The following is a 138,823-nucleotide window of genomic DNA, read 5'->3' on the forward strand; positions in this document are numbered from 1 at the left end:
TCATGAATTCATGAATGGGTGTGTGAGTGTTTTCAGCCTCTGATTGGTCAGGGCTGTGACCAATCAGAGGCAGATCATTCAGCAGGCGGGGATTTTAAAGCCCTGCCGGCTGAATAGTGCCAAGAAGCAGTTCAGGAGAACTGACAGCGGCCGCGGCTGGACTCCGGCTGCAGCGGAAAGGTGAGTATACAATTTTTTTTTATTTTAACACATTTTAGGATGAATTGCAGGGAAGGGCTTATATATTGAACCCCTTCCCGACAATTCACCCCGCGCACGCCGGCAGCCCATTGCTTTCAATGGAGCGGCTGTATTCAATGGGCAAACATCGTTCTTCTCTGTTACAGCTGTGGCAGAGAAGAATGATTTGTCTTCTATATGTTCTCAATGTGGTCGGCGCTGCTGCCGCCGGCCCCATTGAGCGCATATACAGAAGAGAACAGGAATCGCAGATCGCAGATAGGTGCGATCTGCGATTTTTTGTTCTATAATTTATCGGACGAGCGCATAAAAAGCGCTCATGTGTCCGATACCATTGCAAAGCAATGTTTTTAAAAAATTGCCGGACGCATGCGCAAATCGCGGCTAAAAACGCCCGTCTGACTAAGGGCTCCCACCCACTTGCGATTGCGTTTTTTGTTAACGCGATTGTCAATGGGACTGTCTATTGTAAAAAACGCAACTGCGTTTTTGGTGCATTGCGTTGCGTTTTTAACATTAGAAAGTCCCATTGACAATCGCGTTAACAAAAAACGCAATCGCAAATGGAAAGGAGCCCTAAGGCCTTATGTGCACATGTAAAATTAGCATGGAGCTTCAATCACGCACATTTTTCATATGCAAGCAGCGCATTTTTTCGACTACATGGGCGCGCAAAATAACACACTCATCTGACTGAGGCCTAAAAGTGAAAAGCTCACAGAACTACTGTCTCAGCATACTATGCTTACATTATATTATAGAAGGAGCATTTAGGGTCCTTTTACACGGAATGATTATCATTAAGATTATCCCTGGATCATGCAAAACTGAACGCTAATCGCGTAAACAATGGCAGCAACTCAACAATGAACTAAAATTCCTTCGCTTATCGTTCATTGTGTAGTTTATGCACATTTGTTTAAAATTAAACAATGATCAGTCCATGCGAACAGGCAGCCCTTCATCTCTCCCCCGCTTCGCCTCCATTCACTGAACGATTGTCGCAGTGTGTGACAGAAGCAGTAACCTTTGGGATGACTATAGGGATCTTAAGTGTCTAATAGAGATGAGCGAGTATACTCGCTAAAGGCAATTGCTCGAGCGAGCATTGCCTTTAGCGAGTACCTGCCCGCTCGAGACTGCAGGTTCGGGTACCGGCAGCGGGCAGGGAGCTGCGGGGGAGAGCGAGGCGGAGGGGAGATCTCTCTCTCCCTCTCTCCGCTCCCTCTTGCTGACTGCCGCTACTCACCGCTCCCCCGCGCCGGCACCCGAACCTTTTGTCTCGAGCGGGGGAAATACTCGCTAAAGGCAATGCTCGCTAGAGCAATTGCCTTCAGCGAGTATACTCGCTCATCTCTAGTGTCTAACAATCATCGCATGTAAAAGGACCCTTAGTCACTGCAGACATGAGGCCAGATGTAAACCCAGCATATACAGGCCCAGTTACAGCTCCCAAAATGTGGGCAATTACAAAACAGAAAAATATGCTGATAATCAGTATTGATTATTTTCTTCATCGATAGAGACAGCTGAGCTTATATTTGGCCACTGTGACTCTTTTTCTCTAGAGAGCCAAATGGAGGAGCAAAGGAGCCATAATCTCCGGTTAAGTGAAATATCTGATTTTTATGCTATATACTGTGGATATGTTTTAAGATGGTAATACCCATTTTATTGCTGGCCAATGGGAGCGGTACAATGTAACAATGTGGCTCCAGACCAAAAAAAAAAAAGGTGCGTTGCCAATCTGTATGATAAACTGAGCCTTCATGTTTGGTATCGGGGTTATCTTTCCCTACTTTGTACTGATGCTTCCAATTTGGTCAGTAGACATAAACTGTATTATACGATACATCGTGTTTTTTTATATTATGAAAGTATTTGTTGTCTAATTGTCGAATGTTTTTTTCTAGTACTAGAATATCATAAGTATCCAGTTGCATTTTGATATAACCTGGTTATCACTTAACATTTGCATATCTTGCCCCTTTATTTCTTGATTATGGTCAGCTAATAGTAAGCGATACAAAAGAGTTGGCCAGTGTTGTATGCGCATTCCCATTCATGTAGGCAACATTTCTTCTACAGCCATATCTTATGTATTCTTGAGCCAGTGCTATTGAGAAACAAAGCCATCTGAGATACTTATTGGAAAACTAACTGTGATATGTGAAGAAACTCACACTATTTTAGACTACTTCTCATTTAAGTAACATATAAACTATTACTTAGGGTCCTGAATGGGAAACCACCACCTATTAGGTTAGAATTCTGTGGTAGGGTCGTTGAAAATAGACTTTCTAAACCAGACAATCCTTTTCATGAACTTTACCCATGCATGGTAAAACAATAAAGGTTTGTCTTCCGAGGAGTTAAGATACTTCCATAACACGATGAAGTTGGTAACTAGAATAGCCCAAAGAGATCAACATGATAAGGGACTGTATTCGACTACGTACAAGATCAGATTTAGTTGGTCCATATCTAGGAAATGGAGATCTTATGGGTAAGACCTTAGTTGGAAGCTGGGATACTAGACTTATAATGCTTGATCGGTGGAATGCAGAGTGTTTTGCAAATTAAGACAATATGCTTATTGATGAATCTCATGGACTACTTTCCTCTTTGTAATCTGGCTCCCATCAAGCTGAAATGAAGCCATTTATTCTGCCTGTGGCTGATTAAACACAGAGTAAAACTAGATCTCTAAGGAAGTCGTAATGAATCTCCAAAGAACTGCTCTGCCATGCACCTGCACAAAGACGCGGCTTTAACCCGCTCCATGCTGGCTTCTCTCATTGTAAGCCTTGCATTTTTATTGCCATAACTCAGGCGGTAATTTATATTATTTATGCCAGCAGGGAACATATTTATCAATAAACAGTTGCAAAGTAATGGGTATTTCTTTAATTTAGGCAATATCCAAGGCTATAAAAGCGGCAAGTTTCTGTGTCGCACATTGAGCGGTATGACTTTTTATTGTCCTATTATTTTTTCTTAGCTGTGAGCTCTAAATCTTTTAGTGAAGTTTAATTATTATCAACTACATAGGGGGTCATTTGTAAAGAGCAGAATTTAGATGACACAAGTCATGTTAATGGGTACAAGAGTATAGTTTTACAAGAACGAGCAACACAAGTGCATAACTCTACGGAGGGAGCTGAACTATCTATAGCCGCACATCTATTTCAGTAGAAACGTGAAGGAATGTGTCTTGTCCTCATACGGAAAAATCGGGCTTCGTTGCAGGCAGTGTGATGTTTAAACCAAAAAAAGAGGTTAACACTCTATACACGCTGTGTCTGAACCCTCCGTTTAGCATATTTGTCAGGAAGAACTCCCAATGTATATATCAAATGTACACATAGGGCTCCATTCACAAGGCATCTGAGCCCAAAAGAGTGTTCTTTAGGCTTCCATTGGGCTGATATACATTGGTGTACCTTTTTATGTTGTATACAGTGGTTTGGTACAGCAAACCACTTCAAAAAGTGGATAGATCATCAGTAGTAAAACACCAAAATACCACTTTAACCCCTCCCCAACATACATTTATGGTGCAGCAGGCCAGTAGCACATGCATCACACCATAAATGTACAGCACTGATTACCAGAGGCCTCAGGAGCTGGTCCCCCAGTTAATGGAGTGGGAGTGCGGCTGCAACCCCCAGGATGGAGCTTAGCTCTGATTCCGGTGATTTAACCCTGTTGATGCTGCTGTCAATGCAGTCTTGGTGTAATGAGTGGAAACAAGCAGTACTCAAACCACTCCTGTCAAGGGGAGGTGGAATAAGATGCAGAGCCTGATCCAAAAGGCCCCAATAATAATCCAGACATTGCAGGAAAGACATGGCAGCATGAATGGTGAAATATCAATAAAGCAAGATTTTTTTCTTCCATGTTCATAAAAAAGCTATGTTCCGTCTTGAAAAAGGCCATTTGAGGCCGAAACTTAGCCTTTTTTATGAACATGGAAGAATAAAATCTTGCTTTATTGATATTTCACCATTCATGCTGCCATGGCTTTGCTGCTGTCAATGCAGACAGTGAAATCTACAGAGTTCGGAGAGGTAGAGGGCCTTCTACCTTCAACCCCTCGGCACTTTCTTACTCCGATCACATCCTGACTCTCCAGGTCTGCCATGTACAGTGGCCTGTGAGGAGCAGTGTCATCACAGATAGTAACAGGCTGTACTGTCAGTGATAAACATGACAATGCAGATAATACACTGTACTACATAAGTAGCGCAGTGTATTATCTAAGCGATCAAAGGATCGCATCTTCAAGTTCCCTTGAGAGACAAGCAAATGTGGTAAAAAAAAGAATAATTTTTTCTTTGAAAAATGCCAAGTTTTCTAAATTGTCTGTAAATTTGTATTGACCAAAATTCACCACTAACATAAAGTACAATATGTCATGAAAAGCTAATCTCAGAATGACTTGCACAAGTAAAAGTATTCCAAAGTTATTACCACTTTAAGTAAGACAAGTAAGATTTGAAAAATGGGGTCTGCTCAAAACTGGCTGCAGGGAGAAGGAGTTAAATATAAGAGATGCAGTGCTTCAGGCCATGTATAAGTCGAATGTTTTTGTATTATCTTTTTATACCTTTTATATAAAATACAGTATAAAACCTTTTTTTAAAAATACCCTTCCACTTTATTTCATATTGCTACTTAAAACTGATGACTGCAAATGTGGTCAATCCAAGACTTGGAGCTATTGGCACTTCTGATATTAAGCTTCTAATCAGAGAGATAAGATATTAAAGCTAACTGAAGAAGAAGCATTTTGATGCAATATAGAACTGATCTTGCTTCTTGATTCTAGAACCGTATACAATCAAGTAACCTCTTCTTCCATGAAAGAGCCGACATCTAATGGATGAACCTAGAATAGCTACCTGTCAATCAAGCCTGCCCGAACATTCAGGAATTTTTTCCTAATATGTGGAGTAAAGTCATTTCCATTTCTGTTCTACATTTCATACATTTATGCTTGTCCTGTTGGAAAATAATACACGTATTGATATAGAAACATATAGTTCGCCTATAACACTTTTCGTACATTCACACCAAGAAGATGAAAGCTCATTGGTTTTAGACATATTTATAGTGGAACCGCTGCTTGAGGCCATTCACTTCTCCAGCTCTGTTCTGCATACACTCCCAGCCACAGAAGGGACCACAAGACCTCAGTATTTGACCATGACATTAATAATTTACAGAGAATGTGGGATAGCCCATAATGGTTAAATAGTGCATGAATAGCAATGAATGAAAGGGCAAACGAAAGGAAAGATAAAGAAAAGCACAATGAGCGAAAGATGGGGAAATATTGCTGTTAAGTGCAGTTCTGGCAAATCAAATATTTAGCAAGTTAAATTCATTAGTAACTGGCAGTTGCCTGTTTCATTATTAACATAGTACTAACCTTTATTTCCCACTCAGATAAGACTGCACCTTCATTAGTGTAATTTTACAAGAGACGAATTGTTCGATTGACAAGGCGCTTCGGAATGGAATGGGTTAACAGGCCTGGCCCTTCGATGACTTATGTACAATGATTCCACCGATTTGCATTGATGCAGGGCATTATCTCTTGTGATATCATACCGCAGAGACTCACCACATCCCCAAAATAATAAACTCAACTTCATTACCATTTCAAATGTCTGTTGATTTTTCTAGGTTGAATTTTAAAAAAAGGAATTGCTTTATTCCCTGGATGATAAACCAAACAGATCAACACAGATTAAACAACTTAGCTTTACGAGGTGCTCCTCATACTGCCGAGTGTCCCACATTAACTCACTGATGGCCAATGCAAATGATGAATGGAACTAAATTGTCTTGAAATCCTTTAGGCCATTTTCGGACAAGTCTATTGTAACACGTTCGTAATACGGAGATGCTATAGATGGCAAAAGCAGGCAGAAATAGGTCAAGCTGTATAGCAGGCATAAAAATATGGCCAGGTAAATAGATACATAGATTTATATTAGCTGCATATTACAGTCTGAAAACATGGACCAAATGCGGAGTTAATGTATCTTCATCTGAGGCAAGCTTATAAAGGAAATGCTGGAAGGGGCTGCAAAGGTGGAAAGATAAGCCTTCCGCTGTTTTAGTCTGTCAGCATTCATTTCCAACTACCCATGGGCACCACATTGCAGCCATATTGCTCTATACTCATTTAGGGTCCATGCATATGGCTTTGCTGGCTTCAAAGACAAGAGCATATATAATAGAACTTTATATCCCTACTGGCAGGGGCGTAACTATAGAGGATGCAGGGGATGCGGTTGCACCCGGGCCCAGGAGCCTTAGGGGGCCCATAAGGCCTCTTTTTTCCATATAGGGAACCCAGTACTATGAGTTAAGCATTTTAGTCGGGGGCCCTGTTACAAGTTTTGCATCGGGGCCCGGGAGCTTCAAGTTACGCCTCTGCCTACTGGTCCATAACGTATGCTGACAGCCACTCTATGGTGCTGTCCTGAGACACTTTATTCTCTCATATATGCAATCCTTCCACCATGGAGAATACCCTCATAATATTATCATAGAATTATAGACTGGTAGAGTTGGAAGGGACCTCCAGGGTCATCGGGTCTAACTCCCTGCTCAGTGTAGGATTTACTAAATCATCCCAGACAGATGTCTGTCCAGCCTCTGTTTGAACACTTCTATTGAAGGAGAACTCACCACCTCCCGTGGTAACCTGTTCCACTCATTGATCACCCTCACTGTCAGAAAGTTTTTTCTAATATCTAATTTGCGTCTCCTCCCTTTCAGGGAGCATGCCAAAAAAGCCATAAAATTGGAAGTTACAGTGTTGGCTCATATCTAGAGACTCCAATCTACAGGCTCAATATTACAGCCCCATATACCATTGATCCATAATATGGTCATAGGCATGGTTTTTTACTGTTAGCTATACATAGCTCATGAGCCGTAAGGGTATGCAACATTTATGAATATCATCATAGGTGGCTAGTACAAATGATAAACCATACTAAGCTGTCTTGAAAGTTTTTAGATAACAATCACAGGAACTGGCTGCGATAATGTTGTTTTATTGTGTCCCAATATCCCTCCACTTTTGCCCATGATCACCATGTTACAGCTTCATTGCTCCGCCATTATTTAGGATCCATACATATGCCTCTGCTGTGTGCAAAGACCTCATACAATAGTATGCCCTATTGTTCTGTAATTCAGACCCATGGGGACACTATTTGGAGCTATATTGTGCCTATGTGAGGCACTGTATTTTCCCCTAGATGCAGTCCTTCTAGGGGAGAATACCCCATGATATGGCATGTGCTAGAGTGGGGTACCATTTATACATATATATATATATATATATATATATATATATATATATATATATATATATATATATATATATATATATATAACAACAGAAGCCACAGAGAGTTACAGTTTTGGCCAATTGCAATCTATGAACACCATATTATGGAACCATGTAACAGGAATAGGGCCATGTGCATGGGCCTTTCTGTTGAACAAAATGCCACTCTTAAGCTATGAGCCACAATGGTATGAAAGGTTTCAAAATATTATCACAGATACCACAATTCTTAGTAGCTACATAACAAAAAACAAATAGAATCGTACAAATTACTCTAATGACTCATGAGTCAATGTGCCTATGTAACCCTCACCAAAGACTCCATTTTCCGCATGGTCTATACACTAAACTTCTGCATTTTGTATAAAGTGTCACTTGGCTTATGATAAAGAAGAGATTGTTCCAACAGTTCAACAACAGAGTATCTGTTTGGACATGCCCAGGAAACTGCCAAAAGAGAGAATGGCACAGGCATCAGGGCTACAATTCTAAACCCAAGCGCCAATGGGTAAAGAAGAATTTAGCACAGTATCAAATGCCCTTTGGTATTTAAAAAAGAAGCCTGCAAGCTTTAAAAGATGAGGCAAAGTCTTCATGCTAATCAGTTCATCCCTGGGATATCCACTTTTCATTAACCTTTTTGTTTCAGTCCTAGTTCTTTTCAATCTCAGTTTTCAAAGTCAAGGGAATTTTTGTTTTATCCATCCAAACTGAGTTCACAGATGACACTGTACAGTGGAAAAAGTTTATTTCTAGTCATCTTGCCTCCTTATTTTAACCTTTTATCATTGGCTTGTATACAAATGAAAAAGCTTAGAAAGTTGAGCTTGTGAGAATCAGCCACTTGTGCAGTGGTGAGGGGAATCCTAATTTGAGCCTTCTAATCCATGTTTATTGGATTGCCGCCCATCTACTGACCTAATGGTCACTTCAGACTTGTTAGAGTCAAAGTGACTTCATGCTCGGAGAGTGATTTTTTTAGTTGAACTCCTTAGAAACATTTGCTTTGTTGTGTCCATGAAAAGAACATTTCACACTATTTATTTGCCAGAATCCTGGGAATAGATAAACTGTAACCGTTCTCCGATAAACAGGGAAAGCAAAGTAGCACAAACACCATGATGCTTTAAAAAAAATGTTGCTTCATAACCAGCTTCATCAACTATTTGTCCATGGACGCAAATCACACATAAACTCCGATTACAATTATCATTTTTGTTATACATTCTTCAAGACTTTCAGGTGGTTGAACCATCCAACGCTTCCTTCATCTCTATATATGACTTTCTATGGCTCTCTGCTCTTAAATCCCATCACTCCATGATACTGTCCATTAGCCAGGCCTTATACATGACAATAATCTGCAGAGAAACAACCAGTCAGGGATATTTTTCTGCATGTATATGTTTTAGGCTTCATTCAGACAGCCATATGTAAGTTACACCCTATGATGTTGAATGCAACTCACATGAAACAGTACACGGAAACCCCTCCTGCTGTCCAATCTTCATTGAGAATAAACATTGTATGTCCTATTCTCGCATGTGAAATGGACCAGAATAGGACAATCATCCTTTTTTCACACAGACCATCAGTTATTCCGTATACCATAGGCTACAATGGGTTTATGGCTCTGTGAAATACACACACGGCACCCGGACATAAAATACAATTGTCTAAATAAGGCCTTAGTGTCCTTTTACATTAATAGATTTGACAGCAGTGACGATCACTGATCAACGTTCTTACCAAATCATTGGGCCATAAAGAAGGCCCTTTAAAGGTGTTGTCCCACTTCTAGTTGTTTTGCTGCAGGAAGCAGACAGCGCTGTACGTTGTGCAATGGTCCAAATTGATAATGAATCTCACTAAATGGATAGGGCTCCACCAACCTACACCACTGTGCAATATACGAAGCAGTCCCCTTTCTGAAGAATTTCAGCTAGAAGTAGAATAACGCCTTTAATCTCCATTTTGAATTCTGAATTTTTTTTCCAATGAAGCTGAGTTTTACATGTTGTTCTGTTTTTTTCTGGTTACCGTGCCTCCAACCTGTAGTTCTATATTTACCAGTATCATAAAATGGAACCTGATTGGCACTGCTTTCCAAAGGTGATCAGAAGATGGCTTTTTTGTCAAAAATATAATCCTTTATTATTGCTTTCAGATGACTTTTCAGAATAAGCTCTCGTGTGTATATGATGAATAACAATATTTCAATATGACTTGTTTTCTGCATTTATCATCAGTTTTCCCCTCTTCAGGCTCCATCTGTAATTTTTAGTTTTCTCTGAGGTGGTGGGTGGAGATGAGCTCCAATTATGTCTCTTACAATGCACACAGAGAGAACAGGAGATCCTGCTCCACTATTACTATTCCTCATACACAGAAAAGCAGCATCAGCAGTATGGAGGACATAATACAGCAGTACTGAGGAGTGTAAATGTGTTTCCAGTAGCTGTGAGACAGTAAACACATAATATTAGCTGCAGCAGTGTCTGTGGGTATTTCTTTCTGAATCTCAATCAGCTCTTCCTCCTCTTTCCATAGATTTCTATAAACGTCTTGTAATTTGAGCTGTCAGTAGCTGTTAGAGCTTGTTCACATGAGCGTGATTTACACGTACATATGCGTGTGCAAAACCACGTGTCCACGCATGTGTCAAAACATGCGTGAACAAGGCTCCATACCCATTGCTTTCAATGGGGCCTCAGCTGCTGCCGGCAGCCCCATTGAAAGCAATGGGATGCCAGCAACCCCTGCAATGATTTTTGGGAAGGGCTTTAAATATAAGTCCTTCCTTGAAAATCAACCCTGGGTGGTGCGGGAAAAAAAATACTCACCTCTCCGCCGCTGTTGGGGCTCAGAGCATCTAGCCGCTTGGTCCCGGCACTGAAATGAAGTTCTTTCAGCAGGCGGGTATTTAAAATCCCCACCTCCTGAAAGGGCTGCGTCTGATTAGCTGACCACTCAGCCAATTACAGGCAGCGCTCTGCCATTCATTGAATTCAATGGGAGAGCTTTGCGATCCTCTCCCACAGCTGTCTCAGCTGTGACAGCAGTGGCGGGGGATTCTTTACTCTGCGTAGGGAGTCCCCTTGTCACTGAATACTGTGACAGTGCTGTCATAGTGTTCAGTGAAAAGGGGACTACCCGTGGGGATTATTTGCTTGTGTAATACTCTATCATTTCTCACTTACTCTGTCTTATATGCAACATAATGAGTGGGAAGAAGATGCCACATAACACGTTATCAGCTTCTATATGTAATTTTTGGGTAAACTGTGGGAAAAACTAAATAGCATAAGTACCTGGTATGTATTGTACATATGAATGTTAGATATAAAAATTAGAGTAAAGTAAATATATTGTTTTAGTGCAAGGTTGAGTTGAGGTTGCATTGTATGTAGTTATTTGTCTACATATGTTTGGGATCTCTTTACACTGCTATTATCTGAATCGAATTTAAATTGCATATGAAATTGAATAAAATTCCAAACTGCTAAAATAGCTGACAGGGTCCTTCACATTAGCAGATTGGGGTGGAATGCATGACCACAGCATGAGGATGGGAGGTCATGGTATTCTAGTAAAAGGGAGGAGGGGGCACTTTTGCCGCATTAATTTCTCATTAATAACCTTTCCTTGTACTACAGTATTTGTAATGGTTACAGCATTACCAGTGCAGGGGTGGGTTAATTTGGGTGTCTCAACTATATTCCTGTATACAGTAAATACACAATGTAACTTGTGCACAACTTTTATACAATTACTTGAAAACGCTCAAATTTATATTCAGTTTCATTGATCTTCTGGTTCACATAAATAAGGGCATTTTTAGCGCAATGTATTTGCACAAGTATTGGCATATAGTATTGTACTTTTGGCGCACGCAGGGCCAGTTTACATGTGCGCAACCCCCCACCCCCCACCACCACCACCACCTCTTCTCTCCGGAATTTGAAGGCTATTTATACTAATAAGGTCCATGCAATGTGGAATTGCACAGAATATTGTGCAACTGCATGGATATTGAGTGCACATTGTGTACCTTACATAGACTTCTATGGGGCCCTTGATGCGCAAATGTTAACACTAGCATTTTTTGGAAAGTGAAATGGAAAGCATTTGTAAAGTGTTCTGCTTACATCCATTTTTCAGCATTCAATGAACGTGGCTCAGTGGTTAGCACTGTTGCCTTGCAGTGCTGAGGTCCTCGGTTCAAATGCCATCAAGGGCAACATCAACTTTGAAAAACTCTATACAGGCATCACCGTTGGTCAGATTTGAACCTACAACTCCAGCAGTGCCAACAACTGAGCCACTGGACCACATAACCACCACCATACAAAAAACAGACAAAACTGAAAATTCGATTTTGATCCAGTGTTTAAAAATGGAATGGAGATGGAAAATACAGAAACGGATTGATGCAGAAGCCCTTCTGCTTCCATACATTTCTATGGGATTGGAAATAAAGATCAGTAAAACGCTAGTGTGAAAAGGCCCTTACTATGCCTAAGATATTAAATGACTTAGAGTTGGAAAAACAATAAGAAAATGCAAATAACCTAAAACATAAATACCAGAATACTTTCTTAATAGATATGTAAGGATTAGAAGTCAAAAATGGAGTAACATGTTGCTTCATATAGGGAGATATTGATTAGTAAGATGCGTGCATTTAGGAGTCAGCAGGAACGTATCACAATGGCATACTTAGCATGATAAATTTGGCCCACTTCACTAAGTTGTTTGGCATAGAGTACATTTATCTTCCTTATAGTAGCTCAGGCTTAGTATATACAGGGTGTCCCAGTTAGGCTGCATTCAAACCGGTAGTTTTAGCTGCAGAACATCTGCTGCAGAATTTCCCTTGCATTACTGCAGATGGCCAGAGCCAAAAAACCGCGCAAGATTTGTGCATTGCGTGACACACAAATCTTGCATGAATATAAACCCCATTCTTTTGAATAAGGGTCGTACACATGAGTTATTTTTTCCCGCATCGCACTGCGATGCAAGAAACAAGTTGCCGCATGTCCTAACTTTGCACCACCAATGCTTTCAATGGGGCCGGTGACAGCACGCACCGTGTTCTTGGTGTGCACGATCTGTTGTGAGGTTTCCCAACTGAAAACAATGGAAGAAACTTTGTGATGCTGCGTTTTTTTATGGAATGCGTATATGTACTTGCTTTTTTCATTACCGGATTTTCTGCTGTGGAATGCATTGCATTTTTGTAATATGGCAATAGCAGTTTCTGCTTCGGAGGTCATTTTATTAACAAACACCAAACGCGGATTTTCAAGCAAAAAAGATGCAAAAACTTTCCACAATACTCTATTCGTGGATTACGGTGCGGTTTTTATGTTATCCATTGATCTCAATGGTGAAAATCCATGGCAGATATATGCCGTTTCCACAACATAAATAGACATGCTGTGCAATTGTAAACTGAAATGTTTTGCAAATTTCATGCTTTTCCGTAGCAGAAAAAATTGCAACTTCTGAAGGAGATTTGACAAATCCCATTCACTTGCCTTCTACTGTAAACGCTAAGGAATTTCTGCAGCAATTCCACTAGCAGAAATTCAGCCATATTTACTGCCTGTGTGAAGGCAACCTTAGGCCGCCTTCTCATAGCGCAACGGAATACCAACAGCAATTCTACAGAAAAATCCGCAGGGGCCAAATGCACATACAAATAGTGCGGATTTGGCCGTGTTTTTACTTGCAAAGCAGCTGTATCCGTTGCAGAGAATTTCCGCACCATGTAAAGGACATTTTCTCTTAGTTTGCTAGCAGAAATTCTGGGCAGGTTGGACCCCACATGCAGGATTCCCGCAGCAGAGTTTGACCTGGTGCCTGGTTAGTGACCCCTGCTTACCTGTCTGACGTCTTCTCCTCTGCTGATGATGTGCCAGCCGACGCGCCGTACAGAGGATGCCACGCAGTCACTATTGCGATGACGCGGCTGCCGGGAACATTCTGCAATGACGATTGCAGAATGACCGCGGGACGGACGACTTCCATTGACTTCCTATGGGAACCGGCCATGGGTAGCCCACATAAAATCGCAGCATGCAGTGATTTCTCCCCCACAGGCAGAAAATCACAATTGATTTCCACTCGTGGGAAGGAAATCGCGTAGACATAAAAATTAAGTAATGTGTGATCTGGTAGACAAGTAAGCCATACAGTTTTACCACTGTGCGTATGCGGCAGCAAAGAAGCCAATTATCCAGAAGAGAAAATAGTACCTTAAACTACAACCCCCAAGTCCAAAAAAGTTGGGACACTGTGTAAAATGTAAATAAATGTGATCAAAAAAAGAATGTAATCATTTGGAAATCTCATAACCATATTTTATTCACAATAGAACATATCAGAAGCAAAACATGAGACATTTTTGAATTTCATTTTAAAAAAGTTAACAAATTTAGCAATTGATGGCGGCAACACATCTCAAAAAAGTTGACAGGGCCAAGTTTACCATTGTGTAGCATCCCGTCGTCATTTTACAACATCTGGAAATGCAGCAGACCAATTCCTGGAGTTTTAGGAGTGGAATGTTGTCTCATTCTTGTCTGATGTAGGATTCTAGCTGCTTAACAGTCCTCCATCATCTTTGCCAGATTTTTCATTTCATATATTTTTTACCGGTGAATGGTCTGGACTGCAGGCAGCCAGTTCAGCACCCGGACTTTACTTCTGCAAAGCTATGCTGTTTTGATAAATGCAGGTCAGCTATCATTCAATGAATGGCTGAGCGCTGCCTCTGATTGGTCTCAGTACTCCACCAATCAGAGGCAGTGCTTCCAGGAAGTGGGGATTTTTAAATCCCTGGCCAGAAGAAAATGCTGAAGAACACAGCCAGTGAGAAGAAGCGCCGGAGCCCCGACAGCGCTGCTAGGTGATGTATTAATTTTTTTTATCTTTACATTCAGCTAAGAGTTATTTTCAGGGAAGGACTTATATTTCAAACTCATACCCGAAAATCACTGTGGGGGTTGTCAGCATCCCATTGCTTTCAATGGGGAGGCAGCAGCGTCGGGCCCATTGAAAGCAATGGGAGAACATCGCGATCCTCTGCCACGGCTGTCACAGCTGTAGCAGGAGATTCTTTCATCCCTACTGCAGTCCCCTCATCACTGAACACTACGACAGTGCTGACTGTCTGACTGAGCCCTAAGATATATGTGCAGTGATCTCTGATGTGGTATAATTAACAGCATCAAGTAATGCAAAAACGTCTTGCCCTTTTTCTGTTAACATGAGAAGTGATTTAACTGGGATATGTACTGTAGAAGCAGCATTGAATGTCTGGTATGTAATAGTGAGAGTTATAGGTTACATAAGTTAAGTTAAGACGTAACTCACTTAGGGCAATAGTGTCCTATATAAAAATGAAAATATGACCTTGAGAAGACATAACAAATAGTATGACCTGACATTGACAAAAAAAAAAACTTATCCCTAAAAAGCGTTTATTTGTTATAATAGAAAAATCTTGATGATGAAACAGTGAGTTTGCGTACGACTGCAGGATCAGACTATACATACACAAGGTTTTTGTAGACTGTAGCAATAGAGAAAACTAGAGTAGTCAGTATAAGAGCTGTATATGCAAAATGATAAAACACTTTTAATCAAGATTATTTGCAAAACTGCTTCATCTTTTATTTTAGAATAATGACATCATGGCTGTAAAATGTGGGCATGGCCTTAAAAGTGGCTTCAGGGGTGCAGAAAGTTTTCTCAGAAGCGATATCCAGGTACTGTAGAAATCTTCATCTGTGAACCTGTTGAACATAAAGAGAGTTTACTCTCTACCTGTTTTAGGTTAGAATGAAACCACGATCACATTCCATAGTGCACACAATAACATTGTGGATTTGTAAAGCATTTAACTAATTATAGCATGCAGCATCTAAGGCAGTTGACAGAAAGGGCAAGAAATATAATGTACCATCTGCATTTGATTTGTCTCTAAGACGATAAAAGAACTGGAACCTAATTCAAGCATAATTTCCAGATTTCAATAAGTCAGATTTATTTTCTCATTGCCTGAAAAAAAACATTGGTGAACCATCAAATTACAACACCAAGTAATATTTCACAAGTTGTATCCTGCAGTACTACAACCTCGTATAGAAGGTCCTACATCTAAGAAAAGACCTTAAAAGTGTAATATTAAAAGAAAATGGATAACATAAATTACATTGATTTAATTAACATTCAATCTATGGAAAAACAACTGCAAAACCATTTGTTACTGAAAAGCATTATATAGAAGTGTTTTAGAATTTGGAAAACGCCTTTCGGTCTCAGTGTCTACCAGATAATAAACCATATCAAACCATATATTATAGTTTTATTCATATTACATGATTTAAAAATAAAACATTAATAGTTTCTGGCCAACTCTGGGCTAAGTGTATGTAGATATACAGACATGGCCAAATTCTATGTTATTTCTATTGAAGTAAGGGGTAAGTGGCTACCAACACCCTTGGCACCAGTTATTCTTGGTAGAGGCTTTGCCAAGCCCCATAGACATAAGACTTTGAAAGGAACGGGCAACTGAACAAATTTACTTACACCAAACTTTGTGCTATTTTCTTCTATTTTTGTTACGGTTAAGGGCTTTTTACAAGGACGGATGATTGGGAAAAAACCTTCATCCAAATGTTTGTTCACCTAATCATTACCTTGTGTGAAGGTGCCAATGCTTATATGTTGGGTGATTGCATCATTGATTCCACACCAAAAATCACTGTTGTTGGCAGAACACCACATGTTCCCCAATATTGTACAGATATGGCAATTGGTCACATCAGTCCCTGTCTTCAATCTAATTTCCCTGTATTAGTAATATATGAAAGTCAATTTCACATGAAAGCAAGTTTACCCATCAGTAGGTTTTTAGAGTTGAGGAAGAATTAAGGAGAACAGACAAAAGCTAGCGATAGGCTTGTATGGCCGACAACTTTCTCTCCTGTCCTCCGCACACACATGCATGCTTGGCTCAGCTGAGTGTACATGAGTTTTGTATGTAGTGAGAAGAGAAAGCTGCTGCCAGACACCTGTGTAACTTATAGCCTAAGAACAAAGTAAAAGGGCAGTTAAAATCCAATTGGCGATCCTCATTTTCCCTGACTGCTGTTGGGGATTAGAGAGAATCAGGAGGCTGCCATACACATTAGATGATCATCTGGGCCTGGTAAAATAAACAGGTTTGGACCAGGGGCGTAACTAAAGGCTCAGGGGCCCTGATGCAAAAGGTGAGCTGGGCCCCCCCCCCCCTATCTGTATCTGTACCCGTACCCATACCTAAACCATGCTGCACAGAGGTATAACTTGAAGCTTTTGGGCCCCAATGCAAAACTTGTAACAGGGCCCCCAACTATAATGCTTTATTCATAGTACTGGGCTCCCTATATGGAGAAGAGAGGCCTTATGGGCCCCCTAAGGCTCCTGGGCCCAGGTGCAACCGCATCCCCTGCACCCTTTATAGTTACGCCCCTGGTTTGGACAATTTATATCTAATGTATGTGGCCACCACAGTCATGCGGTTACATGGTTGGAACATTAACCTTTGATGAGGTGTGCTGCAGACAATTCATTATTAAATGTTTTTCAATTGCGATATTAATCTATGGAGCAAAACAAGGAAAGAATATGGACACGTACAAGAGCAAGATGCTTTGCTTCTAAGTAGGCGGAAGCCTTAATAATGCTGTGGACAGTTTTTTTGCAGTTTGCAGATCCAGAATATTGAAGAGCATTTACTCTGTACTGTGACTTCATTTCTTCCTTCTAATGAGAAAAGTTGCCAGCTACTATCACTAAGTTTCTAACATAGTTGAATAGGTTACACTAGTCACATGGCTGCTTGCAACTTTTCTCCCCATAGGAAGCAAATGAAGTTTCCATGTGGCTGTGATTGTACAGGAACTAGTGCTCTGCTTCACATCTCCATATAGTATGTTAGGCTGAAAGAAGGCATTGTCCATCCAGTTCAGCCTGCTTCCACCCCCATTTGTTGATCCAGAGGAAGGCAAATAAATGGAGCTAAAGTTGCCTATACACATTTAACAGAGCTTGACCAAATCTTCGTTGAGCCAACAGTTTTTTCTCCCGATTCCGCCATATGCATGGACACTCGGTTCAGTTGAGCGTTTGCATGTTTTCCATGGGCAGAACAAAGGGATTGAGTGTTGAAACTCAACATGCCTAATCCTTCTTTCATCCAACATCACCTTTTGAAGGACAGAAATGAGGCCATCATACACATACGATATCCGACTGATCTCGTCGAAATCAGTTCTAATGTGTATGTGGGTATTTAAAGCCACATAATGGCATACACAAACTGGTAATGTAAATACATTTGTGGTTGAAGACCAATTGACAGCTGACTTTGTAGTACTTGATAGTAAAATCTATTAAGGGGTTCCTATGTGTTGCAAATATGGTCATTGAATGTAAGAGATGGTTAATGTGATAGTTAAGTATGAAATAGAGTTGTGTAATATTAAAGCCATTACCGATGACTTAAGCAACAATTGTGTAAGCCATGCGATTTCAAGATATCCCTGTCAGATTGCTGATATCTGCTAGAATTTTCAATGAGCCACTGAGCACACTGTCAGCACAGAAGAGGAGAAATGAGATATGAGGCTGTTTTAATAGAATGTGTTTTGCCTGTACAGTTTACATACTAAGAAAGCAATTTACTTCATGGCGCCAAGTAAAGGATGTTTAATTCTTCAGAACGTATCTCATGTTTGTTGACAATGGCCTATAAATAAAACATGATTGCTGCTGTAATTTATATGGCTGCACGTGTAAACCTAGCGATCCCATTCAATTAAGCAGCAAAATAAAAGTGCGAGAGGAAGTCTTTCAATCAAGACAGACATTAAGAATGTGTGCAGGAGGTGAGTGAGGGAAATCAGGACAACCTGAGGATTTTCACACAGCTGTATTCAACGTGTCTGCTACTACATTAGGTGCGTTCTTCAAATACATCCAGGCAAGGTGAGACAGCATGACGAAGACACGTCACATAGACACTCAACTAAAAGAGTGAAATGTATTACAAGTAGAGATAAGCGAGTATACTCGCTAAGGCACATTACTCGAGCTAGTAGTGCCTTAGCCGAGTATCTCTCCGCTCGTCTCTAAAGATTCGGGAGCAGCGAGGGAGAGCGGGGAGGAACGGAGGGAAGATCTCCCTCTCTCCCACCCGCTCCTTGCCGCAACTCCCCTGTCACCCGCGCCGGCCCCCAAATCTTTAGAGACGAGCGGGGAGATACTCAGCTAAGGCACTACTCGCTCGAGTAATGTGCCTTAGCGAGTATACTCGCTCATCTCTAATTCCAAGTCATATAAAACACATAACACACTTCTGTATGATCAGCCAATTCAGATGTTTGCAAAATATAAGAAATAAAGTTGGTTGCGGAACGAAGAACTTACAACATACTGTAATTAGCCTTAGATGTGTAAAGGTTGGTAAAAATGGAAGCATTTACAGCGTTCTGATGCCTATAGATTGTTCCGTAAATGCATTTATTGAACGTCACCAAAGACCCTTGGTAAATCAGGCCTACCCTCCCAAAGGAATTTGTATTTTAGTCAAATAATCAGATTGTACCATGGAGTTTGCTGGCATTCTGTTGTCTGGATTCATCACTCTCAGTTATGTTTAATGACCTTTTCCCTACTTCAGATTTAGAATTTACTAATGCAGTGAAAGTAAGACATTTTAGGGCTCATTCACGCCAACGTCTGAGGTTCACATGAGTATCTTCAACACCAGAGGCGTAACTTGAAGCTCCCGGGCCCCAATGCAAAACCTGTAATGGGGCCCCCAACTATAATGCTTTATTCATAGTACTGGGCTCCTTATATGGAGAAGAGAGGCCTTATGGGCCCCCTAAGGCTCCTGGGCTCGGGTGCAACCGCACCCCCTGCATCACCTATAGTTACGCTCCTGTTCAGCGCTGATTTCTGCAAAACAACAAAAAGGACAAAAAAGTGCAGTGTGCTCTGCTATTTTGTCCCATGAAATCCCGGACCGGATGGACGGACAGAAACCAAACAGACCCTATTACAGTCAATTCCAAAATACATAACACAACGTTATCTTCATCTGGTTACTACGTAGTATTTACCCCAGTTTAGCTGGAAGATTTTTAGGTACTCAGACTGACCGTGAGTCAAATGGCTTAAATAGCAACGACAAAGGAGAAAAGTTGGCTCCTGAAAAACACTTTTTATTCTTATTTGATTCCCAAAAATCTATAAAATTACAAATGGTAGGTACCGTGTAACACCATGTTTACACTCCTACGTGTTTTGAAAGACACTTCTTTCTTGATCACAGCCTTATTTTTTGGAATAAAAGAAGTGTTTTTAAGGAGGCAGCTTTTCTCCTTTGTTGTTCCTATAATAGTCAATGGGGTCCATTCAGTATTGCTTGGTTCCATCATATGATGGGTGCATTTGGCCAAGAGCTACCTACCATTTTTCTGCTCCCTAATTAGTGCAAGAAAATGGAAACCCCTAGCACTAGTGTGAACCAGTCCTTACATTTCCATTTGCACTGCATATAACCATTGCTTACACTTGAATTCAAACCTACGATTTTTGTACTATCCACTGAGTCACCCTAAAATGTAGATGTAGAGAAAGTGAAAGTGCATAAGATTATAATCTGATGCTGGTGTAATAATTATGTAAGTAGTTATTAAAATAATCTAATCCAGTGATCCCCAATCAGTTACTAAGGAACCACATGTGGCTCATAACGCCCCTTCTGTGCGTCTCACAATTAGTGTTGCTCATCTTGATTGGCCAGTGATAAAGTCATCCAAATCTTCTCAAAGTTGAATTGGTTTAGTCCAAACTGATTTTTGCTGAAAATCATGGGAAAACTTAATTCCACACAATGCCTGCTGCACAGGTAAGCATGCAGCCAATCAACAGCCGGGGTGTCTTGTATTTCACCAAATTTGTCCTCTATCTTGCATATGGGCAGAAGTTTCATTGGACACCTGTATCACATGACCTAGCCACATATAACATAGGCACAGTGTAACCAGTGTCCATTTTACAGTTGAACACACGACAGAGAAACTGTATCATGTTTACATTTCTATATAAAACGTGGTCTGTTGTTAGGGACATATATTTTACAGAGGATATATTGCTGCTGGGTGTGAAAGCTTGTATACCAGCAGAGAACTGAAATAGGGTTCTATGGGGGGACTAGAGAAAGTTGCTGCATCACTTTTATATGCTTATATGAAATCTGGTCTGTACATTGGGAGAGCGTATATTTCTGTCCTGTGGCCTTCTGTCCTCACATATCGTACCTCCCAGAGATTGAAGTTTATTTACTGGCAGGGTTTTTTGTTATTATGAAAGAAAAATAAAATCAAACAGGAAAACAGCAAATACACACAGTGCATGTCAGCGGCCTCATACATTGTTCAAAGTCCCCAGTCCAGCCCCTATAAATTATTTGCAGACCTTATGCAGCTAGCAATGGATTTTTAAGTATTCAATATGCTGCACCAAATAGGGACAGTTCACAAAGGTACAAGCTACACTTTGTAGCCTTATGTTCTTATATATTGTGTATTACATATCAAGGTATTTGTAAAATTTATTACATTGCTTTTAAAATAAGCAGCACACCTGCTATCTTCCTTGGCATAGTTTTTGATCTAGGAGACCTTATGTGGGGCTTCTTTTGTTTTCACTGACACCTCTGTTCTACGATTGACCCCCTACACCACTGTACATTATTTTGATCAATTATTAGGATCATAGAATGGTAGAGTTGGAAGAGACGTCAAGGGTCATCTGGTCCAGCCCCCTGCTCAGGGATGACGACAGTGTTCCCCAGATGTGTGTCTGTATTCCCCTGCAATTTGGTGGACTTTGTCTGTATTTGGGACCTTCTGGAGGACAAATGCTCTCTTGCTTCTACACTACATGTGTATGTACCATAGAGACAAGCTATGCAACTGCTATGAGGCCCTTAAAGGTTAAGGCACAGCCCTTGTTAGTACAAAGCCCTTTTGTTGGTTCTATCCTTATAAATTGCATTGTGACTCATTGGAAGAGAGTGGAGGAGCATCAAACGCCAGACTCTTCGGTCCAAGGTATCAAAACCCAGAACTATATTGGGGGAACTATTTTGAGCTTTGCTATAGGCTCCCTCCCTTCTGTATATGTTCTCCACATTTGCATTGTCGGTCTTCCATATCTGACTGTAATGTGGCTCCTATGCATCACTCAGACTTGAATGTGGCTTACTAGGTATAAAAGGTTGGATACTTGTAAATTATTGTATATTGATGTATGTTGGAACTGGCAAAAGCCAAGTCTGATGAAAAGCACAAAAGGATCTTCCATGGATTTGTATTGGATATAGATTCCTAATACAGCTTTCATTTTTATAAATGCTTCTGTTATTTTCCTGATCACCTGGTGTTCCCGGCACATCCATGCATCCTCACTGCTAGGTGAGCTGCGTTCAGTATTTTTACATAACCCAAGTCTGTTCTTCAATAATAATAATAATAATAATAATAATAATAATAATAATAATCTTTACTTCTATAGTGCCAACGTATTCCATAGTACTATCAAAGTTCTTCAGAATTTTTGTCTGATCCTACAAGTTCCTCCAAATGAAGCAGCACCAGAAATATTTGGCAGCCTCTCCCATTCACTTCAAAGGGATCTTTTCCTGTAATTCCAAGCCAGACCATTAAAGTCAGAATGGAGCTGTGTGCACAACTGTAGCTCTGTGAACAAGCACATCAGCCTGCTGATTAGCTGATCACCATTCAGATTGCAAACCCCACCAATCTAATATTCCTGAGGATAGGCCATCAGTAATCTAAAACTTTACAACCACTTTAAGGGCGCATTCAGACGATCGTATATCAGCTGGGTTTTCACACCCAGCTGATATACGGTGTCCGTCTCTGCAGGGGGAGGAAGCTGGAAGAGCCAGGAGCAGTGCACTGAGCTCCCGCCTCCTCTCCACCCCTCGCCACTATTTGCAATGGAAGGGGGCAGAACGGGGGTGGAGCTATGCCCGGAAACTTGGCTCCACCCCCGCCCCACCCTTTCCATTGCAAATAGTGGTGAGGGGCGGAAAGGGGGTGGAGAGGAGGCGGGAGCTCAGTGTACTGCTCCTGGCTCTTCCAGCCTCCACCCCCTGCAGAGAGAGACACCATATATCGGCTGGGTGTGAAAACCCAGCATATATACGGTCATCTGAATGCACCCTAAGGCCTTAGTCAGACGGGCATTTTTTCGCGCGATTTGCGGATCGCATGACGGATGCGCATCCGCAAATGGCGTGACCGGTGCACGCAAGTCGCCCGCAAATCGCCCGAAAATCTGCTCCTAGCCGCGTTTCATTAGAAACGGGCCGGAGCTGTCCAGCGCATTGCATTCAATGGAGACGGCAATAGAGCCGACTCCATTTAAAGCAATGCGCTGCGGGCGAGCCCGGGATGAATTGTCGGTAAGGGCTTAAATATATAAGCCCTTCCCTGCAATGCATCCTAAAATGTGTTAAAATAAAAAAAAATTGTATACTCACCTTCTGCCGGCAGCCGGAGCTCCGCGCGGCCGTCCTGCAGTGGGTGTGAAGGGGGTGTGAGTCAGACCTGCCCCCTGATTGGCTCAGCGCTGAGCCAATCAGAGGCATGCCTCACTCACACCCATTCATGAATTCATGAATGGATGTGAGTCAGACCTGCCCCTGATTGGCTCAGCGCTGAGAGGCAGCAGTCACTCACCCATTCATGAATTCATGAATGGGTGTGTGAGTGAAACCTGCCTCTGATTGGTCAGGGCTGTGACCAATCAGAGGCAGATCATTCAGCAGGCGGGGATTTTAAAGCCCCGCCGGCTGAATAGTGCCAAGAAGCAGTTCAGGAGAACTGACAGCGGCCGCGGCTGGACTCCGGCTGCAGCGGAAAGGTGAGTATACAATTTTTTTTTTATTTTAACACATTTTAGGATGAATTGCAGGGAAGGGTTTATATATTTAACCCCTTCCTGACAATTCACCCCGCGCACGCCGGCAGCCCATTGCTTTCAATGGAGCGGCTGTATTGCCGCTCCATTGAATTCAATGGGCAAACATCGTTCTTCTCTGCCACAGCTGTTACAGCTGTGGCAGAGAAGAATGATTTGTCTTCTATATGTTCTCAATGGGGTCGGCGCTGCTGCCGCCGGCCCCATTGAGCGCATATAGAGAAGAGAACAGGAATCGCAGATCGCAGATAGGTGCGATCTGCGATTTTTTGTTCTATAATTTATCGGACGAGCGCATAAAAAGCGCTCATGTGTCCGATACCATTGCAAAGCAATGGTTTTATAAAATCACCGGACGCATGCGCATGCGCAAATCGTGGCTAAAAACGCCCGTCTGACTAAGGCCTAAGGCTGCAGATTATTGCTATAATTAAATTTCAATATTTTCTAACAATTATCTCCAATTATAATTGTTTTAATTAATATGTAGCATGTAAACACATTTGTACAGTGTGGGTTTAGATCTCTATCACAAAAAGCTTGGATATCAGCTTGAATATTCTATAAAGTACTATAGACAGTATGGTAATACAGTGATTAGCCTTTAAGTACTGAGGCTTGAACCTGACCAAGGGCCACATCTGCGCAGTATGTAGTATGAATTTATATCTTGACACCTTTTACTCTCTGAGCAAGTTCTCCCACACTCTAAAACATTAACAGGGTGATTGACTTTCTATGGAATTGGCCCTAATGTGTGTGTACGAGTCATTGAAATCAAACTTTGAGACTCACTTGGGTACAAGAGCTGATGTGAGTGATGGCAATCTTTGTATGCAATGCCATGTGTCTGGAAAGTCTTCAAACCCTTTCACTTTTTTCCATGTTGCTATATTGTTGCCTTGTGCAAATAAAAAAAAATATTCAGATTTTCCCTATCATTCTGCACTAAATACCCTATAATGATAAAGTGAAAGTAGAATGTTGTAAATCTTTGTAAGTTTTTTAAAAATGAAAAACTAACATTTTGCATTCTCATAAGTATTCAGACCCTATGGTATGGCACTTTAAATTTAGCTCTAGGTGCTACCAATTTCTCTTGATCATTACTGAGGTGTGTCTCTACCTTGCTTGGAGTCCGCACGTGGTAAATTCAGTTCACTGGACATAACTTAAAAAGAAACACTCCTGTATACATAAGGTCTCACAATGCATATCAGAGCCAAAACCAAGTCATGAGGAGGAAAGAACTGCCTGTAGAGCTCGGAAACAGAATTATGTGGAGGCCCATATGAGCCGCGGTGCTTGAAGAACTAATCACAGCCATCATGTCGTGGAGGCAGGATTTATAATAATATAATCTTTATTTATATAGCGCCAACATATTTCGCAGCGCAGCTCAGTCAATTCATAAATCCCGCCTCCACAATGCGACGGCTGTGATAGGTTCTTCGAGCGCTGCATTGATTGGCTGAGCCATGGCGCTCAAAGAACCAATCACAGGCATCGCATCGTGAAGGCGGGATTAAGGAATTGATTAAGCGGTGGCTCAGCCAATTAATAAATCCCGCATCTTCGATGGCTGTAATTGGTTCTTTGAGTAATCAATGCAGTGCTTAAAGAATCAATCACAGCCATCGCTTCATGGAGGCGGGATTTATGAATACCGTAACCGGGAAGTTATCTTGTATGGGTGGCCGAGCACTGCAGGAACTGCACTGGGGCTCTGGAGAGCAGTGGGAAGCACCTGGAATGAGCCTGCTAGGTGATTTATTCCTTTTTTTGTGTGTGTAATGTAACTGGGCCTTATTTTTGCAATAGGGCTTACTTTGCCTGTAATACCAAGACTCTCCACTGCAGTGTGAACAGAGCTGCCTGCTTCCTGCAGAAATCAGCTCAATACACAAGTGCTAATAGCACATCAAAGAGGGTCCCGGGCGATGGACTGTCACATCTACTAGTAATGACCTATCCCGTGGAAAGGCCATCAATAGTTTAAAACTTGACAACCCCTTTAACTTTTTACCAATTTCAAAGTGACCTTTGAAAAAGTTAGGAAAACTTTGCGTTGCCTGTATAGAAAAATGTTGTATATAATGCTGAATTACAAAATTTATGAACTAATGTTTTGTTTAATGGTTATTGAACAAGTCCATATGCTTCCGATGACCTTCAGTGAGAGGTTTTAATTGAAAACGTCAAGCTTAGGGGCCGATAAAAAAATAATAATACAAAACTCGCCTTCGATAAGACTATAACCTCAGTGTTCATAATGCTGTAATGTGTTCCTTTATCCCCTATTCAGTCTTATTCTTTCCCTTGTATTATACACTAGGTGTTATATGGGGAGAAGCATTGAAAGCCTGTTCTGTTTTTTTCTCTACCTTTAAACAAATCATTATTCAGTGAACTGTTAAAGCAATCTAGGAGGTATAAATCTTGTAAAGACTTGCAATGCTTCCATTTGTTCATTTCTCATTTATGTGGATGGCTGTTGACCTTGATCTTCTACAGGCAAGTTATAGACTGTATTCTATGCACTATTTAAAAGAAAGAATTGAATGGCATAAGTGGATACTGACATCTAAGTCAACAAATCTGAACACTTGAAACTAACACTAGGGTAAATATGACAGGAGATATAACGCCTTTGTTAAGCACAGGCAAACAGAAAGCATGATGTGCATTCAAATCCAGTGCCAGGTAGTCAAAGAAAAGGTTTTAATTATTTCTGAACCGTTCATAAATAGAAGAAATGTACCAATATGATACAGAGATGTGCTGTGAAAAGTGAAACATTTTCCCAGATCAGGTATAATAGACGTAATCTATGACAGTGACCTGATATGTACTCTATAAATCTCTAAGGGCTCATTCACACGGGTGTATGTGTCCTACATATTACGTGGGGGGGGGGGGGTTCACACGTGTAAAAGGCACAATACACAGCAAATACACATATCCATTTTTAGGTTAAATTCCCATGGCCTATAATAGTGTGTATTACATGCAGAATAAATAAATAAAATATTTTTATTTGTATAGTGCCAACTTACTCTGCAGCGCTTTTAGGTAATTTATTACTTGCCCCAGCAAGCAGGGTACTCGTTTTACCGACCTTGGAAGTATGGAAGGCTGAGTCAACCTTGACCCGGCTACCTGAACCAAGCGGGGATTGAGCTCACAACCTTCAGGTCATGAGTTTAAAACTGCATTTCTGCTGCCTTAACACTTTGCATCACTCGGGACTAAAATAGCTGCACTTTTTTCATGTATGTAATACGCAATTGTGAGTAGCCCAAGAGAATTCATTGGGCTTTTAGCATCACATAATATAAGTGAGCATAATACGTGGGCAAAAAACACTGATGTAAGTGAGCCCTAAGAAAACAATTTGTGAGTTATTGTCAATGCTAGAGATGAGCGAGCATACTCGCTAAGGACAATTGCTCAATCGAGCATTGTCCTTAGCGAGTATCTCCCCGCTCGGCAGAGAAGGTTCGGGTGCCGGCGCGGGTGAGAGGTGAGTTGCGACAGTGAGCAGGAGGGAGCGGGGGGGAGAGAGGGAGAGAGAGATCTCCCCTCCGTTCCTCGCCGCTCCCCGCCCGCCGCCAGCAGCCAAATCTTTCCTCCCGAGCGGGCAGTTACTCACTAAGGGCAATGCTCGATCGAGCAATTGCCCTTAGCGAGTATGCTCGCTCATCTCTAGTCAATGCCCTTATCATTTATGAGTACTTCAAAAACAGGAGGTCAAAAAGGGCCCAAATACAGGCTACAAGGTGGAAGATCTTTAGCATAAAACCTAATTTGCGTAGCTTGAAGGAAAAAAGGGAAAGGGGAGATGTTATCAAAATCTTTACATATGCTGAAGGTATAAATAAGGTTAAACTAAACACTAGAACAAGTTGGCTCAATTTGAGATTAGTTGGTAGGAAAATCAGAAACAACGTCAGAAAATAGTAGATGCTTGAAACAAACTTCCAGCAGATGTGGTTGGATTGGGAAATTAATTGTGACTTTAAGCATACCTGGGAAAACTATAGATCTATCCTAACAGGAAAATAATAATGAAGTAACATAAGGCTGAACCCCGATTTGAGGAGACTAGGGATGAGTGAGTATACTCTCTAAGGCACTACTCGCTCGAGTAATGTGCCTTAGCCGAGTATCTCCCTGCTCGTCCCTAAAGATTCGGGGGCCGCCGCAGCTGACAGGTGAGTTGCGGCGGGGAGCAGGGGAGAGCGGGCGGGAGAGAGGGAGAGAGAGATCTCCCCTCCGTTCCTCCCTGCTCTCCCCCGCAGCTCTCCGCCCCGCGGTGGCACCCGAATCTTTCGGGACGAGCGGGGAGATACTCGGCTAAGGCACATTACTCGAGCGAGTAGTGCCTTAGCGAGTATACTCACTCATCCCTAGAGGAGACCTATTGGTACCCACAGCCTCCTCTGAAATAAGTTTTTATATATCTTTTATTTCCCATTGAGGATCTAATCAACTAGTTGTACCCCTTGCAGCATGGGAAATTGTTTTTTATTTTCTTTTATAAGGGCAGATTAGACGGACCATGGGATTATTTTTTTCATCATTGTTCTGGGTTTCTATTTTAATTGGTTTGCTATAAAATTATTTCCTCATATGCGCATGAGCCTCGTGTGGCACAGAGTGTTAGGGCAGCAGAAATGCATTCCTAAGTTCTCGCTCATGACCTGAAGGTTGCAGGTGCAATCCCCACGTGGTTCAGGTAGCCGGCTTAAGTTTGACTCAGCCTTCCATCTCTCCAAAGTTGGTAAAATGAGTACCCAGCTTGCTGACTGGTAAAAAGATGACTGGGGAAGGCAATGTCAAAAACAGTCTGCCAAGAAAACATCACGATGTGATGTCACCCTAGGAGTCAGTCATGACTCGGTGCTTGCACCAGGGGACTTTATTTTTACCTACATGAGTCCATTTACACTTTGAGTCCTATCCCAATGGAGACAGGGGATAATGTTAGTGAATTTAATTTTTCCCATTTCAAAGATTTATGGAATATCTACAAGATATCCCTTAAATCCTTTAAGACCCTACTGACCAGCTTTTCACTAAGCATGGTAGCTCCCAGTAGTCACATCTAGCAATAGACTGAATGGAGGGGAGATCACTCACGTTCATAGCTCTCACCAGTCAAGTCTGTGGAAGATACAAAAGGTTCTGAGCAAGCTAACACAACTCTTTCCTTATAGCCCATATGCATGAATGGAGAGAGCAGTGTACATGAGAAGTCCCTTCACAATTCAGTCTGCGGCTGGATAAAATGTTCTTGCCTGGTGGAATAGAGATCCGCCTTCCTGACAAGTGGGGATCCGAGATGTGGAACCTCACCTATCAGAATTTAATTATTCTGAGATGGCAATACTTAATAAACTTATAGATTGCTGAAAGATTAATAGTATAATTTGGCGCATTTACTGGGTATAACTTGTGGGCCTTGCCTACTCTAAAGCTTTACAACTTAATATAAAAGCATTATAGTATATGATAGGATAGCAGTAAACAGATAACATACTGCTAATTTGATAGTAAAAGTTCATTTTAGGTGATCTGACGTATTATTATGGCCAATTCATTGCATTTACGGGCAGATCATAATCAAAATTACGGCCGTTTAATTCAAATCTCATTTCCTAGCTTCCACCTTTGAGTGCCATTCAAAAAATTGGATCATGATTTGGATGGATCCCCATAGTCCCCTTTTTCCAATTGCATGTTACCATCTCATAAACTACTTAGTCATCAGAGCTGAATAGGTTTCTTAATGTTTATACAAATTTTAAGATATATCCTTGTTATTACTTAATGCTGCCAAGTTTGTGTGGTTGAGATAATCTCCTAATACAACTAGGTTCCTCCACTGCTAGTGCATTAGTTCTGTGAAGCCAATCTTAGCTAGAATATTACTGCATACAATCTTAGTAACAACAATAGACATCTATCAAATTTCCTTTAAAGTTTTTCTCAGTTGGTAGCAGTAAACATTACTTATTCCCATTAACTTCACCCAAGAAATTACTGGTGGAATGTGGGTCAATATAGAAGTAATAATGATTTAGCACATTATATGCTGTCATTACTATTTTAATGGCAATGAATATATTAAGTTCGAGCCAATACACCTGGTCCGGATCAGACATAGCAATTGTCTTAAAAGATAGATGCACATGCTATGAAAAAATTAAGAGTATAAAACTGATTATGACAAAACTAAACAATGGGGAAAAGGAAATTTCATCCTAATACGGGAAAATTTAGCATAAAAGGAATACAATCGCCCTGACAAGGGCAACCCCACTTATGGAACCTGGGACTACATAAACTGTCCCTAGATGGGAAAGGAGATGGCAATTTTCAGATGTTCATAACAACAACAGTAAGGAAGCAGATATTACACCAGAATAATAAGTATGGACCCCAGGAATTGATCTGACTCTGAGACGGTATTTGACACATGTGGACCGGACCAGGACTCCACTAAACATAGGAATAACCGAATTTATATACTACAATAAAGGTCATTTGGCCAGCTGAGAAAACAACCCCCCAGTGCCCATACTGGCAGAATAAATAAAAAATAAATCTTGTCATTTGTATAGCACCAACGTATTCTGCAGCACTTTCATGTAATTTATTTATAACCCCCCCACCAAGCTGGGTACTCATTTTACCAACCTCGGAAGGCTGAGTTAACCTTGAACCATTGAACTTGCAACCTTCAGGTTGTGAGCAAGAGTTTAGGACTGCATTTCTGCTGCCTTAACACTCTGCGCCATACTGATGTTAACACAATGGCAGCAAGCGCCGAATGACAGGGCACATGTACTGAAGCTGCAGTCACAAGGGGCCGGCCTGACATCATGGTATTAGCACAGACTCACTTCCGTGGCACAGCCGACGTGCCGCGACAGAATAAATGTTAGATCTTAATACTTCACCGATCCGTCATAATATTAAAACACTGCTGTCCAGTTTTATGTAGATCCCCTTTCTGCCACAAAATAGCTCTGATCCTGTGAAGTATGATTTATGGCATCAATACATTTACATTAAATACTTTAATTAGCACCTGTACTTTTACTTTGGAGCGTTCCTGTTCGGACGGCTGTTTTCGACTCCTTCCAGAACCTGATGATAGCCCTATATAGCACTATATAAGTGTTATATGGGGCTATATGAGGTCGCCTTCACCTGATAGAATAGGAGCGATGCAAAGTGAAAGTGCATGTACTCTTTATCCTTATCTTCAAGCCATTCCTGAACAATTTTTTAAGCATAGCAGAAAAAATAACTCTACTGAAAGAGACCTCTGCCATTAGGGAATACCAATACCATAAAGATGTGCACTCCGCTGGCTTGATTTCTTTTTATACTGGTGTAAAAGAAAATATGATTTATCAGACCAGGCCAACTTCTTCCATTGCTTCATTTTCCATTGCTAATGCTCACATTTTTATAGTAGGTGCTTTCAGAAGTGGACAGGGGTCAGCATGGGCACTCTGACCGGTCTATGGCAATGCAGACCCATATGCCATAAGCTACAATTCACTGTGTGATCTGACACCTTTTAGCCAGCATTAAAAGAAAGTTGTCAGTAGATTAATGCTGCCCTACTCACAGGCTACATGAAATATTGATAGGCTCCCATATTACAAAGAACTATTATTGCGGGTAGGGAGAGAAATGTAAATCAGGCCAATCTGGGGTAGCAGCTGGAGGGAAGCCGCCCAGTGAACATTTCAACCTGTAACCAGCTTGGTTTAAGAATATAGATATTCATCAAGGCAAAAAGTGGTGTAAAAAGGCCACAAATTTTAGTTCACGCCTTATTTGTACAAACAAATCTGTGACTATTTTTTAACTTATTCCCCTCATACAAGTTTAAAGAAAACAGGGCATGGCTTGTCAGGAGGGGGCATAACCGCTGCGTCCAACATATTTATGTATAATTTAAACCAGAAACTGTTAGAAATTAAACTTAATATCTACTACATCTCATAACTTACATACATTTCCTTTTAGACACACGGATGACTTGAGATATACCTAATGTCATAACTTAGGTGCATTTTGTGCCTGTGTGAATCTTTCCCAGACCGGCGTGTGAAATGTCGCTCTTAATAAATTCCCCCTATGTTTCCTTTGAAACGCCCCCTAGCATAGATCTTTGCATTGTTGGGGTCAGCCAGTATTTCATGCTGCTCGTGGACAGGACTGTATGAATCTGCTAACAGGTTTACCTTTTTCAGAAGCTTGTTGTACAGTAGCTCTTCTATGGGATGGGACAACACAGTTAGTCTATGCTTCCTCGATGTATCTATGAGTCCACAGAATCCATGACCTTGTCACCAGTTGTCCTTCCTTGGCCCACTTTTAGTAGGTACTAATCACTACATACTAGGAACATTCTACAAGACCTTCTCTTTCGGAGATAGTTTGACCCAGTTGTCTACTCATCACAATTTGGTTGTTGTCCAAGTTGATCAGATCCTTATGTTGGCCCATTGTAACAAGATGTAATCAATGTTATTCACATTACCTGCTTAGAATTTTTAGGTTATTGCTGATCAGTGGATATAAAAAACTAGCATTACACAACTCAGATGTGGGTAAAAATGTGATGTTTCCTCTTTTATTGACTGTCATTTCTATAGAGATATGGTTTCTAATACTGTGATTAATGCTGAGTGAACTTTTCAAAAGTTTGGTTTAGCCAGCTGGCTGAACTTATGCAAAACGTCCGAACTAGTTTTAACAGAATGAGAAGTTTACTGAAACCCCGAAAACTGGTGTATAACCTTAGCCATAAAAGCCTCTTAGGCAGTGCTATATACCACTGTTCAGGACTAGTGTTGAGTGAACCAAACCAATAGAGCCCTGCTTCAGGTAGAACTTTGCTAAAAGCTTTGTTTGGGTTCATGCCGAACCAAAGTTTTAGCAAAGTTCAAGCCAAAACAGAGTTCTACCGGTTTGGTTCGCTCAACACTACTTGTGATATAGATAGATAGATAGATAGATAGATAGATAGATAGATAGATAGATAGATAGATAGATAGATAGATAGATAGATAGATATGAGAGAGAGAGATATGAGAGCGAGAGATATGAGAGAGAGAGATAGAGATATGAGAGAGAGAGAGAGAGATATGAGAGAGAGAGAGAGAGATAGAGATATGAGAGAGAGAGATAGAGATATGAGAGAGAGAGAGATATGAGAGAGAGAGAGAGATATGAGAGAGAGAGAGAGATATGAGAGAGAGAGAGAGAGATATGAGAGAGAGAGAGATATGAGAGAGAGAGATATAAGAGAGAGAGATATGAGAGAGAGAGAGATATATGAGAGAGAGAGAGATATGAGAGAGAGAGAGATATGAGAGAGAGATATGAGAGAGAGATATATGAGAGAGAGAGATATGAGAGAGAGAGATATGAGAGAGATATGAGAGAGATATGAGAGAGATATGAGAGAGATATGAGAGAGATATGAGAGAGATATGAGATAGATAGATAAGAGATAGATAAGAGATAGATAGATAGATGGATATGAGATAGATAGATAGATAGATGGATATTAGATAGATAGATAGATTTCTGTCTAAAGGCATCTTCACATGGGACGACTGATGGGCTCATAGGCACTCAACAGCTGTCCCTGCAACTATAACTCCTGTGCTATTACACAGGAGCAAAAGTCAATCGGAGAATGGAGGTGGTGCACGGCAGAAATCTTCCATTCACTGTAAACAGGCAGTTGATCAAAGATTAAGCAACTCCTGAGCAAGAAGCCACTTAGTAGTCATCTGATTTCAGTAAGCTGAAACGGAATGACTAATGACTACTGAGCAACTTCTTGCTCAGTGCCCTGTTGAGAGCCCTATGTACATGAGCCAACAGTTGCCTGCAATCCCTATTTTGAGCAATTATTCGAGCACGAATTGACCCATGTAAAGGTACCTTTAGTTATTGTGTACATTATCTTAAATAGCTTGATAACAATTGTTACTACCAGAATCTGATAAGGGGTTTATTGGTCTCTTTTATCTTGTCTTTGGTGTTGTAATCAGCCTGATACAGAAAAGGAAGGAAATGTATCCAGATATACTGAGTGACAACCTCCAATTGCCTAATTGGCTGAGGATTGCCCCAGTTAACATTATGAGATAAGCACATAGATCTTTGAGTGTAGAAGTAACATTGTGGCAAGTCTACTATTAAAGTGTAATGAAAGTCTTTCCATGTGCACTGTCTGGGGGGTTGATAGGATGCCTCCCAGGCACAAGAGTTGCTAATCCATGTTTTAAAGTTAAGTCAATATAAAAGTTGCTGTCAGCATCAAAGGCAAATTTGTATCCACCCTTTCTTGGTACGTGAGTCTAGTGAATGGAATCACACACCTATACCTCTCGGATTTAATTAGTTGTTTGGACATGTACTTCTTATTTAGTGATAAGTTTGTGAGCGTATATCACCGTCTAATCTCTTTTCCTGTCTTCCCATTCCTCAGGTATGGATGCAACTTTTGCCAACCTGCTATTACTATTCATGCATATTACACAGCTCAGAAATATGTAGAAATCCAATGTCAGATTTCAGATTCCGGTATATCTAACCTCTCAGCTGCTAAAAAGCAGCAATAATAATAAATATATGTATATCCTCACATCATATTTTAGGCCCTTGAAAGGGTTTTGTCCTATTGTAGTTTTAGAATGTAATGTAACTATATTGAATTCTGTAATTACCCTGATTAAGGGGCATCTATGAAGCAGACGGGTACCCATAAGGGTGGTTTCATACCAGAAACTGGTGTCAATTATGCCAGGAATGTACACCAGGTTCGATTTCTGTATAGGTACACAAAGGTGCCGAGATATGCCTAATGCATGAAAAGATGTAAATCGTACACTCAGGAAAATTATACTAAGCCCAACTGGGTTTAGTAAATTTTCCCCACACGCTTTTTTCCCAAAAAATAAAAACATCTGTGGTTAGGAAACCAACCATGAGGATTTGATGCAGAAAATATAAGGGAAAAAATTTGAGAAACGAATGTGCCAATGCACATGGGCGGAGTTTTGCTGCGGAATCCACGGCATGCATCTGGCCGTGGATTCCACAGCAATGTCCGTCCATAGCATGCAATGTAAAATGATACTTTCATGCACCCAAGCAGAAATCACTTGCGATTTCCGCTCGCAGAGGAAGAATCAGAACTTGCTCTATTTTGGCGCGGGACTGGCATGGATGGCTTCTATTGCAGTCAATGTCAATTTCGAAATTGCTGCGGATCTGCATTATCGCTGGCACAGTATTCCCTGCTCTGCGCATGTGCACTGGGGCGCTGGCCTGGCAGCAGAGAGAAGACAATCTGAACAGGTACATGGGAGGTCACCGGCCAGCACAGGGTCTGATTCTGCTGCAGGATCCCACATGCAGAATCTGATCTGGCCATGTGCATTCGGCCTAAGGTAAGATATGTTTTTAGTAAGAAGACCTACTTTAAATTGGTTACATATAAAAACATTAATAAATAACTAGTGAAGAACAAACTTCTGAAAAGTTCAGTTTGGCTGGTAAGCCAAACTTTGGCGAAAATTCTGGTTCGGTCTGAATGACTTTGAACCGAACCAAAAGTTCACCAAACCCCCTAAATCTGATGTATAACACTGTCTAAGAGCCATAGAAAAACCTTATAACACTCCCAGACTGTTATGCGGGACGTTTATGGCTCCTAGACAGTGTTATACACTAGTGTTCAGGACTAATGTTGAGCAAACCCAACCAGTAGAACCCTGTTTCAGTTAGAACTTTGCTAAAAGCTCAGTTCAAGTTTGAGTAAAGTTCAGCCTAAAACACGCTTTTACTCATTTAGTTTCGCTAATCATATTTCAAGGCTTTTTAATGGGTTAGACAGCTACCTATAGGAAGCACTAGATAGACAGTTTGCTTCTTTCTGGAGGAGAGCTCATTTGCATATTTTTTCCCAAGAAGCATTGCCCGTAAGACTCCCTCCATCAGCAGGATCTCCAGAAAGAGAGCCAGTACCCTCTAAGAGATGCCCCAAAGTCAAGGGAACATGGAACTTCTCCACCTTGCTTACCAAGGCTAAGCATATCAGTAATGATACCCTTCAACTCTTACTTACAGCATGCATATAGATGTCCTAGCTCTTGGTAAAAAACAGGTTCTGTGCAATCCTGACAGTTATATTTTATGCCTCCCTCATACTTTATAATGAGCAAAAAAATCAGTGAGGTGAAATTTGAAATCTGGAAGAAGAATGGAAAGAGAATACTACTGACCTTCCCTTCCTGACACATTAGTGTCATTGCTTTCCTGTATGACACTGAGAAGGTTCTAAAAGCTTTCCCTTGGAAAGCTAAAAACCTCCTTTGAACACAACTGAGCATCTCACCAGTGATAGGTAACAATCACCATATCATCACTTCCTGAGAACCTTCTGCAAGCTGCAACTTCTTGGACAACTTGTCTGAACGGCTGACCAGCTAGCCATTATGGCATCACTCTAAGTAAAGCATTGTGTTCTTCTTCTTGGTACAATTGCAGCATCCAAGGAGCGGGCCCACAGCCTAGGAGACAGCGGGGTAGAGTTTGGGACTAGTCACAGGTCTTTATCATCTCCCACCCTGAGGGTAGCACGGGACCTGTCCAAGGTGCTGCTGGGGAACAGGGGTAACCCAATACGTGGTTAACCTTAAGCAGTTTTGTCATGGATAATGCCACCGTTCCTTCCTCCACAGTGAATCCAGATGATGGAATAAGTGATATAAACACACAGGGAAACTTTTAGGAGCAAAGCCGTGAACAGTTGGCAGAGCTCGTTTACTTGTAAACTCCTTACAGTCTAACAGTAGAATTATACACGCCAGCAGGAAAATGGCGCAGAATCACAAAGTGGTGCGACAGGGAGGAAATCACAGGACATCAGAAGAATCTACAGTCCACGTTATCTGCAGGGTTCTGTTCCCAGTACCAACTCCTTCACTCACTCCAGCTATCAACCGGTCGGCACTCACATTGACAAGCAGGCACTCCACCCTGCATGGTGGCTCCACTCTCACTCTTCTCCTCAGTGGTTTAGGATACCCCCGACATCTCTTGGGTAAAATAGGCCCAGGGAAGGCTGAGGATACCTTTCGGCCTCTTCCACTCCAGCCCACACAGGCTTTCTTACAGCTCCTCAAACGCTCCTTATTCTGGCAAGTCCAGAACAGAAGACCCTTGCACACAACTATGCAATACACATCATATTCATACAACATAAAAGACACTAACAACACATAGGCACGAGACAAATGCATTCATACATTATGGAGGGGCCTTGGTTTTTCGGGCCACTACACAGGAGTATACCACATTATCCTGGGAATGTCTAATTTTTGAGGTTGACCTACTTTAGACTTCAAAATGGTGCCTCTTCTATGAATTCACAACAGGACAGCCTTTTTTTTTTTTTGCTTTTGCTAGTATTGTCATCTGATATGGCCAAGTGTGTTGCTTTGTAGCCCTGCCCTATGTCTGAGGCATAGAAACTTTGGATACTTTAGACAGAATAACTTTTTTTTACAATGCAAGAAACTGAACTTTTATGCAGTGCAACGAAAGAGCTACTGGCTATTACAATAGCAACTCATTCTTGTACATGATGAGTCCAGCGTTGCAGAATAAGTTGGCGCTATGTAAATACAGATTATTATTAGTAGTTCTACCTGTCAATTTGACTCCTTTGTCTTTGAGCTATTACCGTTCGTGTATCATATGTGTCCAGATCTGATGAACTTTATATGTGCCCCAAATACATTTTTTTGCATTAGTCTTCAATAACATTTAAATGCACTGGGATGCCCCATGTCTGTAGAAGTTCAAGGGTTCAATAACAATGGCTGTCTTGGCAGGTACTGTGTTCAAAGTGCGTTTAGGATCAAGACATGTGCATTCCTAGCCCAATAACTTGTCCAGTAATTGCTATATTGATTGCTAATGTCATCATGTTTTAGAATGTATAAACCATTCACTATATCACACAGCCGGCAACAATCCAAGAAGGCATTGTTTATTCATTGGAGTTCCCATACAGGCCTGGCTTGGATTGTGCTTGAGGGCCTGCTGATAAAGATCAGCAGATGATTGGGTGCACACATTCTTAACATGTCTGACCCATGACATCCCAAGGGCAGCAGGCAGCCTGTCATTACAGGCACAATGCTCCTCTTTCTTTCCACTTATCTAAACCCAGATGACTTTGAAATTTTTATTAACTCATTAATGACTGAAAATGTCATTAGAGGCACCAGGAAAAAGAAAGTTAGTGGAGTGCATAAGGTAAAGCTGCAAGCTGCAAATCAGAATCTAGAATTCCAGCACTGGCTGTAATTAGAATCATACCCTTTATTTTATATACAGATCCGGCTGGCTTACCACACCTGGTCAAGATTCCTAATGATAGGAAAATGGAGAACACTTTTACTAGAATTATTTCCCTAATCTGTAAATCTTATTATTAATATTTCCTTGCCACATAATTAAATACTGCCAGAACACCTTAGACACAGAAGAGGCATATTGAATGGATCAATAGAGGGGTGGAATATTTTTATTAGCCCAATGTTTCTCGATTCTGTAATTTCTTATAATGAATAAAATGCCTGCTATTATTTTAATATATTCTCCAATGAAATAAGTACGGCTACAGCATCAACAATGGGTGGATTTAATTATAGAAAATCATTTTATTCACCAATTGACTAATGTTAAGTTCCTGGGCGCCAACGTAAAAGCTGTAATAGGCATCCCCACGTACCATGTGCCATTTATAGGGCTCATGTGTTCAAGTGGCAATAGGTCCTTTGGGCTCCTTTAAGCAACATGGCCTCTGCCTACCTCTCTACACCTGAAGTTGACAATTATTTGTCTAGTTTTCGTCACTGCCTTACATATCCAAACAAATGTTTCAATTGTGTGGAGAGTGGGTGTGATAAAATACTGCCAGAACTAATCTGGGTGGGTTAGAAGTCCATGACTGCTTAAAGGGAACCTGTCACGTTGAGCTTGCAGTCCATCTGTTGGCAGCATGTTATAGTACAGGAGGAGCTAAGCAGATTATTATAGAGATTTATGGGAAAAGATTTGGTAGAACCTGTCATTTTTCACTTTAATTTCTGCTCACTTTGGGTTTGGGAGTCCAGGGTGTAGTCCTAATCAGGCATGCATAGTTATACAAGGAAGGCTGTCAACCAGTAATAAGGCAGCCCACAGGACTCCTAAGCCTAGAATGAGCAGTAATTATAATGAATAAAATACAAGTTAAGCCTCTTTCACATGAACGATGCGTTTTTACACTGGCCAAATAGCGTCCGAAAAACGCATGAGCGGCAAAAAAGCCGCTATGGAGTCATGGCCAAAATTTGAGTTTTCTCGCCCATTCACACAGCTAGGTAGAGCATGTATATAGTGCAGTCCGGAATTTCTTTGGTCGAGAGAAATGCTCAGCATGGCTTCTATTATTTAATAGAGCCAGCTGACATGTAGTAGCGCTAGCCACTGCTAAACTCCCTCCACTTCCCTTTAACGGCAGCTCCCATAGAAGCCTATGGGAGCTGCCAGCTGATCATGGCCAAAAGATTGGGCAAGACCTATATTTTTCTGGTCGCCAATGTCCTATCTTTGCCAGCCGAACGTTTTCATGCGGCTGAAATGCGGTAATCTGAATGAATGCATTAGAATCCAATGCTTCTGATGCTCGTATTTTTTAATGCAGCTAAAGTAGCCACGTAAAAACGCCCTGTGTGAATAAGGCGGTATACTGAATCTTTCCCCATAAAACTGTATATCAGCCTGCTCAGCTCCCCCTGTTTTATAATATAACTGCATGAGCAATGTGACAGCTTCTCTTAGGATTTATATGGCAAGGAAAGTGGAAGGCAACACTATTATGGGAGGTCTCTGTCCTTGAGACCTCCCAACTGGATTTCAAGCTGAAGAAAGTTGGTTCTTTCCAGAAACTTCAAGTAAGGTTTTTTCATTTGTCCAAGCATGCATGCATTAGAAACATACAGGGGTCACAGATGCAACGTATTTCGGGGCTATATTTATCTGTGACCCCTGTATGTTCAGCCTGAAATCCAGTTGGGAGGTCTCAAGGGCAGAGACCTCCGATAATAGTAAGTGTTGCCTTCCACTTTACTTGCCATATACTGTAAATCCTTATGAGCATAGGACTAATTTTAAATATTTTGTATATTCATTTTATCCCCAGTTCATCATTTGAGATCTGATGCTGGTTTCTTGCTCTCCATCTGAGGTACAAGGATCACGTCTATCAATCTACTGGGACGCCATCAAGCTTTGCGGTTGGCCCGATGACTGGCTGAGATCGCAAACTCCAGGTGAGCCCAAAACTTATTATTATCATTTTCTATTTTAAATACCCAACCCATCATCTCTAGATGCTGTCCTCTAACCCTTGTATAAATTAAAAGGGGTTGTCCAGTCAGTACAATCTCTGCCCAAATGTCTCATTAGTGCATATGGATGCCATAATGAGGGGTCCATTGCTCATTATCCAAACTCTCTATTAGCCAGAGAGAAAATACCTTGGCTTAACCACTTATGAAAGGGTCACTCCAATGAAAACAAATGATCAGCCCATGTGAACAATAACTGCCTGTTTACTGTGAACGAGGGCGGGTGGGAGGAAGCGATCTGCATCTTGCTCTACCTCCATTCACTAAGCGATGATCACTTCTGTGTAAGACCCTATTTACACTGAAAGATGATCGCTCAAACGACAGTTTGTGTGACAGTTTTGAGCAATCATCTTTGCATAGTCTATAGTAGCTAATTAGCTACTAAAGAGCTATGCAAGCTGAGCAGGACACCACTGCTATCACTCGGCAAACAATACAGCTCTTTTGCATAAGCAAACAGCTGCATTGTTCTCCGGCTCTTACATCTCACGTCCCATTGTGAACTACCAGCAGGACACTAGCTGAAAGAATCTTATTAGCGCTGCCGACTGTGATAACAGCCTGCACCCCTGAAAGAGTTCATTGCTCAATTCTAGAAAACTAGAATTGAGTGAGGAACAAATCGTGCACGAAAACTGTACGATGTCCATGCATTTAGATGCAACGGTTATCGCTCAAAAGACGGCTTTGAGCAAATTTTGAGCAAGAATCATTGTGTCTAAATGGGCCTTAAAAGCATAGGAGTGATTCTCACTTGGAAGACCATCGCTTAAGCACTTGACAATTGTCCTATGTTAAAGGGCCCTTAGGCTTTTCAAAATCTCTGCTTGCTGTCATTCAATGAGAAAATTGCACAATGTGTCATTCTACAAAGACAAAACCAGAATACTCTTAAATTACAAAGGCTAAAAAGTAATATCAAATATCAGATTTCTGCGTGCATTTTTGCATCATCATCAGTGGGAACAGCGCTTTTTATTCACGCTCGGTTTTACAATCGCCCTCTAGCTACCAATACGTGAAAAATAAATGGTGTTTACCTATACCATACGCCTATTCCTATGATTGTCAGCGTTTTATAGACAGAGCTGGGTGAGCTATATATGTGGTATTTATGATTTTCTATACTGCGGGATGTTTAGCATAGAATGGATAAAGCTTCCATTTGTTGAGTGGCATCAATCATGTTTTGTAATAGTCAACAGACTGACTACTTGCTGCACTAAAACTCGATTTATTAAGTGTTTATTTACTGAAATCGTGTCTTTTGTGATACATTTTTGTGATTTTTATAGTCTGGTAAGTGCTGAAGAATTTGAGTTAAATAGGAGACATCAGAAAGAACACTTTCATCTCTTTAATGTTACAGAAGTTCCACTTTTTCCCACATTTATGTGTTTGCCAACTTTATTTTCACCTCCAAGTAGCGAAGATTTCACAGTTTGGGGCTTTTGTGAGAAAAGTAATTCTGATCTAACAAATAAGGAGTAATTTGTAAAATCTCCAATCCCCTCTGCAGCCTAATGCAAGGAATCATACGGATCGTGTAAATTGCTTTTCAAAGACCTGAGGTGAATGCATTGTACTTCGGAAGACATACAAATCGTCGAAATGAAAAGGAAATATAAACATCTGTGTCATTATTATATACCTCGGTGCAGTTTAAGTGTTTCCATGATGAGGGCCGCATGATCCTACGACTATCTGTTTGTTGGCTGATAGCTACATTTCAAGGAAGTTGGAAGTCATAGCTTTGGAGAGACTTGTTACCATCCGTGATATATGGTTCTGTGCTTTCTCTTTTGTTCTTTTCTCCATCTCTCCCTTTCCTCTTCCTTCTTTTCCCTTCCTGTTGTGCTTCCTGAAAGGAAATTTTCACTGTCATTAATGTCCTTTTTCAAAAGGACTACACTGATCTACAAAACACTATTATTATTATATCCCAGTTATAGGATATCGGGAAAAAATAATTCCGCCATAGACAATTACCTGCAGCTGAAATGCAACATATCTGTGTTGTTCTCATTTATGTTTCTGGTTCCCCCCAACAGATCCTCTAGTGCTCATGGGAGGCAACCTGAAATCCTTGACAAAATATGTTTTGTTCCACGTGGATCGTAATGCAGATTTTGTCATAGATAGGAGATATCTGCAGCAAATTCAGAAAAAAAATCTGTGCCAGGTAGGAGCATGACCAGCAGATTTTTTTTGAAAACTCTTAAAGGGATTTTTCAGGGAAATACTATCATCAGGATAGGTCATCAATAGTTGATCGGCTGTGGTCTGTTGCTTGGGACCCCGACTGAGCAGCTGAGCGGGCGCATGCTGTCAGCGCAGCAAATACACAGAGGTCTAAGTGGAAGCCTACATGCCAACCTGTGTGTAGTGGCCAGTGCTTGTAACTGCAGGCACAGCTTGCGTTGATTTCAATGCACTAAACTTTAATTGTGACTTTTCTGTGCATATTCTATATTGCAAATCTGCAACTAATTTCAAGTATTCCGCTGGGCATGTAAAGGAGCCCCCTGTCAGTTGGGAGAGTAGTGATATGTTATTGCTAGGTTTGGGATGTTGCATGCTTTTGCTTTGCAGAAGTTGGAGAAAACTTGATGTATTTCTCCTATTGCACACGTGTGATGGGAGGCTGTTCTTTGTAATGTAAGTGCAGTAGCTCTCGGGATATTTAGGTAAACAGCGTCCTAATCAGTAGGGTACTGGGAAGTGATGGTCCCAGATGTCATATTGGATTGGGAATCTGAACGGTGGCTGGCATAGGCTATGTGAGAGTCCATGGGGGTTCACTATACTGATCACCAACGTGAGTGTTCGTTTGTCTTTATAAGGGGGTGGCTTCAGATTCTGTTATCCTTTCTATGCAGTAAACTTGGTTCTGTTAACATATCTATGAAGTATGCTTGGTTCTGGTTCTATATCTATGTAGCAACCTTGATTACAGTACTGTATCTATGTAGCATGCTCAGTTCTGTTACTGTAGTAAGTTTGTTTCTAGTATCATATCTTTGCAGTAAACTCGGTCCTGTTACTGCATCTATGTAGTAAGCTTGATTTTGGTAACATAACTATGTAGCAAGTGCCAGATCAATTTAAAACTTTAGACTGCTGGGGGCCCACAATCTTTATACAGCTCAGGGACTATAGCAGCCCTAATCTGCCCGTTTCCTGAAAATAGTAAGTCAGGTGATAGCGAGTATTACGCTAACAAGACAGTATTTGTAGTAAAGGGCCTTTACAAGAGTGACACAGTTTACCAGGCGGATTAGTGATCTCCAGAGCCATTGTGATCATACGCTCTTGCTGAGGGCACCACTCCCTCAAAATAGCTAGTGTGGAGGAGAGGGTCAGACCGGCAATATGACCAAGTACTGGTTTAAGATAGCCAGTAGATTGAAAGACTTGGGGACTGTGTCCCAGTTAGGGTCTGAGACAGTGGGGATAAAATAAGTCACTGACCAAGCACTAAAACTTGACACAAAGTGAACAGCAATTTATGTGTAGCTGTCACACCTGCACTATGCCACTTCTAAAAAGTGTCTCTGCATCCATAAAAGTCATTGTATAGCATTGGACTTTGTTTGCATAAAGTGACTGTAACCCCGAGGCCAAGTGTTGCAGATATAGACTGATTGACCCTTATTAGGGCCAAATCAGATCTAAGACCCAATGTTCACTTGCATGCACAGACTCCACTGCTAAATCCCGCAGTGGAATCCAGATGTGCCCGCGCACATGGAGAGAAAAAACATTTTCTACCTGCAACGGACGCATGCGCAGTGCAATTTTTTTTAAAATCTCCTGCTTTCCCGCGGATCCGCGGCACGTCCACAGTGACAGCTGCTGGTGTGCCCCGGATCGGACGGCTAACATTGACTTCAATGGAAGCCGTCCCTGCGGGATTCGCAGAAAAATGGAGCATGCTGCGATTTTTTTCCCACGTGTGCGATCCGCATGCCGGAAAAAAATGACATCTGCATGCTTTAAATTGGCTTGCGGATGCCAATTCATCCCTATGGGCGGTTAGATGTGCGGATCTCCCACGTGGTGGACTTGCACGGATTTTATAATTAAAATCCGCCCGTGGACATTGGGTTTAAGGACTTTCTCAGTGTGGCCAATTCTCAATGTAAATAAGTTTTCAGCAATGTTAACAAGAAAGCTATACTGCTGTCTACAGTGTGTCTATCTGTCCGACTGTCTCTTCAGGATACCAAATTCATCCTCGTGGAACTTAGAGCTTATTCGCACGTTCGTATATCAGCCGGGTTTTCATGCCTGGCCGATATACGGTGTCCTTTTCAGCAGGGAGAGGAGGCGGTCCGGGCTCCGCCCCTGTCCCACCCCTCTCATTGCAAACAGTGGTGAGGGGCGGAGAGAGGGCCGAGAGAGGGTAGGAGCTCAGAGCACTGCTCCCGGCCTGGCCCGCTTCCTCCCCCTGCAGAAAGGGACACTGTATATCGGCCGGGCATGAAAACCCCGCCGATATACGGACGTGTGAATAAGCCCTTAAAGTCACAAAACTTTGTAATTCAAATCTTTCAGTGTTCACTTTTAGGGCTCTTTCACATGGGCTTATGCATTTTTGCATGGGACTCAGCACAATGTATTTGCGCTATGAACAAGTCTTTCTTTCACGCTTATTGGTGCATTTTACTGTACTTTTCGCACTCACAGGGCATGTTCATTTTGTGTACAGGACACAAGGACGACCCAATTTAAATGGCTATTTAGCCTAATAAGTTCCAGATGTTCAGTTGTTCACTTCACTGTACTAATAAATGTGAACGACTGAACATTCTCTGTTTACACGGAATGAATGAATGATGATTTGTATGCCTGCATAACGTGAAAGACGAACGATAAGCCAACAAATTATCGTTCATCGTTCAATCATTGGCTGTGTTCACACTGAGCGATTACCATTCAATTTCGCATGAACCAACAATTTTTTTAGCAATAATAATTCCGTGTAAAAGAGCCCTTACTGAGAGAGACGATACAGGGAGACTGTGGTGTATGATACTGATACAGCTCCTCGGTAAGATCACTGCTAGTGATGAGCACACTTTTGAAAAGTTTGGTTTGGCCGGTGTGCCAAACCTTTGCAAAGAGTACAATTTGGTCTGAATGAGTACAAACTGAGCCAGAAGTTCACCAAAACCTCTAAAACTGGTGTATAACACTAATGCCTCTTTCACACAGGCGACAGCAATATTGCTGTTAGATGATCGCAGTGATATTGCATCGGTGTTCTGTGCGATATCGCGGTTTTGTGTCGTTATAAAGTTACGCTTGGTGCTACAAAGTTGCGTGACTTTATAGCGCTCTTTTGCCGTGATATTGAGAGGTGGTGTGGCCTTGAAATATAAGCCCTACCCCAAAAATAAGCCATAGCTGCCTAAAAAAAAAACATCACCTAAGAGGCACTGTCTGGCTCTGCCACACGTCTCCTTAGGTCCCTGGTAGACTTACTTGTAGTTTTTTCTCTCCAGTTCAGGAATTTGAAAAACCCTGCCTCCAGGAAGCGCTGCCTCTGATTGGTTCTCGGGCGCCATGGCTCAGCCACCCAGAGCCAGCACTCGATGAACCAATCACAGTCATTGAACAGCCTGCATAAAAGAAAAAAGAAAACCTCGCTCATGCGCAGCTACACTCCATACAGGCAAGCATGGTTGCTCATACAGCCATCTGAAACGAAACTGAACCGCATGCATGCAGACCATAAAGGAGACGAACAGAACAAGACACAAACTGAACAAAGATCTGCACCGCATGCATCCTAACACCCAGGCCAGTTAGGAGATGCAAAGGAATAAATGACCAGCACCCTCTAGCAAGAGAAGCTGGTATATATATGTGCACAGGCCCCAGCTGATTGGCTGGTTGGAGCGATCCACACCATCAGCCAGCCGAATCCACCACCCCTGTAGATGTTTGCTCCTGGAAACCGAACAGAACCACATATCCCAGAAGCACTAGCAGTGGACTCAAGACAGCCTCAAGGCTGCGGGACGGTAAGTAGGATCACTGTGTACCAGTCATCAGTACTATTTTGCCTGATCTTGCAATCACAGGAGAATATAACAGGAAATTCTACGGAGGTGAGGGGGCGTTAATAAATAACACTTACACAGCCCATGCAGCAATGTTTTATCTTTTCTCAGCACAACCTCGGGAAGACATATGAAGAGATGTCTTTGTCCACACAAGAAGAGTAATATAAGTGTCGGCGTATGAGGAAATCAATGTGCTACTTAAAGAGTGTGCACCATCACAAGCACCAGTGACAACCCATGAAAAATGGGTCATTATAGAATTCATGTTTAGAATGTACCAGTCTGAAGATAATGTCATTCATCACAGTTCCAACAGTGGGCCGCTAATAAGCTCTCATTGCATATTCATAGATACAGTGTCTCTTGTACATTCCTGCACTCTAACAGAGCTTGGTGCATGTCTCCTACTCCAAGTCCAAGTCTGCCAATGAGTGTTCCTGTGTCATGTTGCTGCAATTACACTGGAAAAGTCTTCAAGATTGATTGCCCTGATCTGTGGTTCAATTGTAAATTAGAACACAACTCTCCCTGGGGAGCCACAGTCCTTATTTGTGATTAAGTAAAAAAAAAAAAAGCTCCTAATAGAATAACATATGAAGTTCTTTCCTGCACTTTTAGACAATTAGCCTGATGAAATTACTTTCCTGCACTTCTGATATAATAATGAGCAGTGTGAAGCTTCTTCCGTATTTCCTATATTTGCATACATCAAAATGTTCAGTTAAGGAAAGCCAAGCATCGAAGAAAGAATATATAAGGCTTGTTCATAGCACAAATGCATTGCAAATAAATGCACATGCGCCCATTTCATGGAGCCCGTAGGTAGTTTCACACATAGTGTCATTCCCATAACTTTGGTATATCTGTTGGGTCCATGCAAAACACAGCATGCTTTAGATATGGCGGGGTGTGGGGGTTCAGGCGGTTTTTCATGGGCTGTTTTTCCATATGTCAAAAATGCCTGTATAGAAAAATGTTAAAAAAGAGGAAATGAGCTATCATGTGCAGGATTGTTATTGGTCTTGTGTTACCATGCGGCGGCTCCTGGGGACATGGGTGGCTGGTCAGTGTGGTGAGCGTGCTTGCGGGTTCGGGTGGCGACGTGCGTGCCTGTGAGTGCAGCTCTATGCACGAGCCCTGGTTATGGGATTCTGCTGGGAGGCGTCGCCTTCCTCTCTCCGCCCCTGGGCGGAGGCTTCTGTTTATAAGGCTGGCAATGAGGTCCATTCACAGCCAGTTATTGGTTTCTGTTCAGTGTGCTAGCATCCTGCCTCTGGCAGTCTTCTGTTTGTCAGATTTTGCTTTATCTGCCAAGTTATCCCATCTGCCTCGGTCTGCTTGTATTTCCTGTTGGTTTTCTTCATCTGCCCTTCCTGTCGGTATTCTACCCTGTTCCATCTTTGTACGCCAGTTCCCCCTCTCGGTCCCTTGCAGGTAATCAGCAGAATACTACAGGAGAGCGGCACTGTAGCAGTTTTCGGTGTAACCTTTTGTTATTCTGTATAACAAAGTCACCCAAAAATCCCTTGTAAAAAAAGCATGAAATTCATAGTTTTTACAAGCTCAAAAAAAAATCAAAAAAGGAAGTGTGAAGAAAGTTCTAGAGTGCCTTTAAAAAACAATCAGCAGAAATCTCCATAAGGGCAGTTACAGACCAGCATATTGTGGCCTCACTACTTTGTCTATAAGGGCTCCTTCACACTGGTGATTGTGATTTTGCCGTGAGAAAATTGCAGAAAAATTGCGTCTTTGTTCCCATGATTTTTTAAAGAATCATTCACTCTCGCATTGCGCGATTTTTCGCAAGTGTGAATGCACCCTTATACAGACAAGTGCCTGACCCAAACCCCAGGCATCATAGGAATCTGTGATTGCTCTCATAGTGAGAAACCAAGTAATCTTGTAGATATGGTACCTTTTAATGGTTAACAAAAACACATGATGGTTCTTCCTCAGGCAAAGTGGCACAGATCTGAGGAAGGGCCCTAAGGGGTTGGAAAGGTCGCTATAACATTGTGTATTTTTGTTAGCCATTAAAAGGTATCATATCTACGAGATATCTTGGTTTCTCTTACTGGGAACAATCACATTTTGATCTACTGGCCATCACCCACCAAACTTTTTTTGTTTTAGAAATCTATGATGCTGAGTTGAGGTCAGGAGCCCCGCGGTCAGGCCAGGACACACGTCTATATAATGGACATAAATGCAGTCGGAATATGCTGGTGTGTCACCGGCTTAATGCTGGATTCACACAGGATATTTTTTATGCAGTATTTATGCAACTTTTTTAACCAAAGCAAGGAGTGAATCCAAAAACGAAGACTTATGACGGGCTGAGGGCAGGCAAACACTTGTAAGATCACTTGTTCCCCAGAATACACCCATGTAAGGGCTCGTTCCCACCAGCGTTAACCCCTTTTTGGGATTTTCCCTTCTCTGTTCTATTTTAGGAGTAGAGGAACAGAATTAAAGCAGAATTAAGCATTTCTGTTTCTTTTCCCCATTGATTTCAATGGGTTTTTAAAAGAGTAAAAAAGTTTCGATTTCCTTCCGTTCCATTTGGTTTCCATTTTTTTAAACAGAACAAATGGAGCGGTCTACAGAACTACTTGTTCAGTTTTAAAAAACAGAAACCAAATGGAACGGAAAAGTTTAATTTAATTTTAATTCAGTTTCTCTGCTCCAAAAACAGAACAGAGAAACTGAAATCCTAACGGGTTAACGCTCGTGGGAACAGTCCGCCGATCAAATGACAAATAAGCCAATGGACGTTTGTTTTTTTTAGTCACATTATTTATGCGGCCATTAAAATCATGGTTGTTGGTAACACATCATTCCGTGTAAGCAGGGATGTGCTGCTCATATTAATGAATGCATATGTGTCTTAACGAACGCTCCATATAAATGGAGCTAAATGAATGCCAAATCATCTTGCTATGCCGTTGATCTGTGCTTGTTTCGGGCAGAAAATCTTCCTGTCTAAATGAACCTTGAGTATTTCCTATGTAGTTCTCAGTTCTTTCAGATCCATATTTGGCTCTGGGGTAAAATTTGCACCTAAAACTGCCTCAAAACTGCATGTCTGAATCAGCCTTAAAGGGGTTGTCCAGTTGTAAACTATTGATGGGCTATCATTAGGAGAGGCCATCAATAGTAGATAGGCGGGAGTCCTCCACCTAGGATCCCCACTGATTAGCTGTTTGTTGAGCTGGAACACTAATGCACTTAGCTGAATTTTGCAGGAAGTAGACAGCTCTGTTCCCACTGCAGTGGTCAGTCTTGGTATTACAGGCCAAGGTCCTTTTCATTTCAATGGGAACTTTGTCTGTAATACCAAGCTTACCTACTGCACTAAGAACTGAAGTGTCTACTTCTTGCAGAAATCAAGCACACTGACCTGGCAAACAGTTGATCTGTGGAGGTCCAGCGTAGCAAACCCCTGCTGATGTGTTATTGATTCCCTATCCTGTAGATAGGCTGTCAATAGTTTACAACTAGACAACCGCTAAAAAAAACTTGTAAAAACTGTAACGTGTTACACAGGTAGTTGCAGCTTTTATTAATACTGAGGTCTGTTGGTGGTAACCACTCAGAACGATCCCAAATGATGCTGCATTTTAGAAAAAATGCCACCAGGGGCCAAAACATTGGGGAAAAACCTCCACAAATAATGATTCAAATGTATGGAACTTGAAAGTTTCCTATTCTTTATTCAGAAAAAATCTGAATGCTGAGACTTCAATGAAAGACAAACATAAAAACACCACTGAAAACACTACAATGACACTGACCTAAGCGCTTGATGTAAATCCAGCCTAAAGGAGGCCAACGATTCAAAGATTTACCCTAGATCTGTCAAACATACTTATATCATAAGGCTCATTAAACCACACACATGAAATGATATTATACTATCGTCAAACAGCACAAATATAATAGTAACCTCACCCTACATACCATGGACAGAGCAGGTTATAGAGGGTGGCAAACTGGGCAACTGTTCAAGGCCCCAGTTCCTAAAGCATCCCCATGGATAGGACTCCAGGCTAACTTCACACAGGGCGAGGGTGATATCGGGCCATGATTCACAGCCATCTATGTGAAATCCCCGTGGATGCGAGGCATTTTCTGTGCTGTCTGATATACATGGACACAGATATAAGACATGCATACCTTTCAATATGTTGCATGATGGCTTCTTCAATCCACCGCTTAATCCCTTTCTTCTATGTTCACTGTGTAATGAATAGCTTTATGGATTATATTCTTCACTGAAGTCAGTGTATTTTTGTGTACTACAAAATTCAAGAATACAGATACAAATGAGGATAAAGTTTGAAGTGCTGGGATCCAGAACTGTGAAAAGGTAAAAAAGTCCATAATATGGCTGCATATGGAGGGGTATGTGACCAACAGGACATCTTGCTTCCTGCTCTTAAACACAATGCACTTGCTATTTGTGCACGCACAGGTACTGGACATTGGAAATGAGCTGATCATGAGTCAATGAAGGAGGCATGATGACATATTGGTCATATACCCCTCCATATGCGGCTCTCTTGGGGACAGGACAGCCATCCAGAGGTGACAAGAGGCTAACTAAGTAGGGGTATAGCTTAAATACTAAGGACATCAGGACACATTTGCAACACACATTACTTATTGGTAATTGCAGGCACAGCTCCCATTGAATTCAGTGGTGGGAGCTGTGCCTGCAATTATCAACCTAGGCCACTGCACTGTGGGCGGTGCTGTTATCTTCTGTCTCCATTCCCACTGACACCTGGTTCAATGTCAGCTGATCACCAGGAATCCCAAGCGGCAGGTGCCCACCAACCAACTATTGATGATCTATTTTGAGGATAGATTATAAGAATAGATGAGCGAGTATACTCGCTAAAGGCAATTGCTCGAGCGAGCATTGCCTTTAGCGAGTATCTCCCCCGCTCGAGACTGCAGGTTCGGGTGCCGGCAGCGGGCACGGAGCTGCAGGGGAGAGCGGGGCGGAACAGAGGGGAGATCTCTCTCTCTCTCTCCCCCCCTGCTCCCTCCTGCTGACAGCCGCTACTCACTGGTCCCCCGCTGCCGGCACCCGAACCTGCAGTCTCGAGCGGGGAGATACTCGCTAAAGGCAATGCTCGCTCAAGCAATTGCCTTTAGCGAGTATACTCGCTCATCTCTAATTATAAGTAGTAAAATCCCAAAAAGCCCTCTAAAAACCAATGATTTGCTCCAAAACTTGCTGCAAATGTGGTTTGAACCTTGGGGCCCATTATTATGTGCATGCCTACCTAAAGTAAAAAAGGGTTTAGCTGATATTGGGGAGATAACAGTGCCATAGATATGGAAATAAACGTTCCGACATTCACCAACCTGTGGTGTACGGCGCCCGGGCACACACCACTGAGTTGACTTATGTCCAGCTCCCCGGATCCTGCACTAGTGCAACATGGAGCCCAAATCACACTCTGCACAACCTAGCATGTCCCAACACACTTCACTGCCACTATTGGCTGTTTCCCACAAGTAGGTCATCCACCTCGGTTTCTAGCAGGCGACACACAAGCAACACACTTCTAAGTTATGGATAGCTTAATGCGCCAAGGAAACTGACTAAATAAAGTTTAAAGCTTTATCCTTAGAAGGGTTAGCAGTGCTTAGGTAAAATATAAAAAAGGAGATATTTACTAAATGGTAAGAAATATACAAATACAAACAAAACAATATGAAAATAGAAAGTAAGAAAATAACAGAAAATACTAGTCTATAAAGTTGTTTCAAATAGTCCTGGAGCGAGGAGCACACAAAATGTGCCATGGATCTGACAATTTGGGGAAGGGACCTTCCTTAGTTTTAAAACCTCCTTTGAGTCACACCTCTGCTGTGACACCATCAAAGTGCTGGCTATGCGCAGATCTTCCAGATGTAGATCTAATTTAACATTTTTTTCTAGGAGGTCCTCCAATAGAGAAGTTATGGCTGTCATATTTCATCAAATCATGAATTTACCTACTAGCGGATGCCAAACATGGTATGCAACAGATGATTAGCTATGCAGATATGTGATTCCATGGGTTCCGAGGGTCACAAAGTGATGGGAGTGAATGCACTGCATATGTGGTATATTCAGGTTTCAAAAATATACTTGCTGTTGCGCTGGGACCTTCGAATGACCCATAATCCCTGTTTTTGATTTTTTTCTTTCTCCAATCTCAGTGGTGGGAAATCACAGTCAGCAGGTCTGTAGGATGTGTATTGGAGGGGCAGGGAGACAATGGGATCTCCTGCAAATGGCTAATTTGTTGTTATTACAACAAAGGGCTTTTCTTGCTGGTCTCAAAAGGAGCAAATTGGATCAAAGCCCCTCTGATACAGGTGCGAAAGGCAGTTGAATGAATATTGATGAGCTCTGCTTGGCAAGAAATACACTTAAAGGGGTTGTCCCGCGCCGAAACGGGTTTTTTTTTTTTTCAACCCCCCCCCCCCCCCCCCCCCGTTCGGCGCGAGACAACCCCGATGCAGGGAAGTAAAGAAAGTTTACCGGAGCGCTTACCTTAATCCCCGCGCTCCGGTGACTTCAATACTTACCGCTGAAGATGGCCGCCGGGATCCTCTGTCTCCGTGGACCGCAGCTCTTCTGTGCGGTCCATTGCCGATTCCAGCCTCCTGATTGGCTGGAATCGGCACGTGACGGGGCGGAGCTACACGGAGCCGCTCTCTGGCACGAGCGGCTCCATAGAAGACTGCAGAAGACCCGGACTGCGCAAGCGCGGCTAATTTGGCCATCGGAGGGCGAAAATTAGTCGGCTCCATGGGAACGAGGACGCTAGCAACGGAGCAGGTAAGTATAAAACTTTTTATAACTTCTGTATGGCTCATAATTAATGCACAATGTATATTACAAAGTGCATTATTATGGCCATACAGAAGTGTATAGACCCACTTGCTGCCGCGGGACAACCCCTTTAACCATTTGCCTAGATCCACTCAACTTTCCCCAGATCAGAAAGGGGGCAGATTGTCACCCATCTTTCCCATGTCAATCTGTCAGTATCATTTCATCACAAATAGTATAAGGCAATAATACTCTGATGAAGACCTTGAAAATGAAATAGCAGTTGCTGATACTGTACATAAGCTGAAATAACATGCTACAAGCATTGCTAGAGTGTATTGTTATCCTGCCATACAGTAGCAGAATCTGTGATGATAATCTCACTGTCTTTCTGATCCATAGAAAGTATGATTTCTCATGGCAAACTTTTAGAAGAGTCATGTATCTGTGCATAATTAGGACTAATTGATACAAATATATTCAGTATCTGTGCTATTACCATCTTTAATGTGCTGCCCATAATATCCAACAACACCCTTTCTCTATCCCCATGTACCTCATATTTCGAAACAGAATCAAATGCAGTTTTTCACAGTCTGTGCAATTAAAAATTGCTCTATGCTCTCTCATACACTACCTCACAGACTGTAGAATATTGAGGGACACAGGTTACACTTTATATAGATATATCATCCAGGACATGCAATGACAGTCATGTTGGTTGTCAACATTTGACCCCTTGTATTATTGATGAACTATCGTGAGGATAGGTCACCAATAGTTGATCAATGGAGGTTCGTTCCTTGGGACCCCCTGGTGTCAGCTGATCTCAGCCCTTGCACTCCGAGCCTCTGTATTGGAGTTGGAGCCATAAGTGTAATAGAAGGTATAGCTTCCATTAATTACAATGGAAGCAAAGTCTTATATTATAGAGGTCGGAGCCGAAAGGGTAATTGAAAGCTTTGTTCCTATTGAAAACAATGGAGCTATACATTTTATTACACTTCTGGCTCTGACTCCAATGCAGATGGAGCTTTCAACATCCAGTGCTCTGCAGTGAATGTGGGTGCTGAGATCAGTTGATCAACAGAGTCCGTTGCTTGGGACCTCCTGTGATCAGCTGTGATCCTGTGGATAAGTCATCAATACTACAAGGGGTTATATGCTCAGAATCTTCCTTTAAGATGGCCTTAGACCTTCAGTAGCGTTTGTCCAAAAACTCCTTCAGCCAATAACTTTTTCTCTTAGTTTACCCATACATATACTGCAGTCATCTGGTCCTGCCGAGATCTGCAGTTTCAGATGACTCTTCATTAATGTATATGGGGGCTGTTACAGATAAAAAGAAATGGCTATGTATAATTAAAAAAAATACTTATGTTTTCTGGTATTTTTATTTTGTTGCTTTAAGAAAATTCCCTTTACTTTGTATCTAAAAAGAAGTGAAACCCTAAACCCTGATGTCATTATATCAAGGTAGCTCAAAGCCTCCTAAAATGGCAACAGATATTAGAGAACTATAAACCAAAGGATCATTTGTCCAAAAACACATTATTTCAATGCAAATAGTGCTGTGGATGAACTAACCTATCAGAACCTTACTTCCTCCAATGGCACATATGGAGAGACTGTCTAGCAGCTACTAGAGCCATTAGCTTGTTAACCCTTTCCAATCAACTGTCTGACGTCTGAAGACATTATGATTTAAGGCTGTATAGCTCCGATGTTGGAAGACATCCGTCGGGGTTCTCTTACTGCATGTTGCCACCCTCTCTGTTGTCGGAGCCTATTCAATGTGACACCTCATGCAGTACTGGCTTTAGCCAGCATATAGCGCTGTCGTATAACAGCATAAAAGGAGTAAGCCCCCTAGGAAAACCAGAATACAAATTGGATTGGAAAGGGTTAATAGAACATGTTATAAATGCCACAATCTGAAATATAATGTCTATAATGAAATTTGGTCACTACACTATAGTGAACAGTCTTACAGTCTGAACTCCTTTTTACCCAAATGGCTGAGCCTTATTATAATTAACACAACAAAAGTTTAAAAACTGAGCAATAACTTAATCTAATGCTATGGTTCTGGCAATGACACCCAACGTAGTTTACCTTTATCTCTGTTCATTGTTGTTCATCAAAGAAAATCCCACTTGTCAGGTCATTCAAGTGCTGGAATGACTGTAAAATAAAGTGCGACATGTGGAAAGCGTATTAATAAAACGCATGGTGAAGGACAACATGAGGAAGAGAGAGCGTGTATTTGTCTATTCTAGGACCTCTATTATCTTAAAGGGGTTGTCCCGCGAAAGCAAGTGGGGTTATACACTTCTGTATGGCCATATTAATGCACTTTGTAATATACATCGTGCATTAAATATGAGCCATACAGAAGTTATTCACTTACCTGCTCCGTTGCTAGCGTCCTCGTCTCCATGGTGCCGTCTAATTTCAGCGTCTAATCGCCCGATTAGACACGCTTGCGCAGTCCGGTCTTCTCCCTTCCGAATGGGGCCGCTCGTGCCGGAGAGCTGCTCATTGTAGCTCCGCCCCGTCACGTGTGCCGATTCCAGCCAATCAGGAGGCTGGAATCGGCAATGGAGCGCACAGAGCCCATGGTGCACCATGGGAGAAGACCCGCGGTGCATCGTGGGTGAAGATCCCGGCGGCCATCTTACTAAGGTAAGTAAGAAGTTGTGGGAGCGCGGGGATTCGGGTAAGTACTGGACGGTTTTTTTTTTTTACCCCTGCATCGGGTTTGTCTCGCGCCGAACGGGGGGGCTATTGAAAAAAAAAAACTGTTTCGGCGCGGGACAACCCCTTTAATAGGTGAGGGTTCAGGGTTGGGACCTGAATTTATCAGATATTTATGTCAAACCCTAAGGTAGTGCCATAAATGCCAAAGATTGGGATATCCCTACGAGGAATCACTATATATGCAATTCTCTCATTTATTAGATTAGCTATTTGCTACTAATACTACTGTTAGGTCTATGATCTATAACAGAGTTACTGTTACTTTTCCCTTGATGACATCTGCCCAGCTTCCTGTCCGGTGTGGGTACCTTAGAAGAACTTTTTAGGCTGCCTTCACATCTGAACTCGAGGGTTCTGTTTCACTGCTCCGTTCGGGGAGTAGGAAAGTTGTACATATATACATGCAAATCAGTGATGTAAAAAATTCTTCCACAGCATCAACTATTGGATGGTAGCTACCCTATGACTCAATTTCTGACCTTTTAACCCTTTGCAATCCAATTTTGGATTCAGGGTTTTCCTAGGGGGCTTTCTCTTTCTGCCATTATATAATGGCACCATCTGCTGCCTAGAGCTAGTACTGCGGTATGGGACATGCTGTAGAGGCCCCTGACAACAGAGCGGCTGGCAATATTCGGTGAGAATACCCTGCCGGACGTCTTCCGACATCAGAGCTGTACAGCCTTTAATCAGAATGTCTTCAAACGTCAGACAGTGAATTGGAAAGAGTTAAACAAGCCTTGCAACATGGCTAGGTATGTAAGCCTGCAACAACTGCACATGAGCATTCTGGTTTGACTTGCTTCCCTAATCATGTTGCAAGACCTGTTAAAAAGACAGATATTGACTCATGGGATAGCTGCCTTTCAATAAGTGTCCATGTAGAGGACTATCCAATCACTGATTTGCATAGCTTTTTCCCAGGAAGCATTGCATGGCTAACTCCCTATACCCTTATGGAGCGCTCTCCTGTGGTACTCCCCCCAAGAAGAAACATTTCCCCCCCAGACTAAATATTTACATGAACTAGAAACAAAAAGACTTTCAGATTTCTAAATAAATATATAGATAAATAAATAAAAATACTTTCAAAAATGCATTCATTCAAAAAGGGAAAACCTGTAATAAATTGTATTTTTTATTTCCTGTTTTCCCACAATGACATAAAAATCTATTAAGCTAAAGACATTTTTCTAATTCATCCCTTACCAGAAAAAAAAAGACAAAAAACATAAGTCTTATTATTTTTTCCAGGGGTTAGAGGATTAAATGGAGCGTCAAATGCCTATTTTACAGAAACCTTTGCATAAAACAACATTCAACCAACATTGTAATATACATAGGCATTGCTACATGGAAAAAATTAGATGCTTCACAGAGGAAGCGACATGATCTTGAATCTGGAAACAATTACGATAAACTCATGAGTTGTTAGCATGCATTCCATATTGTGCAACTCATTCGTAGGTCGCTGTTACTGAACACATGTAGACAGCCTTTCTCATCTAGTAGCACCACAAATACTTTGTATCGCCTTTATGTTGCAACTTCTCTTTTTAGACTGGATATATGTCTGCTGTGTAAAGCTTTAGTCCTTCCTAACAAATGTATTATATACAGGAAGGGTGAGATAATAATATCACAGCCAATGTAGAAGGTGATATGGATGGGGATTATAGAATTCACCTTTCTTAGGCTTCTTTCACACATAGATGGGAATTAAACATTGTCCATGTGCAGGTTCATGGGCATACAAAAGTCAAACATTTCTTGGTCAAGTTGTATTTGTACAAAAATGTAAGACTCTTTGTCCTTTTTTTGCTACCCTTGTCACTTTTCTACCAGTAAGGGTGGACACTCACTAGCGATATTTTCTCTCTTGCGCTGCGAGAGCACGAGAAAACTCTCGCCTCGCAGCACAAGAAAGACGCCGGTATAGAACCGGCATATCGCTAGTGGCCTCAATGGGGCCAGCGGCAGCAGCACTATCCCCATTGAAAACATAGCGAGAATGCCGCGGACTTCTGCCACAGCTGTGACAGCTGTGGCAGGAGTTTCCTTCATCCCCGCGGGGACCCTGGGGATGAAAGAATCCTCTGCCACAGCTGTGACAGCTGTGGCAGAAGTCTGTGGCATTCTATCCCATTGCTTTCAATGAATAGAATGCCAGCATGAATGAATAGCTAAGGGCAATGTGTCATTGGCTGAGCGCTCAGCCAATAGCTAAGCAGTAGCTGCTATTGGCTGAGCCCTCAGCCAATCTGCTCAGCCCTTTCAGGAGGCGGGGATTTTTAAATCCCCGAATGCTGAAAGAGCTTAATAGCAGTGCAGGGGAGCCACCAGGAGGACGCGTCTGAGCGTCTTTTTGCTTATTATCGGGGAAGGGCATATATTTAAAGCCCTTCCCCAATAATCTTACTGCGGGGCTTGGCAGAAACCATGGCTTTCAATAAGATCGGCAGCAGTGCTGATCCCATTGAAAGCAATAGGATAGAATGCCGGGGACTTCTGCTTCTCTTTTCAATGGGGCTAGCGCTGCTGCCGCTGGCCCCATTGAAAAGACTGGCGATATCCCGGCGTGATGCTGGCTTTTTTCTCGCACTGCGATGCGAGACTTTAACTTTAGTCTCACAGCGCAGTGGAGAAAAAACCTCAGTGTCATATATTATAGCACTCATAGCTGGCATAGATTTGATTCCTTGACTGCCAGAATGTGACAAATTTATTAAGTAGCATGCACCATTCAATACATTTATCATACATTATTCTGCTATGGTGGGCACTTTACCAAGACTGCCATGCACTATGAAGAGTCCAGATTAGTAAATCTGCCTCAGATTTTTCTTGTGGAATTTTTTTTTTCTTTAAAAATGCTATGATTTTCATGCTTTCTTTTACAAGCAATTTTGAGTGCCATGTTTTGAAAAAATGTCAAGGAACCAAAAAACAATAATGAGATGGAACAATACCTCTGCAGCACCATCTATTGGAAAGTAGCATTCCTGCAAGTCAATGTTAGACTCTTTATACAAGCCTTTTAACAATGACAGGGAATGAAAAGCCAAGCTAGAATCCATATGCAGACAGCTGTTTCAGGGTGCTTGCCCCTCATTAGTAGTAGTAGCGAGAGGCCTGTGATCTGAGTTGGGAACGCTATATTTTCTCCTTACGGAGAGCACCTAGAAGGTGGGTGAGTGAGGAGACTCATTCATGTTCCTCTGGTAATATGCAAATAAGGGAGGTGGAATAATACTCTGCCTTAGCTACTGCAAACTGATGGTGGGCAAACACCCTGACACAGCTGTCTGTGTATGGATTCTGGTTGGCTTTCAATTCCCAGTCATTGTTACAAGGCTTGTATAAAGAGTCTAACATTGACTTGCAGGAATGCTGACTTCCAATGGGTGACACTGCAGAGGTATTGTTTCATCTTCCTTATTTGCATATTTCCTAGAGGAGCATGAATGGCCTTATAAGTCTCTTCACTCACTCACCTTCTAGGTGCTCTCCGTAAGGAGAAAATACAGTGATCCCAACCCACATCACAGGCCTCTCACTAGCCAAGCCAGAAACCTACTGCACCCTGATGAGGGGCAAACACCCCAAAGCAGCAGACTGTATATGTATTCTGGACCTCATCAGTGTGCAGTGGTGCCACAGAGGTATTGTTCTATCTACATTATTTGCATATTTCCCAGAGGAGCATGAATGCACACTCACTCACCTTCTAGGTGCTCTCCCTAAGGAGAAAAGCTAGTGTCCCCGACCTAAGTTTAGTTTTTACACAATCCAAATCCTTAGTTTCTCCTTTCACTTTCTCAGGGTCATTTCACACAGTTTTTTTGTGGCAGCCTTTCATGCAGTTTTTTTGAGCCAAATCAAGAAGTGGAATCTAAAGGAAGGACTTCTACTTCTCGTTTCTGCTTGATCCACTTCTGGCTTTGGCTCAAAAAACTGCCACAAGAATCTGAGTGTGAAACTACTCATAAAGGAACACAATTGTGCTGTACACATTCTCCAAAGTTCTACATGCTCAACTGCATATGAAAACACATGCAATTGCCCCCCAAACCATGTGCTCTTTGCTTTCATTATAAAACAACCTATACTTTACCATATATTCTTTTTTGCAGTACTGAATACTGTGATAAAACTACATTTTTCACTAAGTGAAAACCTTTCAAACATATGATACATCTGGCTCATAGAAATCTATGGGTATGTCACAAGATACATTTGGATACTTTGTTTCCTAACCAGATGTACCCATAAATGTGGTGTTAGTACAGCCACACACCTGTCACATAGTATGATTGCAAGCCCTGTCCCCAGCAAGGAAATATGCACGCTTATGTTCTCTCTGTCCACTCCTAACAGCTAATAGTATTATGGCAAAAAACATTATTAATAAAAACAATAATGGAAGGCTGGGGTAAAATGACACTGCGATTTCACACCATTTTACAGTGCAATACATGTGACTTTGGTTTTTAAAACTCAATCCATATAGTGAAAAAATCCATGGAAAATGAATGATGCCGTGGATTTTCATATCTGTAACACGCTTGTTCTTGTGTTGAAATGTTACGTATTTTCAAAGTGGATTGCACCCTTTGAAATGCATAGGCTGAAATCCATTGCAAATCTGCAGTACAAGACATAGTATTGTGCCACAGATTTGTAGTGAAACCCATTCTGAAAAAAGTCTGCTTCATGTCTGTGATTTCATATTGGACCTATGTTTATTTACCCTGTTCCGATCATCTGATCCTCTAGTCCACTGACATGGGCAGTGAGGCTAGTCATCATCATCAGGGTCAGAACTGGAAGTGTAATAGAAAGGCTATGCTCCTATTAAAATTAGGACTGGTGGTTTTAAGGGACAGTCTTGGTATCACTCTAAGGGCTTATTCACACGTCCGTATATCGGCCGTGCTTTCACGCCCAGCAGATATACGGTGTCCCTTTCTGCAGGGGGAGGAGGCAGGACAGGAGCAGTGCACTGAGCTCACGCCCCCTCTCCGCCCCTCGTCAGTGTTTGCAATGGAAGGGGCGGAGTGGGGGCAGAGCTAAGTTCCACCCCGCCCCCTCCCATTGCAAATAGTAGTAAGGGGCGGAGAAGGGGGCGGGAGCTCAGTGCACTGCTCCTGGCCCGGCCCGTTTTCTCTGCCTGCAGAGAGGGACACCGTATATCGGCTGGGCGTGAAAACCCGGCCGATATACGGACGTGTGAATAAGCCCTTAGAGCATAGCTGAAATATTTAATATTCAAAGGCAGTAATGCCGTGGAGTACTGAGGTTTTCCAATACATTGTAATAAAAAATAAAGTTGGGAAATAAAAGTTCCCTATGGGACAAGAAAGGAAATTATGATGGGAAAATAAAAACTACGACTCTTGGAATGTGTTAATGGAAAAAGTTGCTATGTCCTGAAGGCCCAAAATAAGCAGCTTGTGGGCACTTTCTGCCATACAGTGGCCTCATTTCAGACACATGGTGAATGCTTTGTGAGACCATACACTTGCAAGATTACGTTGAAGATGAGGAAAGGGCAAGATTTATCTTCACTTCTGCATTTACATCACAAACCTCTGCAATTTCAGAAAATCTGTGTAGACCTTTGATGTGTAGTATTGGATGTAACCATGTGTTGCATGTGCTAGCATATGCCCATCAGGGATACAAAAAAGCCCCAGCTGCTTCTTCTAACCATTTTATTGGACATTATTTAGGCATAATTTATGGTGCATCCAGGTCTGTATTGGCATGGATGGTTAATGAAAGGACTACACAGATTTTCATAAAGACCAGACCTCTGCATAATCTCAGTTATTGTTATTCAGTGCTACATAGTGACACACATTATTGCTATATCCTTCTCTTTACAGGTCCGTTTTTGCTTAAAACTATAAAACATATGCTTGCACTTGTGAATTGAATAGCTTACTATGAAACAGGCACAATGAAGGCAGCATTTGTCCTGTTATCTTTTTTTATTATTTTTAATTTAAAAGCTTTTAATGTTCTTTTTCTATTTGTTTAGGGTTTTTTTTGTTTCTTTTTGTGTTTGTTGTGTTTGGGTTATGTTTAATCCAGACATATTGGGGTAATGTCCTAAAAGGAAGAATATATACTCACACAGTGATAACACAAAAATGTCAAAAGGAAACACAAAATGGGGAAACTAACCCTAAACCCTAGGAAGAGGGAAAGCCCTAGCTATCAGTGGAATGCACACCCTGATGAGAGTAACCCTATGTCAGGAACCATGGACAACCCTGACTATACCTAGATGGTGACAGGGACTAGTGGCAAAAGTAGATGACACTCAAAAAATAATAAATCACAAAGTACAGAAAAATAGATGTTCAAACGCCCAGATAAAGAAGTGAACAACCAGTGGACTTGCCTTAACTGAGATGCAGGTCAGGACTAGGAGCCACCAACATGAGCAGAACATCTTTATACTGAGACTATAACTGGAGTCCTCTGTGAGGAGGTGCTAGAATAAATGTACACAAACTGAGGCTAATTGGTTAGCCTCCCAGCCAACCAATCAGTCTATAAACCAGAAGTGTACCTGTCTTCTTTCAGCACTGAAATGACAGTGAAAATACACTATCGTGAGGCTCACATGAGCCAGGGATGATGCCGATCCTCATTTGCAGGCATCAAGCTGTGTTAGTTTGTTTTGTGAAAAATTTGCCAGATGATTAAAAGTTTTATCAGCGATGTGCTAAAGTAGATTTTATAGTCTAATCTATATCTTTCTGTCTTGCCAAAAGAAAGTTGCGAGGTAGATGTTGGATTCACTCAATTACAGATGTGGACTAAAAGTGAGAATCATAGAGAATCCTCAATAGAACATTGCATTATGCCAAATATAACACCCCCCTATTTTACTATAGACCCCATTCTATTACTTGCTCCCCCAAGTCATCAGTGTCCAGGTACCCACTGTGCCAATTGAGTGACATAACTTACCAAAGAAACGTTTTATGGATTCACATTGTTAAGATGACCTACCTTCCAGGTTAGTCATTCCTGCCTTTTGCTGATATGTTGAGTCCATGATTTCTTGCCATACAAAGTTGCAATTTGCTTAATCTTCAGAAATTGAAGTTTACTTCTGTGAAAAATTAACAAAAAAATGAATAGATTAACAATCTTAAAGAGACTCAGCTTTTTTGTTTGTTTGTTTTTAATACAATTATTTAGAAAGAGACAGGATGGGGGTGATACAGGAGGCACAGGGGAACACAAACAGTATGAAAGATTACATATGGTATTAGGTTATTAGGAAACAGAATGGTGGATGGTAAGAAGGTACAGGGGCAGAAGATGTATACGATAGGCAAAGTGAAAAGTGTAGGGAGCCATACGGAGGGGCCCTGGGGGACTCCAACAGCAAGAGGAATTGGAGAGGAGGTAGAGCCTTTGAAGGAGACACTGAAAGAGCTGTCAGGGAGATAAGAGGAGAACCAAGTGTCCTTTAGGGTGTTGGAGGAAAGCATGGTGAGGAGGAGATCATGGTCAACAATGTCAAAGATAGCGGAGAGGTCAAGAGGGATTAGTAGGGAGTAGTCTCCCCTCGACTTTGCCATCATCAGATCACTTGATACTTTTGTGAGGGCAGTTTCAGTCCAGTGTATGGGGCAGAAGCCGGACCTGAGGGGGGTCGAGGAGAGAGTTATCAGAGAGAAAGCATTTGAGGTGGGAGTAAACCAGGTGTTCAAGTAATTTGAAGATGAAGGGCAGGTTTGAGATGTGTCGGTAGTTGGCAACGTCGATCAGGTCAAGGGTCGTTTTTTAGCAGATGGCATGTTTGAGGAGAAAATGCCAGAGGTCAGGGAGAGCTTGAACATGGTGGTGAGGTGGGTAATGACAGCCAAAGAAAGGGACCAAAGGAGGTGTGAGGGGAAAGAGTCGCTAGCGCAGGTGGTGGGGCGAGCAGCGGAAAGCAGTCTGAAGACTTCTTCCTCTGTCATTGGTTCTAGTAAAGAAAGTGAGTGAGTGATGGAGGAAGTGCTGAAGAGACTGAGATTGGGGCTAGCCTTGAAGTTTTTGAAGATTCCTTAACGGATGTTTTTGATTTTTTTTATTTGAAATAGACAGCTAGTTCTCCAGCACTGAGATCCTTCACAGGGGCCTGTTCTTTGGATTTCTCCAAATAGGGGTGCTTCTTTAACATGCTCCTATACCTTTAATAGGGATTGGCAGAACACTCTTTTCGCTGATAGCTATATCTGCTTATCACCCCCCACTAACGGCCAAGCATGCATGTGTTCATAAAATTAAGAGGGGAGTAATTCTGCTACCAGAAGACTATGGTGAAGGCTAATCTGCAGGGAGAACAAAGAATATCGGCATTGAAATTCAACATACCCAATGCTTTTTTTACCCTGACATCATCTGTTGGGAAACTCAGGAGTCACAGATACACATACGCTAGTCAGATGGTGAGTATTTAAATTGCCCTTGGATGATTTTTACATGATCAAAGCTAACCAATGCCTAACATCAAATATACAAAGAAAGTGAGTATTTTCTATTGACTTGCTATTACCAAACTGATAAATTGCTACAATTTGGTAATTATCGGGCTTGCTCTGATGGAGCTGTTTTAAAAATGTTATATGGTATATCATTTGCAGTTTACCATATAGTTAACTTCTATGGTCATAAATAGGAAATCACAATTTCTTGGAACATAGGCACCACTTGTAATGTCATAAAAATGAACACATCAGCAGTAGATAGCTTCAAATATGGATCGAGAAAATATACTGTTCAAAGAATTTGATACTAAAGTATACATTATAATCACCTGCTGCAGTCAAGATAATGAGACAAGCCATTATTCTCAACAAGCTTCTTGAATATGCACTGAAAGAGATGTAACAATTAAAAGAAAACTCAGCAAAGTGTATAGATTTATTTTTCCAGGTTTTTCTAGAACAACAAAGTTTTTGCAGAGCTTTGGCACTAACAACTATTAGAAGTATTTTCCAAACTTGCTTCATTTCTAAGCTTCTTCTACGAATCATGCACAAGGCTGTCTTAGAGAAAACTTGTATTTATTTCCTGTTGCTTATATAGTAGCAATATATTCACAGAACAGACATTGTCACCAGTCAATTCATTCCCTATCACCAACGGGGTTCGCAATATAATTTCCCCTACGTCAGACACACTAGAGCCAATTTCATATGGAGGCAATTAAATGGGTTGTCCGGTTATTTTTTGACATTTTAATGTCAGGTGCAGATATGTGAAAAAAACAAATCCAGCAGTACTTAAGTGTCTTTGGGCCAAGCAATCCCATGATGCAGGTCTGTGGTTCTCCTAATCTCTGTTGACAGTGAAGGTTAGGCGACCGCTGTCTGCCAATTAGAGGCAGCAGCATCACCATTCCAAGCTCCTGGCATAGTAGCGCCCAGGAGAACAGGCGGTGCCACTGCAGCCCTTGATTGGCATGGAGCGCTCACATGATTTTCGCGTCAACGAAGATTGGAAGAACCATGGGCTAGATCGCTGAGTCTGAAGACAGGTAAGTACTGCTGGATTTATTTTTTCCCTACTGCAAATGAAAATGTCAAAAATAACAAGACAACCCCTTTAACGTATGTAGAAGTGCGATACACAGAGATAACCTGCAGAGAGCTGGAGAACAGACATGTGGAGGTGATAATGAGCATGGACAGCTTAAAGGGGTTCTGACATGAAAATAAAAATTTCACTCACCTTGCCTGGCCAGGACCGATCGCGAGGCATGTCCCCTCCATCCGGCTTCTTCATCTGTGGCTTCCTGCTCTTCTCGGTGTGTCAGCCACTTCCAAGGTAAACGGACGGGCCACCCACAGCAAGCACGTCACAGGCAGTGCTTGCTGTGGGTGGCCCGTCCGTCCTGGCTGAACTCCGAGATTCTGCACGTGTGGAGTGGAGACGCGGCCTGTCCTGACTCCTGTCAGAGGGCACCTCTCCACTGTGCATGCGCAATCCCGGAGCGGGGTGGCTCGTCGGAGGAAGAAGAGGAAGAAGAGAGCCTGCTGGGAGATGACCCCCCTGATGACAACAACAACGGAAGACAAGGTAAGTATTATGCTTTTATGCTTTAACAGCCAAAAATCGTGGGCTCCCTGTGTCCATTAGGCAGACCAGGGAACAATGGTTGTTAAAGCATAAAAACATTATTCATGTCAGAACCCCTTTAAGGAGTTAAAACCTCCAGATACATTGAGTTTGGTTGCTGAAAGTCAGAGCAGGGCTATTTCTATAGCTACTCCCTGGTAGAAAAGCTGGGAGGAGGCTGAAAGCATGGGTTCTGTGGCAGACCAGGCTGTGGTACTGCCAGTGAGTCTGACAGGGAAGGACGCCCCTAGACTGACAACCGGTTGGGTACACGGATGGACATTGTTGTGACCTATAGTGGTGCTAGGCCACTGTGTTAAATAGGAGAGAATCCGATGTGAGTTAGTAGCCATACAGCTAGGGTTTCGGTTGTTGATGTAAGTGTGCACTGTGACTAAACAACAGTGCGAAGAGTTGTTACCTTTGTAATCATTATTTGCTGTCAAAATAAAATAGACTTCCTGAATTTTACCACCTACTCTGGTCTGGATATGGGTCATTGAAGTATGGCCACCAGCCTAGGTGGAGGAAAGGTGATGATCCTGTGAGGTGACTAATCCCCTAATTGTCACACTTCTCCGATTGTTTTTGAAGTGTTGGAAGAAAACTGCAAACTTGGAGGAACCCATGCAAACATAGGAAGAACATACAGGGGATTTTGACTAAAAAGAGCGGAGTTTGCCATTCAAGACCCTTATCAATTAGCCTGATTGGAGAATGGACACAAAAAGCTCACTCTGGAAGAGCCATCTGTATGGTCATTATGTGGACAGCCCATTGACTCAGAGGGAACTGTTCAATGCTTCATTTACTCTGCAGTGGAATTGCAGGGGGATTGGACACTTCCTACAGAGTTTTCCTACAGATTATAGTTTGTTGCCCCTGAAATAGACTGGTATGTTATGAGCTTATTGCCAGAGGACCTTTTTAATAAAAAAGGAATTATCTTAAAGGGGTAATGGTTTATAAAAACATGGCAACTTTCTTCCAAAAACAGCGGCAAACAAGGGAAATTCTTGATGTTCCACGAGAGGCGAGTAGCCACGAGATATACAAAAGTACACAAGCTAGAAGCTTTTTTGGCGTTCAAGCATCGCTGTACAAGGAATGATGAAAGTAGGCCCCTGTTCTTTACCGCACGGTCCGTGTAGACAAAGTTACAGCTAAATTGGCTGACTACTGAAAGAGAGTCCAGACTTGACTGCCTTGCCATCTATCCCCAGCCACACAAAGGTTCTACTGACTGTGAGAAGAATCATCCAGTCTTGTTGTGTTTAAGTTTGAGATGGTTATTAAAGCATCCCAAAAAGTATTATGTGGCTGCATGTTCCTCCTACATCAACCAGGCGAACTATCTCCCATCATGTGACCAGCGGGCCTTTTCGGCATGCATAGCCTTGCCCAAGATGCCTGCTAACATCAGTGCCAGACCCCATACCGCTTCCACACAGACTTTCCCACTAACTTGATCAACTGATTACCTCCAGCATGTCTACAAAGCCGCACCAGTCTACAGGTTGTGTATGGTATTGCAGTCAGTACAAAATGTTAATTCTACGATACGTTTGTGTCACCCTACAAATACTAGTGTGATAAAAGCATCATCCTATAAAGAAATATTAATGAATTAGGCTGCTATATTTAGCCATTTTCCTCAATATTAAGCTTCCATGTTTATTATGATGACTTCTTTCTTCGTGTGTGCCCTCTCTTGGGTTGATTTGTGTAATGTGAAAATTAACCTCTTTGTTGCCAGTTATGTCTATGTGAGATGCCATGCTAAACAGTTGTTTCCTGACCTTTCCAGCAATGCACATTCTTAGCAGTGCTACCATCTCAAGCTTTGATACTTTAATTATACCTTGTTCAAATTATGCATTCCTCCAGTATGCAGTTGTCACAATGCGGCATCTTACACTTCCGAAAGCAGATCTAAGTCCTATAATTTCAAGCTGTCTTATATACATCATATGTGCATTATTTGGCAATTTCTTAGACAGCTGTTAGCCATTAAATGCTGTGTCCTCTAGTTAAATGCTCATTGTAAATAATAAATTCCTGTTTTGCAGGGCCTGCGTGATGTTACATGGCATATGTTTTCCAGTTTAGCATTTGTCTACTTTTCTCATATAAAATATACTGTGTACTGTAATTCACAAGTTTAAAGGAAAAATGAAGTTTTTGTTGCATACAGCCACACACCGTAGGACAGAAAGTAATTCATTAACCGCTATTAAAATTGGTATGCATTGGAATACATATAATTACAAATGGGGGAGGGGGTATAGCTATTGCCTAAAACCCCACAGCCAGTAACAATCAACAGTCAGTTACCACTTAATTCATTTGTGAGCCCCACTAAGCCAGAGCTTTTGGTCAAATCTCGGATGCTTGATAGCCGTTGAGTTAGACCCTACCCTTAAGCAAGACTATTATTAGAAGACATGGATCAGTGACTACACATGTTAAATAATACAGGAAGGGGTGCTGGAGTTCCTCGGGTGATATTATCTCAGTGTTGGCTATTTTTGGACAACTTACTTTGCATATTACAAATAAATTGTGTAATGTGTTTGCACAAAGTAGCAAATGATTGTCCATAATTGGTCAATCATGCCATCCATACAAGTCTACTTTCAGCCAACAATAACCCAAAAACATGACAGATCACTTTTGGGAAACCAGTAGTCTGCCGTTGGACACCACAAACAATCATCTACATATAATTTTTAGGTGATGGTGAACTGAAATGGGTAAAATCAGCCATTTCAATTGAACCTCTTCTTATGTATATGGGTAACTTTAGGCTCTGTCCACGTGGAAAAGTTGGGATTTTCACTGGTACTTTGGACAGTTTTCACATTAATGTTTCTGTATAGAATCAAAAAATCACATTAAGTCAGTGCAATCCATCGTAACGAGAACTGAACGACAAACGAAAAGCAAACAAAGTGCCCGATGGCTTGCTCTTAGACGTAACGATATCACGCACTTTTGTTTGTTTTAGTGAATTTTGAGCAACAATCGTTATATGTAAATGGGCCTTAAGGGGAATACTTTGTTTCTATTTTTGCTAACTTGAGTTTCATTTAGACTCTTTCTTTAAGGCCAGCACAGATGGTTCTTGGAGTGGCCAGCTCTGACAAGACGCTACTACTTCCAGTAGAGTGCAGAGAGGAAGTAAAGCTGTCTCCAGGACAAGCGGGGTATCTCCAGTCAGGACTGAGTGTGGTCATAAAGTAATTGCAGACAGAGAATCAAGAACATTTGAGGCCGTATAGGCAGTATTGTACTCTGAAAGAAAATGCCAGAGTCTGCTCTCTCCATGAGCCTCTCCAACTACACTTCAATATACTCACCCAATGGTGCAGCCTGAACATGTTAGGCCTGCAGAATACCTGATTCCCAGGTAAAGTTCCATGAAACAGAATCTGTTTATTTTTGAATACGGACTTTCCTCAAAACTGGACAATCGGCCTTGTTGAAAGACTTAAGCCCCATTTACATGCGATTATCGCTCAAAATTCGCTCAAACAATGTCTTTTGAGTGATAATCGGTGCGTTTAAATGCTACCATTCGATGATATTTAGTTAAGTTTAAATCCATTGTTCAGCCGGAGAGCTGATAGCAGGGACCGCAGGCTGTGATTCTCCATGAGAGCACTGATAACATTGTATTCAGCTGCAGTCCCCTGGCAGAACAAAGGAGTTGTATGCAGATAACAGACCACGCGCTGTTCTCTGCATACAGCTCAGGGAGGCTCATTTACATGCAAATGAAGGTGATAAGCTGCTAATGAGCACTAGTGCCCATTAGCAGCTTATGCAAAATGATCGCTCAAACTGTCAATCTCCGTATCTTTTGAACAAACTTTGAGCGATCATCTTTGCATGTAAATGGGGCTTTAGACTGTTATTACCCACCCAGTTCCCAGGCACATTGCTCCACTTGTTGCAGTATCTTGGCCTGTTGTGTTTAAAAGTTTTAAATTAAAACCACAATTTATATTAAAGTTTGCTGAGCAAAATGAATGAGAAGGCTTTTCAGGTTTTTTTTTTGCATGCAGTCCCTAATACACTCTCATGCCATGGGGACATAATCATATAATACATTTCATTAACAGCCTAAAGACTAGTGGTGGCGATATTACTCAAAGAACCACTTTTAAATCTATATGTGTAAATTCATCTGCTACATCATTATTGAATGGGAATCTGACATTGGAAAATCAATGACCTTGGAAGGTTGGACATGTGTTGCTCGAAACATAGCTAAAGTTTCTATTAACATGTCTTTGGTGAAGGGTGTGTGGAAGGTTTTGCTAAGATGGTAGATGGTGCCCACGAGATTATCCTGCATTTATCCTGAAGCTTCGCTGCAATGTTTTCAGGGATGTGGACAGTTGGGTATTATGTATCATGCATAGTGGGAATGCCCGAAAGTAAGTAGATTGTGGATCTGCATACTTAATCACAAGCATTAATTTTTGGAAAGTTCCCTCACTGGCACTATTGAGTGCGCCAATCCTGGATATTCACAAAAATATCAGTAAATGGATTAATTTATAACTATAACTTTTGAATTAGTTAAAAACCAATTGGCTTGGTTTATGGTCAATGACAGGTTATCTAATATGCTGAATGACTCAATGCTAAAACTTTGATGTGGTCTGGCAACCGTGACTTTCATATATAGGTAATTTAACTGACACTTTTTTATAGCATTTTATTGTTAACACAGTAATCCCTTCCTTCTTTCTGTTGCGTCCTCAGGACGTGCAACCTCAATAACACAAACAAAAGGCACAACTGTGCAAAGGAAACAAAAACTAGGGGGAATTTTCTCCCTATAGTTCCCTAACCTGGGAGGGGGCCCTGCCTACTCGGCGGACCGATCGCTCTGACAAGTGCGAGTCTGCACACGTGCCTAGGCCACTGACTAGTCCCTATCAGGGAGCCCTAGCACAAAAGAAAGGCAAAACAGAAAACCCAAAACAGAAAAGCACTTAGCTAGTAAGGAGAGCTTCAGCCAAGATGTGTTGCTCCGTCGCTGTCCAAAGGCAACTGAAGAAATTGACAAGCACAGGAGATAATGCTGGCACTGTTTAAGTAGGAGCTAGGCTACTCAGCACCAGGTGCTGACTGACATTACTCCTGCAGCTACCACACCCCTCAGCTCCCGGAGAAGCAAGGGCACACCCAAAACCTGATCTTGCCTGCAAGCCAGGTGCAGGCCTCAGAACGGCTGCAACACTTTCCCCCCCATTTTTTTTTCCTGTTTTCTCCATATTGCTTCTTGTTTTTCTAAGGCTGCTTTTAGAGGAACCGATTCTCATTTGAAAGATCAAATGAGTGACTGACATCATTGGTAGCTTGTTTGCTCTCGTTCAGCCGGTTTAGACTAGCAGATACATCGTTGGCACATTCAAACGAACATCATTCACTATCATTCAGTCTTTCACAATTGCTGTATAAGTGAATATGAGAGACTCAACGAGCGCTGTTTATACTGAACGATTAGAGAACAAGCCAATGATGATGATGCGTAAAGTGAACAACGAGCAAAAAGCGAATGATTCTCAATCATAATTCAGTCTTTGGCTCGTGTTTAGACCAAACAAATTTTGTTCACTTTCTCTCATTTGAACAATATTTTGAATGTTAATCATTCCATCTAAAAGCACTTTAAAGGCCCTTTTACACGGGCCGATAAATCGTTCAGATTTCGCGATCGTCAAGAATCTGAATGATTTGTTCAGTCTAAATACCTGCACACTCTTATCATTCATCCTTCAGTTTCTGCACGCATAAAAAGTGAACGATGATCAGCTCGTGTGAACAGGCAGTCGCTTATCTATGAGTAACTGCCTGTTTACTGTGAATGGAGCGGATGGGCTGGAATGATCCCCGGCGCACTCCTTACCCATTCACTGAGCAATGATCGTTCCTGTGTAAAAGCACAAGAACGATCATCGCTGGGATGGCCTGTTGAGCATCTGCACCCAACAATAGTCCCTTGTAAAAGGGCCTTAAATCTGGTTAGCCTTTGTAATACAATTTTGCGTCTATTAAACATTATATGATGTCCATAAAATCCTACTTTCTATATTTTTAGATTGTACAAGCTGTCAAAAAGCAAGATTTCTTTTTTTTTGAATGTTTATACAGATTATTAAAAGATAAAAAAGACTCCGTGTGAACAGTGCCTAAAATACTGCCAGGTTATTACATTACTGCAAGGGACTGTAGAGTAAGAATCTATGTGGGTGCCATCTTGTGACACCTATATGTATTGGCACTACATTTCCATCACATGGAAGTGAATACAGAAGTGTTACTCAAGACTGGTAGCAGACCGGGAAATTTTAAGCTGCAAAATTTACCAAATTTGGAACCCCCCAAAAAATGACATTAAAAAATTACCCTAGTTATGCATTTAAACATTGATATTAATTGATCAGAGTATTAATATATAGTTTTGGGACATGTTCTTGCATAGAAAAACAGTAGTCTAGGATGAGCCTTGTGTGGTGCAGAGTGTAAGCTCTCGCCTATGACCTGAAGGTTGTAAGTTCAATCCCTGCGTGATTGAGGTAGCCGGCTCAAGTTTGACCCAGCCCTCCATCCTTCCAAGGTTGGTAAAATGAGAACCCAGCTTGGTGGGGGGTAATAAGTAACAATTACCTGAAAGCGCTGCGGAATAAGTTGGCGCTATACAAATACCAAGATTTATTTATTTGGTCTGCAAAACTAGAATGACTAGTTGGGCCTGGACACCCAGTCACATTAGCTATTTTCCAGCTGCACCCTACAAGTGTCCAGGATGTTTGCAGATTATTAGAATGCCAAATCAAGGTACAGCACATAGCTGTTTAATTCAGTGATCCTTGCGTGGCTTAAACTAGTGAAACGCATAGCCTAGAACTGCTGATATATCTCCTCCTAATTTGTTTAAGTAGCTCTGGGACCAGAAATTACAGAACATTTTTTTTTATCCCGATTAATGCTTTTATCCAATTATAAAAAGTCCAAAATACATTTTATGAAACGAAAGTCTGAGGTAGCAGCTTGGGCTTCAGCTGTAACACAAGAGTTGGAGCCAAGAGGGGTGTTGAGTTACTTTTGTGTGGTACATTAAAATTCATCTATTACGTTCATGCTGTAATTGTACATTATGTTTGGCAAACTAAAGTATGTTGGCCAGACGAGCGGTTTTTCAGCTTGTAAGTGAAAACCCAGTAGGTGGGTAAGTGTAGTGCTGGCTAATCCAGTGATTCAGAGAAAGTGTCAGCGGTGAGTTTGATAAATCATTCTTTGTGCCAAGAGAAGAGAGGTTTTAACCAAGTATAGGTCTATTTACTAAAGGCAGCATTCTTCTACAAGTACCTTGCTTTCTACTGCAGAAGTGTAACCCCTTCAGTGCATGACATCGGCAGCTTCATTTTAGAGGAGGACAGTTCACCAAAAGTCAGGAGGTTCATGTTTTCCATCACAAGTTAACTCATCAGCGTGTGCCAACTAGAATGTACTGTATCTGAAAGGTTTACGAAATGAGGAATGTCTGCTTGTAGCAGATGGTATACATTATGAATTTTCATTGTATTGCTGGAATATCATATATAGTGATGAGCAATTGGTGGAATAGTCGATTCGTGTCAGTATCGGGCAGACCATGAAAATCATTGTGAATTGGGGCGGTCGATTCCAACTCCCATTAAAGTCAATGGGAGTAAAAGTCGGTTTTCTAATTTGCCAAACATTAGGTCCCCTATGCAGCCAAAGCTCCCTAAATTGCATGGGAATACAGGCACACATCTGGGGAAAACTGTGCTCCTCTCTACTGCCATGGGGAAATGCTGTGCTCAAGCTGCTTAACAGTTTGCCTTGATAGTGCTTAATTTTGAGGTCCCTCTCCACTGCCAGAATGAGATTTGTCATTTTGGCTTTGTAGCTTGGATCAAGGAGGGTGGCCACCCAGTAGTTGTTTGATGTTTAGGTATGGGCTATGCAACTATCCTTGTGCAAGCAATGCAACATAAAAACACTCACATGCCTCAAAGTGCCTAAGGGAGATGGCCCACATCCATCAGGGTCAGGCCTAAGAGTGTCCTCAGGCTGGTTCCACCGTCCACGTAGAATCGCTGCGGTTAGTAATGGGTGGAGGGAATGCTGTGTAGCCCGCTCCACTGCCTCTGGATCTATATTATCCCCTTCCTCTTCCTCCTCTTCTTCCTGCTCTATACTTCTCCCACAGCTGGAGAAATGTGTTGGAGAGGACACCTCCCTGTGGTGTTCAGTAATGGTGGACTGGCCAGACAGTTAGGAAATTGATAACCCACCATCCTCTTCCTTCTCCTCCAGTGACAACAAAACGTCATTGTCCATGAGGCCTTGTAGCATCTGTTCCAGCAGGTAGACAACAGGGATGGTCATACTGATCAGTCATCATGACTGACCATTTTGGTAATTCCTCAAAGCAGGCTAAAATGGCATACATCTTTCATCTGCAGCTAATCCACAGGCATCAAGTGAGCGACCTCCACACAGCGTCTGCTAATGGCATACACTATCTGCTACTCAGTGATTGCTTGATGTTGCTGGCTTAGCCTTTGCAACATATGCAATGTGTAACTCCACCGTGTAGGCACGTCACAGATAAGAAGGTTGGGTGGTAGTCCAAACTGTCACTGCTCCTCCGCCACACGAGTGTCGGCTGGGTGTAAATGCTGAAAGTGCGAGAACAATTTCCTGGCCTTTTCCAGCTCTGGGTGTAAACCTGGGTAATTGTTTAGGGAGCGCTGTACTACCAGGTTCATCACATGGGGCAGGCAAGATATGTGTGAGATTGACAAGGCAAAGGGCTGCCAACAGGTTGGCCCCATTATCACACACAATCTTACTTAACTGCAGCTAAGTGTCAGCCTGAGCTTGCAGCTCCTTTAGATATGAGTTTTAGGATAGCATTTTGTCATTTACCATATGCACCATTGTATGGAGGTGAGATTTTCTTCCATATGGATAACTGTACATTTATGGAGGGTGTTGAAAGGTGGTATGAAGAGGTGAGGAAGATAAGGAGAAAGAAGGGGGTAAGGAAGGGACAGACAAGGATGAATGTACCAAAGCTCTTGAACTATGAACTGTGGACCACCACTTTTGGCTTCATACCCCACCTGGAAGACACTGACCCAGTGTGCTGTTAGGGATATGTAACGCCCCTGGCCATGTTTACTGGAGGATGTGTCTGGGGTCAGGTGCACCCTGTCACTGACTTCATTCTTCAACACCAGGGACAAGTTATCAATCACATGGCGGTGCAGAGCTGGGATGGCTTTTTGGGCAAAGAAATGGTGGCTGGACATCTGGTACTGTGAGTTAGCATGAAGCATCATGTTGCGAAAGGGGGATGGAGGGCTGGCTGCTGGCATGGAACATTGTGGAATATGGGGTAGACATCAATGTTGGTGAAGGTGGTGATGATGGTGGTGACTCAACTTCTGCTTTCTGTTTCACACTCTTAGTTCTTAAGCCTGCAGCCCAATCATCAATTGTTGGGGTGTGGAGGTAAGCATGCTACTGCCCCTACACAAAACTTCCTCTCTGTTCTCAGAGGTTACTGCATGAACAGGGAGGGAGATGGATAAAGAGGCAGCAAACGAGGAAGCTGATGAGGCTGACTCTTTACCCTCTGGCTCAGGTGGGCTTTTCAAGGCAGCGGGTGGTAAACACTTACCACAGATCTTACTGATGATCGCTCTTCTGTCATCACATGCAGTTTCCAAGAATGCCCAATCTGCACAAGTCCAATAAGCAGACCTAGCTGTAGGCCTGATGTTGCTGTGAGTAGCTGATGGTGATAGTACATCCCTTATGTTTGTGATACCCTACCTCCTTTCTTAGTATAGTGCTGCCCTGCAATGTCCACCTCTTCCTCCTGCCCTGTTATCATGACTCTCCCTGACTGTCCATGTCGGGTCAAGTACCTCATCATCTTCTACCTCCTCTTCCTCTTTATTGTCTTTCTCCTGAGTGGACTGTGTGTCACATGGAGCTGCCCCCTCCATTTCCACATACCCCTGAGTACACATTGCCTGTGAAGGGCTGGCCATATGCACTGACCCACCCTCATCTTTCTCTTTAGAGAAAAAAAATGGTTGAGCATCAGTACATTCAATGTCTTAGTCTTCTCCCTCTGGTTGTTTGGACTGCTCTGATAGCATCCATAATTAAACAGCTCCTCAGATTGATCCGTGTGGACTGCTTCAGAGAGTGCAGGGGATTTTGCACAGGGTAAAAAAATGGGGTGATGCTCATGGTCGACTGGTGCAGAATGATTGCTGTTTGCCTGCGACTGGGAGGAAGAAGATGTGGTGGTACTCAAGACATGCTGCATCATCCACTCCACAACCTGCGGCAGATGTTACACACAGGCAGAAACACTTCTAAGGAATGGCAGTGGGCTCGCCTCACCTCCTGCAGAACATAGAGCTGTTGCTTCAGTGGGAGCTGCTTCAAGTGCCAACTTGGTCCGTCCTCTACCACCTCCACCAACACTTCCACCATTGCTTTCTTCATGTTTCCTTTTAATTAATTTATTTAGCTTTTTTTGGAGGGGTTCACGTTTTGTGGTTTTATGAAACTAATCAGCTAAATTTTTAGTTTGCTGAAAACAACTGCTAGCTGTGTAAGGACTGGAAATAATTTGTAGTGGCCGGACTGGCAACTTTGAACGACGTCTGAAACTACTGACAAGCAATGTGTGCATCTACTATATCCTTGTTTGGTTTTCTTTATGTTTTATATTAACAAGCACCACCAACTAAATAAGCTACAACCCCTGGGAGGTATGATATGTGAGTACAGAAGGCCACAGGGTATAGCTTGTATCTTTGTGAACTGTCCCTGTTTGGCGCAGCTTGACTGAATTCCCCACTGATAGCTATGTAATAATTCATATTGGCCAAACTGGCGACTTTGAATGATGTCTAAGGGCGACAAAGAACTGCAATATTCCCCATGCTAAAGCATATTTTCTCTGTCTGCTTTGCAGCTATGTACATTGACAGCAGCAGAAATATTCTCTCTCCCAATGTACAGACCTCATTTCATATTGGTATAAACGCGATGAAGCTTCTTTCTTTGCTCCCTCCAATAGAACCCGTTTACATTCTCTGCTGGTTTACAAGCTTTCACATCCAGCAGGAATATAACCTCTGTAGGATATCTGACCCTATTAACCACAGGCCACATGTTATATAGGCATATAGAAGTGATGTGGCTTCTCTTTCCTGTGCTCAACTATAAAATGGGGGATAGTTATACTGTGTCTATGCTATAAATGGCTAGATCATGTAATGCGGACGTCCAATGAAACTGCTGGTTGTATGCAAAATGGGGGATACATTTGGTGACGCTGACCTCTGCAGCAGACATTATGGGAAATTTGATTTTCCCTTGATTTTTCCAAAAAATGTGTTTGGACTAGCCCAATTTGATTTCGTGAAAATCAGAACGATTTTATCACCCAGTTGATCAAGATGAGCAACACTACTCATAATTAAATTCTCTAGCAAATAAAGTGGTTAAAGTTATAATAAAAAACGAAATATAACCAGTATCTTTGGTTTTCTGTTTATACAGAGTGGGCCACAGAAAATTAGCCACACTCTTATGAAAGCTGTGTCAAATAAAATCTTTGTGGCCCATGGCCACCAATTACAGCGCAGCTTTCACTTTGCCTCAGTAGTATAAGAAATGAAAGCTGTGCTGTGATTGGTTGCTATAGGCATCAAAGATTTTCTTTTAGATGGCTTTCATAAGAGTGTGGTGCCAAGCTACTTTTCCGTGGCCAGCCCTGAAACTATAATATGAAACTGACTGTTGAAATATGGAACGGCTGCTGCATTCCTTCTCCTTCTTGCCTCCTTCTTCCGCCCAGCAGCACCAGAGGTTATTGAAGAGTCACCAACAGCAGCACAGGTAGCAGTTTTCCTATACTAGGGAAGACCACAGCAGGCCCTGATGACCTTGGAGCCAAACTAATGACGCCTGATAGAGCAGCATCCAGATTACTGCGGTGAAGGACCCTGCAGCGCGTGGTAGGAGAGGGAGTCTCTGTCCTGTACTTGCCTGATATTGCAAGATGATGCCGCACAGTGGAGATCGGAGGACAACACTAGAGATAGTCGTGGAAGTGCTAATTTCTCCTTTGACTGCTGTATTTAATTTCCTGGCCAGGTTGGGAGGTCAGGTTGTTTGGTGCCATAGTTCACGCAAGGGCTTGCGGGGTAATTGTGATGCCTATGCAATGTGGTTAGGTTGAAGAATGTGTAGTGTTTTATGATGTAACCAATTTGATATACCATATAGATGGTTAATGTAATGGGGCACCTGGTTAAGAGGAGGTATTTGAGAATGATGTGATGTGGAGATTGAACCGGCTTAATGGTTCACGATCTCTCTAAGTTTACGTCTATGGCATGGTAGCATTCTATGTGTAACGATGCAGCTTCTACAGAGCATGTGAGGTTGGGCCTACAGATGAAGACCTCATTTATACCGCAGTAGAGAGAGGCTGTAAAGTCATGTGAATGGTCAGGTACCTTGCTGTTGCCATCGGTAGGAGATATGAAGTCCTTGTATGTACTGGTGCATTACGCCAGTAGTGAGAAGTCGCAAGGACACAGAATGAAAAATCCAGCCTGTCGTTTTAAGAGATTTGATATCAAGTTGTCATACTACTGTTCAGTACGAGAACCCTCCTGTGGAGTGAAACAATGTCATTCTGTTGTTCTTCACTAAAAGTTATTTCTGATAAAAAAAAATGTGCCGCCTCCATCTCCGTCTGTTTTCACCGTGCCATTACATAGCCTGCAACACGGGCACATACCACCCACACATTACAAAATCACCCGATTTGCATCGATGTACATGGTTAAAAAAAGTTTGCATATTGCTGTGATAGTTAAAATGGTTAAAAACGCATCGCATTTGCATGGCAGGTGAGTGGATTTTTTTTTTCACTGCCATCGGAAATAATGGGCAATTCTTAAACAAGAATCAACCGAAAATAGGACATGCTGCGATTCTTGAATCTCATACCCAGTCCGAGAGAATATTACCTTGTGTATATTAGACCATGCAAAATAATAGGTTTCTTTCATGTCTGAGTTCTGTCCATCTCACGACCTGACAGAACTCGATAATGAAAATCACCCATGTAAATGCAGTCTTAAATCGCGCCAACAATTCTTGGCCAAACCTTGTGCTTCTGTCACATATTTTACCATGAATCTGCATGTAGATTTAGCCCTATCAATGGGCAAAATCCTTATGCTGAATTTTTTACACATTTCCGTACAAATATCCGTCCACCGGATATTTCACGTGTCTTTTGCCCATTGACAGGGCTAAATCCGCGTGCAAATCTGCAGCTAAGTCTGTTGCTGAAAATTCTGCTATGGATTCCGTGTGAACATATGCTAAGGCTCTGTTCATCTTTCTTTCAAGCTTTCCATCAATTTCCCAACATATACTTCTGACAATAGTCTGAGATGTATGCCACTATAAAGTCCTACAGCGATATACGTCACCCATAGGCAGCCATCTTTAAGAGAATCACAGGGCATATGTTTTTGTAGGAACTTCTGCTTAGAAAAGCACAATCAACTCCATTTATCTACACAGGGAATAAAATTAGGATAACATATAACAGCAGAAAGGACAATCTTTGGGCCTCCGACAGATGAATAGGGGCCTGTGGAAGCTTTCCTGATGTATATACCGAGTATGCAAAACCAGTGTGAACATAGCCTTAAATGGAAAAATAATGTAACGTGCATAGATACAGCATGACTGTTGGATTTTAACGTGTCCATGCCTTTGTTTCCCCTGAAATAAGCAGGACCATTGGTGTCTGGTCGACTTCTATTCCCTTCGTCTTGAATTAACACACACAATCGTGGATCACAAGCAGGAAGCACTCCACATTTATGTAATTCTTCCGCAATGTTTTTATTTTTTGAGTGTCTTTTAACAAGGTAAAGGGGTTGTCCGGTTACACTGACTTTTTAAAACTTTGTCCAAATGACTGAAAATAATAAAACAAATGGTACTTACCCATCCTCAGCCCCTGCGATCCAGTGCTGCAGCCACACATTTCTCCCAGTCTGTGTTGACAGTGGAAGCCAGGTGACTGCTGCCTGCAAATCAGAGGCTGGACAACCCCTTTAAGATACCTTTCTGTGCAGAATTGCTTTACAATGTTTTTTGCTGAGTTAAGATAAGATAAAAATAGCTTTTTAATGGCTTAAAATGTATCTAACTTTTTAAACAACTTATGCTCATTTAATAGCCTGTGTGTGTGCCATCAATCTTTTTATATTCTTGTATATTTTTATTTTGGTTTACTACTGTAAAGCAAAGCTGAAATGCAGCCTGTCTGCAGTCCACTGCTTGTCATTAGCCATTTAGTTTCTGTAGTAACTGTGATATTAGGACGTTTTCTTAGCTGTGGGGAAGGTACTGTCTTTATTATATGTTAGATACGATATTTCCAGAGCTGTGCTCAGAACATACCACAAATTATTGTAGTTGTGCAATGTGGTTTTCAGCAGCTCGGCAAGCCTATGTGAAGCATTTTTTATGTATTTGCCTGACAGCCAGAAACTCTATTGTAAAGCCACATGCATTTATTGCTATGCAACACAATACCACAGTGTTTTCAGGAAACCTTTAGGTAAGTTTGGCCAAAATATGATTTATTGCCACAATACCAAGAAATCGTTGATTACTATAAAATTTCGCAGTTTTGCCATGATTTCACAGAAGCATTGCAGCAGTCAATTACGATTTGATCCTTCCAGTAGGATCCACCCCTCTCTAAAAAAAAACTAAAAAAGCATTGTATAAGGCCTTATATCCACAAACATATCGGTAAAACGCTACAGGTCTCCCCGCAGCGGTTCACCAATGTTTGTAAGCACCAGCCCAGCCAGCAGAGAGCTGGCAGAGACCGTGTACGGCTGCCAGTGCACTGCACATGCCCACATATCGCACACACCTAGACATGCGCAGTGTCACTCTTTTTTTCTTTAAATTCGCCGCACTGTTTCATAGCGCGGTTGGGTGTGAGAATCTCGCCATTACGCAATGTGTTGTGTATGGACAGCGTTTTATACCTTGCCTATTTCAATGTATAAGGCTCACGCTGCGTGGTATGCAGAGAAATAGAGCATGCTGCGATCTACTTCTCATGCATATCAATACGCAATGTGTACATGCGCATGTACATGGATCATACAATTTAAATCCCCACAGCCAACGAACAGGACCATCCGAATGCTCATTGGCATGACATCGGCGGAAGAGTCTGAACTGCATGCAAGCAGTATCATGGGACTGACTTGCGGAGATGGTGATATGTGGGGAGGATGTACAAAAAGTATATTCACTTTAAAGAATATGTTAAATTGAGTAAAAGGCATATAAGTCCCAAAATAGCCTTTTTAGGCGGTATATGAAAGGCCAGTGTTAATAAATTCCCCCCATAGCATTCAGTGACCGAATCCTGGATGTCAGCACCACCACTAGACGATTTTATTGCATGCTGTATTGTTAGGGTGAGTCTAGAAGTGGTAAACTGTTGGCGGATCTCTGCAGTGGACATGTTTGCAATTGAATTCTATTGATTTGTAAATTTGTAAAAACACTGTACTATGTGATCCTGGCCGGTGTGAACCTGGCCTAAGGGCTACAAGAAAAAGCATTTTTACAGTAATTGCAGCAATAAACTGTGATTTAATCACACCGTGGAAATAGATTCTTATTGTATGTATTGTGCATGTTTTTTCTAGTATATGACCCCCATTTACTGAATAATGTGCAATAAATGTATAAATAGTGATATTATTTATAAACAGAGGCGTGATCTTCTTCTGTCTACTTGAACACACAGTTGTCATTCACATAGTCATCAATAGTGTAATTTACAGAAGGTACAGAGAACATAGAGCACAGCCAAAGTGTCCTCTGCCAGAGGCGAAACTTGAAGCTCCTGGACCTCAATGCAAACCTGTAACAGGGCCCCAACTATAATGCTTTACTCATAGTACTGGGCTCCCTATATGCAGAAGAGAGGCCTTATGGGCCCCCTAAGTCTCCTGCGCCCGGGTGCAACCGCATCCCCTATAGTTACGCCCCTGCTCTGCCTTATGAACATGCCTCCCAAGTATCCAATTTTGTATCATCATGCTCTCTGATGTGCTTCTAGATTGCAAGCTCTATGGACAAGTATGTGCTGCAAAAATGACCATCAACTTCAAGCTGAGCTAGGAAGATTAAAGTTTTGCACAATCATTTACAACTTTTTTTAACTTACGGTTACAACTCCTAAAATATGTCCTTTGAATATTTGTGGCTCTGTGGTCTCTGCTTGATGAGTTCAAGGAACCTGGAATGAAAAAAGAAGACACTTATCTCAGTAGTAATTCTAAAGAGATATACAGAATGATCGCACTTGCCTCTCATTAAAACTTGTTTATATGTCATTGTCATCTTTTCAAAGTAACCGGCAACAAATTCTCAAAGTGTGCAGGAACCCTCTTGAGGTTTGTCCTGAAAGTGTGTGGCTTTTATGAAAGCGAGTTAGCAATTGCTAAAAACATCTTTATACACTTGCCTGTTTTTATAATCTTACATTGAGATGATGGAACTTAACCTACAGAGTCTAAATTCGAGGTGACCTTTACTAAAACTTCGGTTCGGCAAGAACCCAGACCTCAGGTTGTTAATTTCAGCCAAACTTCGTTAAAACCCCTATTACTAATATTGAACACCGTCTAAGAGCCCTGAAATGAAGAGGGAAGGTGTTAGTGGGCCTTTAATGGATGTTGGCTTCCAGTGTTGGGGTCTTAGGTTCAAATCTCCCCAAGGGCAACATCTGTATGGAATTGGAAAACTCCATACAGATGTTGTCTTTGGTCAGATGTGAACCTAGGGCTCCAAGACTGCAAGGCAACAGTGCTAACCACTAAAGTGCTATGCTCTTTCTTCCTTCGCCAGAGGAGGAGAACATACGAACTCTAAGCAAATGTTGTCCTTAATCAGCTTTGAACCTAAAACTCCAGCATTGCAAGGCAACACTACTAAACCACCATGCACCTCTTCTTCCCACCACCACCACTGTCATGTCAGAGCTCTTAGACAGTGTCCAATACTACTTTAAGGGGTTTTAATGAACTCCTGGATCAGTTCAAACTAATTAATTTTTTGACGAAAATCAGTAAACCGACTGAACCAAACTTTTTAACGTTTGCTCATCTGTAATCCTAAATCTAGGAGGAAGAACAAAATAAGCTTAACGTTCAAAACAGACTGTGCATTTCACTTGAAGGAAACCTTTGTCCACTTTTTAGCACTTTTAGCACTTCAGCTTTAAACTCAGAGCTCTGAGTTTCTGATATGGAGACTCACATTGCTTGTATATGGGGGGCAATTTATCATGCCAAGTATGGTGGAAAAAGGTCACAATTTTGGGCATAAACCTCGATTGCACAAAAATGTTATGCCTTTTTAATTTACACCAATTAAAGCAGCTTTTTAAAAAGCAGGCATGGCTTGTTGGGGGGGGTATCGGACGTAGCTGACATAAATAAGAACGGATATCTAATTCAGCTCATGACTGGTTTAGATTTCTCTTATGTGCTCGGACAGGCCGAAATGTGTCACATATACGAAGAGGTGTTTTAGCTCAGTACTAGAGATGAGCGAGCATGCTCGTTTAAGGCAGATACTGGAGTGAGCATCGGTCTTCCCGAGTAACTGATTACTCGTCCGAGCAAATGCGGCGGGGAGGGGCAGAGGGGGTGAGCAGGGGGAGAGAGAGATCTCGGCTCCCCCCGCTTTCCCTCGCCACCCCCCCCCCCCTAAATCCCCATACCAAACGGACAGGACTGGAAGCCCATGAACATAACATTGGCGGAAGAGTCTGAACCGCATGTAAGCAGTATCTTGTGGAGATGGTGATATGTGGGGAGGATATAGAAAGCATATTGCAAAAGTGCTTCACTCTAAAGGGTATGTTAAATTAAGTAAAAGGCATGTAGGTCTTAGAATACCCCTTTTAGACTGGAATATGAAATGCTAATGTTAATAAATTTCCCCCATAGAATTCAGTGACAAAATTCTTGATGTCATCACCACCACTAGACGATTTTATTGCATGCTGTATTGTTAGGCTAGGTTCACACGGGGCGGATTTGCCGCAGTTTTGCTGCAGTTTTTCCGTTGTTCTTTTGCCGCAGAAGAACCGCTTTTACGGTAAAATCGCTTCAAAGGTTATTTTTGGCTTGCAGATTTTCTTGCGGATTTTGGCCGCTTTTTCAGCTCGGAAAATCCGCAAGCGTTTTTTTCCGCAGCTCTTTTTTATTTTTGCAGCACATTTAAGTGCGGATTTTGCTACGTCCATGGGCAAAAAAGCGCTGCGGAAAATCCAAAAGAATTGACATGCTGCATATTCTAAAACCGCGGCGCAGCTGCATTTACGTACTGTGGCAGTGCGGAAAAATTCCACCCTGTGAGAACAGCTTTTTGGCCAAACACATTTGAACTGCATTGCACTGCAAATGCAGCAGTTTTGCCGCAGTTCGGATATGCAACGGCAAACCGCAGCAACTCCGCACCGTGTGAACCCAGCTTTAGAGTGAGTCTAGAAGTTACAGAGTGTTTGCAGATTTCTATAGTAGACAATTTCTATTGAATTCTATTGATTTGCAAATTCTTTCGTGCAGACGTTGGAAATAACATCCCCAACATACAGAGAAGAGCTTGCAGAGCAGAATTCAGATTCCACAGTATACTAATTCTCTTGCAGATTTTCAGCAAATTTGCTTCAGAATTGCACCACTGACTTGAACACAGGTGAAAAATCTGCATTGAAGCCTGCAGCTGTTGTATATTTCATTGCGGACCTGCTCCAGATTTCTGAACAGGAACAGGATTCAACTTTTCTTTAAAGGTCCATATCAAAATCCATATCATTTTCACACTTTAGGAGTAAATCCACATCCAAATTTGTATCAGTGATTACTAGAGATGAGCGAGCACCAAAATGCTTGAGTGCTCGTTACTCGAGTCGAACTTTCAGTGATGCTCGAGAGTTCATTTCGAGTAACGAACCCCATTGAAGTCAATGGGCGACTCGAGCATTTATGTATATGACTGGTGCTCCGCTAAGGTTTTCATTTGTGAAAATCTTAGCAAATCACCAAAGTCATGTAAAAAACACAGAAATGGATAGGGCAGGCGAGGAGCAACATGCAGGGCTGCATTTCGGGCTCCGAGGTCTCACTATTAAGAATATTCAATTGGACTCAATAACTATGCATCAGATTTATTTAGCAACAACACCTTGGAAGGGCCACATGCTCTAATTATTTAGATTTCTATGATTCTCAAAAAAACTGCTTGTTTTTTCCATAATAACGAATTCCCTGCATAATATTTTAGAGTGCAATGGATTTGTTATAAAAGTTTGATTAGTGGGGGTCCTCTGGGATCACTTAGAGTAAGTAGAACCGATTTTTACTTCTTGGAGGTAAGATGGCCATTCGTACATAGTCCTCCACTATTCCAGTTGACAGAACCAAGCAATCCAGCTCTTAAACCAGTGCTTAAAATTAGTATTGTGCGAACTGAAACAGTAGAACCCTGTTTCAAGGCAAACTTTACAAAAGTTTAGTTCGACATGAACCCGAGCTAAACTTTTAGCAAAGTTCTGCCCAAAAAGGGGTTCTACTGGTTCGGTTCACTGAACATGAGTCTTGAAAACTGGTGTATAACACTGTCTAACACTGTATAACATCCGAGAGTGTTATATAGTGTTTCTATGGATCCTAGACACTGTTATACACCAGTTTTAGGGGGTTTGATGAACTTCCGGTAGGGCCCAAACTAATTTGGACCAAACCAAACGTTTTGCAAAAGTTCAGCGAATTGGCGGAATTGAACTTTTCAAAAGTTCACTCATCCCTCCTTAAAATTATACAGATACTAAACAGAAACATTATCTACAGAGTATTAACTCCTACCTGCCTAGAATAACTCAACCTCTTCGAAAACTGATGTCCAGTTGCATATACTGTATACTCATTGCAGATATATTGCTCCATTCGCTTCATGTTTGTATTATGGCACACAACAGAGTGTTATGCCAAGGTGAAGAAATGGTCAACAGCCTAAACAAAGACATGAATAAGAAGTTAAAATCCTAGTGATACAGACATACAGAAATAACATAGTCAGACATTGATCTTAAACTACAGGAAATTAATAACAGATTTTACCTGAGAAAGGAAGACCTAATTAATATCCACACCTCCAAAGAAATACCCAAAGGAAAAAAGCAAAAATAATATCTACATGAATGCACTCACACCATGCATGCTCGTACAAATTGAACCCATTCCAGGTGTATACACATCCAAACACATAACCCTGTTACAGAAGCAAGCAGACAGGCAGGCTGAGGTTGAGGCATGGTAAATGCCTAACAATCAGGCACTTAGGCTCAGTGAAGCGTGCATGTGTTGGGGAGAGAGGCATGAGAACAAAAATCAAACATGTCCGATTCTTCTTTTCCCTGACATCTGCCATCAGAGGGGATAGTCAGGACACCCCCCATACAAATTAATAGTCAGTTGGTCCACTGAACGTGGGTTCAGCCAACGTTCATCTACTTTAAGGCTGAGTTCACATTTGCACTCTGTAACTCCGTTGTTCAGCTTCATCATAGGAGCCAAACAACAACTATAATAGACAGTTAAAGAAGACCTGTCATGTCTTCCGGTCAGTAAGGATGACTATCAGCTTAGAGCAGCGGCCCTGTTGACTGTAGCACAGTTTGTCTTTTGTATCCACTCTACAAATTCTCCAGCACCAACCTCCATTGGTTTTGGCTTCCGGCACTGTGAACTGTCAAGTTGGCAGTCTCCTCCACTCAATGGGTGTTGTCAGGCAGTTTCTTCCACCTACTGGAAGTATGCAGAGGAGACCGCCCATTTGACAGATTCACAGCGCTGTGAACCAAAACTAACAGAGGTCAGTGTCAAAAAATGAGGGGAAGCAAACACAAAAGATAAGCCACACTGGAGTCATTGGGGCTGCAGCTGCACAGTTATGCGGACATCCCCACTGACCCAAGGACATGACAGGTCCTCTTTAACTGACATGACTGTCACTTGATCGACCCCATTGACTATAATGTGGTCTGTCAGGCTTCTAGCATGATACCTGGCTTATTACTGGATCTGATCAAAGCCTCCAATGCAGATGTGAACAGCGCCTATATGTACGGCTCCTTGGACTAGAGCTAAAGAGGGACTCTATTAAGTGATTTGAAAGACAGATTGCGCAGATAAAATAATGTGCATTTTTATGTACCTAAGAGTACATACAATTTATGACCTATAGCTGGCCGTACACATTATAAAAGTTGTTCCAATATGTTGATAACAATGAGATCTGCCAACAAACTTGTGTATGAGGGCCTGCTGACTGTCCACTGATGGCACCTGTAGAGATTAGGCATGTCAGATTTTAATATGCCCAATCCTTTGTTCATGGTGCATATAAGCTGCCACCAGAGGTGTCTGTTAAGGTGCTTTAAGACATAACGATATCGTTTAAAAAATCGTTCAAATGAGTGAAGGTAAGCCAAAGACTGAATTACAAAGGAGAAGCATTTGCTTCTCATTCGTCGTTCACTTCATGCAGGCATAAAAATCATCATTGGCTCATTCACTAATCATTCAGTTTCAATCAACAGCTCTCATTCAGTCATTCTCATTAACCTATACAGTGAATATGACAGACTGAACGATTTCTCGTTTGAGCGAGCCAATGATGTACAGTATCTGCCTGTCTAAACAGGCTGCACGAGAGCAAACAGCCAGCGGTGACGTCACACACTCGCTCGCTTGCTCAATCGGCTCGTCTAAAAGCAGCCTTAATTACTTATTTTCTTTTCCCTATTAAAATAAACATGCATGCTCGCTAGAGATGAGCGAGTATACTCGCTAAGGCACATTACTCGAGCGAGTAGTGCCTTAGCCGAGTATCTCCCCGCTCGTCTCTAAAGATTCGGGGGCCGGGGAGCGGCGAGGGAGAGCGGGGAGGAACGGAGGGGAGATCTCTCTCTCCCTCTCTTCCCCCTGCTCCCCGCCGCAACTCACCTGTCACCCGCTCCCTGCCCCAGAATCCTTAGAGACGAGCAGGGAGATACTCGGCTAAGGCACTACTCGCTCGAGTAATGTGCCTTAGCGAGTATACTCACTCATCATGCTGATCATGCTTGTTTATGGTGGAATCAGTAGAAATAACTCAACCAGCACCTTTTGCATACGTACGGCTACCTCTTGCATATAAAGATACCTTTAGAAATAGTAATCAACACTTTAAAAAATGAAACCAAATGTCCAATGACGATGGTTGTTTCTCTGCATAATTACCTCTGCGTGAGATTTCAGAAATGCCCTCTGATGAATTATATGTAGGAAATCCTAAGATAAAATGTCATTCCTCCTCGGCGTGCTGTTGTAGAAGTTTACAAGTGATACCCAAGTGTAGGCATCGTATTGCAAGATGTTATCTAAGGAATGGCAGATGATACCTTCTCATTTTAAGCTTGTATCCTCATGTACGCTTGAGAGAACATATAACAAAAAGGTCAATATTAGCAGCTCCTGGAAGTGTTCTGCATTATAGTGCATGAGAGACACAACAGAATACATAGGACACACATTCTGCTAATCTGTGGGGGCCCCAGTAGCCCGCCCTTATTTTTCAAACCTTTATGGCATATCCCATAGATAGTCTACATGATACATTTTAGATGTGCCTTAAATGTTAATGATGGAAAAAACACTATAAATAAGTAGTTTTAGGAACTGATAGTTTAAATATATATATATATATATATATAAATTATTATTATGATTTTTTTTTGTTAATTCCATATTTCTGGTATGCATTTCCCCTCTAACATAGGCTAAGGTTGGGTTTACATACATCAGTTATGCCTGGCTAGTTTTTTTTTGCTGGAGCCAGACACAACCGATGCAATTTTGGTGTATTTTAGGCTCCATTCTGGCATCCATAGCTATACATAGTTGTTTTTCTGCCTGTCACAGGCAGGTATGCAGTATCAAAATTGATGTGCCGGATGTCTTGATCTGTCCCATAGATAACTATAGGATCAGTTCTGGCACCAGTTTTCACCCAGCATTTAAGTATAGCACCGGAGGCGGAAAAATCTGGATCGCCATATTAGAACCCAGCTTAACATTGCCACAAAATACAGCATATGCCATTTAATAGAAAAACATACCTTTCCGAAAACCACCTATGTGACATATGTCTGCTACAGCAAAGGACTACAGCATTCAAAATGATGCATGTGAATGCCCTTAGGCCTGAAGCACACAGCAGAGTTGTGTACAGCGGGCTGTATGATAAGTGCACAGACTCGGTACCCCGGTATGGTGCTTATATGGCACTGCATTTCCTGCCTATACTACCTCTTCCTCGATTCATATGGGATCTGTATGTCTCTTTAAAAAATTAGACTACTATGGGCGCCTTTTTATGTCTTCTCCACACATCCCTAAATCAACAATTTTTTTGCCTAGGACTTTGTATGTTGCAACTCACCACAGCAGCTGAACTGACGACTATGTCCATCGTTTAACTCTCGCTCCCCACCTTAATATTTCCTTTATTCCAAAATAATACCAAATACAGCGACCCACTAATTACATCTTTATCAATGTGACACAGCTGTCTGAACTCTGTGTACAGGACATTCCTTTTTAGCTTAGTAGCTGCCGAATCCAATTGCTGCTTGTATAAATCAAATGCAGTCAGTAAAAGGAGGCCCTGAGAGGCACAAGTTTTCTTCTTTCTCCCAAGAATCTTATGTCACTGAGCCTCTTGGAAGGAGCAGACAGCAATAGTTCTTGAGTAGATATACCATGATACACTGCTGTCTCTGACTATATCTACAGTATAATGGCTTAGAAAAGAATGCAAGAGTTAATATGAAAGACAAAGCCATGCTTACCCCCATGCACAATTTCCACTGGATAGGATGTCATCTTGTGTTGTAGAAGTCTCTTGTGTTCTCTCTGGTGCTCCCATTGTACAAGAGGATGAGAGAAGGGGGTATCTGTACTAGTTATGACCTGCATGAAACAAATGGAGATACTACATGAATGAGAAACTCCACACCAAAACTTTTAAATGTTTTTGAATACTTAGCCATTTTCAGCATTATTTCACTAATTAAGTATATACCTGTAATTTGCTTCCATAACAAGGTGCAAGCCTCACTGCAAATTTTAACTTGGCAATTAACAGGTTAAATGCACAGTCGCTGCAAACTTAAAGGAGTTATCTTAAAATCTAAAGTCATCCCCTTTCCAAAGGATAGGGGATAACTTTATGATTGATGGAGGTCTGATCGCTGAGACACTCACTGATCCAGAAGGGTCGTGTGTCCCTCCTCCTCTGTACTGTGGGTTTACTGAACCCCGTGAAGTAAGGAGAAGATTGAGTGGAGTGATGACCATGCATGCGTGGAGTCATTCTATTCACTTTCAATAAGACGGCCGGAGATATGGGACTACTTAGCCATAGCTCACAGTAGGTGGAAGCACCATCCCCACAGTGATAGAAGAGGGGCTCACGGGACCCGTGTTCCCAAGGTTGGTGGGGTTTTCAGCGGTGAGACTCCCACGTTCATAAAGATATCCCCTATCCTATGGACATCCTACATCTGTAGATCCTGGGTCCCAATGCAAGATCTGCAACGGGACCCTTCACCTACCATGCGCCATTTATAATACTGATCTCTTCGGGGGTCCATGTTTGACTTTTGCCTCTGCACCTCTAATAATTTACCCCACTGTTTGAGTGAATAATCCAACATTTTCTGACGCAATTGATATCGAAAGAAAAGTCTGTGGTGTGGCCAGCATTTAATAATCCAAAACGTCTGATAATCTGGCTATTTCTTTCCAGCACAGAGAATATAATGTACAGTTTCATTAGACCAAGAGCAGAAGACTAACCAGAGAGAACCAATTAGTTTACAACATAAATTAAATTTGTTTTCTGGAACTAAAATATTGATGACCCTCCTTTAGAATACATCAGTATCAGATCAGTAGGAGGGCCAACTCCCAGCACACTCACCAATCAGCTATTTAAAGACCTAGTCATTGTGTCCATTAGTCACATGTCCTATGTGCAGCTCAGTCCCATTCAAGTGGATACCAGACACCGCCACTATGAAATGCACAGCACTGTGCCTAGTATTCAGAGAAGAGGTCACCATGGCCTCTTCAAAAATCTGATCAGCTGGGGAGCTGGGAGTCACCCCCCACCTATATTATATTAATGACCTAGTCTAAGGGTCAGTAATCAAAATTTTTGCCCTGGAAAACCCCTTTAATAAGTAGAGACACACACAGTTTTTTTTCTTATCTTGGCATTGTTCATTGCATGCCCTGTTATGGTGATATTGTCACCTACAAGCAGCAAAAGCACTAGACAGCAGCACAGACTGGGTGCCACCTTATGTACACCCGAGCATTCTTTTTTTCTTTTAATCAATAGGTTTTTGGAAATGAAGACTTTTAGTAATTAGTTTTCATTAAAAATTTCTAATTGTTTCTGCTTTCTATGTTCATATTGCTTCCCAGGGTACTGCACACCGGAGGACTGACATTTTAGCAAATTCTGTCAGTCAAAGTCAACTCAATGACTCCTCCTCTAGCTGCTCCCCTGTTGTGAATGTGCATTCACTGTCTTTCCACTGAGCTATTACAGAGGGCTGTATGACAGTGTCAAGAGATGGTGGAAGAGATCAGGAGGATAAAGAGTAGAGAAAGCTACTATTACAGAGGGCTGTATGACAGTGCTGGGAGATGATGGAAGAGATGAGAAAGACAGAGAACAAAGAAAGTTATAATGGGCTATAAGTATGGGCTGTAATTCACTCAGGGTGAATTTTCTGCTCTTATTAGCAGTGAGAGGGACCAACTAGCAGCTACAGAGAGAGAATGAGACAGGTAGAGAGATAGCTGTGTAGTATTGAGTGGGAGTGGTTATACTACACAGCCTCTGAAATAGGAGAAGGGAAGCGGAGGCTGAGCTTGTGTGCATTCATGAGAGAGACCAGCTGATCCGTGCTGCATCCCTTTGGGGAAGCAATGAGGATCGCAGAGTTTCTCTGCCAGCCCCATTGAAAACAATGCACGATGTAAGGGCATGCTCAAAGATAAGATGTGCTGCAATTTGTTTCCTGCATCGCGTGCAATGCGATGTGGGGAAAAAACTGCAGCATGTTCTATCTTTGTGCAATATAGCCCATTGTTTTCAGTGGGGCTGGCGACAGCAAGCAATGGGAGAACTCTACTATCCTCTGCCACGGCTGTTACAGCCACGGCGGGGATTCCCTTCATCACCTCAGGGATGCTAGACTGTTTTCACATGAAAATGCCTCGCATCCATGGGGCTTTCACATGGTACCAAGTGCAATATTGGGCCAGAAATCACAGCCCAATATCGCACTCACAAGTGTGGAGGAGCCCTAGAAATGACCATAGAGTGAACTCAGGTCGTGAACTAGAGCAAAATGTACTGTAATAAATCAGATTTATACAGAGGTGCAATATGGCTTACATAGAATAGAAGTCTATTGGTGCTGTGATACCACTCTGTACATCTTGACCAAGAAAAAAAATGGTTGTGCAAAATAAACTCTACTGGAAACGTAGATATGAATAGAAAATGAGAATGAAGTCTTGTAAGTCCCAAAGTGCAAAACTGCTCCCCCTATTGTTCATAAATACTAGTTTACACCCTAATACTCTTGTGCTTCCAAACTGTCCCAATGGTCTGCATTATTATTCACCATTGCAGAGTGAGAATTTGTTTGCAAGGTCACTATAAACAAATTAAAGGTAACATTAATCTTGCTTTCCACTGACCTGTTGGTTTGACTTAAAGCATCTGTCCACACTCAGATCTTAACCCTTCATGTTTGCTCTGCCTGGAGAGCAATCACTTCTCACTTCAAACCAGAGCTTCAGTTTAATCCGTCACACTGAGATAACCCAGAGACAAATGGCGTTGGACTGCAATATCTGTGCTTTACTTTGTAACAGGCTACAGAACATTCTTCATCATATTGCCCAACAGAATGGCTGGATTGGGGACACTGGAGTTAGTTAAAGGGTTAAGGAAGCCCAGGAATTCAATTTTCTAAGCCCCTCCTTCATTATCAGCTGGGTCACAATATTATCTGTTGTGATAAGAAATGATACATTGATGTATAGTCAGTGTCACCCAGCCTAAAGACACACAATCAATCATTGCATACAATCTTATATGCCCACGGCCCACAGAAATATTTTGCACTTCTATGAATAAGAGGTAAAGTTTACATTGTTGCTTGTTTTCTGTTATTTTATAACACAATTCTTATTAAATATTGACTATTTGTGCCATGAAGTATAAAAGGAGTGTAAACAACTGGCATCTAAATAAACAAAATTTAGACTCTCAGGTGCAACTCACATCGACAGCATGCAGACATCTTCCGTATGCTGTCTGTTCTGCACAGAGAAAGCACATTGAATGTCTTGGGGCTATTTCAGATGGCCATATACGCAAATACGCTCACCTCTAGAGATGAGCGAGCGTACTCGCTAAGGGCTAATACTCGAGCGAGTATTGCCTTTTGCGAGTACCTGCCCGCTCGTCTCAAAAGATTCGGGTGCCGGCAGGGGGTGGGGAGCAGCAGGGGAGAGCGGGGAGGAACTGGGGAGAGATCTCTCTCTCCCCCCGCTCCCCCCTGCTCACTCCTGCAACTCACCGCTCACCCCCGCCGGCACCCGAATCTTTTGAGACAAGCGGGCAGGTACTCGCAAAAGGCAATACTCGCTCGAGTATTTGCCCTTAGCGAGTACGCTCGCTCATCTCTACTCACCTCAGTGAACGAGGTTGATTTGCATGCGTATTGGTGCATTTGCACACGCAAGGTCTGTTCACATACGCACACAAAACATCCCTGCCCTGATTTAAAAAGCTATTTAGCCTAATGAGATCCAGATGTGTTCATTTTTTTCACGGAATTGTGCATTTATGCCCCTTTAATAGACTTCTCTGGGGTCCTTTGTTGCGCAATATGTAGTAAGATAGAGCAGGTCCTATTTTCATGAGCACGTAACCACTGACATCAATGAGCTCTAGTCTCTGCGCATTGCGTGCGTTTTTGCACATATTTTACATGTGCAAAAACGCACGCAAATAGAGTTGTCTGAAGAAGCCCTTATTCTTGTTCTTGAAAACAGATGAGAAGAAGGCCGGCTTCACATGGGCATATTTTCATTTGAAAAATCGTTTGTGTTACATTGGCAAAGAATGAGTTGTTTTTCCATCCGTGTGTCATCTGTTTGCTACCTGTATGAAGTCCCTCTGTCTGTTTTTTTTTTTAATTCCATGCACCATCTGTTTTTTAAGTACGCAGAAAAAAAACCTGGAATAGACCCAATTCTTTTTTTCTGCATCTCTCCAGAAAATCGGACCGCACACGGATGGCATCTGAGTGCGGTCTGTTTTATTTTTATCTCCATTGACTTTAATGGATCTCATCCATAAATCGGACCAGAATAGTGCATGTGATGATTATTTTCTAACCGTTTGTATCTGTGTGAAAAAAAAGTCTGTGGGGTGCGTTGCTATATAGAATAGAGGAGTCCATTTATTAATCAGGCTCCGCGGGGATGAAAAAAATGCTGGTGTGCTGGAGACCTGATTGTTACAAATATCCTGTTAGGTTAAAAGTTTTACAGAAATGTATCAATGGACATTTGCTCAATGAAAAAAATGAATGTGGTTGTAATAAAAATTGTAATGTGTACTTGATTCATGGGCAAATGAAATATACAGCGCCACCACAAAGAAAGGTTGTGAACGGTATTGCAGTGCAAAACTCATCTTTGTTTTATAACTTTCAGGTAATTGGAAGTAGTTGTTTTCTGGAGTTCTGTGCACACTATTTCATTATATTAGTATTTCAATATATTTTAATTTGGCAATTAAACTAGAGTTTCGTTATACCCGTGAATGCCTGGGCAAGATTTCAATAGATTTGGTTTGCTGTCTTTCAATGGGCCAGTAATAAGACATGTCTATGCTGGATTTCTGTTGTCTTTGGAATACTGGGGCTTATTTACTATTCAAAATGTGATAATTTTCTGGTGCAAATTATGCCAGAAAACTGTCTTGCATGCTTTACACCACATTTAGGACTTAGTCACACAGGTGCCGATGCGCCCATGTGCCTAAGCCCTTACTATGTGTTTTTAGACATTTTCAAACAGTTTTCTAACGGGCCTAAAAAAGCGGTCATGACCTAAATTGCGCCAAAAATGTGCCAAATTGCTCCAAAAGGTGGGTGCAATTTTTGACGTAAACTAAGGGCTCATGCACATGGCAGAGATGGATTCTGTATGCGGAATCTTGCAGCCGAATCCAGCCCTGGGATCAGCAGTTTCCGCGTGTACCTTGTCACTTTCATTTTCATCTGTACTGCAAATGGTCCGCATAGTGGGCTGTCGGACATGTGCAGTACAGGCCTTTTTTTGTAAACTCCTGCTTTTCCCACGTCATTGCCTAGCGATGTGAGGAAAGATGGAGCATCCTGCAATCTTTCCTCCGCTTGCGGAAACCACAATTGGTTTCAGTAAGTGTGCAGGAAAAACCGATTTCCCATAGCATGCTATAAACAGTATTTGCTACAGATCCATGGTGCGTATTCCGCAGCAAATATCCGCCTGTCGGCAGGAGCCCTGAGCCGACTAATAAATGGTCTAAACCTATACTAGACAATTTGAAAATTCGATAGATTTATCATTCAGTGATAAATTTGGCCCATTTTAAGACTGTATAGTCTAAAGCTCCATTTAGTCGTTACGAATGTCGAGCAAACGATGCCTGATACTCGTCCCTGTGCAACCTCGCTCCCGTGCTGACGAAGCCAGCAGGCGGGCGGGGAGGCTGCAAGAGATTTCTCTTCTCGCACTCCCCCGCCCCCTTCCCTTGACATACCATAGCGGCTCTTCAGTACTGAACAGCTGCTATTTATACTGGGCGATCAGCTCATTGTCCATTGTTTATGCAGCATAAATGATGGACGATGAGCTGATCGTTCAGTGTAAATAGCAGCCGTTCAGTACTGAACGGACGCTATGTTATGTTAATAGAGAGTGGCAGGGGAGCGTGAGGATAGAAGTCTCCTGCAGCATCCCTGCTGTGAGCCAGCGATATTAGCTCCCATGCAGCAGCATTAGTAAATAAGCCCCAGTGTCTCTCTCAGAGGTCTTCTATAACATTGTAAATATCTGTGTAGCAAAAATACTGTGAAAAAAGTATTGTTATACATGGTTCTCTTTACTGAGTTCTTAGTCTTTCATTGTGCTGTATCACCACTGCAGAATGGGTCTGTTGCAAGTACAAGGAAAGTTTCCAACAATTTAGCAAATATCTTTGTGTGATATTAAGTACTTCTGATCATCAAAAGTGCTCTGTGGCCTGCAGTACACGTCTAAGGTAAACCATGTATGGCCTTCCTTAATGCTGGTCCTGCTGACCTTGTGATGATTTTTTGCACCTTTTCTTCAAAGATACAAAGAGTGTAATAGGATATCTTTCTAGTTCAGGCCTGACTAGAAAATAAGAGAACATGCTTGATTGATAAAAGTCCAGCTTCATAAGCCCTCAGTGATCAGCTGCTATAACTGGAAAAGGCTTTTTAGTTAGCCATACATTTCTCATGTAGTGCTCACTGCAAGGTAAATGTAGCATTACATGTGGTCATTAAAATTAGTGACAATACATCGATGGGTGGAGTCTACCAGAAAGAGACACATTGTTTTCAACAGCCCTCCACTGTATCTAAAAGAGGGAGGTAAATAGACAGGGGTTGTTCTGAAGATGCAAGAACTTTAAAGTGGTAGTCCCACTTCTCACTGCTGCAGCACTGGAAACATACAAAGCTGGCACAGGGGCCAGTCCATTGGGTTTTCCATGGCATAACATGACAGGAAGTTGGCATTGCACTACATTGGGTATTCTCCCACAGCCATTTTATATTGCATTCCTTTTTATAAAGGTAAAAGAGGGGGGAAAGGGAAAAGAGAGGTAGATACAGAAGTAGGAAAATACTTCATAGGCAGAAATAAATCATCATTTCACGTGACAGGAAATATGCTGAAATAACAAGAAAGATAATAATGATTATAGCAGAGCATGGATCAGTGAGGAAGAGATAGAAGACAGCACAAATAACTACTAATGAGATTAGCAGAACAGGATAGGACACAGCAGTATAAGAGTGATCAAGATGATAAGCTCTGGGCATTTCTAACTATCCTATAATTCTATGGATAATAAACAATTATAGTAATAATGATGGTAAATATCAAGTGATTCCAAACTTCTAGATGCTGAAAATGTTAGTTACAGTCTATACACTAGCCAATGAATAACACTTTCCAAGCTGTCAACTTCAGGAAAAGTTTACAGTACCTTCAGTCATGTCTTAATTGGTGAATTTATCCTTCAAGTATGCTGTGAAGAACTGGAATTGGGAAGATTTTGATGTGTTACGTTATAGTCCTAAAACAGAATAAAGCACAATGTTACATTGTTAGAGGTTTCTTCCCCCCTCATATTGATAATCTGTAAATAAGCTTTCAATAACTTTGAGACTGTTTATAATATTTACAAAACATAGTTCTGTGTAAAAGTTTAAGGCAGGTGTGGAAAAATGCAGCAAAAGTAGAAGTGTCCTTTTTTGTTTTTTGGGTCAATTAGCAAAGTGCAAAGTGAATGAACAAGGGGAGTTGTTCCAAACAGATTGGAGAACTAACCACAGATCTTCTGCAGATGTAGGTCTGGTTCCAACCTCTCTGTCTCTTCCTGTAATTCCAGAAAGACTTGATGATGAGATCTGTGGGGTCCATACCATCACTTCCTGGACTCATTGTTCTTTACAATGACGATAGTTCTTAATGACATTGGCTTTAAGTTTTAGGTAGTTGTCATGCTGTAAAATAAATTTGGTGTCAATCATACGCCTTCTATTTTCGAAAATAAATATATTACTTTGCTCCATTTTTTTCATACCTGCTTAAAACTTTTACACAGTACTGTACATGGAGTTTAACTTTGGCATTCTCCAAGTTCTCCAGTTTCCTAAGACAGGCCCTAGAAGTTATGTGAATAGAGAAATTATATTATGTACTCCACAGGGTGTAGAGTGCAATGTGTGTCCTTTTTTTATACAACACTATGGTATATGTTGGTGCTATGGAAAATATCTAATAATAAATTATTAGGCTTATAACACCATTGTGCACATAAAACTAGAGTATTACAGGAGTTGTGCAGGCAGCAACCAAACAGCGCTTAGATGAAATTGTATAAATGTAGATTATCAATCCATAATATCTATGATAGTGTTATATTCATTCCAGAGGCATAAATTCCGTTTTTGTATCGCATAAGTTTTTTTTTCCTCAAAGGCTTCCTGAATATACAATGAAAGAGTAGTACACCTAATATATAATAGGGATAGATAAGGTCAGATATGCTCCATTCCAGTGTTCAGCAGCCATATACACTTTATGCTATTTCAATATCTAAAAAAAAAGTGAGATCATACGCAGTATGTAGCCTGAAGCTAACTAGAGCTGTATTGGATGGTTACTTGTCATATGGCAACTGAGTTAGTAGCTGCAGTTTTAACACACTAACTGTAATTCACTTACACTTCTCCAATTACATCCCTACTAAATACTTCTCCAATCTAATATTGTTTTCTTAAGCAATGTGGAATTCTAGATTGCAGATAAGTGCTGGGGTTGATGCAGTGTCTAATGATAGGGATGGGGAGGATCATCAGTAATTCATCTGGAGCTGTTAGGAATGTAGAGCAAATCTGATCTTTCCCATCCCTGACACCTCCTATTAATCTTTCTCAGACACTTTTCAATAGGTATCTCCATCTGAGTCCAAAGTGTGAATACCCTGACACTGGCACAGCCTCTTCTCTGACACCATCATTATAGGGCTTTCCTGCTGCTTAGAAAGCTAAATGTTCCCAGGTTGAATATATATATATATATATATATATATATATATATATATATATATATATATATATATATATATATATATACACACACACACATACGTGCAATATCTTTAGGCAGGTGAGGAGAGAATGCTGCATGGCAAGGGTGTTTTTCAAAAACAGAAGGTGTCTGATGACCTGATGTCTCCAAATTTCTTCTGCAGCAGGACAACAACCCCAAACATACAGCCAATGTCATTAAGAACTATCTTCAGTGTGAAGAAGTCCTGGAAATGAAGATATAGCCCCTACATAGCCCTGATCTCAACATCAAATGGGTCTGGGATAACATGAAGAGACAGAAGGATTTAAGCAAGGCTACATCCACAGAAGATCTGTGGTTAGCTCTCCAAGATGTTTGGATGAACCTACCTGCTGAGTTTCTTCAAACACTTTGTGCAAGTGTACCTAGAAGACTTGATGCTGTTTTAAGGCAAAGGGTGGTCACACCAAATATTGATGTGATTTACATTTGCCTTTTCTTCATTCAGTTGGCTTTTTCTTAATTGACCAAATGACTATTTTCACTTCTATTTTTGAAAGCATTCATCCTTTGCAGCATTTTTTTCCACACCTGCCTAAAACTTCAGCATAGTACTGTATATACACACACATAGAAAAAGAAAGGGAGAGAGAGAACACAGTGGCTTAACTGGTTAAACGCTGGAGGATTTTAAAACGATCCATTGCATTATAGCATAGGTAAAAGTTCTGCAACCAATGGAGTATACAATATAACAACACATAATAACCTTGACTTCTTTATGCATTACGTTGTTAGAGACTGTGTTATGTGTGTAGAGTGTGCATATAGTTCTCTATCGTTTGTATGTTTATACACAATGTGTGTGTGTGTGTGTGTGTGTGTGTGTGTGGATTTATGAGTCTAATTTCTGAATACTACTCTGAGTATCCTTCTGTGTGTGTGTGTGTCGTTGTGTAGTTGTCTCTTTATGTGTGCCTATATGTATGTGTGTGAAAATGTGTGTTTTGTATCTGCACGTGAGATTGTGACTTCATAAAGTAATTGAACTACAAACTATCTAAGTAATGCACATTATATGTAACCCTCAAATGAAATGGTTAAATGAGTAACTTAACATCCAAAAAGTTGTTACAATGTGTAAAAGTTGTTGTCTGTCCTGAACTAAAGCAGATACAGTACAGATCCAGCATTCACTGTACAGGTTCTGTATCCATCACTATCTTTGCAGGTAATGCCCAAGATAGCACCAACTAGCTACAGTACATTGTCCATTCCTTGTTCCTTATTTGTGCCATGTGACTGCTGCATCTGTGGAAAGGTTTTATATGTAAATCAGGAAAAGTAGAGAGAGTTAGAAATAAGTGGCATTCCTGCTAAGGAGAAATCATTGGAACAAATTAATCCTGTGCCGTTTACATTGACATGGTGATCCATCAGCAGCAGCAGCACTGCAGACCCTGGGAGCGATCCTAGAGTCGAGGTGTCCTTAGAGTGGCCCTGGGGCCCCTACACACGTGATTACATATAGGTATATATATCCCTGGCATCGCTAGTAACAACACTAAGGAGATGCTTACAAACATATTTACTTGTATGTGACAGCTGTAACCAGACGACAGATACAATACATATGCACTAAGTAATCACTTGTATGCATATGTATGTAAGCTTATAGAAAAATATTGCTTGGTTATTTAAAGAAAACTGTCTTACTCCAGCAAGGCACCGGTTAAATATAATAATATTCATATTTTGCATTACTATAATTTCTATACGCTTGGAGAAATGATCATCAGGGCAGGGTGGTGGACGGCTGTATATGGTCAGTGACATATAGGCGTATAGGAGAAGCATCCCCATAGCCTAGATGTTGTATAGAACTCAACTATGGTTATATAGGAACTCACGGAAACGAAATCGATTGATATATTTGTAACTAGCAGGAAATAATGCGGGATCGCCGGGATGTGACAGCATATAGAGGCATCTGCGTGCTCCCTTCTCTCTATACATATTCTATAGGGAAGGGCAGAGCACAGCTAACGACTTGACCCCCTCTGTGCCAGGATCGCAGAGACAATACAATGGAAGAATTGACAGGAGACAAATGTTTCTATCACTTTAAAGATTATAAATCCTTTGTAGTATATGAGAGAATTACTTGTAACGTTTATTAACAATATTTTATTCTATATAGTGTATCTTATTCTCATTTATGTGAATATGCATATCCTGCAATTACACTGTAGAAGGGAAGCTAATTTATAATATATTTCTGAAAATGATACATTTTCTATGAAAGTAAGAGAAATAACAGGTTTGACCCTGACGATATATAAAGTATTCACTATATAGACTTATATTCTTTTCATCTATATATCTATTATAGACATCATATATCCGTGTATGTTCTTTTCTTCCTTCCTTTCATTTCAACTACTATCTGTATGTCTTTCCATCTTTCCATTATGTACCTGCTAATCTACCTGTCTATCTAGCTTTATTGTCTATCTAGCTATCACCTGTCTCTTTTTGTAGATGTATATATATATATATATATATATATATATAATATATATCTATCTAGTATATGTATATATATTATTGTCTATATATATTATTTTTAAATCTATCATCATATCATTATCTATCTATCGAGCTATCATTCATGTGCATATATCTGGCGATTACACATGGTTTTATAGACATACTTTTAATTAAATTAATATCCCCTAGTGTTATGTGCTTCTATCGACTGGTTTAGGGGAGCTCAATTAGAGATATGGTATCAGATATATTGCCTAGAACACTATATGTAAACCCTAATGTGGAATTTCACCCCACTTATTTTCAGAATGAATGCTGATTCCTTTCTATACACCTGAAATATAAAGCTGTAATCTGAGCATACAGTAGCTCTCCCATAGATTAGTTTATTAATCCCATTGGCCTGACTTCTGTGTCCTGTTGCACATATACTAATAAAATGTCTGTGTCTCAAGCAATCCAGTGACTTTAACATAAATGTATGTAGTGAAATGTGTGAGGAGTGAGGGAGATGAGTGTTCCTTCCAAGCTATTATTCTCTCAGTGACACAAGTGACCAAGAGAATTATTTCAGGTGTTTCAGAAATAGTTTTATTTTTCTTTTAATGTCTCACTTTGACACATTTATATACAGCACATACTTGGATCTTAGTGTAGCCTGACATGATAGAGGTTTAACTAATGGTCACTAGAAGAGTGGATTTAACCCCAATACAGACACATGCATGCAATTGCTGACTTTTTATACATACTACCATATGAAAAAAATAATTCCCACTTGATGATAGTATGCAGTACTGAGATGGTTAAGTGTTTCAGCGGCCACATTATACAGATTCCTGGCCTCATGGTCATTATCAATGCAAAATTACTATTACAGGTCTGTATACACATAATGCAGCCTCAGGTAAAAAGAAATTACTCACAATGTCATGAAATCTCGACAAATTATCACAAAGTTAAGGATTCTCCCCTGGACTAGAAGGTCAACTAGTTGCTGAATTACCTTAATTCAAACTTTGGAAACAATTATTTGAATTGTGCTCTATAATTGAGAAATATTCAAGGTCTCAGGATTGGTCCTTGCAAAGCATGAGCTATAGTATGAGGATGTGGCTAGGTTTTAATAGCATTGCAGAGTGTGAATGTTGAAAGCCTCATCCAACACTGTATATACTGTATATATGCATTGTTACCTTCATGGACATGGTGATGTAGATAGACCTCTCCCTCTATTAATTTTATTGTACTTGTAATGTGTTGGGTCTTTTGCATGACTTGGAAGAGAATCCTTGAATCTGCTGTGTGTGGTAACAATACTGGCACTGCTGGGGCTCCTAATCACTGACTATCGATTTCCCTAACTCTCTTCATCCAGCTAAAGACACATCTTAAAACACTGCAGCCCAGAGTGTGCTCTCTGCTTTATACACACTAATAAAATGATTTACCTTTCTCCTCTCACTTCCACACATGGGAAGATCGTTCAAGCCCCAGCTATTTGTGTGTGATCAGTAAATATTTAGTGTGGTGACATCTCAGCTTCTCCCCTGATCAATACCCATCTCTACAGGAGACTTGTATTGTCCGGGACAGGGCTCTGGGCTTCATCAGCTGCTTCTTCTCTAGCTGGATTCTTTAAGCCCCCCTCCCCTCTTTCTTCTTCCTCTCTCTTTCTGTCTCTGATTTTATAACTTCGAGCTCTGTCTCTCTCACTCCCTTTATTTCTGTTTTTTTAACATCCTTTTCTCTCTCTCTTCTCCAATTCTCTCTCCCATTTTCTTTTCTCTCACTTTTTTCTCTCTTTCTCTCATATATGTCTCATATCTACTCTCTCTCTCTTTCTCTCTGTATTTCTCTCACTCTTTCTATTTCCCTATATCTTTCGAGCTGTCTCTCTTATTCCCTATACTTTGATTACTTCTACTACTTAACACCTCTCCCTATATATATTTTCCCCTCCAATTCTCTCTTCCTCTTTTCTTTTTTCTCACTGACTTTCTTCTCTCTATTCCTCTCTAGCTCTATCTCTCTGTCGTATTATTTCCTCTCTCCTTTCTCTCTTTATTTCTCTCACTACTTATATATACCTTTCTAGCTCTGTCTCTAATTCCCTTTACTTTTTAACATCTTTCTGTTTTTCTCTCTTCTCCAAATTCTCTCTTCCTCTTTTCCTTTTTCTCATTCACTTACTTTTCTCTTCTTCTTTCTCTGTTTCATGGTATATCTTCTACCTCTCCTTTTCTCTCTCTATTTCTCTCAATCTTTTTGTCTCTTTCTTTATACCTTTCGAGCTGTCTTTCTCATTCCTTTCACTTCTAATTCTTAATATCTCTCTAGGAGTATTTCTCTCCTCCAATTCTCTCTCACTCTTTTCCTTTCTCTAACTCACTTTCTTTTCTCACTTACCTTTTTTCTTACATATCCCATTGTATTATTTCTTTGTACAACATACTTCCTTTTCCCTTGACTCAAAATTTGTTTCCAGTATGTATCCTATTATTCAATTCCAAGTACTCAAATCTCTTACATCATAACTGTCATGTCAGTACAGCACTTTTATCTTCTGGAAAATCTGTTTGCATTGTAATACAGTAAACTTTGCACATGTTCACACTACATTGTCTTGCTTTGCTTTATGATTCTAAGTGACATTATTAATAACAGTGATTACTGGTTTTGCTCTTGATAGCTACAGTAATATTAAATTCTATTGTATAAAAAAGACAAACGTATTATAGAGCTGATACCTTTATTGGCTAACCAGAAACAATATGTATGCAAGCTTTTGAGACTGCTTAATGTCCCTTCATCAGGCTCTAGTCAGATTTTTGTTCTACTCTTAATAGCTAGTAACAGTGCTATGCACTATACAACAGAGCTATACATTACACAACATCACCCCTATATGTTGTGTTCTTGAACATAAATGCTCAAGGTATTGTATTGGTATGAGAGTTATTCTTCATAGGTACTGATTGGCACCTGTACATCTGTAGCTTTATATTTGGGTCCAGTGTGAAATATAAAAGAACTGGCTAATTATCAATGTCTAGCTGTATTAATGTGGAGGATCTGGTTTTAGGTGTCTCTGCTTAATTGCCTTCCTTAGCTGCCTTCAAGATGAGTGCTCAATGATTGATAAAACACAGAATTTATTGTATTTAGCAAGAATACAGACAGAAAATGTTGCACAAGTTTTTTGGTTGAAAGAGCACATATAAGACTATTGAGAGTCATTGATCCGAAAAGACACAGAGAACAAGTAAAATCGATTTGAAGCGACCCTCTCTCTCCTTTTTCACACCATTCAGAGAGCCCTATTCCTTATAAGACAAAGGCAGTGCCTTGGGAATGCCAAGGAGGGGATCCAGGCTCAAGCAAATACCACTCTTGCCTTAATCTAGATCTAAAAAACTGGTCAACAAAAAAGGAACCACACGTAGCACGAGTTATACTAGAAGGAGAACTAGTAATTATGACTGTTATGTGACAGCCTTGCCTCATTCTAATAATCTGCAGGGACTTAGGGGTAAGGATGCTCACCCTTGACCCTTGGGAGCACCAAGGCAGCTATCTATGTAATGTGGGCCAAAGTTTAAAAAACCTCTGCCAATGAACTCCCTATGGTATAAATGAAAGCTTTTGTGGTCATGGCTGGAATCCTATGGCACAGTTTAAAAAGTATTTTTAAAAAAAGCTTTAACAGATCTTCAATCATCACATATTCCAACATAACTACCCAACATGCACTACAGCCTCGTCATAGGCTGCAACTAATCACTTACATCACACCTAGAACCCTTATATATTTCCAGGCCTTGGTCTGATAAACTTTGCTCCACCAATAACCTATAGATTTCAAAGGACAATGCCTGCCTGTCATCAGTGCCACCCTTTAATTGCTGTCACTAGATATGCCAGGTGATAAAAAAGCAAAAACCCTCTAAAGGGCCATCTCTTACATTCAGCATGAGCTGATTATACTGGCAGCAATTGATTCCTAGCAATAATATGTTTCTCCATAGTATTAATGCCAAGTAAAAGGGAACTGATAGTCAGTTATTTTTTCCCACCTTAAAGTCTATAATTAGAGTGCCTTCATAGTTTTTAGTATTACTGGAGATGGCAAAATCATTTGTAATTTCCATTAGGCTGTAAATATGTAATTAGTATTCAGTGCTGTGCTTAAGTTAATTTCTATTAAAGCCAAGGACAAGTGACAATGAAAGAAAGTGTGTTTCATTCGTCAAATATGAAATAGGTAGAACATTGTCCTTAAAAAAAACACTTATTCCCTTTTTCATCAATCTTTGGAACAGGAATCCATTAGATAAAATTGTGCCAACCTGCCAGTGTATAACTATTTATTACATCTGTAATATATTAATGATCCATTCATTAGTTTGGTGAGTATATAATGAATATTACATGTGCCATGCTAGAATATAGTGTCCTTTAAATGCAATGCTGCAGATGATAGTACAATTATTAAAGTGAAATGGGAGATTGGGAGATTGCTCTAAGAGTGATCAGTGGTAATGGGGAAGAAGTATTCAAAGAGTGGAACAAACTAGTTGTGAAGCTCATACATATATATATATATATATATATATATATATATATATATATATATATATATATATGTATGTGTGTTCAATGAGATATCTAAAAGAATGAAATCACTCATTAAGTTAAGGATGTTTTTCCAATTGGGTGCTTGTTTTAAGTCTCAGCTATCCCTGCCCCAAACTGGAAGGTGTAGCAATGCTCTCTATTCCTTCTAAGGAATGAGATGAGAGGAGAGATCACTGTGGGCTGCTATACCTTGGGTATGGGGATTTTCTTAAAGGCGAGGCTCACATTCCTGACAAGCTGTGTGCTAGCTCTCTCAAACTCACTACATTTAAAGTTATAGTGTCAAGTTTTTTTTCTTCTCCCAAAGCCTGCAAGCCAAATAGTACTTCCCTCCAAGCAGAGGATATCCCATTCACCTTTCTCCCTGCACCCTCTACTTTCCAATCAGTTTGTTCAATCGCCTAAAATAAACACAGTAAGGGAGACATTGTATTTTCTCTTTTGCAAGGAATTCTTTATAACGTGCAAAAGGGACTCATTTCACCTGCCAGGGATTTGCAGTTATAGGAAGAAGATGCAAGCCATTTGGGACGCAGAGCAAGGAAAATACGTTTTTGGTAGGTCTCTTTTTATTTCATATGCTTTATCTTGCGTTCTGGGTTTGAGATGCTCTATCACTTTAACTATCTCTTAACCTGGTTCATATGCTGACTGGGCTTATTTGGGTCTGTGCTGAGTGGTACGTAATATGCTGTGTGTTTGCATTTAATGTAGGATTGTAAAAATCATAGCATGGCTATATGCAGCTATAGCACTCAGTGGTCTCAGGCATTGCAATTGTGTCCTATCTAGTGAAGAATAGAAGGAAACAAGGGAGGATTTTCCCCTGCTGGTGGGTTATTTTGCTCGGATATATCAAGGGAAGAAGCCTCGGTCTATGATCAGAATACAAGGTAGAGCAAGGCAGCTGCAGTAGGCAAGGAAAAAGCAGTGTACTCACCGATGTGTCCTCCTGGAGAGACTGCAGAAGGCAGCAGGGATAGTTTTCCTCAGTGCAGGCTGAATAGAATGGTCTGATCAGGCACACACGGTCCATCAATGAGACAGCACACTGCATCAGCCCCCTATATCCATCCACTCACCAGTGGCTTTCATGATGCAGAGGCACAAACTTTACCCAGCTCTCCAGCTATGTCCAAGTCAATTAATTTTAAATCCTTAGATGCTAATCAGATTAATATGTACAGAAGTTTCTTTCTTGCAAGGAGCCAAAAGTCGTTTCCCTTTAAGATCCCATCTTTTTGCAGTGTACTCTGAGTTTCAAGCACATGAAAGCCTTACACTAGGGGGCAGACAGATACTGTACTTGCTCCAATCTTAAGCATTTTTTTTTCTTCACCTCACAGCATATGCTCTAATTTAGCACTGTAAATTTTTCAGAGGACCTAACTCTGACAGCCCCTGGTGATTCTCAAAGTACCACAAGCCAGTGGTTAAAAATTGCATTGACTTCTAAGTTCAGAGCAACACAATGAGACTCACTCACCCCCATTCACAAGACTTCAGTGTGATACTTGTGAAACACAACACATTAGACTTCAGCACAAGCCAGAGGAACTGAAATAATTTTGCTTTCTCCCAGTCGTTAGGGGGTTACTAGTCTTGTATTTCATCATTTACTAAGGTCAGATGAGTCTGCTAAATTAAAAGCAGCCTTAACCCTTATGTGACATTTTAAAATAATCATGATGATAATGATGATGATGGCTGTGGTGGTTATCACATCTGTATACGTTCACTATAGTAAACAGTAAATGATTATACTGTATAACACACTAAAATGTGACATTGTGGGACATATGACAGATGTAATGGCTCTATGCTCCTATCTCCAGGTGGACAATATGCAGAATGCATTGCACACAATGCTAGTGTCCATGGTATGGCCTATAACATTATAACAGCAATGTTAGCCTTAATCTACTATTGATTTACAACTGGGCATTGCACTTGCAACATTGACCCTCATCATTATTATAATAAGGAATTAAGTGTACATCTATTGTCCATGATATTATTATTGTGAGGTGAATTTAACTGTAGACACAAAATTAGCTGAGCTACTTCATTCATACTATATCATCGCAGCAAATAACACCAGGATTTCTCTTCATTGTACGTGATCTCCTACTAGCAGTACAATCTAGTGTTTCCAAGTCATATTTCCTTCTTTATGTTACACAAGGATTTTAATTCCTCTCTTAGGAAACACTTATGGGGAGTGGGGTGAAAGGGTTATTTCAATGGAAGTTCCAGATTGTATTATTCTAGATGAAATACAAAAGTGGAAACATTCCAGCATTAGGTCCTCACGTCATCTGTTGGCCTTATAGCCAGTGAATGCAATCTCCATATATGTATCATGCATTAAATAAAGATTTCATTGTACTTATCTCTGCATGCAGGGTTATATTGTGCATATAGTATAAATGTAAAGGGAGTATGCATATACTATATGCAGGATAGCGTGTGTGTGTTTATCATATTGTATAAATGATCGCATGCTGTGGTGCCCTTCTAAAATATTAAGAGCTCAGGTTCATAATCAGTCCTATTTATGATATTAAAAAAGTATTAGGCGTTTTGCCTATAGAAAAATATAAACATATATACAAAGATAGATAGATAGATAGATAGATAGATAGATAGATAGATAGATAGATAGATTAGATTAATGCTTACGTGTTTACATCCAGTCTACGTAGTTTGTACATAATATACCATATTATGTTAACAAGAATATTGTAATCTCACTTTCATGACAATACTAAAAAGCATATAAGGGAGTACTTAATGTCCACAGTCATAATAACTGCTAATCATGATAAGAGACTATAACATTTACCAGCAGTAAAATAATAGCTATACAGTTCCCACATTAAAATGACATTTTGCTTGTATGTACAATTATGCTTAAACCAACATGCATCTGCCGCCATGGCTGACACAGAATGTAGTAATAGTCTCAGCTATTGAGATTCTGATGGTCAAGGGATCAGACACACCGACCTTCATTCTCTAACACATCACTATTGTCCATCTGAACCTCTGTCACCTCCCATGTGAAAGCACAGTCTGCTCCTCAAGCCTGTCCTTCTGCACACTTAAGCACAGCACACAGCAAGATGTTCTCCTGCCCCTCCATCCTGGCCAGTACACACACACACACACACACACACACATATATATATATATATATATATATATATATATATATATATATATATATATACACACACACACATACTTATATATATATTATATATAATCCTTGCATCCACATCAGTATCTTATTCTGTGTGTGTTCGCATGAGTTGTAAGGTGTACTTCATAGTATATGCCAACTATGCTGCAAGTTGTCATATATATATTTTTTTTTTTTATCCACATTACTATCTTGCTGTGTATGTAGATCAGTAATAAGGTATGCCACATAGCACATATCAGCTATGTTGCAAACTATCCAAGCAGGTGTTATATAGCACTATAATTGCAACTTGCAGCTCACCTGTTATAATTTTTCACTATAAAACTAGGACAACATCTAAAGAGGAACAGACTACAGACCAAATACTAGATATACCCTTGTAAAGCATCAGGAATGTTGGCCACCTCTTTCAAAGTCAATACACTTTATAGATTTGTAGATTTGTACTTGCAATTTATATATATATATATATATATATATATATATATATATATATATATATATATATATATATATATATGCAATAGCTTTTATATATATATATATATAATCTCACATATATAAATGCAGCATGCATGCAGCTCACCCCATGAATCTATATGCCCCCCATTTATTATTGTCCTTTTCAGTAGATTATCCTTCTCCCCCTCTCCAACCTTATTGTGTCTGCATGGAGTGCAGAGCAGTGAGTGAATGGCAGAGTAGACGGTCTTTAGGACCGGGCGGCGCAGAATAGCAGACACCCTGTACCACTAGGCTGGCCCTGGCCAATACGGTACAAGGGGAGGGTTTGCGAGCCCTGACCAGTTAAACACAATCTCTCGCCTTATAAGGAGCGGCGTCTCCATGGTAACGTGTGCTAAGTTGCAGCAGTGGTGTCAAAGTTCACTATATAGAGAGCTCAGTGAGCTGATCGGAGAGACAGCACTCTGCCAGCCCTTTCCTACAAATCGCAGTCACTTCCTACCCCCCCTCTCGCTCTCTCTTTAGCATATTTGATCACTTTGATTGCAGGCTCCTATTTGAGGGTTTATTCTTGTGCATGAAGGATGTCCTGCAGCCTGTGAACTGCTCCATTACTAGTATTATTGTTATTATTTGCTGCTACTGCTGCTGCTGGAGGAGACTGGGCTCTTGTACATGCTCAAAGAAGGAGGAAGAAGAAGGGATCTGAGCAAGTCCTGCTGCTGGAAAGACTGGCTGCCAGAGCTGGAGGAGAAGAAGAAGCAGAAGAGCAGGTCTCCCCCGCTGTAGTAATCCTTAACCCTTCATGGCTTTCCTGAATGGCTGACTGTGATCTTCCCAGGACCTGGCCCCCAGCACTAAGTCTGCAGCTCAGCTTCACAGAGACACCTCCAAGTCTCCTCCAGACCACTAGTGCACCCACCCTGCTCCTGCTGCTGCTCATCTGATTGTTTGCTGCTGCTGCTGCTCCTTCTTCTTCTTCTTTATTTCCCCCCACCCCCCTTTATTCATCTATTAAAGCTGCCTGGTCTGATCCCACAAGCACCATAAGAAGAATAGGGGAAGAAGCAGTTTGGAAGAGGTTTCCCATAGATATGGCAATGGTAGTGGGTGCATGGAGAGACCCTCAGGACGATGTGCCAGGAACTCAACCTTCACAGCCACCTCCAGGGCAAGGGCCAGCAGGGGCACCACACACCCCACAGACACCAGGGCAAGGAGTGCCCTCCACTACCCCTGCTCAATCCACCCCCTCCAGCCAGCCCAGCCAGAACCAAGGGGAAAAGCAGCAACAACAACAGCAACATATTGAGTGTGTGGTGTGTGGGGACAAGTCTAGTGGCAAACACTACGGCCAGTTCACCTGTGAAGGCTGCAAGAGCTTCTTCAAGAGAAGTGTAAGGAGGAATCTGTCTTACACATGTCGTGCCAACAGGAACTGCCCTATAGACCAGCACCACCGCAATCAGTGTCAATACTGTCGGCTCAAAAAATGTCTCAAAGTTGGCATGAGACGGGAAGGTATTGGGATTTCATTTGTTTAACACTATTGTTCTTTATTCTACCCCAACACCATCACTATTATTCACTGCTGTAACTTTCTCATGCATGGCCAGCTCTGGGAGTTTGTTTTTTTTCTGTACTACTTCATTGCCAACCTTATGTCATTTATTGCTATCATACCATCAATAATAATCATTGTTCTTACTTTTGATTATTATTACATCTCTTTTGCAAAAAAAGACTCATTTCTTTATTTGCATGGTTCCCTGTACCCCTTCATTGCCATCCTTGTGTCATTTATTATTGTCATACCATCAATAATAATAGGAATTGCTGTTGTTGCTTTTGATTATTATTACATCTCTTTTAAATAATAATTGTTACTTTTGATCGTGATTACATCTTTTTTTTAAGTCCATGCATGGTTTATTCAGATATAATGTAAAATACAAACTGCTGCTTATTTTAGATATTCTTCCCAACACAAAACCCCATCTCCATGCATGGAATAATCTCCCTGGCCCCTGTGACCTAGAATGTCATTCTGCACAGGAGTTAAAACTGATTAAGATCAGAAGGACAGTTTGGAGCTGGGTCTTGTAACACACACACACACACATGCTCCCTCTCTACCCTCCATTAAAAATTACAATTGAAGTTCCTGCAAGAAATATAAATAGCTTGTAGCTCTTGCAGATGGGTTGTGTTGCTGTGCATGATGGTGTATGTGTATAGATGTGTATGTGTGTGTATTTGTGTGTGTCCTCTTGTGAAAGTCAAAACCTTTTGTGATCTAAAATGAGGCAAGGACAGGGAGCTGATAGTGTGCAGGGCTGCCTCAGCAGGCTGTCTTCTATGTAGGCTAGGGGTTACAGCCTGCCTCTTCCTTTGTGTTCCAGCTGCTTTAGCTAACCCTGTCCTGCTCACAATCTCACGCACATCTCAGCTTCATGCTGCAAACTCAACACAAATACTTTCCAAATCCAAACACTTTCTAAACATCACCCCCTCATTGTTCCATGTCTTCCTGCATGCAAATGTAATGCAATAAAAACACAGAGGCCTGTAAGCTGCAAGCACATCCATCAGCCACATTATATCTTTCTTGAGTTTTTTTTAAATGATTATAATTATGTTTTTCTTTTACAATCCTATTGCCAAAGCCTTTCTGAAACTGAGCTTTTTTGTATTTAAAAATATATATATAATTAAAATGAATCGGCAATATTATATGTGTAGATGGGAGAAGGAAACATAAGGACATTATGAGCCCATATGGAAGAATAAATTGAATGTCTTCGCGTTTGGGAAGTCAGCAGATTTTTTTTTATTATTAAGCAAGCAGAGGAAAGATATTTAAGCCATTGTGGGATGTGTGGTGTAGATTATGGGTTGTTGTAATTTAATCATAAAACACAATAACAGCAAAGATCTGGGGGAAGAAAATGCAATGGGGTAGAATGTACATAGTTTTATTTTTAAGAGCTAGGGAGAAGAACACTTTGCATGAGAGCAAGTCATCCAGATATTAATTGCTGTAGTTTCTTCTTTATTCACTGCAGCCGTACAGAGGGGCAGAATGCCACCCACACAGCCTACCCATGGTCAGTTCGCCTTGACAAATGGAGACCCTCTCAACTGCCATTCCTACCTATCCGGATATATATCCCTTCTCCTGAGAGCAGAACCCTACCCGACCTCTAGATTTGGCAGTCAATGCATGCAACCCAACAACATTATGGGCATCGAAAACATTTGTGAACTGGCAGCCAGGATGCTCTTCAGTGCAGTGGAGTGGGCACGGAATATCCCCTTCTTCCCAGACCTGCAGATCACAGACCAAGTGGCACTTCTAAGGCTGACCTGGAGTGAGTTATTTGTGCTGAACGCTGCCCAGTGCTCAATGCCACTCCATGTTGCCCCTCTCCTGGCAGCTGCTGGTCTACACGCTTCCCCCATGTCTGCGGACAGAGTGGTGGCCTTTATGGACCACATACGAATCTTCCAAGAGCAAGTAGAAAAACTGAAGGCATTACATGTGGACTCGGCAGAATATAGTTGTTTAAAAGCTATAGTTCTCTTTACTTCAGGTAAGAAAAAAAAATATTGTCTATTATCTATCTATGTCATATTTATCTAAATCTAGCTATCTCTTTATTTATGTCACATTTATCTATAGTCTATCTATTTATCTATCTCATATCTGTCTGTCTATCTATCTATCTATCCATCTATCTATCTATAATATTCATCTACAGCATATCAGTCTATCTACCTGTCATATTTATCCATAGCATATCTATAGCATATCTATCTATCATATTTATCTATAGCATATCTATCTGTCTGTCATATCTATCTATCCATCTATCTATCTATCTATCTATCTATCTATCTCATATCTATCTATCTATCTATCTATCTATCTATCTATCTATCTATCTATCTATCTACCTATCTATATCTATTTTTACTTTTACCAGTTGAGTACTCTAAAATTGATTGTAGCAACATGTGGTAGGAGCATATTATTATTAATATTATTATTTAGACATATTAAGGCCCCCAACTCCGACAGATCTTAATCAATAGTAATAGAACGTGTTAAAGAAAAATATCCCAATTTCGGGGAGTGATGAAAAATAAAACTTGAGTTACGATCATTATATAATATAAGTAAAAGTAGAAGAAATAGAGCCCTTCCCCACGAGGCTACCCTACAGGGCTTACGTAGTGTAGCTTGCAGCATGATCTGTTGTTTGTTTAACTGCATGGGCCCAAATCATTGGGATTCCAAATGTATTTGTGAATCGGACGAGTTAAGACAGGCAGTTAGGATTTCACTGCTCGGCTGCTGTAACTTTAGACAGAATACAACTTTTAGTGTAGAAATTAGAGGCAAGCAGCCACATTATTTACCCACAGCAAGCAGTGGGGGCAGGGAAGGGAAAAAAACACACAGAAAGAAAAGTTTCTTTTACTTCCGAAAAAAGTATAATGATAATAATATTTAAAACCAAAACCAACTTCTGATCACAACACCACTTGTGTGACGGCTGTAAAGCAGTAATTACTACATTATGGAATCTAATTAGGATGTATTGTAGGGTCATCTGTGTGAGCAATATAATTAACTCTTTGGGGCCAAACTTTGCGGGACAATCATTTAAAATATGGCAAATTCAGGCGGTTTAGTGACTTCTGTAGCGCTGGACCTGCGTTTTATTTGTGCTTTGTGTGTAAACCTATATGTATTTGTGCACTATGTGGTATATTGTCACACAGTAAAGACATTCACACATCTTGCACATCTTTTCCTGTTGATTAAATAAGAATTCGCAGACTTTCTCTGCCTGAGGCTTTCACTGTAAAATTATTAGATCACAAGTTATGTGTATCTTTTTTACTTATCTGATCTTACCAAACTTGTCATGTTGATCTGAAATTGAATTGCTAATTCAATACATCATACACAGTGAAATGCTTAGTAATTTATTACTAATTTATTATTATTAGCATTATTATTATTCGGATTTTAGAATTAATGTGTACAATGTGTACATTACAATATAAGTGTGCACTGCAGTCATTGCCACCCAACTTGTACCCCGGCTGCCCCCTACCCCCCGCCCCTCCTCCTAAACATAACTAGGAAGAAGTGGGACATTTAGTAAAGTATGGTTTGCAAGGTTAGGGATCTATCTCCTTGTTAATATTGGATCTATCTTGATAGTCGTCCTATAAACACTTATGTGCAATATAGGGATCTGGTCTAAAAAGACGAGCAATGGTTATATCGTGTTATAATTTGTGACTATACTGGATTATGATGTGATATATAATGTCCGTTTCATTAAAAGTTGTCAGAGGGTGCTGTGAGAGTTGTCAATATGCGACAACCTCGTCTAGGGTTCCCTGAAATATCATATAAATAAGTTGCACACTGCATCCTTTTCACTCCCCATGATTCAAATAATTTGCATGCCTTTTTAATGGCCTGGATAACAATATGCATGTGCTACTCTGTTTCCAAGAAGCCAAAGGCAGGTTAGGTCGCAACCCAATCTCTAGACAGAGGCGATTGTGATTTAAACCCCCTTTGCATTGTATTTAATGGTCAGAGTTCCTTAGTAGTCTCCCTGGGCCTTCTCTAAGCCCAGCTCTAGTAGGAGTATGAGAGGAGGATAAGAGTTTGCTTGGCTGATTCTGAACAACCAAGATGATCTTTAAAAAGCCACTTAAGACATTTGCTGAGACTAGAGAAAAACATATAGTCCTCCAAGGGAGAATATATTAAGAGTCCAGGACTTCTATTGTTGATGAGTGATCATCAGATGTTGCTCTTATTTGTGGAGTCATTAAAAAGCTTGCCCTGAATTGCTGTCACACTTGTTCAAGCAATGTATGTACAGTATATTTCTGCCCCAATGTGTTATTCTTTAGTTGTATTTTTATTATGAGTTAATTGCTATGAGGGGGGAGGGGACAGATTTGTGACAGGCCTTCCAGTCAGCCCAAGCCAGTCACCACAATTCTTCTTAATGATATAATGACATTGTTTATCACACTTTCTTGCAGATGCCTGTGGTCTGTCTGATGTAGCTCATGTGGAAAGTTTGCAGGAGAAGTCCCAATGTGCATTGGAAGAATATGTTAGAAGCCAGTACCCCAACCAGCCTACAAGATTTGGCAAACTCTTACTCCGTCTACCCTCCCTCCGCACTGTGTCCTCCTCTGTCATAGAGCAATTGTTTTTCGTCCGTTTGGTAGGTAAAACCCCTATAGAAACGCTCATTAGGGATATGTTACTCTCTGGAAGCAGTTTCAATTGGCCCTATATGTCCATTCAATAAGATACAAAGTATTGATGGGGGGAAATGGAGGGCAAACTTAAAAAAGACTCTGGGGTATGTTGGCTTAAGATTCCTTCTGCTAAGGCTGTTACAAGTTTACTTAAAGAAGAGGGAAGAATTTATTGGACTGTGAATTTAAAAAAAACTAAACCTAAAAAGACTATTGATGAACTCTTATCAGAATGCATTTAAACCTGTCTCGTTCAGAACAACTTGCTACGTATCTTTTTTTTTTTTTTGTAAAAAAAAAAGGAAAAAAATCTTGAAAAAAATCAACAGGGAATTTTAGTCTTCTTTTGTAACCTTTTAAAAATATCGCTAAAAAGTGCATTTATGGAAATGTGGAGAAAATTAGCAGAAAGAAAGTTCTTTTTTTCAAAATTCTAAATTGTCCTCTGTGTCTATGTATCTATTAGCTGTTTTAATTTTATTTTTTTCCATTTTGTATTTTCCTGGTTCTAAACCAGTTTATTTTGTGGTTCTATAATATTTTTTTTATAAATATATTCTTGACCTAAGACAAAAAAAACCCTGTATCCTTAAAAGTATATGTTCTGTAAGAATTAAAACAGAGTCCACAAAATATCATAGGAAAAAAATGGAACTTAAAAAATTGACACTAGAACTTAAGTTGGAAGCGCACTTATAAGTGATGAGCCTAATTTAATTAATATTGAGACCTGTAATTATTTACACATTGAACCACGTTTCTTCATTACACAAGACAGATTTTTTAAATATTATTATAATTATTATTATTATTTTATTTTCATAAAACTGTGGGGTTGAAGTGTAGGGGACTCTGGGTCTAAAAGACACAGCAGCGCTTTAGATAAGGACAATTAATGTTCCATCCAGTATTCTTCATTCTGTTCTGAAGCTCCTATATAACTGTTTGTATATTTGCAAATCCCTTTGTATTATAATTGTTGATATTTCCATTTTTTTAAAGAGACAAAATACAATTGAAATCAGCATGACAAATAACACTGTTGGCACTTATACATAATGTGATTGATTCGGTAACTAGATTTTACAGTTTTTGTGTTACAAAAAAAAACTGAAGGTTTTTATTTTTTGTTTTGTTTTATTTTTTTGTTTGTTTTTTTAAGTGCAACTTTTTTTTCTGTATACTGTAAAAGTTATAATAACTGAAATGTTTGGTCGAGTCTTTGTGTGTTATATTTCAAGAAAAAAATGAAAGTATTCAGAAATTAAAATATTATTTGATATCTGAAAACTCTTTGGCTGTGACAAGTGTCTTTTAAAAAACAAAAACGACAAAGAATGATCTGATCCATATTCCATGTATTTCATTTAATGAATCCCCTTCATGACATAGGGGGTCTGACTACAGAAGGGGTTAATTTAATTTACTTTTCCTCCCCCCTATTATGTTTGCAGTGTATTTGCATGCCTAATTCGGCAGGAAACGCTTAAACCTATGGTTTATCTATGGTTTAAGAGGTACTGGACATTATTATTGCAACCCTTTCCTAGTAACCTAATCCACTATTTCATTAAAAATGGATTTCCTAGGCCCATACTTCTAAGTGCCTGTATTTTAGCGAACTTATTATATTGTTAAACTTATCCAAAAATCTTCTGCATCTATTTTATGAACATGAGAAATAAGAGGACTATTTTGTAAATATCTGGTATACACGCACAGGATATTTGAGGCAAGCCAGTGGCACATTTGTATATACAGGTCAGTTGCTTTTTTATTGGGATTTCCGATTTTTTTTTGGGTTGCTCAATATTTTGTGATATGCGTTGTTGAGAGAAGCATCACTGGGGTGACTTAGTATAGAGGGTCCCTGTACAGAATAAATAATGTACAATTTAGTATTATGATTATTATTATAAATCCCTTGTATTCTGAACGTAAGTGAAGGGACTTAGGTCTTTATAATAGAACAAGAAAGGGTATATACTGTATGTAGGCATCCAAAAAATAATGGCATTTGTTAATATGGGGTATATTTTGTACAAAAAATGGCCATATTTTAACATTATTCCAATGTCATTTTTAATTTATTGTCAATGCACGCCTGGACCATGCCTGATTGGGTCTGATGATAATAACATGCACACAGATATGAGGACACACTAGACTGGATGGATGCATAGAGCTGTATACATAACACACAGGGAGATGAGTGAGCGTTGAGCACATTTGCAGAGTATTACTGACCTCTACTTTTAGGTTCCTCTATTGCAAGTCATTGCATTTGTGAGTGTATGAAGTTTTTGTATTTCAAAAAAGAAAAAAAGTCACAGGAAGTCGTTTTGTGTTTAGCTTGTTGTAAACCATGTGTTGTAAATTGTCTCATTGGTATTAAATTATAATTTATGAATTTCAAACTGAAAACAAGTTAGTCCCTCTCCTTATTCTCTGCAAGCTTTGATGGTGGTGGTGATGGTGGTTGTGGTTGTGGTGACATGAAAAACCTATGTATGTGTGCATGCAGAATTAGGTTTAAGTTTATTAGGTTTAGATTTAAGTTTATACTAAGTTTTCTTTTTCATGCTGAGTTGGAACAAAAGATTTTGCAAGGACAAAAGAGGGGGTGGTGATTTAAGAGTAAGTAAGTTCTGGGAGATCTTAACCTTTTGTTTGCTGAAAGGCTGCATTGCTCTGTATAGAGTAATAGACTGCAATGGGTACCCAGGAGTGTGAGAGTTAACCGTAGTTAAAGATGGCAACACTATAAGTGTCTTTCTTTTCTCCTGGCTGCTCTGCTTTATTTCTTCCCAATGCTAGTGTGTGTAGCTAAACACGATCTCAGACAATAAAACCCACAGTGAAGATCTTTGATCAACACCATCTTCTAGCACATCTGAAACATGCAATGGAGGGAGGGGTGACGGTGGTTGGTAAGGGAGGGGGCACAGGCTATTAGGACTGATCCATAGTATTCTAAAAGAAAAACTGGCTCTGCGATCTGCTGTGTAAAGGAGTGTATTATTGTCCCCCTCAATGAAGATCTGTAGGTTGCAGCTGATCCCAGATCACACACAGAGGAGCCTCCTCCGTGCACTTCTGTTTACTTTAAGTGGAATTTTAGGGGGTGTCTTAGCGTGTGAAAGTATGTTGGTGACTTGTGTGTCCTATTAGCTGAGGCAACATGGCGTCTTTCAATGCAATGCAAGCTTTGCTGTACAAAGCATAGGCTCTGCCTAGTAATACAAAACACATTGAGACAAGACAAGCAGGGAGACCTTCTTTCCTTCCTTCCATCCATGAGCAGCAGGCAGTGCTCTTCTTCTATCACTTTACTAAAGACAACAGAAAGACCCCAGGACAACAAGGCAAGAGTTTATTTTTTAAACTCAAGACCTTTATGTTGAGAGTGAATGCAGTTTAACCCCTTAGATGCCTTCTGTGATGTAATTTGTGGTTGTAAAGTCTATTTAACCCTTCAAAACCTGCAACGCTGGAAGATGTAGAGATCCTAGTTATATAGTCAGTGAACCGTGTGAGCGTTGTGTGTGAATGTGTGCTCTGCACAAATCCCTTCATAGGTTACAGTAAAACCTTTAACCCATTCATTGCCTAAGCCTATATCATTTCAAATTTTGCTACTTTTTAACCACTTTAGTATCTAGGCACTGCAAAGCATTCGTGTAAGCTTTATAGCAGTTCTACCGAAATATTAGATCATAAATGTAAATAAATTCTTTAGGTGTCGATTTTGAGTCGTGTTTGTGAGTGTGTTTGTGTTACATGCTGGAATATCACCATAGCCCACATGAAAATTCTAGTGTTGTAGGTGTGCGTGGGTAGTGTGGGGATGTTGAAACTCTTCTTTTTTGAAGGGGGGTAGGGGGGGGGGGGCATTCACAGAGCATTTTTTGGGAAATGCACTTGCAGTTTTTGAAGCACATTTTTGGGCAAAGACAGAAGTAGATTCAAAAGGAATGAGACATAAAGAAAAAATTTAAACTAATTCTCCTTCCTGCTGGATCCACTTCTGGCTTTGGCTCCAAAAGGTGCATCAAAAACTGCAAGTGCGTTTTCCAAAAATGCTATGTGTGAAGCCACTTTAAGAATATGCAAATTATTAATCTGAGAAATCCAGATTTTTTTATAAAGGTTTTAAGTGATTGTCAGCAAGCAGACATAGTGAACTAATATACTACCTGTCAGGCAATTAGACACTTGTGCAACACATTCTGCAAACCCTACACTTGTTGCAAGAGTTATAAATCCTATCGTGTATGAGATAACGCAATGATAACAGCCCAAGTAGTCCCTTCTTTTTACAGTTCAATTAAAACAGATGGATGTGACATTATTACATTGTAAAATAATGAGTTATCTGGAAAATGATACTGTGATGATAAAATGTAATGTAGTCATTTAGTCTCAAGAAACCCAGAGGATACACTGTTAGTGTTTTTCACAGTAAATTTTAATTTAAAGGGATACACACATCTTATATGAATAAGATGTACTACTATATGAAAGTTAGGGAGATACATGGGCATTCATTAACTCTGCAAACATGTTGTTGGATGCGAATTGGTTAATTACAACCGCAGAAGCCAGTCTTGTGGCCCTTTCCTCTGCTTCTAATGTACTTATGACTGGAGTGCTAGTCTGGAGCTATAGTTGGGAAGCTTTTTGGTCATGTAGAAGGCTCTCTCCCCGGCCAGCAGAGTATAGAGGAGGGAGCGGGATCAGGCTTGCGCAGCGCTGATCTCACTTGACAGAGCGTGTGTTCAGGCAGAACTGGATAATTTGTAACCCTGCTCCTTTATTAGAGATGGACAGCGAACTAATGAGCTCTCCCCCAGCACCAGGTCAACAACGCTTATGTCCTTCTCGAAAACTTTCTTTTATTCCATAGAAGAAGACTTTATATTAAATAATTCCCCTGATCCTTCTGTGATTGATTATTATATATCTGATCACCTGTGCATAGATTATATCATTTGTATTAGGTACAGGCAAGTCCTAGATGTGAGATCCACTCCCATTGAATACTAGATCTCATTGTGTTCCTATAGAGAGAACTCTTCGTGGATAATATACTGTAGACAGACTGTAACGTCACTTTCTTTTTATGATAGGAGTATTAATGTGTTTCTATTTATTTTTATGTAATTTGAGTATCCAATGTTCTAATTACCCATTTATTATCTATCAACTATATATCTTTGTGTATATATATATATATATATATATATATATATATATATATATATACCCATCTTAAATAATCTATCCCCATTGATGTAACATATATATGCAAAAGAGATTTCATCAAAAAGAATCGGGACCAACGGTGTATAATATACATAGATACAGTATATAGAGTTGGCCCTGACTATTTAAAAAAAAACCTTCTTTGCATTCTATAATCAGAACCAATAATGGATATCATCACGTGTATATATTCCTATGGTTGACCTTTTCAACTCATCGATAAATTAAAACTAATTCATTAGTATAATATACTCAGTTATGCCTATATCCAGAGAGCAGTATAGTCTACAGAGTGTCAGTTCTTCATTCAACATTTATGTTTTTTTGTGTGTTTTTTCTATTTTATCTGCTACCTTTATGTTATGGGGGACAAGCCCAGGTGTATGAGAGTGCAATGTAATGATGCGGGGTGAAGGGGAGAGGTCCCTTAATCCAAGCCTTGTGTATCCAGTACATTGTCTGCTCCAGCTCTCCCCTGTATGCTTTTTCTCCTTCCTATTTTCTCCCTCTCTCTCCTTCCTTCCAGTAAATTGGTCGGTAACGTGTGTCTTTATGTTCTGCCTATAACTAGGATGTAATCAGGCGCCACATGTCTCTCTCTAAAAGCATTTAATAAATGTCTATTAAAGCGCTACGAATGTAAGATAAATTTAGTAGCTTTGCTTCCTCCCTGTATCCGAACAGTAATGATGGATTTACCTACAGGGATTCTCTTCCAGCACAGCCAGGGGTTTACTCTACACTCTATCCACCCAAATACAATTATTTACACTGCAACATTTACTGGAGTATCCTCCAAATTCTCCTCTACCCCTGTCTGTACATTGCTCCCTCATCTTGTATGGATGTATCCTAATAAAAGTGCAGCTTACTTGCTCTACTGGGGGACAATGTTATTTTCCACAAGCTGCTCCAAGATATGTTTAATCCCATCCCCATAAAGTCTCTTTATAGAGTTACAATTACCTCTCCCCCTCTATGCATTGTGTTATGGAGGCTAGGCATCGCTTGCCTTGGATTTCATTACTATTATATTTTAATGGCCTTTTACTGTTTATTAGTCAAGTACTAATATACTGCTGTCCGACTTTTCTGTTGGATCTGGTTATATTTGTTATATTGCAAACGTTCACAGTGGAGATGTTGATGAGCGGAAACGTACAATGCAGATGAGTATTCTATGTGTATAGAAGGGGGCAATTATTTTCTCCATGGATGAATATAATAGATGCGTAAATAGAAGTGATAAAGAATGCGAAGGGAACTTATTATCTAAGGCACCTGTGATTCTCTAATATATGTGGTGCGCGTGTGTATGCTACCATTAGGTTACCGTTAAAACATGTGAATGGGCTAGAGCTATTCCAAAAAGTCATTGTCTACTACCTTTTGCAACATTTAATTCTATATGTTTCGTATTATTATATTATAACTAATATTGTATGCTCCTTTGTGGTGACCGTTTCCAATCAGGAATATATATATATATTTATTTATAACATACATGTATATTTTTATATATATATATATATATATATATATATATATATATATATATATATATATATATATATATATATATATATATATATATATATATATATATATATATATATATATATATATGCACTGTCCTTTTGTACGGCACTTTAATTACATTTCCAGGTTTCATTGAGATGTCTCCTTACTTTGGCTGTCAGTTATCTTTGTCCCCTGTAAATGAAGGGCTATAAAATGGACCTATTGCTCTCAGCATGCAGTCCTCTCTTTAAATGTTAGAAAATTGTGCCATCTACCAGTTATACCAAGTACTGACACATTGTGAGACCTCCAAAGACCTCAGCCTGACTTCAATGCATCCATGTCACAGGCAAGCCTCAAAGAGGGGCTTATTACAGCCAGTCATCAAAGATGCACCCCAAGTAGTTATACAAAGGTGGCACTGAAGCTGCTGGCTGCCCACTGGATACACAATTAATATGGCTGCTTCTTATAAGTACTAGTAATATTATTACTACCAGTAATTATAATGAATACCTGAAAAAAATCTGTATCGCAAGTAAGCAGGCAGTATGTACGGGGCCACTACAGGGCTTATCCCCTCAATTTACCTATTTTGTTTGTCTATATCATTCTGTCATTGTGGTTTTTATTTGATTTGCTTTAAATATTATTATGCCAATTAAAATTAAACAGTTAATAGAACATAATCTACACATATACTAACAAACAAGTAATCATATACCGACAAACAAGTGATATATATATATAGATTGGGGTGCAGCTTGATACTTCTGTGCAAGGTAACCTTTTATAAGTGAAAGCAATATTTTTCTGTTTATATCAAGATCAATATTGTATTGTTGTCATAATCAGGGCAGTGCATTTCTTGCAGACCACAGGTAAAGATGGTAATATTGGGCATAGCATATAAGACTGATGGTCACATGAGTGTGACTATATACATACTGTATGATTGGGGGTCATTTTATAGATGTCACCTGGCTTCCTAAACAAAGAGCAAGCATAGGGGGTCATATATAATTATAATCAGATCCATAGTTTATGTTATTACATTGCATGTTGTTACAGTTTTTATTATTATGTTTACATGTGGTACGGGTTTATGATGATAGGAAGCTGAGATATTTAAGATACACATGTATAGAATTTCATTTTTGTTAACCATGTCTTTTATGTGATGTAACGGATATGTCGATTTTACATAATTTTATCATTTTCCATCTATTTTATTTTATTTTATTTTTAGGATAAAATTAGTTTATAAAATGTAGACTCCTGACCATTAACCTGCTGCATGCCAGGAGGCTTCAGTGCTTCTAGTAAGGGAAAGGTTAACCCTTGAAACTATGTCTTTAATTCAGTTATTATTAGAGGATTGCTTGGTCTGGAGCTATTATCTCCTGTGTGTGCAGCAAAAGTGAGGAGCTATGTGAGCTGCCTCTGGGTCAGACATTGATCTGTGCAGAATGCAGTAAAGGGATGGGTTAATGTAGCCTTATTAGCATGTATACAACACTACAGTGTCCTCCTCTGTCTTCTTCTCTCTTTTATGTTCTGCCTGTCCTTCCTTTAGCATGTATTACAATCACAAACCTACAAACTGTTTGCTCTGTTCCCCAAGACTCTATTACAAGTGTCCAGCAGGATTATTTCCAATGTCTTCCCCTATTGCAGCACTTTTAGATGATGGAGGGGGGTGTAAGCCCCAGCTCACTGTGCTTTCTTTCACTTTCTTCCCCCCTTAATCTTTTCTGTGTTTTTGGTGTCTTATTCAGCTGGATGCTATAGAACAAGGATGGTTCAGCTAGGGAGAAAATAGAGGGAGAAATCCTCCAACTACCTACAAAGAGACCCAGGGCTTTGTAAAGGCAGAAAGAAACAGAAATGAAAAGAAAATTGCAGCAGGCCAGGCTGAGATGTGTGAGTGTGTGTTGTGTGGATGTATATCTGTGTGTATTTTAAGGATGGCAAGCAGCAGGCTTTGTCCAGGGCCTATTGACCATGCCAGTCACGATGTCGGGGACTCTGGGTTAACCTCTTACACCAGGAGAAACCTTTTCATTTGCAAACCGATAAATCTCAAACTCTGAGCACCTTTTGTACTACAATCAGCTTGCCTGCTACCATTGCAAGGCCGGCTCTTATATATTGGTCTGTGAGGCCTCATATTTTATGGAGACTTCTGTAGATTCTATCGTCAGAAGATTCTACAGCCAGACAAGGATGTGTGTGTGTATATATATATATATATATATATATATATATATATATAGATAGATATAGATAGATATACACATACACACATATGTATACATCCTTATTTGGCTATATAGGTTTCTGCTGATTATATATATATATATATATATATATATATATATATATATATATATATATATATATATATATATATATATATATATATATATATATATATATATATATATATATATATGCAAGTAGATAGCCTAGCTGCTTCCGTGCTTGTATATCCTATGCTATTATATTATGGCGATCCCGACTACAAACTCCCATTTTCCATTCACCTTTAACGTTACTATTGCAATAATGTCATTAAATTCAAGCACTTTCTATGTTATTAGGCTCATGTTATTTCAGTTTCCCTCTCAGTTAAACAAATATACAGCGTCCATGTTATAATGGACATAATTAATTGAAATCATTCCAGATCTTGCATAATTTCTAAAAAGATCCCATCTATTTCCATTAAATACCCTTGCAATGTTTTTTTCTGCTTTTTCCTTCCTTCTAGAGTAAATGAAGCCTCTTCAGCAATTATTAACGACTATTATAAACGCTGATTATTCTTAACTAATAACAAAGTTGTAAATTGCCACCTTTTCTCCGGTATTTCTCGTCTGTCAGCGCTGATGTGATTAATGTCTATTTCCTTGAGTGGTCAGTGTAAGTGATCCCCTATAGCCTGGAATGTGGCCCTTCTATATAGGCATAGAAATATACATTATGAGCGCTTCTGTATACATAATGAGGCACACACATGCGAATGGCACTTAAATCAATGACATGCAAATATATTTTGCTTTTTTATGTACTGTAGTCTTTAACCTCATATTTACTGTGAATACAGAATATTTAGTTCACGATTTACACAATTTACATGTATATACTGCAAGTATATATTAATTTTGGTGAAAATATATTTAATTATTAATTATAGAACGGCATTAATAATTTAGAATCGATTTATGTCTGCGGACATATACTTTTATACACGGTCTGGCTGTGAATGAACAGTGCGCATCTAAAGACTTCTTGATAAATCGTCTATTCAGACATGTTTTAATACCTACTTCATCAATATGGGAAATATTGTGCCTTATCAGAAGCAGTCACATTAATATGACTGCACACAGGGAGAGAGGTGTCAGCAGGTTAAGCATGTTAGCAGGTGTGTCAGTGCCTACAATGATCACATGATAAATAGAATTTCAATGCTATGTTATATAAACTGCATTATGTTATAGATCGGGGCACTTTTGCCCATATTACCCCGAAGTAGCCAAGACTAGGTGATAAGTAGTTATTTCCCACTTGTGTTATTTTATATATACATATATATATATATATATATATATATATATATATATATATATATATATATATATATATGTGTGTGTGTGTGTGTGTGTGTGTGTGTGTGTGTACATCTTATATACGCGTATATGGCATCTTATACTCGTTCAATGTGACTTCAGATATTGAAATGAGCAAGGGACGGAAGGGCAGCATAGTGCTCTCCACTGCTGGATGATAATGATCGCATTATATGGGGAGATAAAATTAAGCATCCCCTATACATATTACTAGAATGAGCACTTCCCTTATTTACTGTTAATTCATTTGCAACAGTACCCGCATATGAGCCAACCTGTTTGACTTGAGAATTAATGAATGGATGTAACATAGTAACATAGTATGTACGCCGACTACACTGAGTATTTGCCTATTCATTAAAGTATTTGATATCCGGTTCCGATTACCCGTTTACAGACCATACTACCAAAAGTATCATATTGAACAATACATATTGCATTAATTTTCACCTTAAAGGAATAGCCTGTGTGAATTATTGATTAATGAAGTGTGAGCAATGGACGTCAGTTACTTGTGTTCTCTGTTGTCGCTACTAATATTGTACATTAGCCATTTCAGAATTGATCATAGTATATATAGAAACATGAAGCAGTACAATGGATACTTGAAATTTCCCATGATTATGATGATGGTGATGATGATGATGAATGAGTCTCTTAAGTACAGAGTTATCTACAGAAATTTAATTGCACAAGATGGACTTGTTCATTAGTATCTACACAGTTAATAGCGAAATATTTCTTTCCCTCTGAATATTTTATGGCGCTGAAAATAAAATGTATATTGAGTTGTGACTTCAATTGAATTTCTGGAAGCTCCTTGGTATCTGCAAATCTTGCAAATGAATGCCAGCTAATTAAAGTGATTCTGGAGAATGTGATACATATGGCCGTGTCTCCCACTCAGAATTATGGCTAATATCCTAAATATTACACCGGGCAGTAGGGAGAAGCGTCCTTGAAGCACAGCATAGTATTATATCCCTGTCTGGGCTCTGGAGAAAACCTACTATGGTCTCCCTCTAATGTTGATTTCTATAAATACAATCTCGTGTATCTTTCTTCTGGAAAGTTACTTTACATGCAAAATCTCAGTTTTATTAGTGTTTTAGTTAGAATAATAGTTGCCCATTGACTTGAACATGTTCATGTACTATCCCTTTATATATTTGGCATTGTAGATGTATACAGTGATAGGGATTGTGCGACATTTTTCAGATGGAAATATCCTACAGATTTAAAATTTTATAGATATAAAACAAATATGATTTTTGTATAAAAAAAATTAAGATTGTTATAATTATTTATAAATATTACACTATCATAAGGAATAATGAATATGTAGCTATATATGTCGATACTATTACGAATATGATTATTGTAGATTAAATGTGTGATACTTCTACTTCTTAACATCCTTCATTAAAAAAAATAGAATTTGGCAAAATAATAACACTACATTAAAAAATTATTAACTCAATATATAGCGCTTATATGCGACAGTTTAAGAGTTGTTTGCAGTGGGACATTTTATGTGTTGGGGAGCATTAGAATCTAAACTAAACAATGAGACTTTGCAAATAATACAGGTCCCATCCTAATCGATTGAAATGGAGTAACAGTCCACGCCTTGAAAAGAGGGACAGTGAAGGTCTGAATGTACAGTATTTTTACAGTGTCATCTGTATTAAAGCTTAGAACGAGAGTAATACACACACACACATATTGATGAAGATCATTTCCAACACGATGGATATTTCACTGTCACTTGGTTGTTTTTTTTAACTTATTACTTTACTTCGTTCAGGGAACAAATGACATCTCAGCTTAAGCTCCTTAATAAACTTTATTTTATTTTAAGAAACCATATTGGTGTTTTTATTGGTGTGATTTGATAACGACGAACCTGCTGCTTCATTGTGTGCGTGTAATGATATAATATCTATCTATAGGCTCTGTGGTGTGTTAATGTGTTGGAAGAGTCTGTCTTGTGTTTCTTCTTCAAACCTTGAGTCATTAGCAATCCCCTCTGGCTACATGTTTTGCATGAGAGAAACATTATGACATAGTTGTAATACAAACCCAACCTATTTGCTCTGCATCTCTTCCTGCGAATGTAGTGGGGATCCCGATATCCATCTTCCCACGCAAGAAAAGGAACCTGCCAAATCTCAGATATTCAAGAAAAGTCTGAAGAGTGCAACTAAAGAAGTGTAGAGTATACTGGATGTCATGTATCACTGGGTTTAGCATGGAAATTTGGAAATTGAGGACGCAGACGCTTTGCTACACATAAAATGCAGAATAAGTTATTTTAAACAATATTGTGATTTGGAACATAGATAGACAGATAGCTAGATAGATGATAGATAGGACAGACGATAGATAGATAAATAAATAGATAGATAGATAGATAGATAGATAGATAGATAGATAGATAGATGGATAGAACAGACCTAATAAGTATAGATAGATAACAAATATATTTTAATTATTATTTATCGTACAATTAATATTTCAGTGTTTAAAATCATAAAGAAGTGATGTTATTTAATTATTTCCATTCTAGATGCCTCCTGAATTTACTTACATGGGACTACATAGTATGAAGATGCCAGTGTGCCTATTCTATCCTACTATCCACCCAGGACAACGTGGATAGCCATTCCCTTAAAATGAGTTGCATCGATTTCACCCTGTGATATAATACAGCTATTATCTAGAGATTAGTTACTACACATCACTACAAATATTGGCAGCCGATAACTGCATGATGCGATCTGTGCATCCAGAATTTTCTGTGACTTTAAAACGCATTCCAGCTGGTATCCCACAACAGGTGAAGTCTTTTCTGAGTGTACTGCTGTCAGGGAGAGAATGGCAGCACTCTTCACTGTCCAGTCCAGCTGCTTCCTTGTGAAAAGTACGCACATTTCACAAGTATTCTATGGATTGATCTTTCTCTTGATCGTTTTCTTTTCCCTGTTGCTATTATTAATTCGGCAGCAAGGTGGCGCTGTGACGTCTGCATCATCCAGCAGTATCGCCTTTTCTGCAAATAGAAGTTCAGAGATTCCTGCAAGATTCTAACTGAAACGGACGTTCTATTATAGTGTCCACTACTAAGTATCTGCATCTATGCATGGAAGTCATCATATAGAATGCTAGATTCTAACAACAGTAATAATTATAATTATAATAACAATAGATATAGCATAATAGCAAAAGAGAATAAAGTAAATAGTATATCAGTATTTATACATCTATCTATCTATCTATCTATCTATCTATCTATCTATCTATCTATCTATCTAATCTGTCTGTCTATCTATCTGCAGTACTTTATTTTTCGCAGATGAACATTTTTACGTCTTTTTTAAACCCCATCCTCATAGGACAATCGAAAATAGAAAATGGATGATTGATTACCTGTTTTTAAATACTATATTTTAATTCTTTGAACAAAAAAATAAATAACAATAAAACGCATCCCGTTTGAACGGATACAAGAAGCACAAAGAATGGACGTGGACAAAATTTAGTTTTGTGTTTATTTTTCTTTATTAAAAAATAGGTGTAAAAAGAAAAGCATATGTAAAGCTCGTGGGTGACAATAATTTTTATTTAATACCTAATTGGAACTCAGTGAAGCTACTTGCATACAATCATAGTAGAAATACGGACATCTTTCTGGACGAAAAATGCATTTTTAACCAATCGTGCGGACGCGTTTCTATGTGAAGTTAAATAAATGTAGTTCTTTCATCTCAGATTTATTTTATTATTATTAATAATAATAATAATATTATTAAGCTACTTTAACTATTAATATTGATTATATAATATTAACATAGACGCAAATACATTTTCTATTCAATAGATGTTTATTTCGTATGCCTGCGCTTATTATACTTATTACATTTTTAGAGTATTACATGGCGTTCCATACATATAGTTAGAGAATGCAATAGTTGTAATAAAGGAGAATACACCTAGTATACACATATGCTGGACACCTGTATTTGGAATGAATTTTCAGGGCGGGGGTACATTTCCCTGGAGTTCCATGTAGCCCCCCTGTAGATTTATGTGAGCAGGTGACAAGATTATTCCTATTGACACAGCAGATTTGTTGATAAATAGAATTAGTAACCTGATGTTAATATATCCGTCAATAGCGCTCAGCGAGAGGACACAAGCACACATGGAGCGGGCGAGGAAGAGGAGGAATGGTGGCACTCATACATATCTAGTATATTCTCATTGTCCCGCTGTCATTACCAGCAAGCTTTATATTCCGCAGATAAGGGCACAATGCAGTGCTGTACACAATAATAACACCCGGCTGTTCTGGACAACGGAGCTTTAGCGAGATATTCTGATGTTAACTCTTACTGTGCTGAAGAGTATCTGAAATGTGAGAAACACACACACCTGCAGAGAGTAATCAATAACTACAGAATGTTCAATGCTTAGAATTATTACTGACTCTGTTACAATTTACCCCTATTTTATAGTTATCCCTAATCAATTGTTACTTTTCTCGTTCTTTCTGTCCTTCTTTCTTACTTTTTTCCCCTCTTTTTTTTTTCTTTTTCTTTCTCTTCCTTCCTTATTGTACATAGTTACCTCCACTAAGTTTTTCTTATTAGACTTTCTTTCTTTTTCTTTCTTTCTTTCTTTCTTTCTTTCTTTCTTTCTTTCTTTCTTTCTTTCTTTCTTTCTTTCTTTCTTTCTTTCTTTCTTTCTTTCTTTCTTTCTTTCTTTCTTCCTTCCTTCCTTCCTTCCTTCCTTCCTTCCTTCCTTCCTTTCTTTCTTTCTTTCTTTCTTTCCTTCCTTCCTTCCTTCCTTCCTTCCTTCCTTCCTTCCTTCCTTTCTTTCTTTCTTTTTCTTTCTCTCTCTCTCTCTTTCTTTCTATCTTTTCTATGGCCTGAAAAACTGAAGAAATCTTGCAGTAAAAAAAAAGCAGTATATGTTTTGATTACTGTAAAAACTCTGTTCTCACTTGTTTTTTGTCTGTCTGGGTTCCTGATATATTTGACAATAAGGGCTCCTTCACACAAACGTTTTTGCACACGCCTCAGCGTCACATATTTGCGCTATGTATGAGGCTTTTTTGTGCTTTAAAAGGCTGTTTAGCCTAATAAGTTCCACATGTGTTCTCTTTTTTTTTCATGGATTTGCAGTGTATTGTGCATCCTGTTGCAGAATGCGCATGCATTTGTGCATCTCCCATAGACTTCTATGGGGACCTTTGGTCCACAAATGTGCAGAGAGATGGAGCAGGTCCTATTTTTTTGTGCGTGCAATATTAATGTGCGTGTTAATATATGTATTAAAAAAGGAAATGTCGATGAATCTATTGAAATGAGTGGGTTCTGTTCATTGTGTATTGCATGTGTAAATTTTAGGCGTACAAAACACGTATAATTACGCCCATGTCAAGGAGCCCTAGTAGTACATTCTGTAGTGCTATTCTATCTATCTATCAAAATAGCAGTACTTCTAATGGAAACCTGATGGATACTATTTAGGGTCTGCTTACACACTGTAGGACTGGTGATTTGGCGTAGTTTCCCTATGGCGTGTTTGCGTCGGATGAAAACATTTTGTTTTCAGCGTTTTTGATCCAGCTAGATGATGGTTCCAGTGTTGTGCCCCACTGGATCATGTGGAGTGCTGAAGGGTATGCCAGATACAATACACCCATTATCCCAATCTAGAGTAGCCTTACACTCTCTCCAGATTGACCAATATTTGTGAACCAGGCCTACGGCTGCTTTCAGATGAGCATATTTAAATTCCGTATTTGGTTCGTGTTTTGCGGGCCATAATATGGATCTAATATAAATCTATGTAACTATTTACATGGCTGTAGTTTTCATGGCCATGTTTGACCTATTTTTGCCTCCGTATTTCCCTTTCGTGCCGAATTCAGACAAGGATATTGTAACACATCTGTAATTCAGATCTATAATATGGACGTCTTGCAGATGACATGACAACCATTTGTCATCCGTATTTCATCATTGATCTTTGCGATCTGTTTTTGCCTCAGTATATTTTATTTTCCACTGGTCCACTACTGATCTGTATTCGCCCAAAAGAAATTAAAAATGTACGGAAGAAAAATCAGATCAAATACTGATAAAATACTGCGGTCATTCTGTTGCAATGTCATCTGTAACACGTGCGTAATATGGATCCGTATTATGGACATGTTACAATACGCTTGTCTGAACCCGGCCTTAGACTGCCTTCAAATAAGTATATTTATATTCCATGTTTGGTCAAATGCGTTTTTAAAAAAGCAGCATGTGCCACTTTTGTCCATTTTTGCTCTTATATTTCCATTCATTAGTATTATTTTCTGTTGAGCAAATATGGATCAGTACTTTCCTGTTAAAAATAAAACTAATAATAGTAAAAATAAAGGCAAATGCAGATCAAATAGTGATGAAACACTAATGACATACCATTGCAATGTCATCTGTAACATGTCAGTTTTAGGGCTCTTACCCACTTGCGTTTTTTTAACGCTGCAATATCGCAGCATTTTTTTCACGCGATTGTCAATGGGGCTTTCTAATGTTAAAAACGCATTGCGAGTTTGTGGTTCGCGATTTTGTGCGATGTGTTTGTAGCATTAGAAAGTCCCATTGACAATCAGGTTAAAAAAAACACAAGTGTGTAAGAGCCCTAAAGAATCTATATTGAAGACATGTTATAATATGCTTGTGTGAAACTGGCCTTAGAGTGGGGGCTCTTAGGGCTCCTATACATGGAAAGAATAGAGCCCATTGATGTCAATGGGTTTGTACACTTACCTATTTTGCGTACGTGTAAAAAAATAAAATAACATGCTGTATCTTTCTGTGCATACCCATAGAAGTCTATGGGGGTGCGCAAACACGTGAGCACTACAGAACAGAATGCATGAAACAATGCGCAATGCAGTGAAAAAAAGAACACATCTAGAACACATTAGGCTAAATAGCCATTTAAGTCGGGGTATGTTCATCTGCCGCGCGCAAAAAGTACAGTAATATCCACTGTACATATACACGTCCAAGAAAAACTCATTCATAGCTGAAATATGTTGTTATGAGTCATGCGCGAAAATCCATACACCCATGTGAAGGACCCTCTCGATAATTTGTTTTTGATTACTTACTTGTTCCTCCATTTAACAACTCTCCACAATATGTCGGCACTATATTTTATTTTCACTTCCCCATTCCTTCAACACATTATGCAGTACAGTTCAGAGATTGTCATGACTCATATCAGTCACTGTCCGCGATGAAGCCTACACACACTAGGCCCAATTTCATAGTAAGTCAATTAATCTTTCAGTGTGGGACATAATTGGAGAACCCAGAAGAAACCCACATGAAATACTATTATTTTAAGTCAGGTTGGCTTCACATGGGTATATTTGCACACGCAAATACGCAGTGAATGGAACCCATTGATTTGAATGGGTTTATTTATATGTGTATACATTTCCTGTGCATTTTGGTTCGCAAACAATTCTGCAGCACGCTCTGTTTTACTGCGCATCTGCGCACCAAAAGTCCCTATAGAAGTCAATGGGGATGCACAAATGTGCACGCAATACGCTAGGACATGCATAATTGTGCAGGAAAAGAACACATCTTGAACTCATTAGACTAATTAGCTATTTCAATGGCTGTGAGCATCGTTGCAGATTGCCTTGTGCGCACAAAAAACAGCAAAATATACACCAATGCGCGTGCTAAAAAGCAATGTTCGATCTGCAAATACATGGCACTCATGCATGTGCAAATACGAATACACTCATGTGAAGCCGGCCTAAATAGGATACATTGAAATTCTGTTTGTAAATAGGTCCAACATAGTTGTGACTGCTGTTAGAAATAGGACACTAGTGCAAACAGTTTCTTGCACTTTGTTCATCCTGTTTCACAGAAGCGTATTTGTAAACTTCCGTAATATGATCTGTAGTATGAATGTATTATAACACAAGATGCATCAGGATTGCATCTGTAGTTGCATTGATATTTATTGGCATTATTATCCATTTTACAAAAATGGATCCTTTTGTTGCACAATAGAAAATAATACCAATGAATTCAAATGCGGATGATTTGCTCTTCATAAACTTCCATGGTCGTATTTCAGTCATAAAATGGATAAAACTCGTGCATACTGCGGGTTTGAAATATGGACATAGGCCGCTTTCAGATGAGTGTATTTTAGCTCCGTATTTGGTCCGTTTGGACTGCGATATGGAACTAATATTATTCTATGTATTTCCTCACACAGCTGTATTTTTTTTTTTTTTTTGATGCAGCATGACCTATTTTTTGTGTTTTTTTTCTTCTCTGTATTGCTATTATTTTCTATTGGGTAAATATGGATCTGTATTTGACCATTAGAAAAAAATATATACTAGGCAAATACTTAAGAAATACTGATGACATACAGTTGTGATGTCATCTGGAAGATGTCCGTAAAATGAATTTGTCTTACAGAAGTGCTTCCATATGCTCATCTGAAACTGGCTATATATTATAGCCTAAATAGACTCAAAGATTTTCATTACCTCCATATTATGGTCCACAAGCTATGCGATAGGGCTTATTCATATGGGCATATTTTCAGTATGTTATAAGCTCAGATTTTTTGCATGCATAATATGGACAGCATAAACTCCATTGCTTTGTCCTGGGTATTCAGATGTGTGTTTTTTACACGCGGACATTATGGGTGTAAAAAAAAAATCACATTATTTGTTATTTTGGTCCGTATTGTTAACTGATATCACTTATTAAAGTCTATGGGATTTCATAAAAATGCAGGAAATATGCAGTTGCATGCATATTCACTATGTTTTTATGCATGTTGACGGGAAGCAGCGGTTTAAAAAATAGTGGCATCAATTGGGCCTTCTTGTGTTTTTTTGTGCGCGCGGGGGGGGGGGGGGGGGAATAGTGATTACACTCAAAAACAAAAAGGCATAGACACCGAATATGCCTAATATGCTGCATATTTCCAAGACCAAAATCGCATTTGCCCATGTGAATGAGACCTAAGGTAGATAAGAAATATACTCCTCTGAAAGAGGCCTCACAGAAATGAAAAGACAAATTGGACTGATCCATCATAATTAGCTGTTTTCCAAAAAAAATAGCAAAAAATGCAAAAACTGACGCAAAGTGATCATTTTTCATCAATTAGGTCTAGATCTCTTTTTTTTCTTCTTCAAATAGTATTTCCTGATGATACAATCATATAAACAACTGATCTCTTTTAGATCATGTTTACAGAGAAAACAAAAAAAGAAAAGCATGCAGCAAAAAAGACTGTGGTGTGAACCTGCCTTACTAAGTGGCTGAATAGCCACAGTTCATAGAAGTTTGATCAGCTTTTGTTAGACATCAGGTGTGTCCACCTTGGCTTTTTTAAACAATATTTGACTGATGCATTGTTGAACTGACAGTAAGGTGATATGCCCTATGGTAGGTGTGAACTATTTCTACAACTGAAATCAATGGAGAACAGACGAGAGAACTGATGTAAGGAAAACTGATATATCTCGCGGTTCTGCAATTCCTTCTGCACAAAAGGCAGGCATTCCAAAAATCCAACCTATTTTTGTGTGGCACACTTGTGTCTTTTCTTCTGATGGCTGTCGTTTTGTAGTATTTTTTATGCACTAGATATACAGTGAATATATCATTTGCTTTACTTTCTTATATTTTTGGGAATCTATTTTTACAGCACAAAAGAGATTTTTGTTATCAAAAATTATGACTGAACTGATACAACGTGGTGTGTTTTTTTCTTCAAGAAAGGTAAGGACACGAGGGACATTAAGGGTGTGAGTTGGACAAATGATATGCTTCCCTACAGCACATAAAAACAGACTGAACCCCCCCCCCCTCCAGAGAGAATGTGCCCCAAGGTTGTCTCCTCCGTTTTTTCTCTTCTTTCTTTCTTTCTTTCTTTCTTTCTTTCTTTCTTTCACCTTTTGTCACTGATAAGCATAAAATGCATAAAATGATGTCATTACTGTATTCTGGGTATTCAGTTTTCTGGGTCTGGTTCTCTGCTCAAACACAAAGGTAAAGCAGATTTTTTTTTAGTTTTTATCCCAAAATACGAATGGATCCCTCAATGGAACAAACATGTAACATCCTTTCTTTCTTTCTTTCTTTCTTTCTTTCTTTCTTTCTTTCTTTCTTTCTTTCTCTCTTTCTCTCTTTCTTTCTTTCTTTTCCACTTTATCTCTACTTGCCGCTCTCTCTTCTAGTCTCTCTGTCTCTCTCATTTTGGTTTTTACTCTCTCGGCCTCAATGTCTCTCATTTTCACAGCCGGCATTATGGAGGGAGTGATCTGGGCAATAGTATATGTAGAGCATCTCCTGCATCCTCTTGATATTTGGGTTGTAATTAGTTTTAGCACTCGTCCACTGGAAGTGAAATAATTATTTTATTCACAGCAATCAATAAAGCCCCGAACACGTGACTGCTCCGCTCCACTTGTTAATAAAGAACATGATACATTATTATTATTATTTTTCTTACTGCTGCATTATTCTATGGAGGTTAACCCTTTGTGGCATCTAGACACAGGTGGATAATGCTGCTTGTACAGAGCTGTATGGTGGCTGTGCTGTGGGTAAAGTGTGAAGGAGCTGTCAGCAGTCATTACACAGCCCGTCTAACAGGACATCTCAATCTCCCTGGCAGCCTGTGATGAGAGCACAGACCCCTCCAACATGACAGCTCCCAGCCGTCCCCATCCAAGCAGCTCCAGGATCTCTGCTCTGCAAATCGCTGTTCTATTACCGCCCATCATTATATATACAAACATGCAAGTAGGTGATGCCAACCTGTATATACATATCTATATATCTACCTTGATGGTCACGTGCTCATGTTAAGACCATGTAAACTTACAATTCACTGAAATATATCAGCGATGTTTTATAATTATTAATAATAATTATATGATAATGTAAAATTTTGATGAAAAATGCATATCGATTGCAAATAAATAATAAAGATATACATACATGATTGTAGCTTCATTATTTTATAATAGTTCGATTATAGCAATAACTATGACGATTATCTATTTCATCTATATGTCTACTCAATATTTTCTATTATACACATATCCCTTTAAAATACATTGTATTGTTGAAAATTATATGATTAACCCTATACTGCCTCTGTGTGTATATCTATCTGCCTGATTGTTCATTGTCTGTCCATCTAAGTATTTTCTTTGTACACACATACGTATTCAGTATATATATATATATATATATATGTATATAAATAAATATATATATATATATATATATATATATATATATATATATATATATATATATATATATATATATAGTTTAACCATAAGGAGGCGTTACTATATAATCTCCATAGCCCTACAGTGTTCATTGTATACCTGACAGCAGTAAGCAATGTACAATGCCACTTTCTCTACATATTTCATTTTATACGAGAGAGACGGAAATCCAGACATCAGCATTATAATCAGTGAGAATGGCTTCCAGGCAATCCTACTATATCCAGTGCCAATAATAACCAGTGTGATCTCTTACTTACCGGATCACAGGCGCCCATTAACCCTATCCCTGCCGGCAGCCCAGAGCTTTGATACTAGAACGCATTAACTGTTTCCTAGAAAGGGGTTACCTTGGCAAAAATGTAACTAAAGAGGGTTCATTGCTCTTTACATATTCATATGAAATGAATTTAACCCATTCCTGGATTCATGTCATTCTTTAGTATTGTATTTAGCGCAAACTGGGATAGAAAAGTCTGTATTGTTATTGCGGCTCTGAAATAAAAACTGACGTATATGCCCAGGAGCTGACAATCTAATCGGGTATTTCTTTTAAGCAAAAATGTTTGTTAATATCAATGTTTTATATGAGATCCATCTATCTATCTATCTATCTATCTATCTATCTATCTATCTATCTATCTATCTATCTATCTAT

General features: G+C 40.3%; 1 protein-coding gene and 2 long non-coding RNA genes across 6 annotated transcripts; 1 reads left to right on the forward strand and 2 right to left on the reverse strand.

Moving 5' to 3' along the window:
• Positions 1 to 13,989: 13,989 nt before the first annotated feature.
• LOC136612467 (uncharacterized) lies at positions 13,990 to 50,532 on the reverse strand. The gene is made up of 3 exons (XR_010790399.1): positions 50,418 to 50,532; positions 41,822 to 42,031; positions 13,990 to 15,381 (listed from the first exon to the last, which is right to left on the reverse strand). It is a non-coding gene; the product is annotated as an uncharacterized lncRNA (long non-coding RNA).
• Positions 50,533 to 55,192: 4,660 nt separating this feature from the next.
• Positions 55,193 to 98,128, reverse strand: LOC136612466 (uncharacterized). 2 transcript variants are annotated; one of them, XR_010790397.1, is made up of 10 exons: positions 97,965 to 98,128; positions 97,621 to 97,710; positions 93,018 to 93,331; positions 90,086 to 90,206; positions 88,476 to 88,668; positions 86,058 to 86,204; positions 82,349 to 82,420; positions 64,667 to 64,725; positions 62,866 to 62,968; positions 55,193 to 55,263 (listed from the first exon to the last, which is right to left on the reverse strand). It is a non-coding gene; the product is annotated as an uncharacterized lncRNA (long non-coding RNA). The 2 variants fall into 2 exon arrangements; XR_010790398.1 differs by lacking the exon at positions 93,018 to 93,331.
• Positions 98,129 to 106,699: 8,571 nt separating this feature from the next.
• On the forward strand, positions 106,700 to 118,806 carry NR2F2 (nuclear receptor subfamily 2 group F member 2). Of its 3 annotated transcripts, none has more exons than XM_066592838.1 (3): positions 106,700 to 106,957; positions 113,139 to 113,666; positions 116,155 to 118,806. In XM_066592838.1, exons 1-3 carry the CDS (start codon positions 106,915 to 106,917, stop codon positions 116,427 to 116,429), a joined length of 846 nt encoding a protein of 281 aa, XP_066448935.1. In that variant the 5' UTR covers positions 106,700 to 106,914; the 3' UTR covers positions 116,430 to 118,806. The 3 variants fall into 3 exon arrangements, with proteins under 3 accessions (XP_066448935.1, XP_066448933.1, XP_066448934.1); XM_066592836.1 differs by lacking the exon at positions 106,700 to 106,957 and adding an exon at positions 110,515 to 111,594 and having other exon boundaries at positions 113,118 to 113,666; XM_066592837.1 differs by lacking the exon at positions 106,700 to 106,957 and adding an exon at positions 110,517 to 111,594.
• Positions 118,807 to 138,823: the final 20,017 nt, after the last annotated feature.

This window comes from Eleutherodactylus coqui, chromosome 2 (genome assembly GCF_035609145.1).
Source record: "Eleutherodactylus coqui strain aEleCoq1 chromosome 2, aEleCoq1.hap1, whole genome shotgun sequence".
Lineage (NCBI taxonomy): Eukaryota > Metazoa > Chordata > Amphibia > Anura > Eleutherodactylidae > Eleutherodactylus > Eleutherodactylus coqui.

Excerpts from the sequence above, each read along its gene's own strand:
- NR2F2 (XM_066592836.1), top strand. The coding sequence starts at position 111,168 with ATGGCAATGGTAGTGGGTGCATGGAGAGACCCTCAGGACGATGTGCCA. Across the intron at positions 111,595-113,117 it reads AGTTGGCATGAGACGGGAAG|TTTCTTCTTTATTCACTGCA; the intron begins GTATTGGGATTT and ends TAATTGCTGTAG. Across the intron at positions 113,667-116,154 it reads TATAGTTCTCTTTACTTCAG|ATGCCTGTGGTCTGTCTGAT; the intron begins GTAAGAAAAAAA and ends ACTTTCTTGCAG.